Below are 111,855 nucleotides of genomic sequence, written 5' to 3'. Positions count from 1 at the left end.
TAATTAAGCAGTACCTAAGAATAAAATAAGACAGATTCTAAACCCAATAGTCGCATACTTATAACGAAAATTCGACTGCTTTAGATTTTTTGTGGTTATTTTTCGCACAGACTATCGCCATCTATGTTTACGTTTTGTGATTAAAAATAATTTACGTTACGAAGTATGCGTGGATGGTACCTTAATGGGTTCCATTAGCCTCGTAAGGGGAGAAACTTGCGCCCCCCCCCCCATAGCCATTCCGGATTTTGATTTCGATTAACGCCACTAGAGGGCGCACGTCGCGCTAAACGACTGTATTATTCCGTGTAGTATTCCTCCGCGAGTTCGCCAGTCTGTTTTAAAATTTTCGGTTTTAACAATGTCGAGCAATGAAATTAGTGGTAATAATAAAATACATGATAAACGAAATGGAAATCAATCACTAAGACAATTCGTTGAACAAGAACAACTTTCGATATCAATTCTAATTAAATTCCAATAAAAGCAAACTAGGCCAAGGTGACAAAAATTCCGTCCTTTGCGACCGATATCAAAATCCGAATTTCCGTAAAGTTTCGTATTACCAAAAATTTGTCTCCTTCCGCATTAATAAAATAGTGCTTACGAGGCTGATGGAACCCTTTAATGCATTCTTGATAAAACACTTAAAACTGTGAGCATAAACCAATAATAGATTTCATCCTGTAAGTTTGAGTTAGTATACGTTTCCGAAATATATATTTAATACCACAATTCACGACCAAAAACTATCGGATTGCGTACAGCACCCGTTTGTGACGTAAAAACCGTTCAATATTAATCAAACAAAATGTCGGCTAATGCTTGTTAAACAACCACACGTTTATTAAACCTATCAGAAAAGTTTTCTTCCCGTCACAGCTGTAAGAAGCAAAAATTGTTCAATAACTGTTAAAGTTTTCCAAGGATTGGTTTTGTGAAACAGTTGCCAAGATCCGTTAAAAAAATGAATGTTGGCCCCTTAGCGCCACCTATGCTCGTTTCGGTCGTGAATAAGCCTCGTCTCCGTATATTCGCGATCGAAACGAGTCTAGGTGGCGTTGCGGTGCCACGCTCAACCGAAGTACTGGGAAGTAGCGCCTTATCTAGTGTCTGTAATAGTCGTTTCAATAAAACATCTTACAAACAAAGACAAGGAGAACAAATGTTCGAATTACTTTATAAAAACCTATAGGACTTCGCTTTTTGTATACTCTGTTGTCTTTGCAATACCTATTCTGACTGGCAACGCTGCTCCCAGCCTAAAGCTCCATGTAGACTTACTCATGGGTAAGTGGTAAGAATATGACTGTTGAAATAGCTCCTCTTTTGGTCACGTATTAGCAGACGCTTTTAAGAGTAAGGATTTTTATGGTACGCAATAGACGCTTCAATAAAACATCTTCAAGGAAATCGCCAAGAAGTAATATTTCCGAGAGCCAGGACCTGCAAGTCACTGTTTATATAGTGCTTGTTGAGCGTAGCTCTCACTGTGGAAACTTGCCAGGAAAGTTGGCTGTCCGTCGCGCATTGGGGGGAAAGAAAAGGGGAGCTCCGGAAAGCGACTCGAGAGAAAAGATTGCTGTCCTTCGGAAGCCAAAGGAGTTGGGGGAAAGGGGGAGCTTCGGAAAGCGACTCGAGAGAAAAGATTGCTGTCCGTCGGAAGCCAAAGGAGTTGGGGGAAAGGGGGAGATTCGGAAAGCGACTCTAGAGAAAAGATTGCTGTCCGTCGGAAGCCAAAGGAGTTGGAGGAAAGGGGGAGATTCGGAAAGCGACTCTAGAGAAAAGATTGCTGTCCGTCGGAAGCCAAAGGAGTTGGGGGAAAGGGGGAGCTTCGGAAAGCGACTCTAGAGAAAAGATTGCTGTCCGTCGGAAGCCAAAGGAGTTGGGAAAAAGGGGGAGCTTCGGAAACCGACTCTAGAGAAAAGATTACTGTCCGTCGGAAGCCAAAGGAGTTGGGGGAAAGGGGGAGCTCCGGAAAGCGACTCGAGAGAAAAGATTGCTGTCCTTCGGAAGCCAAAGGAGTTGGGGGAAAGGGGGAGCTTCGGAAAGCGACTCGAGAGAAAAGATTGCTGTCCGTCGGAAGCCAAAGGAGTTGGGGGAAAGGGGGAGATTCGGAAAGCGACTCTAGAGAAAAGATTGCTGTCCGTCGGAAGCCAAAGGAGTTGGAGGAAAGGGGGAGATTCGGAAAGCGACTCTAGAGAAAAGATTGCTGTCCGTCGGAAGCCAAAGGAGTTGGGGGAAAGGGGGAGCTTCGGAAAGCGACTCTAGAGAAAAGATTGCTGTCCGTCGGAAGCCAAAGGAGTTGGGAAAAAGGGGGAGCTTCGGAAACCGACTCTAGAGAAAAGATTGCTGTCCGTCGGAAGCCAAAGGAGTTGGGGGAAAGGGGGAGCTTCGGAAAGCGAGTCTAGAGAAAAGATTGCTGTCCGTCGGAAGCCAAAGGAGTTGGGGGAAAGGGAGGGCTTCGGAAAGCGACTCTAGAGAAAAGATTGCTGTCCGTCGGAAGCCAAAGGAGTTGGGGAAAAGGGGGAGCTTCGGAAACCGACTCTAGAGAAAAGATTGCTGTCCGTCGGAAGCCAAAGGAGTTGGGGGAAAGGGGGAGATTCGGAAAGCGACTCTAGAGAAAAGATTACTGTCCGTCGGAAGCCAAAGGACATGGGGGAAAGGGGGAGATTCGGAAAGCGACTCTAGAGAAAAGATTGCTGTCCGTCGGAAGCCAAAGGAGTTGGGGGAAAGGGGGAGCTTCGGAAAGCGACTCTAGAGAAAAGATTGCTGTCCGTCGGAAGCCAAAGGAGTTGGGGAAAAGGGGGAGCTTCGGAAATCGACCCTAGAGAAAAGATTGCTGTCCGTCGGAAGCCAAAGGAGTTGGGGGAAAGGGGGAGCTTCGGAAAGCGACTAGAGAAAAGATTGCTGTCCGTCGGAACCCGGGTTTTAATATTATTAAAAATTAACAATAAGAGTGGATTATCTGCAAAAAAAAACAGAACTTGAAAGGCTTAAGATCCTTTGTGGTATTACCACTTAGGCCAAGTTGCAAATAAGATAAGATAAGATAAGATACCAAATAAATAGTAATCTTTGATAAACTAAATTATTTCTCTCGCTTTTCTTTCTTTACTTGGGTTTAATTAATCTAAGCCTAATTAACCACTGGATTTGCAGCTCGCTCCGCTCAAGTCAGCGTTGAAAATGCCGTTTTCGGTTTTTGCGACGACCTAGTTAAAATAATATAAACTTTTCACCTGTTCGGTATACAGCAAGTCGGCCCAGGCCGTAATATTAGTTCCACATCGGTGTATTCGGGTGGGCAAACCCATACACCCTTAGTAGACACAGGTAGGCAAACTAAAACAAAAGCTGTTGAGGCTACGTGATTTTTTTATCGTTTGATATATAAATTGCCATCCTAAGGTAAAGAGTGGATGCCGCCCACCATCAGGATACGCGGGTGGGCAAACCAATACAAAGCTGTTGAGGCCATGTGATTTCCTATCGTTAGATATATAAAATTCCATCCTAAGTTGAAGGATTAAAACTTGGGCACCACTCACCCTCAGGATACGCGGGTGGGCAAAGCAATACAAAAGCTATTGAGGCCATGTGATTTCCTATCGTTAGATATATAAAATTCCATCCCAAGTTGAATGATTAAAACTTTGGCGCCACCCTCCCTCAGGATACGCGGGTGGGCAAAGCAATACAAAAGCTATTGAGGCCATGTGATTTCCTATCGTTAGATATATAAAATTCCATCCTAAGTTGAAGGATTAAAACTTGGGCGCCACCCACCCTCAGGATACGCGGGTGGGCAAAGCAATACAAAAGCTATTGAGGCCATGTGATTTCCTATCGTTAGATATATAAAATTCCATCCTAAGTTGAAGGATTAAAACTTGGGCGCCACCCACCCTCAGGATACGCGGGTGGGCAAAGCAATACAAAAGCTATTGAGGCCATGTGATTTCCTATCGTTAGATATATAAAATTCCATCCTAAGTTGAAGGATTAAAACTTGGGCGCCACCCACCCTCAGGATACGCGGGTGGGCAAAGCAATACAAAAGCTATTGAGGCCATATGATTTCCTATCGTTAGATATATAAAATTCCATCCTAAGTTGAAGGATTAAAACTTGGGCGCCATCCTCCCTCAGGATACGCGGGTGGGCAAAGCAATACAAAAGCTATTGAGGCCATGTGATTTCCTATCGTTAGATATATAAAATTCCATCCTAAGTTGAAGGATTAAAACTTGGGCGCCATCCTCCCTCAGGATACGCGGGTGGGCAAAGCAATACAAAAGCTATTGAGGCCATGTGATTTCCTATCGTTAGATATATAAAATTCCATCCTAAGTTGAAGGATTAAAACTTGGGCGCCACCCACCCTCAGGATACGCGGGTGGGCAAAGCAATACAAAAGCTATTGAGGCCATGTGATTTCCTATCGTTAGATATATAAAATTCCATCCTAAGTTGAAGGATTAAAACTTGGGCGCCATCCTCCCTCAGGATACGCGGGTGGGCAAAGCAATACAAAAGCTATTGAGGCCATGTGATTTCCTATCGTTAGATATATAAAATTCCATCCTAAGTTGAAGGATTAAAACTTGGGCGCCACCCACCCTCAGGATACGCGGGTGGGCAAAGCAATACAAAAGCTATTGAGGCCATGTGATTTCCTATCGTTAGATATATAAAATTCCATCCTAAGTTGAAGGATTAAAACTTGGGCGCCATCCTCCCTCAGGATACGCGGGTGGGCAAAGCAATACAAAAGCTATTGAGGCCATGTGATTTCCTATCGTTAGATATATAAAATTCCATCCTAAGTTGAAGGATTAAAACTTGGGCGCCACCCACCCTCAGGATACGCGGGTGGGCAAAGCAATACAAAAGCTATTGAGGCCATGTGATTTCCTATCGTTAGATATATAAAATTCCATCCTAAGTTGAAGGATTAAAACTTGGGCGCCATCCTCCCTCAGGATACGCGGGTGGGCAAAGCAATACAAAAGCTATTGAGGCCATGTGATTTCCTATCGTTAGATATATAAAATTCCATCCTAAGTTGAAGGATTAAAACTTGGGCGCCACCCACCCTCAGGATACGCGGGTGGGCAAAGCAATACAAAAGCTATTGAGGCCATGTGATTTCCTATCGTTAGATATATAAAATTCCATCCTAAGTTGAAGGATTAAAACTTGGGCGCCACCCACCCTCAGGATACGCGGGTGGGCAAAGCAATACAAAAGCTATTGAGGCCATATGATTTCCTATCGTTAGATATATAAAATTCCATCCTAAGTTGAAGGATTAAAACTTGGGCGCCATCCTCCCTCAGGATACGCGGGTGGGCAAAGCAATACAAAAGCTATTGAGGCCATGTGATTTCCTATCGTTAGATATATAAAATTCCATCCTAAGTTGAAGGATTAAAACTTGGGCGCCACCCACCCTCAGGATACGCGGGTGGGCAAAGCAATACAAAAGCTATTGAGGCCATGTGATTTCCTATCGTTAGATATATAAAATTCCATCCTAAGTTGAAGGATTAAAACTTGGGCGCCATCCTCCCTCAGGATACGCGGGTGGGCAAAGCAATACAAAAGCTATTGAGGCCATGTGATTTCCTATCGTTAGATATATAAAATTCCATCCTAAGTTGAAGGATTAAAACTTGGGCGCCACCCACCCTCAGGATACGCGGGTGGGCAAAGCAATACAAAAGCTATTGAGGCCATGTGATTTCCTATCGTTAGATATATAAAATTCCATCCTAAGTTGAAGGATTAAAACTTGGGCGCCACCCACCCTCAGGATACGCGGGTGGGCAAAGCAATACAAAAGCTATTGAGGCCATATGATTTCCTATCGTTAGATATATAAAATTCCATCCTAAGTTGAAGGATTAAAACTTGGGCGCCATCCTCCCTCAGGATACGCGGGTGGGCAAAGCAATACAAAAGCTATTGAGGCCATGTGATTTCCTATCGTTAGATATATAAAATTCCATCCTAAGTTGAAGGATTAAAACTTGGGCGCCACCCACCCTCAGGATACGCGGGTGGGCAAAGCAATACAAAAGCTATTGAGGCCATGTGATTTCCTATCGTTAGATATATAAAATTCCATCCTAAGTTGAAGGATTAAAACTTGGGCGCCATCCTCCCTCAGGATACGCGGGTGGGCAAAGCAATACAAAAGCTATTGAGGCCATGTGATTTCCTATCGTTAGATATATAAAATTCCATCCTAAGTTGAAGGATTAAAACTTGGGCGCCACCCACCCTCAGGATACGCGGGTGGGCAAAGCAATACAAAAGCTATTGAGGCCATGTGATTTCCTATCGTTAGATATATAAAATTCCATCCTAAGTTGAAGGATTAAAACTTGGGCGCCATCCTCCCTCAGGATACGCGGGTGGGCAAAGCAATACAAAAGCTATTGAGGCCATGTGATTTCCTATCGTTAGATATATAAAATTCCATCCTAAGTTGAAGGATTAAAACTTGGGCGCCACCCACCCTCAGGATACGCGGGTGGGCAAAGCAATACAAAAGCTATTGAGGCCATGTGATTTCCTATCGTTAGATATATAAAATTCCATCCTAAGTTGAAGGATTAAAACTTGGGCGCCATCCTCCCTCAGGATACGCGGGTGGGCAAAGCAATACAAAAGCTATTGAGGCCATGTGATTTCCTATCGTTAGATATATAAAATTCCATCCTAAGTTGAAGGATTAAAACTTGGGCGCCACCCACCCTCAGGATACGCGGGTGGGCAAAGCAATACAAAAGCTATTGAGGCCATGTGATTTCCTATCGTTAGATATATAAAATTCCATCCTAAGTTGAAGGATTAAAACTTGGGCGCCACCCACCCTCAGGATACGCGGGTGGGCAAAGCAATACAAAAGCTATTGAGGCCATATGATTTCCTATCGTTAGATATATAAAATTCCATCCTAAGTTGAAGGATTAAAACTTGGGCGCCATCCTCCCTCAGGATACGCGGGTGGGCAAAGCAATACAAAAGCTATTGAGGCCATGTGATTTCCTATCGTTAGATATATAAAATTCCATCCTAAGTTGAAGGATTAAAACTTGGGCGCCACCCACCCTCAGGATACGCGGGTGGGCAAACCAATACAAAAGCTATTGAGGCCATGTGATTTCCTATCGTTAGATATATAAAATTCCATCCTAAGTTGAAGGATTAAAACTTGGGCGCCACCCACCCTCAGGATACGCGGGTGGGCAAAGCAATACAAAAGCTATTGAGGCCATATGATTTCCTATCGTTAGATATATAAAATTCCATCCTAAGTTGAAGGATTAAAACTTGGGCGCCATCCTCCCTCAGGATACGCGGGTGGGCAAAGCAATACAAAAGCTATTGAGGCCATGTGATTTCCTATCGTTAGATATATAAAATTCCATCCTAAGTTGAAGGATTAAAACTTGGGCGCCACCCACCCTCAGGATACGCGGGTGGGCAAACCAATACAAAAGCTATTGAGGCCATGTGATTTCCTATCGTTAGATATATAAAATTCCATCCTAAGTTGAAGGATTAAAACTTGGGCGCCACCCACCCTCAGGATACGCGGGTGGGCAAAGCAATACAAAAGCTATTGAGGCCATATGATTTCCTATCGTTAGATATATAAAATTCCATCCTAAGTTGAAGGATTAAAACTTGGGCGCCATCCTCCCTCAGGATACGCGGGTGGGCAAAGCAATACAAAAGCTATTGAGGCCATGTGATTTCCTATCGTTAGATATATAAAATTCCATCCTAAGTTGAAGGATTAAAACTTGGGCGCCACCCACCCTCAGGATACGCGGGTGGGCAAACCAATACAAAAGCTGTTGCGGCCATGTGATTTTATATTATCTCGGTGATTAAATTGGTATTTTCTTAGAGCAGATATTTAATATGGATTATTAACAACTGCATAGATCATATTATTGCAAGAATGTATTTATGTACTAAGAATATGGCAAGACGGAGATTCTGTCCCCATTGTCGCATACTTTTCACTTTAAGGGCCTGTTGCCAAAGCCCTAGCCAAAGTGCTAGCCCATGGAATTTAACATGTGCGATTCTAGCAAAGCAGACTTTTGCAACAGGCCCTTAGTTCGACTGCTTCGGATTTTTTGGTCTCACTCTTTCACGTAGACGATTCCAATCTTTTACTTTTATTGTTCTATCGAATGAGACCAACTTGGTTTTTCGATCACTCTCCCTTTAAGGGGGTTGGTCGGAGGGGGCGGAAATTAACCGCACTGCGTGCGCGTCAAACAGTTCTATCGAATGAGACCAACTTGTTTTTTTCGGTCACTCTCCATATAGGGGGGTTGGTCGGAGGGGGCGGAAATTAACGGCACGCGTGAGGGGGCGGAAAATCTCTGGACCAACTATACAAACTATAAAAGTGTTCAAGGCCAAAAGTTCAAGCATGAAATTGGAAGAGGACGACGTGGCTAACTTGGTAAAGGCGTCGGTTTTGGAGATTACGTGGCCAGTGTGTCAGAATTTATAGCCTGGTGTACCTAGTAACAGAGACCATACCACAGAAGGCCTATCATCATAGTGCCCTACGCCAGCGTCCACCTAGCCCGGACAGGTGACAAATCCAGCATGGGTAGTAGTACCCTACTACTGATGGTCGCACCTTTGACGCAAGCCACTCAACCCAGCAGAAGGTGCAGCAATGGGTGGACCAATCCCCACTTCGCACACAGCAGTGGGATTAAGAGTGGATGCTGTAGCAACTCCAGCCGACACCCTACCTACACAGGTAAAGAGTCAAACCCTTTGGAGAGAGCTCCTAAAGGGGAACGACGAGCACACAGCAGTCCAAGTAACCCGGCACAGCCGGCACCGGAGATCCCGGTGTTGTTCCAAAAGGTTGGGAAACAGGATCGCCGTGCCCGCATATGGAGGCCCACCGCCCCACAGCAGGCTACCCAATCCGCCGAGGCGGCCAGTTTGCACGGACCCTCTCCGTTAGCCTGAGCCGAAGCTCAGTATCCAGGCCAAACCTGACCGAAGTCGGAGGTGGAGATAGGACCATTTGATCGAAGCTAACATCTCCCAGTGCGCCACCGCCCTTATGGGTTACAAGAGCCGGACCCCATCCCCGGTAAAGCCACCAGTTATTGCACACTCCGACCCATTGAGGACTCCAGAAATCTGGGTTCGAATCCCGGTGTCGCCAATAATATAAATTATTTTTCGCCGCTCCAACTACCGTGTAGTCGCTTTCCACGACGCCAAACAAACAAACACACAAACATCACTTAACGACATTCCGTCCATAGCAATAGTCCCACTTCGATATATATATCGATGTGGAACTAAAATATGTTCCCTTTTAACCAAATAGCTTTTTTTGACATATTAAGGCTTAGAAAAATACTACATTCCGTTTACAGGTGAAAAGTTTCCATTACTTCAACAAGCACTATAGAAACAGTGACTTGCAGGTCCTGGCTCTCGGAAATATTACTTCTTAGCGATTTCCTTGAAGGTTGTTTTATTTAAGCGCCTATTGCCCAAATCTGGGCGTCGTAATTGCAGTGTTGCCATGGAGCGAAACACAAAACAATGTTAAATTGTAATAGAATGAAATAATAACCTTATAACTTATATTTCATTTGTCAGATAATAATATTGCGTACCATAAAAAGTCCTTACGCTACCGGCTGCCACGTCTGCTAATACCGTACTTATCTAGTTTTCGAAGGCAACCAAAAGAGGGCGTAGCGATAGCTTTCGGTCGCTAATGAACTTTTATTGATTAATTATTTGGTAATCGTTATTGACAGTGGTGTAATTAGACCTGATTATTGAGTATCTTAAGTTTCTTCTGGTCTTTCTGGCCACTCCTTCTTAGGGTTAGTCAAGATCCTCAACCTTCCTTCCGTCGAGAATACGCCAAGCTAATACCGAAGCTAATACAGTGGCGGATACAGAAAAAACTCAAGGGGGGGGGGTGCTAAAAGACATCTTGAGCTATGGGTGTAATAACAAATCATCAAGTCACCGCGGCGCTTGTATCCACCACTGGGCTAATACGCTCGGTAATACCATAGACGAAGAACAAGCAAGTGGCGGCTCTATCATTGCCACCTGTATTATGAAAAGGCCCCTGTTATTAGAGATGGCCATAAATCTATCCGAATCTGCGAAAAACGCGACTTTACTGGAGAGCGTGGTGCTATCTATTTATGGCAAAGGAATCTAAAATTCAAAATAGCCAAAGTAAAACGTCGTCAGAGAGCCATTGTAGAATATTATAGTTAGACAACTTATACTCTATTTAGAGGGTTTTAACCTCGATTATATATCCCGTGTAAAAATATTGTTTATATTTGCTGTAATTTAAGTTTATGGGTGAATTTACAAACGATCCAATCAACGCGAGGGGTACCTATAAGTACCCTCCTTTTGGGTCAAAATGTTACTTAACTATCTTGTTTTGATTACGACGATAGCGACATCGGTTGAAGAAAGAGCTACTTGACGTCGAGCCGACACTTGCTTTAAGTGTGACCGAGGCTTATGACTGTGATTCCTTAAATCAATTTTAGATTCCGTGATTCGTTTGTGATTAATCGATTCGAGTAGGATTCCAAGATACCGAAGAATCGTATATTTTATGTTAGATTCTTGAGATTCGGAATCAAGGCCCGTACGAGATTCCTGGAAGTGACGGACCCCTCGGTTTCTTCTCAGTACCAGTTTGCTGCAGAAATCGAGTTACCCGTAGCACTTCCAAGAAGATTGCGCTTACGTTGGCCATGGTCACTAGGATATCAGGCACGTATTATTCTTTGATCTTGGAATTTTAACTCCATCACTGGGGCAGAATAGTCTGACTCGATTTAAAGAGCTTATAAGGAAACATTTTACAATTTAAGTTCTTTCACTATAAATTTCAAATAGCGTCACTTCTAACTAGTATTATTACTACTATGTTTTAAGTATTATGACTGTACTTGGAGCTACTGCCGTGCATGTTATTGGTCACTATTCTATTTGAACAAATCATTTCACTAAATTTCAGGTTTACTAGTCGCACCGATGAATCGAATTTTTGTTATTAATATTCTAGAATACCAAATTATGAATTTCAAAAAAAATAGTATTCTATTTATAAATTTTGAGCATTTAATTTTGAGAAATTAGAAAATAAAGTTCAGTATTCTATTTATAAATTTTGAGTATTTAATTTTTAGAAATTTGAAAATAAAATTGAGTATTCTATTTATAAATTTTGATTATTTGATTTTGAGAAATTTGAACAAAATTCAGTATTCTATTTATAAATTTTGAGTATTTAATTTTGAGAAATTTGAAAATAAAATTGAGTATTCTATTTATAAATTTTGATTATTTGATTTTGAGAAATTTGAACAAAATTCAGTATTCTATTTATAAATTTTGAGAAATTTGAAAAAAAATTGAGTATTCTATTTATAAATTTTGAACAAAATTTACCAAACTATTTGGAATTCGAATTTTGAGCTGCAACTTTGGCCGTGTTTGTGTGTGGGCGCTTAATTGGTTTCATATACCATTTCTCTCACGGGGTGTCGCCACCTTCTAACACGCGCTAGGTCAACAATGAGAAGCGGGCCTGACGTTTCCGATACGTTTCTAAGTTCTAACTGAGAATGAAGTATAAAAGGACGGTAAGGACCACAACTTTAAATATAAGGAATGACATGTTGTGGAAGAGTTCAATTTTGGTTTAAATGTGCCATTTTTCCATGTCTATTTTATGTTACAAATTTTCATTGCTAGTTTTTTTTAATTTAATAGTATTAAGATTAATTTGTAATACATGGTGAGAGGTGAATAATGATTAACTCTCATTATTAACAAAACTTAAGTGACCAAATTAAGTGTAATAAAATGGTGATATACGCTGATAGTCCAGCACTGAGCAGTGATATTTTATAGTGATAAATAAAATATTTTTCGGCATATGTTTTTCGATTAACTGATATATTTACTGATTTTTACACCTATATATTAAGTAATAATGATTAAGTAGAAAACACGTTTTCTTAGTAGAATCTCCATCACACAAAACTTTTATATTTATTAGTATAATTTTTAATTTTCGATCCAAACCAATAGGGTTAATAAGCCTAATAGAAATATCTGAACCTAGACCCTACGAGTTACAATATTTTTTGACGTAAAATAAAAAATAACACTGTAGAATATTTTTTATTTTGAAATTTAAATCGATAGCTATGGGAAAATATATCATGATGAAAACCTTTAAATTTGGAAATAGTAACTTAATTTTAGTAACCTCACTAGACAAATAATAACTTAATTTTAGTAACCTCACTAGACAAATAATAACTTAATTTTAGTAACCTCACTAGACAAATAATAACTTTTAGTAACCAAACTAGACAAATAATAACTTTTAGTAAACAAACTAGACAAATAGTAACTTTCAGTAACCAAAACTAGAATAAATAGTAAACTTTTGTAACCAAACTAGTAAAAATAGTAACATTTAATAACCAAACTAGACAAATGATAACTTTTAGTAACCAACTAGACAAATGATAACTTTTAGTAACCAACTAGACCAACAATAACTTTTCGTAACCAACTAGACCAATAATACCTTTTCGTAACCAACTAGACCAATAATAACTTTTAGTAACCAATTAGACCAATAATACCTTTCCGTAACCAACTAAACCAATAATACCTTTTCGTAACCAACTAGACCAATAATAACTATTAGTAACCAATTAGACCAATAATACCTTTCCGTAACCAACTAGACCAATAATAACTTTTAGTAACCAACTAGACCAATAATAACTTTTAGTAACCAACTAGACCAATAATAACTTTTAGTAACCAACTAGACTAATAATATTTGTTTAGAAATAAAATTTTAATTTTTTATTGAACGCTTTAGCTTTGTTATTTTTGGTGAAACTAATTTAAGATAAAAAAAAAAGTTGTTGGTTTGAAGGTCGAGTCTTTGTGGAAGAGTGTGAAAATAACATAATTTTTGTAACACCAAACAAAGCCAAAAGATTTGCATTTTTAAATTCAATCGGATTTTTGGCCAATTTCACAAAAATACAAATTCGTTGGAAATTCTGAAAATACAAACCAGATAGTTTAAACCCGGAACTAATCTGAATTCATTTTTAAGTCCACAGACGAAAGAAAAGAAGATTCCTCGCAGTTATAGATTTTAAATAACCCCGATTAAATTCCTTTCTAAAATTTAATTAGTGTTTATTTTGATTTGCTTTCCATAAGATTGTATATCGGTTAATTGGTAAAATGAATCACCTACAATTTGAGATCAGAATCTGACGGTATTATAAATGATTTACCTGATCTATAACTATTTGATTACCTTCAAGTATCTGAAAATTAGATTTAAGTATGTTTTATCGAATTTCAGTTGATCGATCACCGTTTCAAATGATCAAATTAACCTATTGATCGAACATCAAATGATAAAAAATGCCTTTAGGGAAACTACTAAACATGCTATTTTAAGATAGAAGTAGGGGGGGCGCCAATGCCTTGATACTAAACATCGTATATTTAACTCTCACTCCTGAAATTAGTAAATATAATGAAAACAGAATACTTTATTAAAAATACAGGTAACCGATGTTAGTTGGTATTACTTTTTAATATAATTTAAGGATTTGTTTTGTTCATTGAATTAATACAACTAATCTTTAAGACGATTAGCTAATAGTTTTCTTTAATGTAGTAGGATACACGTCGACGAACTGCAGTCCTATGCACGTTTAACCATTGTTGTAGTATAGTATTGTACAATCACTTTTCTCTATTTCGTGTATCCTGGTGTAGCCCAAAAATACCAAGTCAATGTTATATCCGTCGAAAAACTTTTGATTGGCTAGTTCGGTACATTGAATTGGGAATAATACCGCTAGAATGACATTTATGAAATTTAGAGTCGGCGTACTCAGCCATCAACACTATCATTATACGGGTGGCGCCATCTATCACTTTCAAAGTACATTAGTACTATTAATTCGATTGTATGAGATATAGTTCCCTCCGCTAACAGCGGATGGCGCCACCGACAAATGATATAATTCTCAATTCTGAAAAATTTGTTTCGCGGAAGGCAGATTGAAATTGTCATTCTAGCCGTACTATCACGGCCGTGCAGAGGTATCCTGGGGCCCGGGGTCAAACTTACTCGCAGGCCCCTTCGATTTTCACCCCCCCCCCCTGTATCCCTGAAAACTTTTCCCAATTTGTCTTGATTTGCACCCCCCCTTTGAGCTTCTTCGATAGGCCCTACAGCTACGGGCCCCGGGGATTTCCCCCCCCCCCCGACCCCACCCCCCTCTGCACGGCCCTGCGTACTATTCCCAATTCAATGGTTCGGTATTTCATGAATTGAAATATTTTAACTTTTGGTGCAGTGAAACGCGCGAAAACAATTTTTTTCCAAAACTATAGTAATGTACTGAAATTAAATTGTTATGTAGCTCTCCTTTTTGATTAATATACAAATATTTTAGATCATATCTTTTGGTAGTTGAGCGATCGATTTTTTTTGGTCGGATGGGTTGGGGATGCTCAAGCATCACCTGGCACCCCCCCCCCCCCCCCTATACGGGTCTGGTTAAAATCCCATTCGCTTCAAACTTAAGGGGGCCTTGATAGTCTTATGAAGTAACTAAGAACCAAAGCGACATAAGACCAAAAGTCACCGTCACTTTGGCTAAGAACTAAGAAAATTTTAAATGCTGGCATCATCAAAGAAATCTTGGTTATACGTCTCAAACTCTGGCGCCCTCTCGTGTCTACATTCTCATGTAGTTGTAGTCTCTAATTTATAATTTATTGTTATTTAATGAAATATGTGTCCCAAAACTCTTTGAAATAAGTAAAAAAAATTGTAAATTACGTCCCAAGTTTTTTATAATGCAACAGTTCGTAACGTCATATACGAGAGAACCTAGTGGTGAGAATTGGCGAACTAAAATGCCAGAAATAAATTGGAAGAAATTTTGAAATATTGATTTAATAATTTTCGAATTTCGATTTAATAATTTTGAAATATTGGTTTCATAATTTTGAAATCTTAATTTAATAATTTTGAAATCTTGATTTCATAATTATGGAATATTGGTTTCATAATTTTGAAATCTTAATTTCATAATCCTGAAATTACGATATAATCATTTTCAGATCACGATTTAATTATTTTCAAATTTCAACTAATTAGTTGTTGAATCATGATTTAATCATTTTCCAATTTCAATTTCATAATTTTGAAATATTAATTTAATAATCTTGAAATTACAATAGAGACTTGGCACTCCGTAGCTTTGGCCATGGCCGCCATTGTGGTATTATTTTTCTCCCCACGATAAAAACTATTTAAAAAAACTGTGACGTAGCACTGTCAAGTCCCTATACCATAATTTTCAAATTTCAATTTAAAAATTTTAAAATCTTGATTTAATCATCTTGAAATCGGGATTTAATAATCTTCAAATCTCGATTTAATAATCTTGAAATTACAATACAATAATTTTCAAATTTCGATTTAATAATCTTGAAATTACAATACAATAATTTTCAAATTTCGATTTTATAATCTTGAAATTACGCTTTAATCCTCTTGATATTGCGATTAAATAATTTTGAAATCACACTTTAATGATTTTGAAATTGCGATTTAATAATTTTAAACTCTGAAAATTACTATTTAACCATTTTGAAATTTCGACTAAATAGTTGTCAAATCATGATTAAATCACTTTGAAATTTCGATTTAATTATTTTCAAATTTCGATTTACTTATCTTGAAATAGCGATTAAATCATTTTGAAATTACGATTTACTCATCTTGAATTTACGATTTACTCATTTCAAATTACGATTAAATTATTTTGAAATTACAATTAAATCATCTTGAAATTACGATTTACTCATCGTGATAATTACGATGAAATAATTTTGAAATAACGATTTAATAATTTTGAAATTACGATTAAATAATTTTGAAATTACGATTGAATCATCTTGAAATAACGATTTACTCATCGTGAAATTACGATTAAATACTTTTTAAATTACGATTAAATAATTTTTAAATTACGATTAAATCATTTTGAAATTACGATTAAATCATTTTGAAATTACGATTAAATCATTTTGAAATTACGATTAAATCATTTTGAAATTACGATTAAATCATTTTGAAATTACGATTATATCATTTTGAAATTACGATTAAATCATTTCCAAATAACGATTTAATTATAATTAAATCTCTGAAGGAAGTGCCACTAATCGCGTGAGTAACCACCAATTAATGAAGCTCAGAGGGGAAAACCCCGGCCAATAAATATACAATACGTAACTTTCGCTTCTTCACGACTCGAAATGTTGAAGAAAAGGAGAAATAAAAAAATAAGAAACACTACTCGGAAATATGTGATATCAATAATACATGATCTTACGTAAAGACACCCCCGTACCTCGAACGTAATTCGGTCTCCCAAAACAGGATTTCAGAGTGGATCCGCTCTGGGAAGATGCGCCCCCTAGTTACCAGAGATGCTCGCGAGGATCTTATAAAGTGATCTGCCAGCCCGTCATCTCCATCACATGGTCCGAGCACAGGACTATCGGCCGCAAGCGGAAAAATGACGCTGTTTCATTGACATCGAAGCGAAATCTTTCGCACATCGAATTGAGAATTACATTTTTAACGGACTTGTTTTATAGTTATCGGTACAAAAAAAGTAACATTTTGAATAGAATTTTTTCCCCGATCAATTTCGCTCAAGTTACCGTCATGATTTTTCAAACGCGATGGCTATTTTTAAGTTGCGTTTTAATGTTTATTTGGTTAAATTTAAACGTGGACGATGTCCAAGCTGGGTTGGTCAGGATTCCAAGGGATAGGAAAACGGCACCCAGAGCTCCTAGAACAGGAACTTCTATTGGTAAGTTTTTTTTTTCATTTTTTGTTGGAAATTTTCAATACGTTTACAAACGTTGGTTTTTTGTCACGTTTATGTCTACCTTTTTTGCCTTCAAATTTTCTGATATTTTTTAAATATAACTAAATTTAATTAAACGATGCGCTTAATTTGAATTAGAAAAATAAATTGTGTAAAATAACCAAAATCACCCTGAGATTGGAATATTTACTTAAAAAATGTTCAAATTGGTAAATATTATTTAAAATTTTATGAAATATTACTAAATTTTACGAAGTTTAAGATTTCATATTATATCAGAAAGTCTAATAAAATATTAAATATTTACATAAAATTGAATAAAATATTAGTTAAGTTGACCAATAATTATACTTCATAAATTATTGGAAAATATCATAAAAAATGAAATGTCATTAAAAATATAATATATCATAAAACCATTTTACAAAATGTAAAATTTCCCAAAATATTATAAAATTGTACAAAATATTAAAGAATTTCAAAAAACATTATTTAATTTCAGAAAATATTTATATATTTAAGATAATATTATTAAATTTCAGAAAATATTAGTAGATTTAAGATAATATTATTAAACTTCAAATAATATAATTAAATTTCAGATAATCTTATTAAATTTCAGATAATATAATTAAATTTCAGATAATATAATTAAATTTCAGATAATATAATTAAATTTCAGATAATATAATTAAATTTCAGATAATATAATTAAATTTCAGATAATATTATTAAATTTCATTAAAGATAAATAAACCTGAATCTTGATAACATTACAATTTTACAAAACATTGATAATATTTTTAAAATTAGGAAAAGATGAACAATTTTGGGAAAGTTAAGAAAATATTAACATATTGGGAAATTAAGTAAAGATTAACAATATTGGGAAAGTTAAGAAAAGATTAACAATATTGGGAAAGTTAAGAAAATATTAACAATATTGGTAAATTTTGACAAAGGTTTTATAATATTTGGAAAATTAAGAAAATATGATATTCGTAGATTTCAGTAAATATCGATATTAGTAAAATTTATTAAAAAAAATTATAATAGACATAATTTTGATAAAGTGTTTTCATATCTGGTATAAAATTAATAAACGGTTGATAAAAATTTGGAACTAAAATTAAATATTAAGACAGTTAATTAAATTAAACTAACTTGGTAAAACCATTTACGAAAACTGTTAACTAACGCAGTTAAAAAAACAAAAACTATTTCATGAGAGATCGCAACTGAATTAATTTACAGATAAAAAAAAATATCGCTGAAAAAATCTATAGATATTATTGAGTAATTAAGGGGCACAAACTAGAATTCCAAAAAGAGGCCCACTTTTTATGGATCACTCTCTCTCTCTCCGGATTGAAATATCATTTCAATTTAAGCCGTTTCTACCGAGAATTATTTTCTTACACTGCAGCATTCCAGTGGTTTTAATCTTTTTCTATTAGGCTTAACATTTTCAAGGTCTTTGATATATATAATTAAAACAGAGGTAATTTTCATCAAAAGAAAATTATAAACGTAACATCTTCAAACTAGCCTGCCTTGAAAGTTAAATTATCCGTGTTTAAATTAGAAATGAAGATTTAATCATAGGCTAATATAATTATTGATAATAAATTTGACCCGGATTTTAAACTTAAATTGTTTTTACTTTTTTAGGTTTAATTTTATTTAATTTGGCAATAGAAAGAAATAATACAATGGTTAAGGTAAAGTTACCTATTAATATTGTTAATATTTTCTTAACCTTAAAACTAATATCAATGTTTTCTTAACCTTAAAACTAATATCAATGTTTTCTTAACCTTAAAACTAATATCAATCTTTTCTTAACATTAAAATGAATATAAATATTTTCGTAACATTAAAATGAATATCAATATTTTCTTAATTTTAAAATTAATATCAATCTTTTCACACTTTTAAAATTAATATCAATCATTTCTTAATTTTAAAATTAATATCAATCTTTTCTTAATTTTAAAATTAATATCAATCTTTTCTTAATTTTAAAATTAATATCAATCTTTTCTTAATTTTAAAATTAATATCAATCTTTTCTTAATTTTAAAATTAATATCAATCTTTTCTTAATTTTAAAATTAATATCAATCTTTTCTTAATTTTAAAATTAATATCAATCTTTTCTTAATTTTAAAATTAATATCAATCTTTTCTTAATTTTAAAATTAATATCAATCTTTTCTTAATTTTAAAATTAATATCAATCTTTTCTTAATTTTAAAATTAATATCAATCTTTTCTTAATTTTAAAATTAATATCAATCTTTTCTTAATTTTAAAATTAATATCAATCTTTTCTTAATTTTAAAATTAATATCAATCTTTTCTTAATTTTAAAATTAATATCAATCTTTTCTTAATTTTAAAATTAATATCAATCTTTTCTTAATTTTAAAATTAATATCAATCTTTTCTTAATTTTAAAATTAATATCAATCTTTTTTTAATTTTAAAATTAATATCAATCTTTTCTTAATTTTAAAATTAATATCAATCTTTTCTTAATTTTAAAATTAATATCAATCTTTTCTTAATTTTAAAATTAATATCAATCTTTACTTAATTTTCCCAATATTATAAATTTTTACTTAATTTTCCCAACATTATAAATCTTTACTCAACTTTAAAATTATTATGAATTTTTTCTTAATTTTCCCAACATTATAAATCTTTACTCAACTTTAAAATTATTATAATTTTTTCTTAATTTTCCCAACAATATAAATCTTTACTCAACCTTAAAATAATTATAATTTGTTTCTTAATTTTCTCAATATTATTAATCTTTACTTAATTTTAAAATGATTCGGTCACCGAGCTAAACAGGGTTCCAATATTATCCACTTCCTCCTATGACCTTTGAGATTTTCGACTCTGCTTAGTGTTTTTAAAATTCCCGAGAGGGAGTGACCAACATTGGAACCCTTTGCGCCGCAAGACAGAAATACTAGAGGTTATAATTCCCTCTAAAGTGGTGTCTAAGGCCTCGTGCCGACACCATTTATGTTCTTTAAAAAAATATATAATAAAGGTTTTCGAAAATTTGATAAGTTAGGTCATGTCGATGGTTAGGTTTTCAAAAATAAGTCCCGTTTTAGAACAACGGTACAATTTGTAATGACGCCAGACATATTGGCCCGGTAAACTTGTCAATAAGAAATTACGATGGCGTCAAATTGGTGACTTCCCTTTTTTATTCTCTTAATTACAAAATTATGTCTCAGGGCTAGAAAAAAGGGCGTAATTTTATCATTTCATTGGGTTGAAATTTTATTTTTGGCGCTATGGGCTATTTTGCGGTCTCGGAAGTTCTTTCAAACGCGTTACAAGTTGACACGTCTCCTGTCTAGATTCGGGGTTTGATGAATTATGTGGGTTAAAAAGGTTACGGCTAAGACTAATTGAAATATTGGCAGGTTGACAGCGACATCTCTCAGCCTGTATTAGAATTAAAGAAAATAACATTTTCAAATATTTGGAATTTTGTAAGAACAAATGACTTTAGATGAAATTGAAAAAGCGAAATTGCTTGAAACAGAATTACTTACGTATAAAAGAACTAAGCTTTACTAAGCTGAATATAAAGACAGATTAGTTACCTAAGAATAAAGTGAAGAAATTAGTTAATTAGGGGTAAGATATTAAGAGTGTTTAGGATAAAAGAACGTAGAGATTGATTAGTGTAAAATATAAAGTGACTAAGAGATAGTTAGCTAAGTAAAAATAATTGAGACATTTAGCTAAGTAAAATAATTGAGACATTTAGCTAAGTAAAAATAATTGAGACATTTAGCTAAGTAAAAATAATTGAGACATTTAGCTAAGTAAAAATAAACTAAGAGATAGCAGGGAGCACTAAACCCCTGGAGAGGTACTGTGGGGTAGAAGCTAGCGGCTGGGATAGTTCTATAATTTCCCCAAAATTCCTCCCCTCTCCTAGTTTTGAGGAACGGAGTTGGAAACTGCGCATGTGCCGCAGAATATTAGGGACGAGGTCTTTTTACAATGATGACGTTACAAGCATGCGCATTTCAGACTTCCGTCCCTATACCAGGAGAATGGGGGAAGATAATTTGGGCTGCAAGATATACTTCCTATAGCCGGTTTCACAGCAATTCTACCCCACAGGACCTCTCCAGGGGTTTAGTGCTCCCTGGACATAGCAAACTAAGTAAAAAATAACTGAGATACAGTTAGCTAAGTAAAAATAACTGAGATACAGTTAGCTAAGTAAAAATAACTAAGAGATAGTAAGCTAAGTAAAAAATAACAGAAGAATAAAGAATAATAATCAGCTAGGCTAATACCTAAGGCACCACCTTAGGCCTAAGTCATCAAGCGACTTAGCTAACTAAAAATAACTAAGAGATAGTTAGCTTAGTAAAAATAACTAAGAGATAGTTAGCTTAGTAAAAATAACTAAGAGATAGTTAACTTAGTAAAAATAACTAATAGATAGTAAGCTAAATGAAAAGGTACTAAGAGATAGTGAGCTAAGCAAAAATAACTGAGAGTTAGTAAGCTAAGTAAAAAATAACTGACAGTTAGTTAAGTAAAAATAACTAAGAGACAGTGAGTTAAATAATAATTAATTAATTAAAAGGAGACGCATAAATTAACAACGAGTTATATCCTTTTTAAAAGCGATTTTGTAAACAAGGTTAATTTATGGTTTAATAAAATAAATATTATTTTTTTAAAGAAAAATAAACTTTGGGATGCTAAACTCACGTTGAGTCTAAATAGTAAAAGTCGCTAAGTATATTTTACAGGGCTTCCAGCCAAAATAGTTTCGAAAAATTACAGCATAACTATAGGACAAATTATAGGATATATATATATAAGATGAAAATGTAAAATTTTCAGGGATATATTTAAATGGGTACAAAATATCCCTAAGCAGAAAATATTAGCGCCACGACTAGAATTATCTGTTAATTTATAAAAAATACTGGAATGCATATATTAACGGTTGGTGTAGTCTTTTTAAAATGTTTATAAGTTTGATTTTAACTAAAAGCCTAAAAATTATAAAACAATTTAAAAATTATATGATTGCTGGAAGACGTGAGATTACCTAAGCTCAGTAGACTGTAAGTTAGATTTAGTTATTTAAGAAACTGAGCACAAAAGGTGTTCCGATTTTTATGACATCCGTTCCAGTAGAAAAACAAAAAAAGGGAAAACCGTAAAGCTAATCCGGCAACCCTGACTCCTGGCACGAGGAGCGCGCCTTAACGTCACTCAACGACGCGTTATTTTCTAAGGGTTATTCAACAATTTTCCTCAAGAAGCTTCAATGGTTGGAGGTAAAACCCAAAAAGGCGGTTCGTCACTTTCCCAATAAAATCATCCTCTTCCAACTTGATCAGCGTCAAATTCGGAAGAAAAAAAAGTTAAACGTTACTTTATTATTGTTACGAAGGGGGCGCTTCCAAGTTAAGCCTTGGCTACGAGAAATCCCGGAGAGATCTCTCAAACCGTAAACGCAAAAAAAATAAAAACGCGTCAGATTTTAAATAATACGTTTCGTAGATCACCAGCCTTTATTAGGAACCGGAATCTGTCTTAGAATTTGGGCAGAAGGTAAAACACCAATTCGTGCTAGTTCTATTAACCGTTTTCGTCTGAAAAAGACGTCGGAGAAGAACTTCAAAGGGGATCTGACCACAAAAAACGTGAAGTTTTATTGGCATAGGGGTTAGATAAAGTTAAAAGTTAGATACAATGATTTCACTAAAATAAAAATGAAAAGTATTAAAAAAAACCATTTCCTTATAAAAACTGTACTTGAATAAATTGGTAGTGGGTGTACTAGTATTTTTTAAATAAAAGATTTTGTTCAGATGATTTAATTCGTATTTTGGAAATTAAATTACGTTATCTTGATTGTTTAGTTTTACCAGAACTTTAAAACTTCATTCCACTTTATGCTAAACGTTTTATTTAATTAATTATAACTATTTAACTTATTTCAGTTTTAATTCCTTCGCTGTCAGTGTTTTAATTCGAAATTGCTTACAATATAACATTTCAATTAATTTTTTTTTACTTCAAACTCATTAAATTTCAATTTGGTTTCAAACCATTGGAATTTGAATTAGTTCAGTACAAAACTTTTAAAATTTAATTCGTTTACTACAAAACTATTACATTTCAATTAGGTTCACTACTACCATAAGTCTATAATATTGTTCCATAAGTTTGTCACATTCGTTAATAATTTACTGAGAGTTAGTAACGGAGTGACGTCATCACAAGAAGAAAATCTCCCCCTAGCGAGGCGCTGTCAAAGGCTACGTGTGACGCGTTAGCAAGCGGACGCAAAACGGTGAAGAAACCAATAATGCAGTCTGTCTTGTGAAAAGCTCTCATTAAAACCTTTGCATGTCAAGAATAGGAAGTGTCACACTTATGTAACAATATTATACACTTATGCTACTACCCATTACCATTCGATTAGGTCACCTCCTTGAATTTCGATTAATTTACTACAAACCTTTTAAATTCCATTAGTTTAATCATTATAAATTATCTTACCAAAGAACCCTTTTAATTTTAATTATTTTATTACCAGCTGAATTAATTTCAGAAAAAACCTTATAAATTTCAACTTAGTCCAATTTTTATTAATTTAAGTTAAAACTTAATTTTTTGTAATATTTAATGCAGCATTTGGTTAAATTATATTTGAATTTTTCTTTCAAACTAAACTAGATTCCAAGCTACTACCGTTAATATATATTATTATATACGCATATATATTATACCTCCAATATCTTCACATTTATCAATTTAAATAATCATGTCCCCCAAAGGTACACATTAGACGTTTAACCCGAAGATCGTATTAAAGAGCATAGAATAACTATAATTTCTGATAAACGATTTCAGTAGACTATGAGGGTAATTTTTGTTACAGTGCATTTTAAATCCTGCCTTTATACGAACCATTTCAAATAAAAGCGAATCAGAAAACATCATGGTATCATTATATGATACGACAAGCTTGTAATTATGATGAAGAAACCGATATAATCATTCTACAAATTTGAATACAAGTTTATATAATAATTTTCTGTTATTTGTGAATCGTGATAAATATTTGTTTTGCAACCACTATATCAGGGTTTAACGAGTTCTTCTTCGGTAGTATAAGTCCTAAGATAACTTGTATTTTAGAAATTATAACTTGAAAGTTACTTTTCTTGTTAGCTGTGCTAAATCGCTTTACTCTAAATATTCATACTTACTTTCAATCATTTAAACTAATAGTAGTAACTAGAATACATAATATATTTATCCCAAAAACGGCCAAAGACAAGTTAACAAATCAGACGACAATTAATGTTAAAAAAAACCTTTTTTAGAACTGCATTCGAAATACCAAACTTTAAACTAATTTTCAAATTTTGGAAAAATTATACAATCAAACCAAAGAAATATAAAAATTTAAACACAACACTCTTAAAATAATTAAAACCGATTTAGACCTAACCAGAGGTTAAGAAGCGTTCATATTTTAAAAACATTCGGAAGTAGTCTATATAAAATGGCGGCATTTCCGGTGACACCAAACTCGCTAAGCCTTGTTTTAAAGGCTCCCATTAAAAAAAAACTTCCGGTAAAACTAAACGTTTCCTAACTTCCAAAATAACGCCTTTTGAGATAATAATTAAAATAAATAAAATACGTAAAATTTCCTTCAAACGACATATTATCAAAATAAACTGCCTCAGCGCTCGCTACCCGATCATAATTGTGTAAATAAATTAGATCTGAAAACCAGCCCCTTCGAATAACGCTCCAATTAGAATTAAACATTATTCTCTTAAATTCCTGACCGTAAAACGTTTAAATCTAAAAAGAGAGTAAAAATAAGTATAATTTTAATTAAAAACCAGAATACTGGGGCCAAATATCAGGATCGTCCTCCCCAATTAGCTAAAATAAAGGAAGTGCTATTTAAGAGAAAATTAATGAATCATCCCAATTTTAAAGAGACCGGTTACCTCCCTCGTATTTTAGCTTCCGATTTCCAGTGGTATACCGACTTTTAATTATAGAGTATTTATAAATGATATCGAGGCGACGGTGGCGCCGTCGTGACTCGCGGTGGCCAAAAGGTGAACGACTTGGGGTATTCGGTTGTTTTATATTTCAAGTTTTATATCATTTTAGATGGTTTTTTTAAAAGTGAATTTATTACCTTGATAAAATTTCGGTATTTTTAAAATTTTTATTTCACGTTCTTTATTTTCGTATGCCTTGGGAAGTCAATGGTTTTTTTAGCAAAAGATAAATAAAATAATTTTAATGATGTAATTAGAAGGTTGACTATTTATCGCTATAATTAAGTAATTAATTATAGTAATTAACATTTTATAAATATTATACTAGCTTGTGTATTTAATATTAAAATAACATGGAAACAAAATATACTACGATAAAATAAAAATTGATTTTAAAAATATTAAAATATTATCGCATTATATTATAAATTAAAATTATTGGAAAATTAATCATAAAAATACGCTTTACCATCAACAAACACTAAATTTCAATAACATTAGATTATTAAATTTTATTACTAATTCGTTTAGAATGTTCACTAAAATAAACTTAACTAATACCATATTGTTACAATATTATAGACTTATGCATGAACTTACTATCCTTAACTTAATGTAGTAAGTAAATGTTAACATTTAAATGATAAAATTAAAGTTCCCAACTTTTTAAGTGATAAAATTAAAGTTCCCAAATTTTTAAATGATAAAATTAAAGTTCCCAACTTTTTAAGTGATAAAATTAAAGTTCCCAAATTTTTAAATGATAAAATTAAAGTTCCCAAATTTTTAAATGATAAAATTACAGTTCCCAAATTTTGAAATGATAAAATTAAAGTTCCCAAATTTTTAAATGATAAAATTACAGTTCCCAAATTTTTAAATGATAAAATTAAAGTTCCCAAATTTTTAAATGACAATTAAATCGGTTCAAAACTCAAAATAGTATGAAGATTAAATCGTGGTTAAAAATAAATTAAATTTTTAATCGTAATTATAAGCAGAACTGTAATTAGCTAAATATATTAAACTAAACCCAAATTTCTAAAATAAACCATTACAGCTAACTCAAATACGACGAATCCAAATGGAACAGCTACTGGATCTGCCTTCTCGGCCGCAGGTTAGTCTAAATACTTCTAAAATTCCATTCAAATAAACAGCTACACTAAAAAGCCCTCTTTTTTGGAACTGATTAACCCTCGAAATGTCTTGGCTAACTTAGAGGGTCAATTTTCAACAAAATCTATTCATATATTTTTGCGCAATTTCAATTTTGAGGTCGGTTTAAGTTAAAACAAAAAAAAAACCCGCGCTTGTGACATATCTGCCCAAAAACAATAAATAATTAAAAGTCGGCGTAACCCCAAAAAGTTCAAACAGAAAAGCGACCAAGTGAAGACCTTTGTTCAAAAAGCCCCTATTGTTCGTCGCCTTTTCGGAGTTTGTGAAATAAAAAAACTGGTTATTAGAATCTACTATTTAAGAATTCATCTCAGACAAAATGATAATTTATGGATGAAGATGGTCGTCGCCAGTTCGATTTTAAAGATGAGCCAAGTTTTTTGTTTTTCATTTTGGAATTTTGAAGTTTTTCTTTTTTAAATAGTTGTGAAAAAAAAATAGAAACCAGGAAGTGATATTCGACGGAAATTTTATACAGTGCTTTTCAAACTTGCCTAATTTTGTCGATACGGCAGAATTTCGACACACAATAGAATTATTAGAAAAATTCAACGGATGAAATTTTCAGGGCTCCCAGCCAATACCCTCTAAAAAATTATAGATATTTTAGGTTTGTCATCCCTAAATTATAGGTTAAATATTGGTGTAAAATTATCATTATATAGGTTTTTATCGCATCAAAATTCACGGATACTTAAACTTTAAGCTAATAAACTAAGCTAATAGGCTTCTTGATTTCACTCGTTTTTAGAAATTGTAAATTTTTAAAGATATTTTTGGAGATTTGAGAGTTTTTGATCAGCTAATCTGCCATTTTAAAATAAAACCTTCATCACAAATTTATAGAGGCGGGGATTTCGAGAAAAAACGTAAACAATCCGAAATTTTTTCAAACTGTCTTAGTAGAATTTTCGACAAAATGTTAAAAATATAGGAAATATAGGATAAAAAAAGAATTATAGATTTTTATAGGACCATTTCAAAATTATAGTAAATATAGGTATAATAGGTTCGCTGGGAGCCCTGAATTTTATATTTACGTCGATAATTTTCGGACGATTTATTTTGGTTGCAGAATAAAATAAACTTAATTTAAAAATGAATATGAAGTTTCAATACTCAGCATACAAATTACAACAAAGAAATTGCTCAAAACAATTATTTTTTATTAATTATTTTTAGTTAAATTAAAACCAATTGATTTCAAATACTTCAACAGTAGAGGCGGTCACTTGATGGTTAGGAATAATTAAGCTAATTGAATAACAAAAATGCAAATCCACATGTCTCGATTTTAACATCTGAAAGTTTGAATTAATGTGCAAGGAATAATTATTGAAAAAAATCGTACATTTTATCGCCTATTAGGTCCTAATTATTCTCAAACTCGGCGGCCTTTGATTGTTTCTGGCACAGGTTAGTTAAGAGAAATTGGATCTATCGAATCGTATCGAATATCAAATATTTGTTCGAATAAAAGTTAAAACCAGAGAATGACAGTTACCTGTAGTTGGTTTTACAGTTTTAGTTTTAGTTTCAGTTCACTGTCGCTCGTTCGCTGTTCTTGGAAATTTCAAAACCCGCCAAAATTTTACGATATTCGCAAATTATTTGAAATACCAAATATTTTAGAAAATTCTAGAATTTTATTTGATCAGCAAAAAGCGAATGTTCTAGGAGATTTTTAAGATCTATTTCGATTCGACTCATCGAATATGAGATTGGACTAATCGAAAAATCGAGTAGCCGAATATCTTGCTAGCTAGAAGCAAATTGCAATAAAAGCGGTTTTAGGAAATTATATTATGAATTTAATTTGTTATTAATTTTGGAAAACCAAGTGAGCACCAAATTTGTCAGAAATGGATTCAAATTAAACTGTTACTAAATTACACCTACGAGCAGCAAACACAAGGAGAACGCAGCTAGCCTTTAAACACGTTAACGCAGTGTTGTGTACAAATTTCATTGGACGAACCTTTACGCTGAACGTTTTACGGGTGGGGGGAAGACAATTTCGGAATTTTCCCCTTCCGACGGCAGCAGGCGCTAAAGCGTCTAACCAATGAAAACTGTACGCAAGAAAATGCACGACATTTGACTGGTTGCTTTCTCCTTGTGTGGGGTGCTGTGTTTGTTACTCCTAGATTACACTAATGTTAGGTCCTTAAAATAGATTAAGACTTCGTTTAACCGGTTAACTACATTTAAATGAATTACTTAAAAAAATTATAAATATGTTTAAATTACATTAAATTAAAAAATCTTACGAGATTAACAAATTGACATTTAAAAAGCTAATACAAACAAGTTTTGGAATTTTTCATTAAACATAAACTACATCGAATAAATGGCGCCTAAAATGTCTTTGTTTTTCGCGCATTCAGAGCCACTGAGCCCAAGGCAAATGATGTAAACCAACCAGCCTTGACGTCATATTTTCGAGAGCATGTTTAGAAATTTGAAAAATAAGAATTAGTAACTGCTTGATAGCGAAAACTTATTTGATTTAGGCTTAAAAACGTAGTATCCTAACAAAGACTGTTAGGCCTTGGATTAAAAATTAGACTGTTATTAATCCAAGGCTAGGCTATAGTGCTAGCGTCATAGATATAAGAAATGTATATAAAGGTCTAGATAAATTTCGGGGCGTCTAAGCCTAACATAAAATACGGAATTGACACCTAGCAGACACCGACCAAGAGCGCGAGCTCTCTTAGCATTTTAGTACTAAGTGCTTGACCTTTCCGCAGGCCGTAGTCTTTAGACACCATCTGTTGGTGACTTTTAGTATAATTTTTAAGCAGGAGACAATGGCTCTCGCGACGATAGCACGAGCTTTCTTACCGGTAGATAGCGCCTTATAATTATAGCCTGCAGAAATTACGCGTTTCTGCTAGCTGTTACCTCCGTATTCACTCCCTTTGAAATATTTTATCTAGACCTTTATATACGTTTCCTATATCTATGGCTAGCGTTCAAATTTAACCCTCGGCTGCGGCATTTTCTTTGTTTACATCGACTCGCCTGTTCAGCGCGAAAAACAATTACAGCGCTGCCAGATGTTTAAACAAATAAGGAGAAAGGTATTAACATCGGCGACTCAAATTTACTCGTCCCGATAATAGAATGTCCATGGTGACGTCACGTGGTATCACGCGGTACCGGTACTAATATATTGAATGAAGCCTAAATTTATCATTTCAGTGTCCGAAGAGGCTCAACTACGTAACGCCAACCGAGATAAATTGCTCGACAAATTGAAACAGGTATAATAAATAAAATCAATCCAGGAAAAATTCCACAATCAACATAAACCATAGAACATATAGAATAGGAAAAGCAACACTAGCTTTAACAAGGCTTTAAAAAGTATCTTTAAATCCTAAAGCCAAAGGGTTAGGGTGTTGTATTTACAATAGTTCTTTTTATAAAATAACCTTGGCCATCTTGTTGAAATGTTGCCTCCCCGCTTCAGCTGTGGATCCGTTTTCTCTCCCACTAAAGAGTTTATGAACTCATTCTTAGGCATTGGCTGAACTATTCCAGGGCAACATTTCAACAAGTTGGGCAAGCGTAAAGACATTTTATAAAATCAACTATTAATATTTCAATTAGCAGACCCAAAGTTGGTAAAATATACTAGAGGTTCCACAATTTTAAAATTACACAATCGCCATCTCTAGATTCATTGCGGAAACGGTAGTTAGCAGACGACAGCTTTGCTAATTAATAGTTCAGAAATTAATCAAGGGAGGGCGCCACGTTTACGTCGACCTAGTGCTAAAGAACGTTTTTTCTTCAATAAACTTATCAAAATAAAAGCAAACAATGTAAAAATTATATTAAAATGCAAGATGAGGAAAAACTAATATCGTCTGCTTTAGCAGCTACCTATCTAGGTTTCAATTTCGAACCAAAAGGGGCGTAACGGTAATTTTCGGTCCCGAATACACAAGGCTTAACTTTTAAAATGAACTAAATTTAATAGGCCTAAAATATGCCGAGTTGCTATTCCTCTTCTATATTTTTTATCACGAGAAAAAAATTACAGGGTTGCCACAATATTCTCAGATTAAAATTCCCTGACCATTTTAAGTTATTTTCCCAGACTTTTAAAGGCCAAAATTAGACAGTTTTTAACTTTCACATTTATCAGAATTTAATAAATTTAATCAACTTATATTTCAATACCAAAGTTATTTCAACGTTAAAAAGCTTTCAAGAATCTTAATAACAAAAGCAGGATTTGCCATAGATCTTGAGTAAAATTACCTTAAAAAAGTGTCAAGATTAAACTGACTTCCCTGACTTTTTACAAATTCTTAAAATTCCCCACCTTTTTATAAATTCTTAAAATTCCTTGACTTATTACAAATTCTTAAAATTCCTTGACTTTTTACAAATTCTTAAAATTCCTTGACCTTCCCCTGACTTTTCAGGCCCATTTTTAAAATCCCTGACGTGCGGCAACCCTTATTTAACATAAATATGATATTGAACGATTTCGGATATGTCGCTCAGTCTTATACCTTTTTACGTTACTGATGTTTCTACGAATAAACCAATAGAATCCACGCTTTTTTTTCCGCAGGGTGGTGTCCGCCGTACACGAGAAACGAAGGACGCCTTCAGATACTTTTACGAGTTTTTGGTGGACAGAGGCTTAAACCGCATTTGCAAACTGTTCAGGGAAGCCCAGCTCGAAGACGTGTTGACGTCAGTTGGTAAGAATGTTACGTTCGCAGCGACGCATAAACAAATACGCTTAACCAGTATTAATTAATTATATTCAAGAGTACCCGGTTACTACCAAACAAAACGGGTTCCGTACACAGCCGGATATCATACCTTTGCTTAAGACATAAATAACACGCAGAAAGAGTTCAATGCTAATATATAATCCACGAATCGCTTTACTTCTACTCAGGGATAATGACTTTATCCAGACAAAGTTGCTTTCAATCCCCTTATGCCAGCGTTGCCAGTTCCTGAAAATTATAGTACCAGAGCTAAAATATTATAGATTTCATAAAACTGGCGGTAAAAATTGACATTAAACTCGTGAAATCAATTTTTTTATTAACACAAAGTTCGACCAATAAGTACTTAAATAAATCAAGGAGGATAGGAAGGGAGGCGAAGTAGGAGGGATGAACGCGCCAGCATCCTTGTAAGACGCTTAGCGCGCGCTCGGCGGGAAAATTTCGGAAAAATGGCGGCAAGGATACTGGCGCGTTCATCCCTCCTACCAGGCCCGTAGCCAGGGGGGGGGGGGGGCAGTACGGGCGCCGCCCGACCTAGCCTTTTCTGAAACTCAACTCCGACGCCCCCTTTTGGGACAATTCGCCCCTCCTAAAATATGGTTCGCCCGCTCTATATCGATGTCCTGGCTACGGCCCTGCCTCCTACTTCGCCTCCCTTCCTATCCTCCTTTGATAAATCATCCTCCCAGGATATCGCCAAGAAGTAATACTTCCGAGAGTCAGGACCCGCAAGAATTTTTTTATATAGTGCTTGTGGAAACAATGGAAACGTTTTACCTGTAAACAAAACGTTGTGTTTTGGCCAAGCCTTAATATGTCAAAAAAGCTACCCGTTTAAAAAGGAACGCCATGGGGAACGCTTGTTGCTGCTGTAAAGTTTAAAAGTTTCCATTATTTTAACAAGCATTATATAAACAGTGACTTGCAGGTCCTGGCTCCCGGAAATATAACTTTTGGCGATTTCGTGGGAGGATGAATTATTGAAGCGTCTATTGAAAACTTGCACTTAAAAGTCAGTTTTAACTGGTTTTCAGAAAATTAAAAACATTATCGAACGTGCAAGCTGAATTATCGAAAAATGCGTACTATACAGTATACAGTACGTCATTGAAAATATCGTACGTCCTACCTTGGACGAATAATTACTGGACTCGAAACCTAAGAAAAATCCCCTGTTCCACAATTTGCATCGCCCATCAGCGCTCCTACCGAGATAATCACGAAATATTCCTATCCAAATACCAAACACGTGCGTAAAAATGTCAGATGACCCGCATTCCGTCGTCTGCTCTGCTGGTTTTAATAGAAGTGAGGGTTTTGGAATTTTAATAGACTTCAGATTATTCAGTAATAATTGTATTGGAATAAAAATTAAAGGGTATAGAGTGCTAGCAGTTGATGCGTTTTTAAAAGTTAGTGACGTCACAGTCGTAGCTTCCGTAGTGGTTGTCATGAAAACGTGCGTTTTTTCTCAATAGATGTTTAACATTGGTGACGTCGCAGGGTTTCAAGCTGAGAGTCCCAGCCCCAAGGGCTTTTTGAAATGAATGCCTTAACGCCATCTGACGACAGTTACTAGAGTCCTAACCCTAAGGGCTTTTTGAAATAAATGCCTTACCGCCATCTGATGACAGTTACTAGAGTCCCAACCCCAAGGGCTTTTTGAAATGAATGTGTTAACGCAATCTGACGGCAATCACTAGAGTCCCAGCCCCAAGGGCTTTTTGAAATGAATGTGTTAACGCCATCTGACGGCAATCACTAGAGTGCCAACCCCAAGGGCTTTTTGAAATGACTGTCATAACGCCATCTGCCGAAAAGTAGTCGAACCATCGAAAGAAAATTAGGCACGAGATGAATATATCAATATTTTTTATTTATTTCTAAACGCCAATATTTAGAATCACAAGTTTTGAAACTATACGGAAGAGTAAAGTAATTTAGAGGTTTTCTAGAATTAATACTTAGTGTAAGCAAGAATGTATTTATTTATACGCAGGGAGAATGAATATGTCGAGATAATTTTTAACGTTTCTCCAATTCCACCTGTCGGGGCAACCAGTATGCTACTCCGCTTTAATAAAATCAAATAATACTGCAATCTCATTGGTTCTTAAAAATTACGTTTTTCGACGCGATTAACGCTACTGCGAGGACGCAAAAAATAAGACCGCCTCAGTTTTTCCTCCCCCCCCCCCCCTTAGCGTGACGGGGTTAGGGCCTCAGCGTGTCCGTCGATAGTCTCGACATATTCATTCTTGGTGTAAGCAAGTGGAGCTGTTAAAAAAATGTTCGGTTAGGAAATTTAGCATTAAAACAATATATCAGAAATACATGAACCGAAATTATCAGCGACCTATCTCTCTAACGCTAGACCCAAGTTCTCTGTTTTCCCCCTCTAACAGCGCTGTCAGATTTTAAAACGGAAATTATGGTATCGACGATAAAAAATTATTGAATTCTTCGCAAAATTATTGCACCTCCTATTTATGACGTTTTTAGCTAGTTTGGCGGGAATTTCAAATCTAAAAGTAATGCTGTAGTCGTTTTAAGTGTTTTCCTCAAAGATTTACATGTTCTTGAAATACTTGACCTGTCATTCGACCATAGTAAATAACTTTTATAAATAACTGCCGGCAACAGTGACAGACCACGCGAAACTACGGAAGCTTGAATGCAAGGTTCATATAATTGGCTTGAACTAGCGCTCCTCTGTGCTGGCTGCCAGATCAGTGTTTTATTCTACGACCAAGTCTGAGACTGCCGTAGGTTGAAAGAGAAGATTCAAGAGAGGACAAAGTTGCAAACCTGCCTGGCGCAGTGCTACCGCAGCCGTTACGAGAAAGCGGGGCTGAACACGGTGTTCAGAACACCAGAAAGTAAAAGCGTGCAATGACTTTGTTATTGAAATCGAAATTTTTTGAGAATATGATACTATATAAAAAAAATATTGAAATTATAGTACAGTCTATCAAAATTATTGTAAATAAGCGTACCATATGGTACATAGCAAAATTTATGGTACAACCCAAATTTCTACCTAAAATTATTGATTTGTACCATAATTATGGTACGTCTAACAGCGCTGCCCTCTAATAAGCGATGTCACCCCTCCCCTCCTCAAACCACCCGAAATCTCCCACTCCGACGTGAGTGCATGAATATGCCACCTAGAGGTGGTCGTAATAAACTTTGTAAACACAGACTAGAAAATGAGCTTCCCTGGTTTAGTATCTCGTCTGTGTAAAAAACGGCGCCAACAAAGTTTTCTCTTAAATTAGTTGTTGTGAAAATTTAATACGTAAATCTCCAAAATGTCGAGTGTAGATGTTTTTACGCAGTGCAATTTTTTTCTACAAAACAAGCAGAAGTTAAAACATAAATCGGTACTATGAAATTTAGATAAACCGCCAGAAAAGTCAAAGGAACTGAATATAAACGATAAGCCTTTGATCAAAACTAGAAATGTTAGTACTCTATGTTATTTACTGCCTTCAAATTTGAGTAAAAAGGTGAAAACCGTGGATAAGTTTACAAATACTAAAAATCAACCTAAAGATTTAAAAGTTTCCACAAAAGCTGTTAGCTCCCAAACGTTAATTTAAGACTGGCCACCCTTCATATAATTTGATAAGCTCTAACAAATAATTAGATACATTGTCTGACTTCAACAATGCTAAAAATAACTCTCTCCTTTCCAAAACAAACGGCCGTTTGAGATTTTTCAAATAACAAACTAAATCTTGTACATTCTGCATGATTAACAAATTATAACATTATTACAACCTTTACCCTAGGCTGTCAGACGATGTTTCGCGAGATTTTTTTTAAATAAAAACGTTACTTTTTTTTGAAAATAGATGGCGATATAATCTACCCGTGATGCACTCGTATATTTCCTACGCGGTCGGGTGGGATGAAATTTTCGAATCCCATTTTCCACCCTCCCCCTGCAGTACAGAGAAAGCGTGTCGCTAAAAAAAGGGCTTGCTGATAATTTCGGTTAATGTATTTCTGAATATATAGTATCATACTTATTGTTCTTATGTTACTTATGATATTAGTAATGATTTCGACAAACTGACACACTTGTAGAAATTATCATAGTCTTATGGTATGACTGTTATGGCCATATGAGCTGGAAAATGTATACTGGACTATGCAATCCGAATAGTGACAAAATTGAACCAAAAATTTCAATCGCTAGTGAGATAATTAACTAAAACCTCAATAAAACTTTTCAAAAACGATACCGCTAACGGTAAATTGAGTCATGCTAAAATTTCAAAACAAACCCACCTCTTTCTATTGCAACCACTTTCATCGCCGTTGAAATAACGCGTCCTTGACCTCAAATGGGTCACGATCTGACCTCTCGGGTCACTCGAAACCGTCAGCTTGCATCAAGTAGAACGCGCCGAGGAAAAACGCGCCAAAAATCCCTCAAGCCTTTGACATTCATCAAAATCATTAAAAGATTCTTATCTGAGGTATTCTTTACCCACAAATCTCACGCTGGCGCAATCAACGGAGAATCAGTTTAGAGGCCATAAAAGACGAGAATTGTACACATTTAAAGCATAATGTAAATAATTTGGGGAATATCTCACGTAAAATACATAAAAATTTATTTATTTGTTGAAATTATTGTTGACCTATCTCAAAATTCCATGCCACACGACCTTTTCCAGATTGGGTCTTGCAGGATTTGCCATTTATTTATTATCATCAATATTAAACTAGGCTACTACAATGAAACATTTACCTAGACTCAACGCAGATTACAATGGAAGTGAATTTTCCGATCTAGGGAATAATAGGGATAGTTACTTGTTTATCAACTTAAGTTTCCGATGTAATTGTTTTAGAAACGCATTACATGATGTATTTCGCCCATAGAAATCTCATAGGTAACTAGAATGCTGCCGTTTAACTGGCAAATGGCCCAAACGCCGTGACAGACGACGCCAGATCTCAGCCAATCAGAGCTCAAAGAGCGGTTCTGCCAAGAATTTAATGTCACCGGAGAGAATGACATCACCTATCTCCCCCTATAGTAACGGAACCAAGGAGGATTATTATCCTCCTTGGCGGAACCACTCTACGGCCTCTCATTGGCTGAAGGTTCAAGGCGAACTGGCGTCAAGCTCGGCCGTAGGCGGCAGCATTCTAGTTACCTATGAGATTTCTATGATTTCGCCCATACTCTTTTTTTATTCGAATTATTAACAGGGTTGCCATACATTTTCGATGTGAAATAAATAATTTTGAACAAAAATTGTATGGCAACCCTGTTAAAATAGCGTCTGCTTCACCATGTTCCACAGGCTTCCAAAAAAAGCCGCTTGAGGGAAATAGTAATAACGCTCATTACACGTATCAAACGGTTATGATGGATGAAATAGAAGCTAGAAAAGGTTTTTGCGTTTGATTACAATTTTACAACGTTTTGAGTTTCCTCCATGTCAATTACGACGCTCATACTTAGACATTTTTCTAATTTGACAATAGCAGACGCTAGATCATAGGTGTTAACTTAGAGAAGGTGGCGCCACCTAGGATCGTTTTGGTTCAGGAAGTCGACTTTCGTTCCTATTAAAAAATTTCGACGGCGTCTTGGGCCTAGTTTGCAGCCTTCCCTTGGGGACGCCTTAAGGGGACGCACCAGTGCTATTTCGAACTTTCCGTTGCGCCACCAATTTGATCCCCCTTTTGCGAAATCTATTGGCCTCCTATAAATCTTCTATATGCACCACAAAGAGCCCAAGAAACGGTGATCAAGACAACGGGGCTTATTCGAACCACCAAAATCATTCTGCTTAATGGATGCTATTTTTATCCAGTAGATCGAGTTATCCCTCCCGGCGAGCGTCAACCAAAAAAAGAAATATAGTACCGTAGGCCTAAAGCTTATTTTCCACTGGTCAAAATGTATTTTTCTTTACGCTTGTTTGTACATCCTAAAATTGAGTCCTTGAATTGACCTTTTGCTACACCAGATTTCAGTCTATCTCATCTCTACTCATGTCCAGGAATAGTTCATATGAAAAATGCCGCCCCCAAAAAAGTTAAGCCCGGGGCGGACCACCCTTCCTTGCTACGACACTGTATTGAGTGTCGCACCGTTATGCTCTATTGGAAACCGAGGCTTACGACGATTTTATTGCGTCGACGGTCGCCGTCGTGGCGATTTTTCCTATGTGAAAACCACACTTAACATATAATTTTTGCGTCGTTACTCGCAGTTCCTAGTGAAAACTTGTATTAATCATACCATGCTTACCCCATTGTTTTACTTTAAAAAAAATGTTATGATGCAACTTATAAGAGTTCAAATACGAAAATTAAAATTACAGGAACGTTTACATTGTTTGCACCAACGGACAACGCATTCGCTTTCTTAGAGGGTAAAGTATTGGAAGAACTCGAAAACGACACCACCAAATTACAAGGCTTCCTAATGTACCACTTGGCTCCTGGACCCCTGACCACCATCGAAATGAAAGACGACTCGGTAGTCAATAGCGCGCAAGGAGCGCCGTTACGCTTTAATACGTACGAAAACGGAGACGTAAGTTTTTGCGTTCAAATTCAATTATGGGACACCTTTCGCCATCTATAGTGTCATCAACGAACTAAATTCGATATTTGTAGGTGGTAACCGTTTCCGGATCCCAAATTTTGGAGCCCGATTTGAAAAACGGTGAAATCATTGTACACGTCATCGACCACGTGCTGTACCCGCCTCCCACCAATAACATACCCAACGAAATTAGAGCTAATTATAACACCATGTACCGACTCTTGGAGGTCGCTGATTTGACACACATTTTGTCTGGTACGTTACTGGTTCGTTAAGTTGGCCTATGTGGAATTCATAATTTTTGTCTGTCCATACAGATAAGTCTTTTACGTGCTTTGTGCCCAGTGACCAAGCATTTCGTATTTTACCACCGACCGTGAGAAACGCCATCTATACAAACGCGACGTTACTACAACGTAAGTAATCACTCGTCGACTATATAAAATATAATTCGAATGATTTAAGTAAAAATTATAGCGCATCGATTATTCGAAATAAAAATTGCACGTCGATTAATCGAACGAAAAATATGAATACTAGATTAATCGAACGAAAAATATGAATACTAGATTAATCAAAGTGAAGAAATAGAAACAAAACCGATAAAGGTAATCGATTTATCGAAGTAGAACGATTTTCAAATCGATTAATTTAATTAATAAACCCTACAATGTAAGTAATAACTCATCGACTAAAAAACAAAGTTCGATTAATTGAAGTAAAAATATAGCACATCGATTATTAGAAAAAGAAAATACTTCGATTAATCGAATTAAAATATGAAAACTAGATTAATCGAAGTGAAAAATAGAAAAACTCAATAAATGTAATCGATTAACCGAAGTTAGAAAATATTAACTTCATAAATGTAATCGATTTATCTAAACAAAACATTTTACAAATCGATTAACTTAATTAAAATGTAAAAAATATTGATTAATTTAAGTAAAAATATTTTATTATATAGAATAGAAATGCCTCAAAACATTAACTGAGCAACAAAAAAAATTATTTCAGGAATCCTTTTGAACCACATCATCCCAGGAACATTTTTCAGAGCGGGTATTCCGGTAGGTTACAGCCTGCAACCACTAGATGGCAGTCCTTTGATCTTCAGCACCAAACGAGGCTTGATACTGGTGAACGGAATCCCCATCGTCATCCCAGACGTGATCGCGACTAACGGCGTCATGCACGTCATCAACAGGGTCTTGTTACCGAACGACGTCCTGGAAGATTGCAAGTGCCTGACGCCGGCTGCCATGGCCACCACAACGGCCATGCCAGACGAGGAACCAGGAATAGCCATCGAAGAGAAGTACGAAGAGAGGTACTACCCAGAAACGACAGAGAAAGAGATGACGACCAAGCCGACGACGGTGACCAACGAGAAGCTAGAGACAGGACCACCGCTCATTCCAACTGTGCCACTCCCTGATCAGACGAAGAAACCAGATGTTGAATGTGACCAACCTGGTCCAGATTGTCCTGATAAACCCGATGAAGAAAAACCAAATGATGACAAACCCGATCAGGAAGAACAAAAGGATGGAAAACCAGATGATGATAAGTCTGATAAAACGAAGGACGAACCAAAGACCGATGAGGAAGAGCCGAAAGATGATAAGCCATTTGATGAAACCCCAAAGGATGATGGCGAGAAAACGAAAAATGAAGTAAATCCAGATGAGAGCAAACCAAAAGACGATAAACCAAATCAGGAAGAACCGAACGAAGATAAACCCGATGATGATAAGCCAAAAGAAGACAAACCCGATGATGATAAACCAAAAGAAGGCAAACCCGATGACGATAAACCAAAAGAAGACGAAGCAGATGATGATAAAACAAAAGACGACACACCCGATGACGATAAGCCAAAAGAAGACAAACCCGATGATGATAAACCAAAAGAAGACAAACCGGATAACGAGAAACGCCAAGAAAAACCAGATTACGAGAAACCTGAATCCAAGCCATCTTGCCCCGATGACGTTGAATGTCCTGAACAACGACCACCATTTGAAAAAACACCAGAGTGCCCTGATGACGTAGACTGCCCCGGACCCCAAACAAGTCCTAAAGGACCTTTATGCCCCGATGGTTTAGACTGCCCAGAAACGAAGCCCGATTATGAACCCGCTTGCCCTGAAGGTACCGACTGCCCAGAGCCAAAACCAATCGAAACACCAAAATGCTACGAAGGCGATTGTCCCGAGAAAACTGTAGAGCCGCCAACACCGTGTCCTGAAAGAGAAAATTGTCCCGAAGTAAAACCAAGTACAGAAGTACCAGAAGTTAAAATTCAATGTTTCGGACCAGATTGCTTATCTGAACGTCAGAAACCGACCTGTCCCGAAGGAAATTGCCCTGACGAGGAACCAACTTCGGAAAAACCAGAACCTGAACCATCTTCGCAAGAGCCAAGCTGTCTTGGCCCAGACTGTCCAGAAAACCCAAAAGAAGAGGTACCAGAAGACTGTCCTGGAGGAGTCTGTCCAACGATTACACCACTGGACGTAATGTCCACACAGAAACCAAGCAGTTTCGAGTCAAGGCCTCAAAAGGTTGAACCAACTTTACCGACGACAATAAACCCTAATTTTGAGCCGACTGGTACTAATACAATAAAAGCCACCTCTCTGAAGACGAAAGGACCTTTCGATTTATTCGACGACGTTGTAAATGGCCAGCCAACCGAAGCCACGAAAGCTGGTTTAACAGAAACTCAAACGCCCGAAACCACAAAGCCCACGCTCTCTACCGACGGATCAACAGAACCCTTTGCGGTTACTGAAAAGGCAACTCCTCCACAAATAACCACGGAAAAATCAACAGAACCATCAGCCCCAACGGAAAAAACCACGGTGAGCTCCCCAAATACCGATAAACCCACTGAGAGTTCAACAGATACCGAAAAACCTATTGAGCCGACGGAGCCAACCAAAAAATTAACAGAGCCTTCGGAGTCAACCGAGAAATCGACGGAGCCTTCGGAGCCTACCGAAAAATCAACAGAGCCTTCGAAGTCGACCGAAAAATCGACGACGGAGCCTTCGGAGCCAACAGACAAATCGATGGAGCCTTCGAAGCCAACCGAAAAATCGACGGAGCCGTCGGAGTCAACCGAGAAATCGACGGAGCCTTCTGAACCAACAGACAAATCGACGGAACCTTCGAAGGCGACCGAAAAATCGACGGAGCCTTCGGAACCAACCGAGAAATCGACGGAGCCTTCGGAGCCGACCGATAAACCAACTGAGACCTCAGCAGACAAAGAAAATCCAACTGAGCCTTCGAAGTCTTCCGATAAAACCACTGAGGCCACAGCAGATAACGAAAAACCAACAGATAAAGAAACTACACTTTCAGATTCTTCTACCTCTAAGCCAACTGAACCCACCGTAGCATCAGCCTCTACTGACCAATCAACTGAGCTCACCGTAGCCTCGGCCTCCACCGACAAACCAACTGAGACCACCGTAGCATCAGCCTCTACTGAACAATCAACTGAGCCCACCGTAGCCTCGGCCTCCACCGACAAACCAACTGAGACCACCGTAGCATCAGCCTCTACTGACCAATCAACTGAGCCCACCGTAGCCTCGGCCTCCACCGACAAACCAACTGAGACCACCGTAGCATCAGCCTCTTCTGAACAATCAACTGAGCCCACCGTAGCCTCGGCCTCCACCGACAAACCAACTGAGACCACCGTAGCATCAGCCTCTACTGACCAATCACCTGAGCCCACCGTAGCCTCGGCCTCCACCGACAAACCAACTGAACCCACCGTAGCATCAGCCTCTACTGACCAATCAACTGAGCCCACCGTAGCCTCGGCCTCCACCGACAAACCAACTGAGACCACCGTAGCATCAGCCTCTACTGACCAATCAACTGAGCCCACCGTAGCCTCGGCCTCCACCGACAAACCAACTGAGACCACCGTAGCATCAGCCTCTACTGACCAGTCAACTGAGCCCACCGTAGCCTCGGCCTCCACCGACAAACCAACTGAACCCACCGTAGCATCAGCCTCTACAGACCAATCAACTGAGCCCACCGTAGCCTCGGCCTCCACCGACAAACCAACTGAGACCACCGTAGCATCAGCCTCTACTGACCAATCAACTGAGCCCACCGTAGCCTCGTCCTCAACCGACAAACCAACTGAACCCACCGTAGCCTCAACCTCCACTGACAAACCAATTGAGCCCACCGTAGCATCGGTCTCCACCGACCAATCAACTGAACCCTCTGTTCCTACCGAAAAACCAGCAGACCAACCGTCAACCCAAACTGACAACACTGAAGCACCAGTTGACCCTGACATCAACGAAAGACGACCATCAACATCGGTAGATCCTCAATCGACAATCACAACTGTGAAACCCAAATTAGCCGTGGAGCAATCGGAAAAACCGGAAATTGAAGTAATACCGACCATACCTCCCAAAGAAGATGAGAGACCCACCGCGAGTCCACAAATACCCGAAGAAGCACCAGTCCCTCAGATCCCAGAGCTAACGTGTCCCGACAACGGGCAGAGGAAACCCATCCCAGACGTGGTCGATTTCTTGGGTCAACCGGGTTTGATTCTGAACCAAAAACCGGTTACATTCAAAATAGTACTAAGACTATTCAACACGGCCGGTTTAACTTCAATCCTGAGACGACGAGGTAAAATAATTATACATCTTAAACTCCTTTGTCTAATATAGGAACTGACTAACTTAAGTCTTTATTAGTTCCATGTTGTGATTGGGTTTCCATGGCAACTACGTTGTATAGTCAAATGGGGCTGTTAGTTGTTACAGATTTAAATTCCTTAACACATTTGAAGGTTTTCCGTGACCATTTTCACAGATTTTTCCCTGAATTTTTTAGACAACATTTTGATAAATTTTTACTTGCATTTTTAATTTATAACCTACAAATTATTTTCCATCTAATATTAAACAATTGAGTTAAAAAACAAAAGAACCAATACAAGGCTAATCATTAAATCTTAAAGAATCGAAGCTTAATTTTAGCTAATCATGTTAAAACCTTAAAGATTCAAAACTTATTGTTAGCTAATCATGTTACAGCCTAAAAATATGAAGCTTAATTTTAGTTAATAATGTTACAACCTTAAAATGTGAAGTTTAATTTTAGGTAATCATGTTACAACCTTAAAATGTTAAGCTTAGTTATAGTTAATCATGTTACAACCTTAAAATATGAAGATTAGTTATAGTTAATCATGTCACAACCTTAAAATATGAAGCTTAGTTATAGTTAATCATGTTACAACCTTAAAATATGAAGCTTAGTTTTAGTTAATCATGTTAAAACCTTAAAATATTAAGCTTACTTTTAGTTAATCATGTTACAATCTTAAAATATGAAGCTTAGTCTTAGTTAATCATGTTAAAACCTTGAACTTCATTTTAGCTAATAACCCCAAAAGGTTGATTTTAGTTAATCGCTCTAAATCCCAAGTAAAATTAAAGGTTAATATTAACGACTAACAATAATTAGTTAATAAGTGGGAAAAAACTTGTTTATCTAAATTTAATTATGTTATCCAGTACCATACACGTTATGTATCCCCACCGACGAAGCATTTTCGACAATGGCCCAGGAAAATATCAACAAACTACAGAAGGATTTGGTCCAACTACGTCGAATTCTGCTGTTCCACGTCATATCTTCGCAACTACCCAACTACAGCCTCAGGGACAACAGCGTCATCAAAACCTACCAAGGCTCTCCCATTATCATCAACGTTCTGAACAGAGGAAAGGTCGGTGTCGCAAAAATCAGGGTGGTTGATTTCTTGCAAATTAAAATTCGAACAAATTGGTTATATACTTCTTAACCAAATCCCATTCGACCGAAAACATTTTGGACGTCATATATTTAGAAGTTTCCTCTTTTTCCAGCCCAATGGCGGTTTTCGGTTAAATGGGCTTTACGTAAAAGATTTATAGATATGATTGCTCTAGATACATTCTCCTCTAATTTATGATGCGAGAATGCCTACCGTGATTAGCTAGAATTAGGTTTCCCCGGCGCAGCTCGAAGTGGGGCCGGAACCCCTGGACCGGATGTTCCGTAGAATGGAAGTCGGCTAAATGGGACTGTTCGATCGGATGCAATTCGGTTGAATGGGACTGTTTGGTAGAATGAGATTTGATTAAATGGGACTGTTTGGTAGAATGAGATTTGATTGAATGGGACTGTTTGGTAGAATGAAATTCGATTGAATGGGACTGTTTGGTAGAATGAGATTCGATTGAATGGTACTGTTTGGTAGAATGAGATTCGGTTGAATGGGACTGTTTGGTAGAATGAGATTTGATTGGATGGGACTGTTTGGTAGAGTGAGATTTGATTGAATGGGACTGTTTGGTAGAATGAGATTTGATTGAATGGGACTGTTTGGTAGAATGAGATTCGATTGAATGAGACTGTTTTTTAGAATGAGATTCTGTTGAATGGGACTGTTTGGTAGAATGAGATTCGATTGAATGAGACTGTTTGGTAGAATGAGATTCGATTTAATGGGACTGTTTGCTAAAATGAGATTTGATTGAATGGGACTGTTTGGTAGAATGAGATTCGATTGAATGGGACTGTTTGGTAGAATGAGATTCGATTGAATGGGACTGTTTGCTAAAATGAGATTCGATTAAATGGGACTGTTTGGTAGAATGAGATTCGATTTAATGGGACTGTTTGCTAAAATGAGATTTGATTGAATGGGACTGTTTGGTAGAATGAGATTCGATTGAATGGGACTGTTTGGTAGAATGAGATTCGATTTAATGGGACTGTTTGCTAAAATGAGATTTGATTGAATGGGACTGTTTGGTAGAATGAGATTCGATTGAATGGGACTGTTTGGTAGAATGAGATTCGGTTGAATGGGACTGTTTGCTAAAATGAGATTTGATTGAATGGGACTGTTTGGTAGAATGAGATTCGGTTGAATGGGACTGTTTGGTAATGAGATTCGGTTGAATGGGACTGTTTGGTAGAATGAGATTCGATTGAATGGTACTGTTTGGTAGAATGATATTCGGTTGAATGGGACTGTTTGGTAGAGTGAGATTTGATTGAATGGGACTGTTTGGTAGAATGAGATTCGATTGAATGGGACTGTTTGGTAGAATGAGATTCGGTTGAATGGGGCTGTTTGCTAAAATGAGATTTGATTGAAGGGGACTGTTTGGTAGAATGAGATTCGATTGAATGGGACTGTTTGCTAAAATGAGATTCGATTAAATGGGACTGTTTGGTAGAATGAGATTCGATTGAATGGGACTGTTTGCTAAAATGAGATTTGATTGAATGGGACTGTTTGGTAGAATGAGATTCGATTGAATGGGACTGTTTGGTAGAATGAGATTCGGTTGAATGGGACTGTTTGCTAAAATGAGATTTGATTGAATGGGACTGTTTGGTAGAATGAGATTCGGTTGAATGGGACTGTTTGGTAATGAGATTCGGTTGAATGGGACTGTTTGGTAGAATGAGATTCGATTGAATGGTACTGTTTGGTAGAATGAGATTCGGTTGAATGGGACTGTTTGGTAGAATGAGATTTGATTGGATGGGACTGTTTGGTAGAGTGAGATTCGGTTGAATGGGACTGTTTGGTAGAATGAGATTCGATTGAATGGTACTGTTTGGTAGAATGAGATTCGGTTGAATGGGACTGTTTGGTAGAATGAGATTTGATTGGATGGGACTGTTTGGTAGAGTGAGATTTGATTGAATGGGTCTGTTTGGTAGAATGAGATTTGATTGAATGGGACTGTTTGGTAGAATGAGATTCGATTGAATGGGACTGTTTGGTAGAATGAGATTCGGTTGAATGGGACTGTTTGGTAGAATGAGATTCGGTTGAATGGGACTGTTTGGTAGAATGAGATTCGATTGAATGGTACTGTTTGGTAGAATGAGATTCGGTTGAATGGGACTGTTTGGTAGAATGAGATTTGATTGGATGGGACTGTTTGGTAGAGTGAGATTTGATTGAATGGGTCTGTTTGGTAGAATGAGATTTGATTGAATGGGACTGTTTGGTAGAATGAGATTCGATTGAATGAGACTGTTTGGTAGAATGAGATTCGATTTAATGGGACTGTTTGCTAAAATGAGATTTGATTGAATGGGACTGTTTGGTAGAATGAGATTCGATTGAATGGGACTGTTTGGTAGAATGAGATTCGGTTGAATGGGACTGTTTGCTAAAATGAGATTTGATTGAATGGGACTGTTTGGTAGAATGAGATTCGGTTGAATGGGACTGTTTGGTAATGAGATTCGGTTGAATGGGACTGTTTGGTAGAATGAGATTCGATTGAATGGTACTGTTTGGTAGAATGATATTCGGTTGAATGGGACTGTTTGGTAGAGTGAGATTTGATTGAATGGGACTGTTTGGTAGAATGAGATTCGATTGAATGGGACTGTTTGGTAGAATGAGATTCGGTTGAATGGGACTGTTTGGTAGAATGAGATTCGATTGAATGGGACTGTTTGGTAGAATGAGATTTGGTTGAATGGGGCTGTTTGCTAAAATGAGATTTGATTGAAGGGGACTGTTTGGTAGAATGAGATTCGATTAAATGGGACTGTTTGGTAGAATGAGATACGATTTAATGGGACTGTTTGCTAAAATGAGATTTGATTGAATGGGACTGTTTGGTAGAATGAGATTCGATTGAATGGGACTGTTTGGTAGAATGAGATTCGATTTAATGGGACTGTTTGCTAAAATGAGATTTGATTGAATGGGACTGTTTGGTAGAATGAGATTCGATTGAATGGGACTGTTTTGTAGAATGAGATTCGGTTGAATGGGACTGTTTGCTAAAATGAGATTTGATTGAATGGGACTGTTTGGTAGAATGAGATTCGATTGAATGGGACTGTTTGGTAGAATGAGATTCGATTTAATGGGACTGTTTGCTAAAATGAGATTTGATTGAATGGGACTGTTTGGTAGAATGAGATTCGATTGAATGGGACTGTTTGCTAAAATGAGATTTGATTGAATGGGACTGTTTGGTAGAATGAGATTCGATTGAATGGGATTGTTTGGTAGAATGAGATTCGGTTGAATGGGACTGTTTGGTAGAATGAGATTCGATTGAATGGTACTGTTCGGTAGAATGGTACTGTTCGGTAGAATGGGACTGTTCAATAGAATGGGGTTCGGTAGAATGGGACTGTTCAATAGAATGGGGTTCGGTAGAATGGGACTGTTCGGTAGAATGGGACTGTTCAATAGAATGGGGTTCGGTAGAATGGGACTGTTCAATAGAATGGGGTTCGGTAGAATGGGACTGTTCAATAGAATGGGGTTCGGTAGAATGGGACTGTTCGGTAGAATGGGACAGTTCAATAGAATGGGGTTCGGTAGAATGGAACTGTTCGGTTGAATTGGACAGTTCGGTAGAATGGAATTCGGTGAATGGGACTGTTCGGTAGAATGGAATTCGGTGATTGGGACTGTTCGGTAGAATGGATTTCGGTTGAATGGGACTGTTCGGAACTTGGGTAAAATGTGACTGTTCGGTCGAATGAACTACAATCGAACAAATTGAGTTTATTGATTTCTTTAACATTTAATGCCTCTTTGTCTTGCTAAATTGATTAATAATGGTAGTTCAACGGCAACGATAGCTACATTTTTAATTAATTTTAATTAAAATTAATGGTTCAATGATTTTTCTTATGACTTGTTTTAAATCACTGATTTCAATCAGACAACCCAGTCAAAAACTAAATTAACCAATATGAGTAATGGTTCTGTTTAGTTGGTGCTGATTGGTGGAGCTCCGGTGATTGGGTTCCGCAAATCTCCGTTTGGACAAGTGTACGTCATCAGCAAACCCTTGAGCAAACTCCCTCAAGAAAATGTTCTTCGGGCGCTGAGGGAACGACCGAATTTGAACCAGTTTCACAATTTCATTCAAAGTTGTTCCTTAGGAAAAACACTACAGGGTATGTTTATTGAGATGTCTAAACTCTTAAAACCAGCTACGTCGTAAATTCACGTAAGGGGGCGCTAAAATCGGTTTTCTTATCGTTTAGATAAAATTAGGTTTCTTATCGTTTAGCTTAAATTAGGTTTCTTGTTGTTTAGCTAAAATAGGTTTGTTATCGTTTAGCTTAAATTAGGTTTCTTGTTGTTTAGCTAAAATAGGTTTGTTATCGTTTAGCTTAAATTAGGTTTCTTGTTGTTTAGCTAAAATAGATTTATTATCGTTTATCTAAAATTATGTTTTTTATCGTTTAAATAAAATTAGGTTTCTTATCGTTTAGCTAAAATAGGTTTCTTATCGTTTATCTAAAATTATGTTTTTTATCGTTTAAATAAAATTGCTCTAACTATATTTTAGCTAAAATTGCTTTAGTTATATTTTAGCTAAAATTGATCTAGCTATATTTTAGCTAAAATTGCTTTAGTTATCATTTAGCTAAAATTGCTTTATTACCTTTAGATTTTATATTACCTATTCAGCTACAATCGTTTTCATCTTTCAACTAAAACCATTTTCTAGCTCTGATTTGCTAATTGTTTTTTCGCAGGTAAAGGTCCATACACCGTGTTCGCGCCCACCAATGAAGCCTTCGGGCAACTACCAGACGAAACCTTGAATATGCTGCGATCTAACAAGCGGGCTCTCGAAAGTAGGTCCAATTTCGAGCCCTTATAAAAATGAAACACGATAAAATAGTTCCCATTTTAAAATAGGGTTACTGAATAACCACGTCGTTTACGGGGCGCAGTTTCTGTCGGGGGTCAATCAAGACCGCGCGGTCCCAACCATACAACAAGGAAGACTACAATTTCACAGACTAACAGGTAATTTAACCCTATAAATTGTAATCTCAACCCAAAAGTAATAATTGATCTACGAATGAATGAATCTGTTAAATTGTGTTTGATAAGACAAGGGAGAAGATCCTTCACAGGGGTAACGCCATTTAAGGTTCGATTTTTAAATACGCCAAGTCTTACTAGATGGCTCCACCAGTCTGAAACCTACAATATTCAAATTATTTAAAAACAATTAAAAATTGTTTTCTTTCTTATTTTTATATCGAAATTTTCATGATTTTATCATTTGTTATTAGTTTTAGAAGTAGGTCTTTTCTATTAAATTAGTAATAATTTATTTATTTCCCACCAACACGTTTAAATTGGCGCCATCTAGTGGAAATTAAACATTAAAATCGAACTTCTCAGGGCTTCTCTCTAAATGTTTGTTTCCCTGTAAGTAATTTATTAATCGTTCTATTTGCTTAATGTCTCGTTAGATGGCGTGACAATAAATGGAGCGCAGATAATAGAACCGGATATAGCGACCGGAAATGGCGTTGTTCACGCGGTCAATAAAGTCTTATTCCCAAAACCCGATAATGAACCACTAGAGTACGGTAAGCTATGTTTTCTTTCATTCCTTTCATTTCGGTTCGTACTAACTTACTCAAAGCTCATAATTACGAAGGCCTATGACACACTGTAATCTTGACCAAGCATTGATCTTGACAATACTTATTTTCAACATTAGCAAACAAGTTTAAGAAATAACAAATTCGTGATCCGGAAGTTAACTATGGGGCGGTCAGTCGTGAAATTTTTTACACACGATTACTGATTTTCGAAAGTCATTCATTGATTTTCAGTGATTTCCTGGTTAATTACCATTATTTCCACGTATTTCTTGGTGATTTACAGTTATTTATTGGTGATTTCCAGTGACTGCCACTTATTTATTGGTGATTTCCAGTGACTGCCACTTATTTATTGGTGATTTCCAGTGACTGTCACTTATTTATTGGTGATTTCCAGTGACTGCCACTTATTTATTGGTGATTTCCAGTGACTGCCACTTATTTATTGGTGATTTCCAGTGACTGCCACTTATTTATTGGTGATTTCCAGTGACTGCCACTTATTTATTGGTGATTTCCAGTGACTACCACTTATTTATTGGTGATTTCCAGTGACTGCCACTTATTTATTGGTGATTTCCAGTGACTGCCACTTATTTATTGGTGATTTCCAGTGACTGCCACTTATTTATTGGTGATTTCCAGTGACTGCCACTTATTTATTGGTGATTTCCAGTGACTGCCACTTATTTATTGGTGATTTCCAGTGACTGCCACGTATTTATTGGTGATTTCCAGTGACTGCCACTTATTTATTGGTGATTTCCAGTGACTGCCACTTATTTATTGGTGATTTCCAGTGACTGCCACTTATTTATTGGTGATTTCCAGTGACTGCCACTTATTTATTGGTGATTTCCAGTGACTGCCACTTATTTATTGGTGATTTCCAGTGACTGCCACTTATTTATTGGTGATTTCCAGTGACTGCCACTTATTTATTGGTGATTTCCAGTGACTGCCACTTATTTATTGGTGATTTCCAGTGACTGCCACTTATTTATTGGTGATTTCCTGTGACTGCCACTTATTTATTGGTGATTTCCTGTGACTGCCACTTATTTATTGGTGATTTCCAGTGACTGCCACTTATTTATTGGTGATTTCCAGTGACTGCCACTTATTTATTGGTGATTTCCAGTGACTGCCACTTATTTATTGGTGATTTCCAGTGACTGCCACTTATTTATTGGTGATTTCCAGTGACTGCCACTTATTTATTGGTGATTTCCAGTGACTGCCACTTATTTATTGGTGATTTCCAGTGACTGCCACTTATTTATTGGTGATTTCCAGTGACTGCCACTTATTTATTGGTGATTTCCAGTGACTGCCACTTATTTATTGGCGATTTCCAGTGACTGCCACTTATTTATTGGTGATTTCCAGTGACTGCCACTTATTTATTGGTGATTTCCAGTGACTGCCACTTATTTATTGGTGATTTCCAGTGACTGCCACTTATTTATTGGTGATTTCCAGTGACTGCCACTTATTTATTGGTGATTTCCAGTGACTGCCACTTATTTATTGGTGATTTCCAGTGACTGCCACTTATTTATTGGTGATTTCCAGTGACTGCCACTTATTTATTGGTGATTTCCAGTGACTGCCACTTATTTATTGGTGATTTCCAGTGACTGCCACTTATTTATTGGTGATTTCCAGTGACTGCCACTTATTTATTGGTGATTTCCAGTGACTGCCACTTATTTATTGGTGATTTCCAGTGACTGCCACTTATTTATTGGCGATTTCCAGTGACTGCCACTTATTTATTGGTGATTTCCAGTGACTGCCACTTATTTATTGGTGATTTCCAGTGACTGCCACTTATTTATTGGTGATTTCCAGTGACTGCCACTTATTTATTGGCGATTTCCAGTGACTGCCACTTATTTATTGGTGATTTCCAGTGACTGCCACTTATTTATTGGCGATTTCCAGTGACTGCCACTTATTTATTGGTGATTTCCAGTGACTTCCACTTATTTATTGGCGATTTCCAGTGACTGCCACTTATTTATTGGCGATTTCCAGTGACTGCCACTTATTTATTGGTGATTTCCAGTGACTGCCACTTATTTATTGGCGATTTCCAGTGACTTTCACCGATTTCTTGGTGATTTCCAGTGATTTCCACTGCATGGTTTCTTGGTGATTTTCAGTGATTTTTTAAGCGATTTCCCGTGATTACCTACGGTTTTATCACGTGATTACTAAAGTGACTACCTTCTTGGACGTTTAATAGTATATGTGGTTTTAATTTTTGCTTTGATGGTCACCAACAACAGTGTAAAAATATGATGTGTTAATCATTTATTATCGCTTACATACTTAAAATTAATTATGTAATGTTACTTAAAATGTTGCTTGAAGAGCAACACCTGCAATCAAATATCTGGGTTAAATTCTAACTAGCTCCTCCTTTTGTGCAAATCTAGCCAATCATCTTCGGGAATTGTTCCACCCTTATTTACAATGCTAGTAAAAATAGTTATCTGTCCAGCTAGGAGCAACAAACACAAGGCGAACGCAGCTAGCCTTTAAACACGCTAACGCAGTGTTGTGTACAAATTTCATTGGACGAGCTTTTACGCTGAACGTTTTACGGGCGGGGGGAAGACAATTTCGGAATTTTCCCCTTCCGACGCGAGCAGTGCTGTGTTTGTTGCTCCTAGCTGTCCAGTAACCTAAGTCAGGGTGGTCAAGTTATTTGGAATATTGAAATTCCCTGATTTTTCCCTGACTATTTGTAGAGATTTCCCCTGACCAAAAATTAGACCATTTTTATTTCTATAATTTACTTTTTTCATAAGGTAATGAATATATTTCAACTCATATATTAGTGAAAAATTTACTATTGTAGGTTATGTTTCACCTAAAAAATATTTATTAAAAAGTTGGAACTGACCAGAACATTTAAGGAACTAAGTAAAAACCACAGAATTTATCACATAGTGACATAACCATAGCAAAATTACGTACATAAAATGTTTAAGATAAATTTCAATTTACCCGCTTTTCCATGCATTTTAACCAATTGTTAAAATTCCCTGACTTTTCCTGGAGTTTCCTTATCAATATTATTTTTTTTTAAACTAAATTGTTTCAGTTCCGGTGAGCAAACCGCGCAACCAATTACTGGATAACTTGTCAAGAGGACTGGGAGTGGACAAATTCATTGACTTTCTCACCGAATCCGGTATCATGTCTCAAATTGAAGACGGACGTAAGCTCATGTTTAATCAACCAATCACTTAATAGCCTCCAAATTAGTCAACCAAATCGGAAATAGCTACCTACTAAAAAAATTGGTTCCTCTTGTTGAGTCTCCTAAGCCACGTTCACACTAGAGCCTAAAACCCAGTTTAGGTTGGTTTGAATGCCAGTTTTGACCGCCGACGATAATACTTGGTTCACACTTGCGAAATCGCTTCACCCCGGTTCGCTTATAGCGAAGGCTTAACGCCATTTCAAATTATGACTAGAATTTTGAAAATACTAAAATGTATCCCAAAACAATAAGTTAATCATGTTTACTATACATACGGTAATATTATTTGACATTATTTAGAATTTTATCCCCATTATTTTTGAAAATACGACCAATTTTACTTGAACCCCGCCTTTTCGTTTTGAAAGCAATCCTAAGCGAACCGACTTGGACGAGTTGCTTCCCGAACCAACACGAAGCGATTTCTCACGCTGGTTTTAAAAAGCAGTTATCTAAACGAAGCGAATTTAGGGCTAAGTGTGAACGTAGCTCTAGTGAGCTCTTGCGTTTTGTTTACGCGTTTCTGGAACTTGTGGTATTGGACTAATTATCAGACTGTTAGACTAAACTTAATTTTCTAAAATGACGAGAAGGAAATTTCACTACTATTATTTTATTTGACTATGTTTCTAACGCTCTCCTTTATTAGAGCCTAAATTGTTACCCTAGTGGTAATTTTACTAATTTTACTTTCCATGCAACTGCTTATAAAAAGCAACGCTTCCATACAAGAAAGCTTGGTCCTACCCTGGTTTTCCCCTCTCTCGCTGACCCTCGGTGACGCTGACCAATGCTTTTCTCTACCTGTCAATCAGGATTAAGGTTTTACCCCGTTATGCCGCAACCGAGTCCAGTGTAGAAATAATTAGAATCTTGCTTCATAAATGTACACATTTAACGCCATTAGAGGTCGATTTTTAAATTCTCGAAATATTACCAGATGGCGCCATCAGTATGAAAGTCGCGGATATATATTACCGAATTTTTCCTTAGTTGAACTTTTTTTATGTAAAAATTAGGTTTCACATAAAATAATCTTATGGCATATTCACACGAGCCAACATTTTTCGTCCCAAGTTATTGCACCCAATTTTCTACTTGACTGCGTAAAACACGTTCCTTTTTAGTTCGCACGTTCCACGAAACGTAATTCTTCTGCAGAATATTTCAATTTACATTCAAAACCATTTAATATTATCATTTAGTTTTGTGTTATCAAAAGGATGTGTACGAAAATTAGTAGATTTAAATATTTGGTGCTAAGCCTTGGTTACAAAAACAAAGAGTTTGTGTGTCCAACACGTTGGGGAAATATTTTATCCATTTCCTTAGTTTGGGTCTTTGCAACTCGTGTTGGTCAACAGTGTTTTTCAAAAATATTGGCTCGTGTTAATTTCCCCTTAGATGTTCTCTCTGTATTATAGTTACCCTTCCCGCCAAAACGAATAAATTGGCGCCATCTAGAATGAATTAAACCATTTAAGTTGAACCTCTTCTATATAAGCAATTTATGAATCAATGTTTTTGAATAATATTCTGCGAAGTAAAACTAAACTAAACCGTGATTGTAATAAATCGGAAATTATTTATTCCCTTCGCGGCAGAACGTTTAATTTGGCTCCATCTATTGTAAATAAAAACATTGAAATTTAACCCTTCCCGCCGAGATGTTTAAATTGGCGCCATCTATTGTAAATTAAAACATTGAAATTTAACCCTTCCCGCCGAGAGGTTTAAATTGGTGCCATCTATTGTAAATTAAAACATTAAAATCGAACCCTTCCCACCAAAACGTTTAAATTGGCTCCATCTATTGTAAATTAAAACATTAAAATTGAACCCTTCCCGCCAAATCGTTTAAATTGGCTCCATCTATTGTAAAAAAAACATTAAAATCGAACCCTTCCTGCCAAAACGTTTAAATTGGCGCCATCTATTGAAAATTAAAACATTGAAATTTAACCCTTTGAGCCCAAACGTTTAAATTGGCGCCATCTATTGTAAATTAAAACATTAAAATTGAACACTTACCGCCAAAACGTTTAAATTGGCGCCATCTATTGTAAATAAAAACATTAAAATTGAACCCTTCTCACCAAAACGTTTAAATTGGCGCCATCTAGTATCAAAAAAGCATAAAAATCGAACCACTAATGACTTCGTTCTAAACGTTTCCTTTTAAGCAATTTTTTAAATCAATTTTTTTTCAATATTTTTGAACAATTTTCCTATAAGTTAAACTAAAGTATGTTACCAAAATTGCAGGTTCCTACACAATTTTCGCGCCGACCGACTCGGCAATCGAAGCTTTACCACCGACGCTACTGCGCACGCTCCAGACCGACGTCAACCAAATGCTTCCAATCATAAAATACCACATAGTTCCTTCAGCCATTCAATTCAATCAAATCACCGACGAAATGACCCTGCCGACTTTACTACCCAACAAGAACGTTCGATTCAACTATTACCATAACGACACGGTAAACGCCAACCCTTCCACCTAGGAACAACAAACACAGCATCCCTCACAAGGAGAACGCAACCCGTCAAAAGTCGTGCATTTTCTTGTATCAGCGTCAGTGTTTCCACTCTGCGGTCGAGATTTTCGCCTATTTTAGGGGCAATTTTAGCAGTTTTCGCCGGTCCTATAGTCGATTTTCGCTGCGGGTTTCGCCACAATTCCCCCCCATAGATTTACCTTAATTTAATTTATTGTTACTGCATATGTTTCTTCTCTTTATTTCGAATCTTAGATTTAGGCAATATATTTATTTTTTACAAAAGGTAACTATTTGTTTTTTATATAAAAAAAAACATTTTAGATAAAGTTATATCTGCCAAAAAATTACATGGGTTGCCATTAGGGGCACAGTAGGGGGACTACAGAGACGTTGATTTTTTAGTTTTTCTGACTGAAAATATTTTCGTCGCAAATTTCGCCGTTTTCAATGGTTTTCGCCGATTTTTAAATTTCTGGTGCTCACCAAGACAGTTTTCGTCGAAAACGACCTTTTTCGCCGCAAAGTGGAAACACTGGTCAGCGTTGCCAGGTCCCAAAACTGAAATTATATTATCAAAGCCCAAAAACTTTTCGAATTTTCTAAAAAATTATAGTACACAAGTACCGTAAGTACGGCCAACTTTGATTACTCATCATGGTGTGGTAGCACTTGATCATAGTTGGACGTAGAACTTGGAAGTGGGTAATAGTCTATAGTGCCAGTCTAATTTACGAACCTTCGGTAATAGTATCAGTCACCCACTTCCAAGTTCCACGGACTATTTCGTTCCTACTACACGCTTGATAAGTCGACCGTACTTGCGAGTCTAAGAAGGTACACAACAAGGAGTATAATATTTCCATTCTTAGCCTACTAGGAGTAATATAACAGGCTGGAAACTGTATTATTAAGTTAACAGAAAGGAACTTAATTATATCACAAATATCGGAAATGTAATAAAATTATCGCAAAAAGCGTATTGTATAGTACCAGAAGTTAATGAACCGAAGTTATCGAAATAACGCTCAAAATCGGAGGGCGTTTTCCTTATGAAAATGATGAGAAAATCGAGTCAAATAAAAGCTAATTTCCATCCCCGTCTTTTGACGTGATAAATTGCACTTGGGAATGGTGGGTATAGCTATTTGTATGTATAAAAAGTGGTTTCATAAAAACAAACACGTTTTTTTTTCGGCCTAGGAGCGCGCAAAAACACGTACGGGGAGTATAGCAGTCTGATAACTTAGTTTCATTTACTTCTGATAGTACGCGATTGAAATTATAGTACGGAGAAAATCTAAAGGTAATATTATCGAAATGTACTATAATTATAGTACGGTTGGCAACGCTGTCTTGTGCACAGTTATCATTTTTTAGCCGATTTAGCGCCTGCTGTCGTCGGAAGGGAAAAATTCGGAAATTGTCTTCCCCCTTTCCGTAAAACGTTCATTGTAAACAGGAATCCATACCTCTACTAGGAATGCTTATCGCGACAGATTTTCGTCTCGATGTGGCTGACGGTTTTTTGACGTCACTATGTTAACTGAACAAACAACAACGTCAGAGTGATCTTACCATACGCGATACGCCAGGATAAGCATTCCAAGTAGAGCTATGGATTCCTGGAGTAAAGGTTTGTCCAATGAAAGTTGTACACAACCCTTCGTTAGCGTGTTTAAGTCTAGCTGCGTTCTCCTTGTGTTCGTTGCTCCTAGCTTCGACGACCACGGACTCCTCAAACCCTAATACGTTCCCTTCGCAGGTGTTAACGGTCTCAGGGGCTCCGGTTGGACCCGTGCGCATGATGGTGGGCGTGACGCTATGCGTCGTCAACAAAGTCCTGTACCCGCCTATTGGCGACATCACGAAAACCGTCTCGAAATCGCCCATACTGCAAGATTTTACGAAAGCGTTGAGGCTCACTGGACTTGATGAAGAATTAGCAGGTTTGTCATTAGGACTAGCAATTTTTTAATTACGGTAGAAATATTAATGAGCGGTTCGTTATAGAATCAGGGCCGTACACGCTATTCGCCCCCACCGAAGCTGCCTTCAGATATTTACCGAAAGCGGAGTTCCTCAGTATTTTCAATGATCCAGTTAAATTAAGAGGTAAGGTCATCCTTTTAATATAATATTTCATGGGCGTATCCTAATTGAAAGTCAATGGGCTTGACATCGTCCAAATTCCGAGGATATTACCGCAATCAACATTTCGGTGGATGTGAAGTTAATTAAATTTCCGTGGGCGTGACCTAATAAATGGTCTGTGGGCGTGACATCATCTAAAATTTGGGGGATGTTCCCTAAATCAAAATTCCGTGGGTGTGACCTAAACAGAAATTCGTAGGCGTGACCTTAATCAAAAGTCTTTGGGTGTGACCTATTCAGAATTCCGTCAGTGTGAGCTTAATCGAAATTATGTGGGCTTTACCTTAATCAAAATTCCTTGGACGTGATCCCAATCAAAATTCCTTACGCGTGATCTAATCAGAATTCCTTAGGCTTGATCTTAATCAAAATTTGTGGTTGTTATCTCATCAATATTCCTTGGGCGTGATCTCATCAAAATTTGTGGGCGTGACCTTAATCAAAATTGGTCGTCGTAATCTAATCAAAATTCTGTGGGTGTGACCTTAATCAAAATTGGTCGTCGTAATCTAATCAAGATTCTGTGGGTTTGACCTTAATCAAAATTGGTCGTCGTAATCTAATCAAAATTCTGTGGGTGTGACCTTAATCAAAATTGGTCGTCGTAATCTAATCAAAATTCTGTGGGTGTGATCTTAATCAAAATTCTTTGGGCGTGCCCTAACGAAAATCAAGACAAATGCAACAGTAGTATCAGTGTGACGTGCCCCATGCTTTTTTCCATAGATAAAAAAACCCCGCCTAAAATGGCAGCCATGGCCAAAAGCAAACTGCGAATTGCTATTACTCTATAGAGTCTTATACCCGCCTATTTCTTTCCCTCATTTTATCCCCAAAGCGGTCGACATAGTCTTACGGGAAATTTTCAAATAGTTATGGAGGAAAGAAGATGCTCCAGCAAATTCTCTAAACAAAAATGGTGGAACTAAATAGATCGATTTACAATTTTTAAGGGGCCGAGACCACTTTAAAGGGGTAAAATTCATCCGAGGTAACGTGGTGATGGCGTTATTCGTTAGTAGATGGCGCTCTGATAGCAACATGACGTCATAATTTTGATTTTCAACGATTGGTTGAAAGTTTTCAGTTTTTAGTGGAGAACGGTTTTGTCGGGATTTAAAATACAAAATTATCTTCCCTGATTGGATAGTTTAAAATTGTATTATAGTGCCATCTATGGCAGAGTGTTAACTACTGTTAAAATTAATCGTTAATTTAAATTACAAAAATTATATATTTGTAATAAGAATTTAAAGTACTATAATTTAGTAATTAATAAATAACTTTTTAAAAAAAGTTTATTTTTCATAAACTTTATAGTGTCGCCATCTACCTCAAACATTATTAAATAGGAAGGTACCTCGGGTGGATTTCGCCCCTTTTTGCATATTTCCCTGTAGGCAATATGTGAATGCGTCTATATGGCCTAATTATTAAGTCTTAATTTCAAAAGAAAATGTTCAACTTTCAGACCTAGTTTCGAAGCACTTAATCCGAGGGACGCTTTTCTCAGCCGGAGTGAGCGACGGAATGACAACGAGGGCGTTAAATGGTGGGGAAACCACGCTAACTCTAAAACCACGTAAGATACATTTCATCGTTAAACAAAACCGCAAATCATGAATGTATTCATTTCTACCATGAATTTCCAATTATTTCATTACCCCTTTCTACAATCTGGGCCTAGGATGGGTGGTGACTCTACCAATCCGGAGACAGGCGTTTGTCCTTGACTCGGTCCACAAAACATTTCCGAGATTTAGCCAAAAACCTTACTTGTAATTCTCATAAAAATGCCTCTACTACCACAAAAACAGTTGACAACCATAATTATTTAAGGTGTTTTTGCTATTAATACTTCATAGACCCATTTTTAAATTACCTGATTTTTTAGACCCATTTTTAAATTCCCATACTTTTTAGACCCAATTTTAAATTCCCTTATTTTTTAAACCAATTTTTAAATTTCCATACTTTTTGGACCCATTTTTAAATTCACTGACCTTTCCTTGACTTTTTAGACCCATTTAAAAATTCCGACTTTTCCCTGATTTTTTAAACCAATTTTTAAATTCCCATACTTTTTAGACCCATTTTTAAATTCACCGACCTTTCCTTGACTTTTTAGTCCCATTTTTAAATTCCCTGACCTTTCCCTGATTTTGTAAACCAATTTTTAAATTCCCATACTTTTTAGACCCATTTTTAAATTCACTGACCTTTCCTTGACTTTTTAGACCCATTTAAAAATTCCCTGACTTTTCCCTGATTTTTTAAACCAATTTTTAAATTCCCATACTTTTTAGACCCATTTTTAAATTCACTGACCTTTCCTTGACTTTTTAGTCCCATTTTTAAATTCACTGACCTTTCCTTGACTTTTTAGTCCCATTTTTAAATTCACTGACCTTTCCTTGACTTTTTAGTCCCATTTTTAAATTCCCTGACGTGTGGCAGCCCTGAACCTCGAAGCTCCTCCCATCCCGGCGACTGAGGGCTGCCTACCTAATCAGTTCCATATTCATGGTAGAAACGAGAAGGCATTCATTTCTTGGTAGAACTGAATACATTCCACGCGCAAATGCAAAAAGTAACCACAGATTTTTTAAACAGAATGCATAGTTGTAAACGGAGTCAACGTACTGTACTCGGACATAACAGCCAGCAACGGAGTGGTTCACGTTCTGGATCATTTGTTATGAGACACGTTCGGGACATTGTAAAGCGAAAAAAAAGAGACAATTTTAAATCTTTCTCGATTACCATAATCTTTTAATCGCCATCTTATTTACAATCAAAAATGCTGTACTTTTTTTACACTGTTAATTGTTAAGTTACTGTATATGTCTAAGTTATAAACTATGTGATATTTCAAAACAGTCTAAACTTTACTAGTATCTCGGGCCTACAATTAATCAAAATATCCGTAATGGTATTTCTCTCGATAACACTTTTCAATGTCATTGGATTTGCGCCGTAACCTTCTTCCTAATGGTTCCAAGTCGTTGTAACACTTTTCAAAGACGCGATTCACAGCTACCAGCGCGTCTTCTTTGCTGATGTCACGCACTGCCATTACGGATAACATCGCTTTTTGTTTCACACATTCCTACGGGGGAAAAAAGGTTCAATTCGTATTTACATAATTGCATAGTGGATAATAAACATAAGTATGACACAGAAGGAATTCGGTTAAAGGGGAACGGTCAAGCTTTAACCAGGTAGATAGCCCTATAGCCCATTAATACTAAAATTTATGGCGAAAACCGCATCAAAAAATATTTAGTGATTCATTTTTAATAAAATAAAGAAATTTCGGGAAATCGAAAAGCGCGCGTCCGCCGCGACACCTGGTGAGAAGTCGGTGAGACAGAAAAACAACGTAAAAGCGCGCGCTGCTGAAGACGCGAAAAAATTGTTTTTCACGCGCGGCGCGTTCCAGTTATAAGAGACTTAAGCCTAAATTGTGTGATTTTAAAAGTTAGGATAGTTCGCAAATCACTCATACGGGGTTAGGGGCGCTGGCGGCAGCCCCTAAGATGGCGGCGAAAATTCAAACCAAAGCACCTGGCGTTATTGATCTTTTGATACGGAAATAAGGCCATATTTGGAAAAGCTTGGCCGTTCCCCTTTAATGATAGTCTCTCGTGGAGTGATTGCGAAATAGGAAGTTTCCGAACCGGAAACTCGTCCTTTCCTAGTGTTTCCGTTGGCAAAATAGTTGGTTAGTTTGATGGCGAGAAATGCGAGCGTACACGGGTTTAGGTTTGAAATTCGGAGAAAAACTAACTTCTGAAATGGAGCCAGTGTTTATAGTAGTTATTTTTATCATCCGATTCAACAATTAATCATTATTTTCCAAACGTTATTTACACTTTTGAAAGCATTCCAATTTTCAATAGGCCTGGGCTGGTCCGTCGAAAAGGCTTCCCTCCTCCAAGGTTACGCCACCTAGACTCGTTTCGGTCGCGAACAGCTTGAGTTGGGGTAAAAACGTAAGCAGACGATTTTATCAATTTACTCTCTTTACAACTCCTTTTCACTACATAATTTTTAATTTAAAATTTTTATCATTGGTTTGTAAACAATCAAGGCTCTTTTTTTACTTCCACACCCGATATGATGAAAGGGGTTCGCTAGATCAAATATTCTCGCACATGGAACATATTCCCTGCACCAAGTTGTAACGTCTTCGGACATAAGTGGCCACCAATACTTTTGCTGTATTGCATTTAAGGTTTTCTCGATTCCGCGGTGACCAGACGTAGGCTCATTAAGGTAGTGGTGCAGAAATTCCGGAATCATGAAAATAGGCACCAAGACTCGCGAATTGTCTGAGTTCGGTTTCTTTCGATACAATAGTCCATTTTGAAGACAAAGATCTCTCACATTCTTGTACAGTAACGAAAATCGTCGATTCTTGTCGCCACTTAATTCGTCCGAACTGGGTTTCAATTGTGTATTCAAAACGTGTTTTATTTTCCTTATCGTGTCATCGCGTTGTTGCAGATCGACAAATTGAAGTGTCGTATATTTTGGTTCGTAGCTAAACACAGCGTCAGTAAGGTGATGGTCAGTACTTGGTTCAGGTTCAGCATCAGTCTGATTTATCCTTCTTGATAGAGCATCTACGTTACCATGTTTCTTTCCACATCTGTATTGGATTTCATAATGAAACTCTTCAAGTTTCAAGATCCATCTAGCAAATTTCCCTCTGGGTTCTTTCATGTTTCGTAGCCAAACAAGCGGATTGTGGTCGCTAATTATGATGAAGTGGCGACCAAAAAGGTACGGGCGAAATTTCTCCACCGCTTCAACCACGGCCAACATTTGGCGTTCGACCGTTGAATATTTTTTTTCACTTTTATGCAAAGTTCGGCTTTCGTAACTAACCGTTTCCCTTCCATTGTGAAGCTGTGACAAAATAAATCCGATACCCGTACTTGAAGCATCCGTCTCAACTCTAAATTCTTCCTTGAAGTTCGGGTACCCCAAAATCGGTTGTGAAGTTAAACAAGCTTTCAAAGTTTCAAAAGCCTTATTGCATGATTCCGTCCATTCAAATTTTGTTTTTGGCTTTACTAAGGCGTGCAGTGGAGAGGCAATACTAGCGAAACTCCGAATAAATCGTCAGTAGTAGGAAGAAAGTCCTAAGAATGACTGAACTTGACTTGTAGTACGTGGAACGGGCCAATCAATGACTTTCTGGATATTCTTTTTGTTGGGTTTTATTCCTTCACTAGATACGATGTGACCAAGATATTCTAGTTCCTCTTGGCAAAAGTGACATTTATGAGGATTAATTTTAAAGTGTTGGTTGCACGAAATTTTAGCTACGGCTAATTAATGATTCTTTAGAAAGAGCAAACATTTTATAGCAAGTACAGAAAATTTCAACAAAATCGGTTAAGTGGTCTTTGAATTATTATAAAAAGAAGTCGAAATGGTGGAAATCGAGTTTTTCGGCGAATTTCCAGACTTCTAAAATTCTTCTCGGCACCCATGACGTCAGAAAATGCGAAGTGTATCATTGGCTAATTGTCTGTAATACATTTCTTTACATCTGGGATTAAAGCAGGTTGATTTAACTCCCAGGAAAAAGTCCTACGCAGTAATAATTGAAATAGGCATACACAAGCCTACGTAGTAGAAAAATAAAAACGTCGTGTCGCGCGCGGTTAAATTTTTTTTTTTTTTATAATAATAAGCCTAATATCATGATTAAAAATCTCTGGTTTGAAAACTTCTACAAGTAAACCGAATCCCTCCACTTCAGTTCCTTCTATTTTAGGAATAAAACTACAGCTTCGATTTGCCCCAAAATTGCTCGTGCTACGGAGGAGAAAAATTTCAGGATTTTGGGGAGCGAAAAAGGTAGGTTTCGGACTCATCGTTAATACACTTAGGCTTGGAAACTTGTTTCGACAATGACATTTTTGGAAAGAGAACGTCCTGGGCTTCAAAACAAGCCCGCATTCATTAGTTTTTATTACTATCGATTTTTCGTGCAACCAACACTTTAATTCCGGCAGTTCGAAGACGAATAAAAACTTGTTCGAGACGCAACAAATGTTCGGTGAAAGTCGACGAGAATACAATAATGTCATCCAGGTAAATAAGACAAACGTCCCACTGCAATCCACGTAATACACAATCCATAAGTCTTTGAAAGGTACTTGGACCATTTGTCAAACCGAACGGCATTTTGTTGAATTCGAACAGTCCCTGTTGCGTAATGAACCCAGTTTTCTCCTTGTCCTCGGGATGAACTGCAATTTGCCAATAACCGGAAGCTAAATCAAGAGTGGTAAATAGCTTAGCACCCGACAAATAACAGCCCACGGACTTCAACTCGGCGAAATCACTTTATGATCCAACATTTGTTTTATTTGGGTATCAAATATCTCTTTCTGCGCGTTTGGAATACGGTATGGCCTCTTCTTAATTGGACGAGCATCTCCAGTGTCTATGCGATGTTGGACGTCTTTGACTAGTCCTAGGTCAAATTGTCTGTGGCAAATAAATCTTCATTCTTCAATAGAAAATTTCGTAACGCTTTCTTTTCGTCGGTCGATATTGGACAGTTATCAAGGTTAGTTTTATCCAGCAAAGACAATTGTCGTGAATCTTCAAACGAATTTGGTACGAAAGTATCACCAACTTTATGCACTTCATGTAAAGTACCAATAACACAATCGCGGTAAAGAGCGGTAGGTGAATTTCCAGTGTTTAGTAATCGAACATAAAGAGCGTTTTCGTTTGTGGCGACCAGCGATCTTCCCACAGCCAAAGTGTTCGATTGCCGAAACCCCTCTACTGGTTCAATAAGACCGATTGAATTCTTAAAAGCATCACGTTTCAAACCATTTTCAATTCGTCCACGAACTATCATTTCATTTTGAGCTGGTATTTCGACGTTTTCAACAAGAGTTACACGACAAATTACGGGATCGCTTGAGTGTTGAGATCGAATCAATGGTAGAGTAATATCACCAAATGCCAAAGTCTTTTCACGAAACTCCAAAACTGCTCCCAAAGACTCGAGGAGATCACACCCAATAACGCAGTCATTGACTAATCCGTCGGCAATAAAAACATCCCAACGCTTTTTGAACGAACCGAATTCATATTCTACCTCTGTCACTCCTATAACCTGTATAGCTTCACCAGTGATCGAATATATTTTTGGTCTAGTTTCCTCATTAGGCTTATTGATGTGATCTAAGAGTCCAAGGTCACGAGCTAAAGACGCGCGAATAATACTGATCGAGGATCCGCTATCGATAAGACCAGACGATTTAACTCCGTTGATCTTCACTGACCTTTGACTTGACTAGCTTGATTTGAATTATTAGTTCGCGAATTTCTATCTTGTCCAGCATACTGATCTGGGCGTCGCTGAAAATTGTAGCGATCTCCCCTGTTACGATTTTCGTCAACTTGACGTTTAAAACATTCTCTCTGTAGATGACCCTTTCTTCCACAATAGTAACGGGTTGGTCTCGAATTGCCATACTGCGGTTGCTCAAAGCGCGGTTGATTCCAATAGTTATTTTTATAAACTAACGTGGCCTTCTTGTTTTAATGTTGCTCTTACGTCACAGTCTCAACTTTCGCAAGCCTTCTAGCGCGCGCAACAGTCGCGAGGAATATAGGTTTTTTTAGCGCGCGTGCAAATCGCTCGTGCGCCAAATATACTAATAAAGCCGTGTCTTGTGACGTAAGAGCAACATTTTAACAAGTTGGGCAATACAACTTTTTATTTTATAAAATCAACTATTGGGAGCTGGGTAATACTGTACCTGCTCAACAAACTGAGGACCATAGTGCGGTTGATGGTTTAAAGGATAAGATGATTGATGCTGACTGAATTGTGTCGCTCGCTCATACGGAGTCGCGGAGTATTGTGGCGGATGACATTCGGGTGTATTGGCATTCATTTCCCGGCGAGACAATGATCCGGATTCTTGGCGGTATTTCTGAAGACATTGTTGCCACAAAATTTTCAGATTCAAATTCCCTGTTTTCCCTGACCATTTTAAGAGATTTTCCCTGACTTATTAAGGCCAAAATTTTTCTTATATATTTTACTTTTATCAGAAGTTAATAAATTTAGATGGACTTATATTTCAGTAAAAAGGTTATAGCAATGTTGAAAAAATTAGCCAAACATTCAAGGAAATAAAATGATAATCGTAGAATTTGACATTGATCTAGAGTTAAATTACCTTCAAAAAGTGCCAAGATAAAATTGAATTCCCTGACTTTTCCCTGAATTTTTACCAATTCTTAAAATTCCCTGACATTTCCCTGACGTTTTAGGCCCATTTTTTAATTCCCTGACTTTTCCCTGTTTTCCCTGACGTGTGGCAACCCTGGAAGACGTAGTTCAGCAACTTCAACAGCCAGTTTCGAGACCGTATCCTTCAATGATTCTATTTCATCGGTGGAATTATTCTTGGGTTCAGATGCGCTAACGGTCGGTCCTTGAGTGGCTCCCTGGCAATGGTTGTACGCGCCGTACGGACGAGATTCATTTCGTCGTAGTTCATTTAACGCTTCGAACCGCTTCGCAACCGACAAAGCTTCAGTCAAATCGCTTGGGTTGGCTTGAAATACTCGGTCTAGCAATTCCGGTCGAAGGCCATACAAAAATTGCTCCAGAATTAACGTATCGTACGCGATAACTCCTATTCCTGGCATGGCTCTTTCTACCAATCGTCGAAGATCCTGACAAAAATCCTCCAGGTGTTCTCCCGGCTGTTGAAATCTGGCTCTAAAACCTGCCACGTAAACTCGTTGTCGTTCCGGCTGAACGAAAGCGTCTTTAAGGGCATTAAGTAGATGAACGTACGATCCCTTCTGGTGCACTGTGAGCCCATCGTAAATATTGAAGGCTCTTCTTGTTCAAATTGGCAGGATTGTTCTCTTCTTTTCGTCATTCCATTCATTAGCGATAGCGCACACCTCGAAGTACTTTATCCGTGTTCCCAAATCACCATCACCATTGTACTTTTCGGGGGCGGCTTGGGTATTAGCCTAGCTGATTATTATTATTATTTTTTTTATTATTATAGTTGACCGATAAATGGGGGCAGGATCAACATCGGGGTCCGGTTGTCTTCGTGGCATTGCTTCTAAAACTTGTTATGTGTACGTAAAAATTCCTAAATAACGCGACTTTCCCACTTCTGCCACCAAAATGTAAAATTGTTTACGTGTGGGAAAAGTAAGACCAAATAACTAACTATGTTCACTCTGTAAAACCTTTATTCTCTAACCCTAACTATTTAAACAAGCCTTTCTTTTACAAATCCAAATTGCAACTGCCTAAATATTTTCAAAACCACCGCGCGCGTTAACAAATATACTTTCAAAAACTCGCATCTCGCGTCGCGTAACATTCTTGAACTAATTTAAATCTACTCTTACGTTTAATAATAATTTTGACGGTATTCCCATAGCCAATATTTTTCGTGTACTAACTTCATGCATTTAAAAACAAAATCTTTATTTAGTGAAATAAATATTTGATTTTCACTTAAAAATTAGAAACTATTTAGCCATTTTATCACTAAAATATAATATTGCTAACTATGTTAACAATAACAAAATTATAGACTAGAATTATTTTGTATAGGAATTTATCCTATTGCTAAATACTCGGCTAAATATAACAACTTCAGAGAGTGGCGGGATTTGAAATGGCCAAAATATGAAAATTGTGGGATTTTATAGGCCTTTTGGGGGATTTTGCTAAAAATATAGGATGTTAATATCCGCTCACGCTCACGTATTTTTGAGTGGTTAAATCGGCGCTCCTCTCTTTTTTGAGCGGTAAAATCGACGCTCCTATCTTTTCTCTCTTTCTTGAGCGGCAAAATAAGCGCTCCTCTTTTTTCGCTCTTTTTTTGAGCGGCAAAATAAGCGCTCCTCTCTTTTCGCTCTTTCTTGAGCGACAAAATAAGCGCTCCTCTCTTTTCGCTCTTTTTTTGAGCGGCAAAATAAGCGCTCCTCTCTTTTCGCTCTTTTTCGAGCGGCAAAACAAGCGCTCCTCTCTTTTCGCTCTTTTTTTGAGCGGCAAAATAAGCGCTCCTCTCTTTTCGCTCTTTTTTTGAGCGGCAAAATAAGCGCTCCTCTCTTTTCGCTCTTTTTGGAGCGGAAAAATAAGCGCTCCTCTCTTTTCGCTCTTTTTTTGAGCGGCAAAACAAGCGCTCCTCTCTTTTCGCTCTTTTTTTGAGCGGCAAAATAAGCGCTCCTCTCTTTTCGCTCTTTTTTTGAGCGGCAAAACAAGCGCTCCTCTCTTTTCGCTGTTTTTGAGCGGCAAAACAAGCGCTCCTCTCTTTTCGCTCTGTTTTTGAGCGGCAAAACAAGCGCTCCTCTCTTTTCGCTCTTTTTTAGAGCGGCAAAATAAGCGCTCCTCTCTTTTCGCTCTTTTTTTGAGCGGCAAAACAAGCGCTCCTCTCTTTTCGCTCTGTTTTTGAGCGGCAAAACAAGCGCTCCTCTCTTTTCGCTCTTTTTTTGAGCGGCAAAATAAGCGCTCCTCTCTTTTCGCTCTTTTTTTGAGCGGCAAAATAAGCGATCCTCTCTTTTCGCTCTTTTTTTGAGCGGCAAAATAAGCGCTCCTCTCTTTTCGCTCTTTTTGGAGCGGCAAAATAAGCGCTCCTCTCTTTTCGCTCTTTTTTGAGCGCAAAAACAAGCGCTCCTCTCTTTTCGCTCTTTTTTTGAGCGGCAAAATAAGCGCTCCTCTCTTTTCGCTCTTTTGAGCGGCAAAATAAGCGCTCCTCTCTTTTCGCTCTTTTTTTGAGCGGTAAAATAAGCGCACCTCTCTTTTCGCTCTTTTTGGAGCGGCAAAATAAGCGCTCCTCTCTTTTCGCTCTTTTTTGAGCGGCAAAATAAGCGCTCCTCTCTTTTCGCTCTTTTTGGAGCGGCAAAATAAGCGCTCCTCTCTTTTCGCTCTTTTTTTGAGCGGCAAAATAAGCGCTCCTCTCTTTTCGCTCTTTTTGGAGCGGCAAAATAAGCGCTCCTCTCTTTTCGCTCTTTTTTGAGCGGCAAAATAAGCGCTCCTCTCTTTTCGCTCTTTTTGGAGCGGCAAAATAAGCGCTCCTCTCTTTTCGCTCTTTTTTAGAGCGGCAAAATAAGCGCTCCTCTCTTTTCGCTCTTTTTTTGAGCGGCAAAATAAGCGCTCCTCTCTTTTCGCTCTTTTTGGAGCGGCAAAATAAGCGCTCCTCTCTTTTCGGAGCGGCAAAATAAGCGCTCCTCTCTTTTCGCTCTTTTTTGAGCGGCAAAATAAGCGCTCCTCTCTTTTCGCTCTTTTTGGAGCGGCAAAATAAGCGCTCCTCTCTTTTCGCTCTTTTTTTGAGCGGCAAATAAGCGCTCCTCTCTTTTCGCTCTTTTTTTGAGCGGCAAAATAAGCGCTCCTCTCTTTTCGCTCTTTTTTTGAGCGGCAAAATAAGCGCTCCTCTCTTTTCGCTCTTTTTGGAGCGGCAAAATAAGCGCTCCTCTCTTTTCGCTCTTTTTTTGAGCGGCAAAATAAGCGCTCCTCTCTTTTCGCTCTTTTTTTGAGCGGCAAAATAAGCGCTCCTCTCTTTTCGCTCTTTTTGGAGCGGCAAAATAAGCGCTCCTCTCTTTTCGCAATGGATTGTGTGTAAAAAACAATACTGAGGACAACTGATTTAGGCACAGTGTTTTGTCAAGACCAAAGGCTATGACTATATTGCACAATAGAAGATGTCACCATTGAGTCGGGAGAATACAATTACTTTTACAACCACATATTAGTTGCCAATTCTATCTATGGAGCTCTGATCTTATAGGACCTTGGCAGCATGAAGTTGCCTTTGGCTTTATTTTCCAATAGGGACTTTTTTCAATAGTTTTTATCCTGGGGAGAAAAAGTCTACCAGAATGGCGGCCATGGCCAAAGGTACGGCGTGACGTCATGCTGCCAAGTTCCTATTGAAAAAAGGATGGGTGACGTATTATATACGTCATGCTGCCAAGTCCCTATTGTGAAACATAGTATTTGACAGAGTTGGGCAAAACTCGGAGTGAATTTAGCTCATAATCTGATCATTAGGTTTTTGATCAACGAAATTAATAACCCAATTTTTGCCCACAACTTTTTGTACGGGGATTCTTTAAAGGGGCTCCAAAGTTCGGTGCCAAATGTGTGTAAAGTCAGTAAAGTGCGAAATTTACGGTTGACTCTGCCCGCCTCTGCCAAGGCCGAGGGGAATGAAATGCATGCTCAATTTTCTTTTTTTTTTGCCACTGAACTTTGGAGCCCCTTTAATATCTGGGACAGAAATTAAGCCAAAACCTAGGGAATTAACTAAAATATCTAACCAAACTGCCCAAAAATAAAAACCTACCCGAAAAACAGCTAAACTTTACCTGAAAAGAAGCAAAACTTAACCCAAATAGAAGCTATAACCTACCCGAAAATAAGCTAATACAGGCTTAATTGTGTGTACTAAGCTCTATTCACTCACATCAATATGGCTAAAAAGGCGTTTTGCAACCTAGCATATACTACACTTTTCGCATAGCTGAGCAGCCATTAAGGTGCTCGTGAGCGTAACAGATACAATATTTACATTTAGCCCAGAGACAATGCGAAACTTTGTGGAAAAATTTATTATATGCAAAACAAAACAAGCCACAGAACGATAAAGCACCATAGTCGAAATCGATTTTTTTAGGCCCAAACCTATGAGACCTACAATATCTCCCAATATTCGTCTACTTTGGCCTAAAATCTAGAAAATTATCAAAATAATGCACGTGCACCACGTGCTCATAACGCCAAAAAATTATTGAGGTACTAAAAATAACAATATTAACAAAATCAAGGAAATATATCCCCACCCAAATCCCCTACTGGCCCGGCTTAGATGGTAGAATTAGAAGAAAAAAAACACAAGAAAAATTCGATGAAAAAAATTTTAAACATTCTATAATATATACCCTACGGAATATCAAAATGTATCAATACTCATTTTACTTAGTATAGATCAAACAATAAAACCTCATCTTCATCAGTTCTACTTTTGTTGTCCCAGATATTAAAGAATAGCCTTTTGGATCACTATATATAATCCAACATCACCAAAGGTTTGTGGGCGCCTACATTTATTTATCTCTCACCTTTTGCCTTATATCTGATGATTGTAAATTTTGTCTATGTAATACTGTACTGATGCTAGTTATTATCAGGATACCTACCTCTGTCAACAATTATCACCACTGGTTAAAGAGTGTGGATTTCCATATGTTTTGACAAATGTACATACCTTATGCCGTTGTGATATATTGATGGGTGACGCAGAACCATCAATCATTGCACTCATGAATGAACAATGCATTAAATTGGCTGCTCGGATCTCAGTACAAGCCAGATGATCCACATTGGATAAATCCAATTTAGCTCTGCAGTAATCAAACATATGTACAAGTTCATGAGCTAATGCACCAACAACTTGCTGTTCACTGCGAGCAACATTCTGGCAAACTACAATTTGGTTCATTTTAATGTCATATCCTCCAGTTACTTTTGTGCTACAACATTCACACGATATATGACGTTTTAAGTCCAACTCGCAGCCTGATGATTTGAGAGCACTAAGCATAAGCTTTAAAAGTGGATCTAAGAAAATAATAAATGTATAAATTAAATTTGTTATAGGTCTCAAATGTTTCTATTCAACTTGTTGAAACTTACATTTATCGAGGCAATTCATAACATTTAACTCACATCGGGCTTTATCAATATCTCTTCTACTTTCTCCCAAAATTATAGTTTGAAACCACGTTGGAATATGTTTACCGCCTTCTTGCCGTTCTGGATAAAGGTCAGCGTTCGATTTGAAGCCTTCATATTTGGCGCTTTCTCCATCGTTTGCCAGATTTTTAGGCTCTATGCCTTGGTTAGCACTTTCGATATGGACCATACTTTTGACTTCTTCGTTTTTATCTTCAACTTGACTCTTTACCTCTTTCGCAACTACATTAACGTCTACTTGAGCTTTAGATTTACCAGAAATTTCATCACAAAGTCCATCGAATTCGCAAGAATTTGAAGCCGGCGAAGCCGATGCACTAACAGATGATTGCAAGGAACCCATTTTTCTTTAAGCAGTCGACAGACCAGACGGTCTTGAGTTGTGAGCAGGGCTTCCACATTTGATATCTAAAATTACCCTCTTGCGATAGTTTCCCATTTTAATACCTTGCTATATTTTGAAGCTTTTAGTACTAATTTATATAAATATTCAGTTTAATTCTGAAAAGAACTCCAATTATAAGGTTTAATTTATTACAAAATAACTTAAATTTAAATAATTTTTTTAAAAATATATCCACAAAAGTCGTAAACTGATATTTAGATCATGACTTTCATTACTATCTAACGTATTAAAAAAAATTTAAATTTGTGTCTCATAACATATCCATGGACTAAATATACAATAGGCTATGTTATCAGAAAAGCTAAAAAATTACTTTCTTCCCGTGGCAAGAACACTTTTCCCTCATTTTCCCGCGCAAAATGCCATTTTCCCTCACTTTTCCCGTTTTCCCTCTTAAATTCCATTATTCCCTTTTAACATTTTGGAAGGTATTTGCTCTCCCGGTGTTCTTTTCCAATTCGCGACCGAAACGAGTCTAGATGGCGTAACGGTGCTAGCTTCTCCGAGGTAGCGCCTAGTAACTATGATCTAGCGTCTGCTACATACAAATTAAAAAGTTATGAGCGTTTTTTTCCTAAATAAACTTATCAAAATATGAACAAACGATACCAAAATTATCTTAAAATGAAAGAATCATTAGTTTTAAAGTGGAATTTACGAATAGCAATAAGGTTAAAAATAATAGCGTCTGCTTTAGCCGCTACCTCTCTAGGTTTCAATTGCGAACCAAAGGGGGCGTAGCGGTAGTTTTCGTGTCGCGAATAAAAATAAGAATTAATATGAATCCCGCTCGAAAAAGAATGAGTTTAATTATAATAATATATTACGTGAGTCATAATCCCTATCATTAGCATTTCAGTACCGATAAAATACCGAAAACTACGTGTACAAAAAAAAATCCACCCGCAGTCTTGAAAGCTAGGAGGATGTAACCGGGTACGGCTAGTCAGCCTAGTCTTCATATTCCTAGTTCAATTTTGAAAGGAAAAATGATTTATCACCCATAGATTTCACAACGCCCCTTAATTTACATTGTAAACAATGGCTGTATTTGACAACAGAGTACTTTTAAATAAAGTTACACTAGACGATACGCAAAAAATAACATGTACCATAGAAGCCGCAGAAAATGCTCACGATCATACAGTAAATAAATCTTTCTTTACTAATAAAAACAAATAATAGCAAAGTCTTAGTGCTAAGCATCTAATATTGTCGGTTTTGGGCATTGGTTAACACATTGCAATATGTCAAATGACATTAGAAAAAATTTCTATAATTACAGGTTTATTTAATGAGGGTACAAAGGGGTCCCATTGCTGAAAACACCTGGCAAGTCTGGCGACGCTATAGCGATTTTTCTAGTCTTCATTCCTACCTACAAAGTTCTGGAGTTGAGCAATTAGTACTACCTCCTAAGAAAGTTTTTGGTAAAATGGACCGTGAATTTGTCGCAGAGAGACAGCAAGGGTTACAGGTTGTTATAAAAATATTCCCTGCCCACTTTTATACTATCCTAATAATAAACTTTCTTTTCGGTAGAATTACATCAATATAGTTCTATCACATTCCGTTTTATCTGCAACGTTACCTGTTAAAAGATTTCTAGATCCTCATAATTATGATATGAACTTTTTAGGTATATTTTCATGATTATATAACTATGATAATTACATTCTAAATTATTATATTCATACAGAGAAAGCGTTACAACATGTATCTATGGTCTTTCGCTCAGAGTCCCAGTGGGAAGTTGTTGAACCATTACCCGAATTAGGGTGGAGGTTGCGTAAACAATATTTCTTAGTCAAACCTAAAATTGATCCCAAAGAAAGATTACTATTATATTGGGTAAACACCATTTCAAAATAACTTTATTTAACGTACCTATACTACAATGACTTTTGAAAATATACTTATAAAAAAACTCATTTTGATGTAATAACAACAAAACTATATTAGGTACCATTTGGGCCTGATAAATTTATAGATGACAAAGATTTACAAAATGCAGTCAAACTACTAAGCACCATTCAGGTATTAAATCCTTTAAACAATGTTATGAAATTGTAAATTAAATTTGTGTCATTTTTGTAGCATCCTTATTTATACCCTTCCGCATATTGCGGAGCTACTGATAATGGAGGGGTTGTAATCCGTAATTTCAATCAAAATGGAACGTTACGTGATGTGATATGCAAAGTATTTTCGAAAAGAAATGAGAATTATAATTAATAATTACAAAATACAATTTCTGCTTTTAAAGTGTAAACCAAGAACGCCTTTCATAAAAAAATGTACGCCAAAGGCCAAAAATGAACCTCAACTTCCAACTGATGTTATTAGCAGGGTTGGACGGCAAATATTAACCGCTTTAAAATTCTTGCACGATAAAGGATTCGGTCATGGTATGCCATTTTTGATAATTTACAAAATGAAATTGCAATAAAAAGAGTTTTCTTTCCGTCGCAAAGGTCATCTACATTTGGGAAATGTTATTATGGAACAGGATCGTTGCCAACTATTAGAAGTTGAAAATAATTTATTCGGATTACCATCGTTTTATAGGCCTTTAATCGTCCAACTTCGCAAAGTTCAGGTTAATAAAATTAAGGGATGAATATCAACACACCAACACATGTCCAATTTTTTTTAATTTCTCTGGATACTTACGACGATACTGAACATTTCTGTGTCAAAATTATTCTGCGGAAATGAAAATTCGCTTAGATATTAATTTTTGAAAATTAACATTTTCTAGCGTTACTTTTCCGTTTGTGGTACAGTAGGATACACTAAATTTTACGTTTTGTGCAATATTGGGCGGGGACAAAGCATTTTCTATTTTTTCTTGGTAAATTGTCCACAAGGTCGCGATGCTAGACGGCCCATTGTGATTAGCAAGAATGGGGTTGATGTGGCGCCGCGTGCCCCCAGCTTGAAAGTGTAGAGCACGTGCAGCGTCAGGCACCAACACTTAGTTTATGATTATATTTTGGTATTTGCCACAATACTTTTTTTTTCATTCGTCTTGTGTTCAGAGATAGGTGATCTACCAAAATTAGCAGAGGGCACACGGGCAGTTTAACAAAATTTTGCCAAGGAGGATGGCCATGTAAAAAATTTTACAAACATTTAATTTTGCTAGTTTAACCATTTCCGCAAATAAAAATTGGACAATGCTTTACTTTTATTGCATATTTATTTCTTTTAAGCCCATCGTGTATTCTACTTCACCTACAACAATGAAGCGGGCCAAATTTTGGTGAAAAGTAATTTTACAAAATTCATTTTTCCGCGAATTTTCATTTCCTCAAAATAATTTTGACCCAGAAATGTTCAGTATCATCTAAAGTATCCAAAAAAAAACAAATCGGACATGTGTTGATATTTTGCCAAATTAAGAATTAAAATTGTCATTTTTAAATTAATTAGTGTTTGATTTATAGACGTTAGAAAATATTGATGTGTATAGTTTTGGTCACTTATTGTACGAATTAACATTTGGCGAGCCATTGCTTACGCCGACTTGCGATTATTTTCCACAAACTTGTCCGCCTGAATTGAGTAATGTTTAAATTGGCATAATATTTAAGGAAAATAACAGTAACTTACTTATTTTGGTTCTAGGAAGCGTTTTAGAAGCAATTCTGACCAACGAAGCATGTAAAAATGGACTCCCATCAATCGCAAATTTACTTCTTCATCCGTAAAAAATGCACACTGTTTTTATTTTCAATAATAAAAATTTAAAATAATAAATATTGCAATAGGTTCTTTATGAATGTAAATAGCTCTGAAGGAAAAGTAAGTTTTAAAGTCTCTTCGCAAATGAAAGAATGTTTGAGAAGAGGACGAGATCAAATGGAACATAGGCTACGAGAGGAACAGAAATTGGTATGATAGGATTTAAAATTTCGTGTAGTTCCATAAGTTAATAAAAATTTTGTAGCTCAGGCATAACCAAAGAGTATCCAGAGCTCAGGCGCAATTAAATTCTACGGATCATATTAAAAAAAGGCAAAGTGAACGTAAAAAGGTGCACATTTTTTTAAATATCAAACACTCATATTTCGAGGAAACTTGTCATAAATTTCTAACATAAAGAGTATAGACTTACACAGAAAATTTCCGATTTGTAGCGTTTGTGGGTTAGCACATAATACAATCATAAGTGGATAATAAAGATAAGTATGGCACAGAATGAATTCGGTTAATGATAGTCTGTCAAAGAGTGATTGCGAAATAGGAAGTTTTTGAACGGGAAACTAGTCCCTTCCTACTCTTTCCGTTGGCAAAATAGTTGGTTAGATTTGAAATTCGAAAAAACTAACTTCTGAAATGGAGCCAGTGTTTATAATAGTTATTTTTATCTTCTGATAAATATTAGGAGCAGTTCGCGGAGAGTTGTCGGTACATTATGGTTTAATTTGTCATTGGCGAAACAGACTATCATTAAAAAATTTGCATTGGGTGAATAGGAATTGTCATACTTATGGTTATTATCCACTTATGTTAATATTAAGTTTGGTATTTGTAACTTTTGCGGTTCAGAAGATATTGCGTACGCCTAATTTGGACAACGAATACTTAAGAAATGGCTGAATATACAGATATAAAAATGTGTATATTCTATTCTTATTACACGTGGATAATTTAAGTCAAGTTTCAGTAACATGTGATTGCTTTATCTTAAATTAATCAAAATTTTCAATTAAAATCTAGCAACAAAAGCAGTCTGAACATAACCATAGTAGTGGGGCTTCAAATGGACCTACACCAAGTCCCACCCCACCAACTCCAACAGGTAATCTACCTTTATTATAATTAAATGTTACTTTTAAATTCACTGTAGATTTATACAACTTTGTTCTAAAATTTTTTTAACGTATATTTTTTATATACATATTCAATATTCAAATTAAATAGAAAATTTGGTTTTTGATAATTTTTTTACCCCATTTTTGCCCCAATGCGGCAGGGCGGGTAGTCAGCTGATTGGGAGACTCAGCGCCACAGCACGCTACCAAAAAATCAGTTTGTACCGTCTTAGTCTATGCCCCCTATCTAAAATTTAATTTCTCAATTTTCAAAAAGATTTAAGATCATTTAAAAACATACATAAAATATGGCATTCTTATTTACATTTTGGCACACTTTATGTATGTTTTTATATGCATGTTTGGTGTTGTGTAGAATACCTGTGGTAATGGTTTTGCATTATTTTTTACTTTTTGGGAATTTTTCTATGATTCTATTCGTGTTTTCACAAATATGTAGATAGTGGCAGTTTCAAAAAGGGCATTATAGTTGACTGAATTTAAAATGACAATTTTGCTACTGACACTACCACTACATGTTTTGGGCAAAAGCTGTATTTACCTGCTTTTTAGACCATGACATATTAGAGGTATTTTCACTAGAAAAATAAATTTCAAAGAGCAGTCAATTACAAAGACAGTTTGTGTTAAAACCAATCATTAATCATAACTTTCAACTTTGGTTGTATGATGGAAACTAAATTAATCCTTGGTATGCTCATACTAGGACTTTGCCCGACAAAACTAAGCCTTTATGGCTTGGTAGTTTGAAATGATTATGACACTTTTTAAAAGTGTTGCTCTAACTTTTCAGGCCAACTGCTAGCATTCTATAATCCCTTTCAAATTAAGCTTTGGCACCAGTCTCACATTAACTAGGCCTTGGTTTAAAAAAATCTTAAGCCTTTTAGGCTTTGTAAATGTACCTTCTTTAAAATGTAAAACATATCGCTATAAATTTTTTAACTAACAGTTGCTACTCCCATCTATAATAACTGACAAAGTGCTGAAATGGTAGAAAAACCAAACAATCTTTGTAATAGTAATGCCAATTTGATGTAGCTGAATGGTCAAATACACTATTTTTAATCTAACAAAATTTTTTATTACAGCAAGCCCTGTACCTTCCAGTGTGACACCAATTCCCCCCATGGGTCCACCGCCACCACCCCCACCTCCTCCTCCAACGCCAATAACGCCACTCCAGGGAGAGATTCCACCTCCGACCACTGACCGCAGTGCCCTTTTAAGTTCTATAGTTACTTTTAATGCAACAAAACTAAAGAAGGCTAATACAAAAGATTGCAGTACTCCCAAAGTTTAAACGTTACCGCTCAAAGTCTCTAAAAACAATGCTAAGAAATTAAAAAAAAGTGAAACTGTGAAAAAGTCATTGGTATTTGTAAAGTCTTTAAGTTTTGTATTTGGTTATTTTATGCGCAAGACAGGAGCACTATGTAACTTATTTAGTTCTAAAGGTTTTACAAGAAAAAAGTCTTAAGTAAATTGCAACTATAACTGGTCCAATTAAAATATTCTTAAAAAATAATCTAATCTTTTAAAAAATTTAGATTGTTTTTGTATTTTATGTTTCGATAGAGGGAAACACTTGTCTTATAAAACGTGTCACGTTAATCAAAATATGGTTTGGTATATTTAAGAATATTTTCATAAGGCTCTCTATTAAGGTCTGATTTTAAAAGTAAATGACTTTCATGATTGTCTCTAGTTTTTGTTAAGGGAAGAAATTTTACTTACTTAAATTAAGCTCATTTACTTCAGTTTCTATTTTTTTTTAAATACACAGTGCTCCTAGTTGTTGAAACCAATTGTTTAAATTATGCAAATTATTTGAAAAACACTATAAAGTTTAATCTATTAATTGCTAATAAAATACCAAAATTCTATTTTTAGCTACAATTTTTTAAAATTTTGAACTTTCAATATTTATGCTTAAAAAAATAAGCTAGTAAAAGTTTAATTTATGTACAAAGTACATAATAAGTGTAAGACCAGCAATGTCAAAGCCAAATATTTCATTTGTTACTGGATTAAAAGATTTATTTATTATAATTCCACTTTCAGCTTTTTTTTGGTATCTCTGTTAATTGATATTAAATATTTAAATGCTATATAATAAAATATCTGCTCGAAGTTTATAAAGAATATAGTTTTAAAATGGTTCCTATTATTTTATGTTCAAAGTTCGTTCAAATTTATTGTACTACTGATTATTACAAATAAATTACATAAATATAGAATACATTTTCTTTTTGGGTTGATTTTCTTGTGGTCAAAATCACGGTTGGCGATTGAGTTGTTTCGAGGTGTAGATATTTTTAAAAATAGAAAAGTTAAATTCTGGGGTACCCTTATTGCGATTTTTTTTAGTACTGGTATTCTAGGATTTCGAAGTAATGGCACTGTGACGTTCTAGTACGTCACCCATGCTCTTTCCTATAGATAAAAAATTTGCGACCAAAATGGCGGCCATGGCCAAAGCTAGGGAGTGCTACTATTTATTTATTTATTTCTTTTATTTGAACAATAAACATCTGTGAAGCCGTTGCCGACTTGTAGTAGGGTTCTGCTACCCATGCTGGATTTGTCACCTGTCCGGGCTTGGGGACGCTGGCGTAGGGCACTATGATGATAGGCCTCCGGTGGTATGGTCTCAGTTACTAGGTACACCGGGCTCACCGGGCTATACATTCTGACACACTGTATCAAAGATAATATAACTACGTACCCTAGATTCGAAATCACGGCGTTTCTCGATAGCGCGTTTTCTCATGAGGCTTTTACCAAAGATAATTTAAACTCGTACCCTAGATTCGAATACTGAGAGCTTTCCCATTGACGGTTTTGTTACGAAGCGTTTACCCTTTTCCGGCACGTGGCCTCAGAAAAATCGGGCTCCACAGCAGGGTGATAAATAAGTAATTTCAATAGATATCCCAAGATTATATTACTTACCTTTAGTTTTCTTTCGCTTAGAAACATTTTTAGAGCTACAGGCATGTTCCATTATTGTTTTAAAACAATATAACGCAAAAATATCTTGTATCTTGAAAACCGAAAGTCAAAAACCACGGTTTTAACTAGATGTCGGTAGCCCTGCCAGCTCCATGGAGGCAGTTTTTTCCGACTTTCGCCGGGAACTCAGTAAGAGCAAAGATAATTTAAACTTCGTACCCTAGATTCGAATACTGAGAGCTTTCCCATTCACGGTTTTGTTACGAAGCGTTTACCCTCTTCCGGCACGTGACCTCAGAAAAATCGGCTCCATCGGTTGCGGTAAGGCGCCATATTTAGGCCTAGATTTGTTTTATTTAAAACAAGAGTATTTATAGAAACACGCTTAATTGTAAATCATATGTTTCCAATAAAATTTACTTTAACAAATGGTAATTCTGGTGCTTGAATATCTTCTTTCGGTAATGATGCCAATCTTGAAGAATTTCTAAAATTTCAGGCAAATATTCCTGAAGAATGTCGATGTTAAACACGAACCCTATTAAAATGGTAAATAAAATTGAATGAACTATTAAGTTTAGTCCAATTATGCTTGAATCGCTTGTAAGATTATATTACTCACCTTTAGTAAGTCTAGGTTTTTTCTTTCGATTTGAAACTTTTTTAGTGTTATAATTGTGGTCCACCATGTTTTAAAACTTCGAGTTGAACGCAAAACGCGTCAAATTACGCACCGCAACTTCCAAAAAAAAATTAGTTTCTATCCCTAGATGGCAGTAGTGCGCCACCATTGGAGCGAATTTTTTCTGAGTTCCGGCGGGAAGTGGGTAAACGCTATCGGCAAAGCGCGAGAGAGTGATTTCGAATCTAGGGTACGAAGTTTAAATTATCTTTGGTAAGAGCCATAGAAATCGGATAACAAACTAGAACGATTTTTGAAATTTGGTCGTGGGGTCCGATTAGAACTTTTAAAAAACCCTGCCTTTGGCCCATGCTTTTCGTATTCAAATCGTGTAAGAGTATATACTCAAAAGAAAACATATCTTTTCACAGGTTAGTGTTAGAAATAGTTTTCTTTTTACCATAATTTCCAATCGCCAAGAACGCACTAGTAAACGCGTTTCTTTCAAATCATAGAAAGCTAGTTTTTTTAAATAAAAAATGAACAATGGTTCAAAATTCCATAATTAAATATTTTAGGAGTAATTACTCAAACAAAAACATATCTTTTCACAGGTTACTGTTAGAAATAGTTGTTTTACGAGCAATGGTTTTGTGGGAAACTGGTGCACAGTACTGCCGTGATTTGCACAAAGGCATTAACGACCATTTTTGACATTTTAATGTTTTAGTTTTATCTGGGTAAGTTGGTGGTGCTGATTCTGAATCTGAAATTAGTTTGTTTCTAGCCCTCTTAGGTTTTAAGATATACGCTTGTCACAAAAGCATTATTTCGGTACTTTCACGGAACTACTTCGCAAATAGGCATTAAGCGCAATCCTTTACTTAGCACAAAAGCATTTTATGGGTTTATCCAATCAGCATTAAATGCTTTTGTGCGAATAATTTAAGTAATATGAGATTACCTTTAAATAATTTGCGCAAAAGCATTATTGCCTTTGTGAACATTTAAAACTCAAAAAATACCATGCACATCGGAATTTAACTTAAAAAGCGGGATAAAGGAACCGCTAGTTTCAGTCAGGAACTATAAATTTAAAAAGAGCAGAAAAAATACTACTAGATAGGATATTTTCCAGAAAATTCTGAGGGAAAGTTTTTCATTGATAAAAAAAAGCAACAAAACTGAGTTTTTCTTAAAATGACGTTTTGGTCGTTAATGCCTTTGTGCAAATCACGGCAGAGTAATGGTTTATCGCGAATATCTACGTTAGTATTGTATGTACGGCTATAAACCCAATTATGAAAATTAGGGTCCGGCTATTTCCCACAAAAAATGTTCTATCAACATTTTACATACGAGCAATCGTGGTGTCGTATTCGCCGTTTTAACGTTGTACCCGAAACACGTCTTGCAACTTTGCGCCTTCGTTGACTTAAAACGCATCCGCCGCTCTTCATGTAACCGCGTTTAAAATTTACCACCCAGCTAACTCTTGTTATTTTTGCAATAAATCGCTTGAAAACGAAGCTATTGTGAAGGTTGTGTGAGACAAAATGGTGGGAAAGTCGGAATAATGGGTCACTTCAATTTAAGTTCATATTGATTGCCGTAAGGAATAAATCCAAAAGACCAGTATCAATGCTTTGAAAAGAAAACACGACACCGATGAGACTTTTCGACATGTAGAACGCGAGGGAATCAACCTACCAAATGATATAAGAAATATTCCACTGACAATTTTTCCCGTTTATATGAACTTAAATGTAATATAAAATCGTCTTGAAAAATCGTTTATCGCTTTATAACATTCAAAAATAATATAATACGTGCGTTGACAACACAAACTTTACCTAGACGAGCAGATGTTCGGTTATCTACATGGTGCGGGAAAAATATTATTTTTGAATGTTATAAAGCGATAAACGATTTTTCAAGACGATTTTATATTACATTTAAGTTCATATAAACGGGAAAAATTGTCAGTGGAATATTTCTTATATCATTTGGTAGGTTAATTAACGTTTAATTATCGCCAACTTTACATTAATTTCAATGGGGCGGGGGAAAACTTTTAACAAAGTTACGCGCGAGCGCGACTCTAGAGGCAGCGCAGATGGCGTTACTGTCGTATAAGCCAAGAATCTAATCGGTGCCTTGTCAGCCATTCGATTAAGCCACGGACTGTAACAGTCCGTGATTAAGCGTTCTAGTTTGTTATCCGATTTCTATGGTAAGAGCCTGCGTTTACGTGAAAGTGCTTGATTTCGAATCTAGGGTACGTAGTTATATCTATGAGCAACAAACACAACACCCCACACAAGGAGAACGCAACCCGTCAAAAGTCGTGGATTTTCTTGTGTACGTTTTTCATTGGCTAGACGCTTTAGCGTCTGCTGCCGTCGGAAGGGAAAAATTCGGAAATTGTCTTCCCCCCGCCCGTAAGACGTTCAGCGTAAAGGCTCGTGACGCTCGTCCAATGAAATTCGTACACAACCCTTCGTTAGCGTGTTTAAAGGCTAGCTGCGTTCTCCTTGTGTTTGTTGCTCCTAGGTTATATTATCTTTGCTTGTATACAGACTTCGGATTAGATACAAAAGTAGTGTGGTTCCAGAATATAATGTACCACAATGAGTTCATATGTCATTGAGTGAGAGAAGAAAAAGAAAAAAAAGAATATAAAAAAAATATTTACAGACAATGCCCGATAGGGACTAGAGTATAACATAAAAAAGAGGGGCAAAATGTCAATTGTACATGATTAGGGAACAGTGATAAACACATAGAGATAGAAAAGACGGGAAAATTCACCCCTCCCCCCGCGCATGTATGAAAGCGGAGATGGGCAGAATTTGCAACGCCATCTATCCTTCCTTTGTTTACATCTAATGACAGTTGATTTTAAAAAAGTCATAACGTATTTCATTTCACCGCGCGTCGATGGCGCCACCTGCGGCTTTGTAAAATTCCCATCATGCTCTTTTTGGTCGGACGTCATCAAGTGGAGCCATTTGGTGGAAATGGAAAATTAGTTTTCAATTTCTGTAAGCATGGAGGATCCGAGATTTATGTTTTGTTTAGGAATAAGTAAAAAATAACCTTGGTTCAAAAACCTCTTTCGATAGCAGACACGACCTATATCACGTGAACGGAGAAATTACTAACACCAGAATGATGGCAGATAAAGCTGACGTCCGACCAAAAACCGGGGCAGTCTGGGTAATTCTAACAGCAATAGGCGGGAAAGGATGTTCTTATTACCGCTATGGGATTTTCCACTCCAGAATACTTCTCTCCTCCAAGATCTGCCCATCTCAATGGCTTCCTACATTGGCGAAAAGGGGTCGGCACTCGTGGTCAACTTCGCCAGATACAATAGTGCCTCTATTTCTTTTCTATCTCTATGGATAAACAGGTTATTAAATCCAAAAAAAGAAAGAACAAAATATCTAATACTTATTGAAATGGTCTATTAAAGAGGTCCGAAATTTGGGAAATAATTTCTTGGGGCAAAGAGTTCCAGTCAACCTTACTCAGGGCCGTAGCCAGGTTTTAGAGGTAGACCGGGCGAACCGTAATTTAGAAGGGGCCAGTAGTATTCAGTGCCGTCTTTATAGATTTAGTTCGAGGAACGCCAGGTCGGGCGAAAAAATTCCAGTATAGGAAATTTCCTATATCTATGCCTTGTTTTAAATTGGAAATTTGGGCAACTCTGGTTTCAGGGAATATAACCTCTATAGTATTTCTGACATTTTCGGCGCGGAAATATTCCTTAAAATTGTTGCGATCTTTCGTAATATATTATTCATATTCCCTTTAAAGAGACCAACCCTTTCACGTAGGAAAGTTTTGGAACCAGCGTTGCCAACCTGTACGATAATTATCGTTTTGTACGATTATTTCACCTACCGTACGATGAACGATATCACAACGTACGATATCGGCAATTGTACGATAATTCAGTAGTATGTACGATATTACAACGTACGATATCATAGAAATCTCATAGGTAACTAGAATGCTGCCGCCTACGGCCGAGCTTGACGCCAGTTCGCCTTGAACCTTCAGCTAATGAGAGGCCGTAGAGACGAAACGAAAACTGACGGGTGCTGATCCCCTTTTTTGTCAGCCCCACTCTACTACCCTGTGGGACAGTGAGAGCAAGCTCCCGGGGTAAAAAGGTTATTCATAAAGCCTCCTCTCTCTTCCTCCATGTCTAAAGAGAGAGAGAAGAACCGCTCCCCTTTTCTAATCGCTAGTCAGATATTTTTGAAGCGTACGATAAATAAAACTGAAATGCGATATTTTTCAGGTGTTGGTACGATAATTCTATTCGATGAGGCTGGCAACGCCGTTTGGAACCACCCAATGCAACCATTTTCCTTCAAATAGAAAAGGTTTTCGACCGCTTTTATAACATGGAAATGACGTCCCATCCCATTTCGCTAGACTATTAAATTTGAAATTAAACTTTTAATAATAATAATCTACAGCCAGCTAGGCTTATACTAATTGTGCTAAAAACGTTTGACAATTATATTACCGACCATACAAAAAAACCCTATATGATATATCGCATATATTTTAGGAGGCTGCAGTTTGAATCCTTCTATAGCCTCATGAGCATGATGAGATCAATAATAAGACCTTGAAAACAGCTGAACGTGTTTATAAACAATACAATGCGTTTGTAGACGAAACCAGTAAACCAGAGTAAACTAAATAAAAATGGGCGAAAGCACCACAGAACTGGCTTGCAGTAATGGAAAATAAATAAACAATTGAAGTTTCAAATAACTAATGTTTCTTATTCCTAGTATTGGAAAAATTTGGACCATATCCATTACACCGCGCTGCAGAAGTAGGACGTAGAGATGTTCTAGAGAAATTATTAGCGCTGGGATACTCAGCAAATATTTCTAATGAAGTGTGTCAAACCCCTTTGCACCCAGCCTGCTTACACGGAAGGGTTGATATTGCGTGTCTATTAATCGACAATGGTGCTAAGGTGCCTTATTAAAAGCTTCTAAACTCTTAACCTGCTTTAATAAATTCTGCTTGCAGATTAATGCCCAATGCATAGATGGTAGCACACCACTTTGCGATGCATGCTCAAGTGGTTCAATTGAATGCGTATCTCTACTTATGAGCCACGGAGCAAGGGTTAACCCACCATTTGTTTTCACGTCACCAATGCATGAAGCTGCATTATATGGCAATTGTGAGTGTTTAAAAATGATTATAGAAGCTGGTGGAAAGCTCGAAGCTAGCGATTGTCATTATGGCACGCCACTGCATGCAGCAACTCAAGCTAAAAAACTAAGCAGTATACGAACTCTACTAGAAGCGGGTAAAACAAAATTTTTTATAGCAACACCTAAAAATATTACTGAATAACACATTTTCAAAGGTGCCAATGTAAACGCCACCAAAATACATCAAACGCCTTTACACATTGCCACAAATGATGATAACTTTGAAGGGGCAAAACTGCTGCTCGAGTTCGGAGCAAACGTGTATGCCTCGAACAATCAAGAGAAAATGCCGCGTGATTTAATACCAAAGGCGGAAAGTCTGCTCCATTCATTGCTTCAACATTACGAAAGTAAGGAATACAAAATAATTGCAAAAAGTATAGAGATAGTCTTTAAAAGTAATTAATATTAAAGGTACCCCAGCTCAACTTAAAGACCTTTGTAGAAGAAGAATACGTACAGTTTTAGTGCAGCAATATAACAAATTGTCAGGGCTGCACCAACTTAATTTACCTAGTTTTTTAATTAAATATATAAAATATGAATGTTGATTATTGCGTAATACAGTATTTATTTTAAAATAAGGAACACCTGTACCTCTTAAAAACTCACTAGAGGGCGCTCAAAATTAGGGCGTTGCCATAAACTTTGAAGGTGGTGTTATTTGGGAGACCAATTAAACTGTTAAGTACTGAATTAAAGATTTTTTTGTTGTGTTTCAAATTTGGTGTCTAAGGCCTTTGGCCGACACGAAAAGTTTTCTTTCAAATGGCTATTTTTACAGCAAGTTTCAAAATATCCAATTGTAGAAATGTGAATATAACTCAGCGCTAATAAAAATGGCCGATATAAAGAGGTCTTCAAACCCTAATATATTGATGTAAATTGTAAATAAGGTTAAAATATAGGAAATTTTTAAGTTTTCTCCAAAAAATTAATCTTAGTTTTTTGTCTTTATAAATAAAACTTTATTAGAAATCTGACTATTTTTCACACCATTTTACCAACCATAATATGATCAGTACAAAAATGCATTAAATATACAAACATATGTACAATACAAGTACAGGTATAAGATAAAAAGATCACAATATATGTCCCATCACTATACAGAGTACACAGTACTCATTTGACTATATCACACTGACTCAAATAAATTAAACGTAAATGGACGAAAACGTTTTGATGATAACTTAAAACCCTTTCATATAAATTAAAATCTAGTGTTGTGTAAAAACGTTTCCCTTATGAAAATATCACTTTTCTTTATATTATATTCAAAGGCACTTTTTCTTTTTAAAAAAACTTCATCCAAAAATGCTTTGAAGGTTGAGATGTGTAAATTTTTGCTAATTTGCAAGTGACTTAGAAAGGCTATGACTTTGAAATGAGTGGTTAAAAACTTGAAATAGGACAACTTTATCGCCTGGGAAAATCTTCCAAAGCAGTGTGTGTGGGATAATTTCCTGGAACAGCAACTTCACCATATACAAACACCTGATTGTACGTTGGAGGTCGTTCCTTAAAAGTTTTGTTTTAGATATTAATATTGAACTACAGCAATCCCCATTGATAGGTCTTGCCCATAATAATAATAATATATTCTTTAAGCCTTGTCCTTTAACAAAGTCACTTAAGCTTTGGTCATATAAAAATTATTAACTTTTCTTTGGATGAATAATATTAATATATGTCTAAATGTAAGCTCATATTAATAATTCAAGATCTTAATTAAATCAATCCTAGTTAAGTTAATTCTTAAGCCTTGCCCATAGAAAAACCATATTCTTAAGCCTTGCCCATAGGAAAACCATATTCTTAAGCCTTGCCCATAGAGAAGCCATTAATAGTACAAACCTTGGCCATAAAAATATTAAGGAACCATTAACTCTAAGCCTTGGTACACGAAATCTATAGATTCTCTAAGCTTTAATTCATAAATAGTACCCTAAGTCTATTATTTTTAATACAAAAAGTAAATCTTACAATTGGAGGCACAGGTGATCCAATGTAGATTTCATCATATGAGGGTGGTTTTTCAACCTCATTAGAAGACATGACTGATTGACGACTAGGATTATTCACTTGTCTCGATCTTTGGGGATTAGCACGCCCTCTTTGACACCTAAATTTCAAGTTATTAATTACTAAACTTCAATAAGATATAATTTAAGCATATCTTACTTGAAGCATAAAACACAAAATATAAAAAGTAATACGATGACTCCGACAATGGTAGCCATTACAATATTGATTAAATACGACATGCTTATATGTTTGGCCAAAGATTTGACATCTATAACAACTCCAATACAATTAAAATCCAGTTTATATATTTTAAAATTTTCTTAAGCAAAACCTACCTAATTTACACTCTGGGTGGTTTTTAAAAGAAGCTTTGCACTTGCAACGACCGCCAATGCATGTTGTTTTTGTATTGGCAGACTGGCATTGCTCATCGAAACTACATTTCTCACCAATTTTGGCTATGAATAACATACAGTTTAAGTAACATCCCAAATAACCAGCTAAGTAACATTTAAAACCTGATAAGAAACAACCCAAAACATCATTCCTTTGCAACATCACATATTCCGGAGCACAAAAGCATTGGCCGTCAGTACAGTACGAATTTTTGTTGCGAGTGCTACACTGCAAACTACTTTCACATTCTTCTAGGAGATTACAACCTGGAAATAACCCCAAAAATTTCAAAACCGAAGTAAAACCATTCCCATAAGATAAAACTATAAAAGTACATTATAAATATAAATAATCTATATATTTGAAACTAACCTCTAATTTCATCATCCTCATTCTTTTCTAAACTCGCGGCAAACACCAGCACAAGGCTAGCACTAAAAACACACAACTCCAAAAGTCTTCTGACAGACTGCATGGCAACTTGGTAATAATCAGGTCTAACAAACCGACCGCCAAGGCTTACGATATTAATATTAATCACGCACAAAAACCACCCTTGAATAAATTGCAAAAGGCCGATACTATCCCTAGTTAGCTAAACGGAAAGATTACACTAGATCTCGCATCGATTAAAATTAAATGCTCTAAGAAAGTAAAAGCGAGGAAGCAAACTATATAAAAGATTGACGACAGAATAAACTGGTGATGTTTGATCAGCTGCAATTCTAAAAGCCAAACAAAAACCCCTGGTGGCAATTTTTGTTCCATTTAAAGTACGTAGCTCTGAGGTAATTTGAAATTTTGAACTAAGAAATTTCATCAAGATCAATACTACTGAATCAATACTATAATTCGGTTATCTAGTATTCTTCAGTAGAATTATTTTATTTTATACGTTAATTCATACATAAAAATTGTTGCAACATAATGTACAAAAATTACCGTTTTTCATACGCTAAACAGTTGCGGGAAATTGGAAATTTTATAGCATTTTCCATTGGATTGCTCGAGATTCAATCCGAATTCGTCTCTGACGTCATAGATCTCACCTCATGGTTTTTTTTCACCTGTACGAGGACAAAAAGTGTTAACTTTTTACCCTAAAACGTTTTATTCGCCTGTTCTCGGGATAAGATTTACCAAAAGTGGATATATCCACTTTTGGATTTACCCTGTACCGAATTTTGCTCTCTTGTTCCAGAGCTCTAAGGTTACACTTTTTACTCCTCCTCGAAAGGAGGTGTAGAGGGAGTAATCTAGCTTTGTCGTCTGCTTTTATAGAAAATTCGTCTGCTCAAATTTCGCCAAGGTGGTGCCTTGGGTATTCGCCTAGCTGATTATTATTATTATTAAATATGAGAAAAATGAGCCACAAATTGATGACCTCACCACCGGCCGCCATCTTAAAACAAAACTATTTCTGCTACGGCAAATAAAAACCTTTAACCATTAACTACTCCCTTCTTACAGAATTGGAGTAAAATGACGTCATATGGCTACACTTTTTAACCTGCTCAAAAAACCCAGAACAGGAGCAAAAAAGAAAAGAAACACCTAGTAGAAGCGCAAATGGAAGCCATAGTTTTTGGTGGTGAAAACGCAAAGATTTTCTCCGATCTCGATCTGTCGAAATCGGCAGATTGGTTTTGGGCGATCTCGGCGCACCCAAGAGCAGGAAATGAAACATGCGAAACTTGATCGAAGCAGATCCGAGCGTTTGAGAGCACAGACCAGTCAAATGGTAAACGTTTTAGTGCCATGAAGTGGTTATTGAAATCGTCCAACCTTTTACACTACAGCTTTTGAAATTATTGATAAGTTTCACTGTTTCAGTATAATTATTTAAGGTTGTCTCCATATCCATTTAAGCAGTCGCATAGACAAGGCGGGGTTGGGGGGTTTCCGTGTTCAAACCTTTCCCTTTTTTAATTAAATCGACTAGTATTTTCATACCAATTAATAGAATTGACTAGTATTTTCATACCAAATAATAGAATTGATTACCAATTACTAGAATCGACTAGTATTTTCATACCAAGTAATAGAATTGACTAGTATTTTCATACCAAATAATAGAATTGACTAGTATTTTCATACTAATTAATAGAATTGACTAGTATTTTAATAACACATAATAGAATTGACTAGTATTTTCATACCAAATAATAAAATTGATTACCAATTACTAGAATCGACTAGTATTTTCATACCAATTGATAGAATTGACTAGTATTTTCATACCAATTAATAGAAATGACTAGTATTTTCATACCAATTAATAGAATTGACTAGTATTTCCATACCAATTAATAGAATTGACTAGTATTTTCTTACCAAATAATAGAATTGATTACCAATTACTAGAATCGACTAGTATTTTCATACCAAGTAATAGAATTGACTAGTATTTTCATACCGACTAATAGAATTGACTAGTATTTTCATACCAAATAATAGAATTGACTAGTATTTTCATACTAATTAATATAATTGACTAGTTTTTTAATAACGAATAATATAATTGACTAGAATTTTCATATCAATTAATAGAATTGACTAGTATTTTCATACTAAACAATAGAATTGATTACCAATTACAAGAATCGACTAGTATTCCATGCCAATTAATGAAATCGACTAGTATTTCATGCCAATTAATGAAATCGACTAGTATTTTCATACCAATTAATGAAATCGACTAGTATTTTCATACCAATTAATGAAATCGACTAGTATTTTCATACCAATTAATGAAATCGACTAGTATTTTCATACCAATTAATGAAATCGACTAGTATTTTCATACCAATTAATGACATCGACTAGTATTTTCATATCAATTAATGAAATCGACTAGTATTTTCATACCAATTAATGACATCGACTAGTATTTTCATATCAATTAATGAAATCGACTAGTATTTTCATACCAATTAATGAAATCGACTAGTATTTTAATCCCAAATAATAGAATCGACAAGCATTTTCATACCAATTATTAGAATCGATTAGTAGTTTCATACCAATTAATATAATCGATTACCATTGCCACTCCAATTAATAGTCTCGATTAATATTATCACTCCAAGTAATAGTATCGATTTAAATTATCACTCCAATTAATAGTATCGATTAATATTATCACCCTAATTCATAGAATCGATTAATATTTTCACCTCAATATTTATAAAATCGATTAATATTTTCACCTCAATATTTATCAAATCGATTACGATTATCCCTCCCTCACCATTCGACAGAATAATAATAATTTCCGTTCAGTCCAATGGATTCGATTTTTGATGTACGAAATGCTAATGTTCCATCAAATCCTGCTAAATCATTCCCAATGTGACAAAATTAATTCGGGTCGAAAAAAAAATAGTGTAGAACGTATCACAAAATGATCGCCGCATATTGACAATGGCCTTATTAAGGACCTCGCATAAAATTATATCTAGAGTAACTGTACAACAGTACAACGACGATGTACATGAATAAAAAAACAAGAGTATTTCACGGAACACGCCAGTCACAAGCTGCGCCGTTAAGCATGTGACGAGTCAAGCGGTACTCCGGGAATAAGCAAGGCGTACGAAATAATACACAAGAACGCGTTTTCAACATGAAATTAGGTTTCATCTTTTCGCTAATAGTAGCTTCGATTGATTGTCGATTAGTTCGTCGAGAATCGGATAACGATGCTTTCAACACGATTGATGACGACGGTAAAGCTAAAGACACGGTCTATACCATTCTAGAAGCTGGTCTGGTGCCAGTACCCAATCTAAACTCCGAGCCATCATCGCGCGGGCCCGTAAACAGCACGGCGAACGACGACATGGTTACGAAACTCATTTCTAACGAAACGCCATATTTGGACATCAAGCTGATACCGGACGAAAATGCCTCTGACGATGGTTCTGCATTTCCGTCCACTCAAGTTGATAGCACCACCCAAACTAATCCGGATATAAGTAATAGTTCTTTCTATAACGTATAACACCTTCTTGTTATACAGGGTATCCACTAAAAAAAATTAATAACTGAAAAACATTTTTTTTTTAAATTTCAAATTTCTACGGAACATTCCTCGTGCAGGGGACATTTACTAGCGTAAAATTGAATGACCATGAACCATGTCTTCAAGGTCATTCAAAAACTATCTCGAGAACCGTTGGGTCTACGGAATTGGTTCCATTTAGAAAGTTGTTGATATTATTTTATTGTCAAACACTGAATTCATTGACCTTCAGTTTCTCGGCTTCTGATTGGTCAAATCAAAGTTATTTGAAGTAGTAATATGGCGAGCTACAACTTTCCAATTGAAACCAAATCCGTAAACCCAACGGTTCTCAAGATAGTTTTTGAATGACCTTGAAGACATGGTTGAAGGCGATTCAATTTTACACTAGTAAATGTCACCCTTCACGAGGAATGTTCCATAGAAATTTTAAATTTTTAAAATAAAATGTTTTTCAGTTATTTATCATTTTTCGTTTTTAAGTGGACACCCTGAATAATTCAATTTTATATATAGAGGAACAAACACGGATTAAAAATGAAACATAGTTTTATGTAAACATGAGAGGGTGTACGAAAGCCCTGTTGTAAAGAGCTTTCGACCACGAATGTCTTCATCGGATTAAAAGAAATGATACCAAATCTTACATTTATATACCAACGTCATGGGGTTACTTATGCAAATCGCGCGTGCGAAGAATATTCTAATAAGCTGTGTCTTTTGACGTATAGTTTTTACTTTTTATTCATTTTGTTTTATAGAAACATCTAAAGGCCTTTCAATAAAATAAGCTACGCTTGCTGAACTTGTTTTTATCTGGCTCATTCGTCACGAAAGTTCAGTTCAGTTTATGCTTAAAAACAGGGTGCCTCGTCGAATTTACTCTTATGTCCAGGGTTTTTCTTAGTGAAACGTCATCAATACGTCACCCGTGACGCAGCAGCAACATCGAAACAAGAAGGCCAATGTTACTTTATAGAAAGGCCTATTGCACTTTCACGTCACCCGTGTTTTTTACATATAGATAAAACAAATTTGGCCCCCAAAATGGCGACCATGAGCAAAGCTTCAATAAAATTGATTCACCAATTCGCTAAGGTCTAAGGAGTATTAATTAAATAAGGGCTGGTTTTCACCAGAGGATAAACGCCATGACGGTGAACGTTGACGCAAAAAAAATTGTATTAGGCCTAACCTTGATTTTTTTGCTGTAATTTAAGTTTATGGGTGCATTTACAAACGATCCAATCAACGCGAGGGGTACCTATAAGTACCCGCCTTTTGGGTCAAAATGTTACTTAACTATCTTGTTTTGATTACGACGATAGCGGCATCTGTTGAAGAAAGAGCTACATCACGTTGAACGTCATTGATACAATAAAATTAGTGTTAAGCCTAACGAAATGTTTTTTCGTCCAAGCTCACAGTGACGGCGTGTGTCTCTATAGATGACTTGGGCCTAAGGTGGTGCCTTGTGTGTTAGCCTAGCTGATCTTTTAAAATATTATACATTTGGTTGTAAGCGAATATGCTAAAAATATAGGATTTTATAGGACCATTTCAGAATGATAGGAAAATATAGGAATTATAGACGAATTACAAAAAAAAAAACATTCAAATATTGTAACCGTCGAAAACTGGATCTAGAGGAAGTCTTAGAGGGAAGGGACACCGTGATTGGTTTGCTTTAGATCGTAGTACACGCATGCGCAGATTTTTATGTTTTTATTTTATTAAACATGGCTGCCCTTCAAAACATATTCACGAAAGGATCTTAGTCATTGATCTCTTACACTTGTTTGTAAACTTCAATGGAATATCGATTATTATTATTATTACATCATGTTATTTAAAAGTTAACGTTGAAGGTCTAATTTGAAACTAAGCCAAAATTAACGTTTATAAGAGCTGACGAATTTCAAAAATCGAATTTTAACGGAAAAAACTTTGAAAATAATTATATTTTTGGCCATATGTGGCACTAGCGTCGGGTCTATGGGCCCAGATCTTCACGAGACCAGGGAATTTTGAAACGCCTATTAATAAGCCTTTCTATAAAGTCATTACGCTTGCCGAACTTGTTTTAATGTATCGCTTTCGTCACGAGATACGTAGGAGTTCAATTCAGTTTCCAAGTTTAGATCTTTATAAAAAGGGCGACTCGTTGAATTTAAATTCGTGTCTTGTTCAATTTGTTAAAATGTTCCACGCGCTCTTTAATATTTTAGCGTAAAAGGCTCGCGCATTTTTTTATTTCGGGGAGCACGCGCGTGGAATGTTTTAACAAGTTGAATAAGACATAAAGAGTTTAAGCTAGCGTCTATTATCTGTCATAGTGAAACGTCACTTCTACGTCACGAGTGACGCGCCCGATACATCTAAACAAGAAAGCCAATGTTACTTTATAGCAACGAAAAACAAAAGGTCGACAACCATAAACCGATAATATTGTTTCAGCGTTCTACATAACGATGAGCCCGGAAAGCGAAACGGTCGTGGAAGGCAACATGGCCCAGTTTAACTGCGCGGCGACGACCAGCCACGAAAAGGTCTACTTAAAATGGTACCATCAAGACGAGGACATGTTGGAAGTCTTGTACGAGGCGTACACCGACACTCCGTACGGCTTCGAGACAGGTGAAGAAGCCGCGGATGATGGCGAAGGACTGAGAACCATCTGGAGTGTGTTGACGTTCTACGAAGTGGCCTTGAGCGACAAAGGCAAATACACCTGTCGCGTCAGTGAATCCGACTTGGAGCAGAGCGCCCAGCTGACAGTGCAAGTTAGGCGTAAGTATAATATCACCAGAAGTAAATCAACTTTATCCGTCAGGGTTCATGCAAATACTGACAAACCGATTTCCCTGATATTTATCCGGTTTTCCCACTGACATTTCCAGCTTGCTCACAGTTATTTCCCTGATTTTCACCGTTTTACCCACTGATATTTTCCTGATTTTCCTGATATTTCCAGTTTTTTTCTACTGATTTTTCCCTAATTTTCCCAGTTTTTCCCACTGATAGTTCCCTGATTTTCTTTCTTGATATTATCAGTTTTCCCACTGATAGTTCCCTGATTTTGCTGATATTTCCAATTTTCCCCACTGATAGTTCCCTGATTTTGCTGATATTTCCAATTTTCCCCACTGATAGTTCCCTGATTTTGCTGATATTTCCAATTTTCCCCACTGATAGTTCCCTGATTTTCCTGATATTTCCAGTTTTTCCCACTGAAAGTTCCCTGATTTTGCTGATATTTCCAATTTTCCCCACTGATTTTCCTTAATTTTCCCAGGTTTTTACACTGACATTTCCTGCTTTCCCACTGGTATTTCCGTGATATTTTTAGGTTTTTCCACTAAGGGGATGGTCAACCAATCTCTTCATAAGGAGGTATAGGGATTTTCAAGGTCTATTCGATTGGACAAATCGAATATTCGCGAACATTTTCAAGGCTTATTCAATTAGACGAATCGAATATTATCGAAGATTTTCAAAGTCTATTCGATTGGACAAATCGAATATTCGCGAACATTTTCAAGGCTTATTCAATTAGACGAATCGAATATTAGCGAAGATTTTCAAAGTCTATTCGATTGGACAAATCGAATATTCGCGAACATTTTCAAGGCTTATTCAATTAGACGAATCGAATATTAGCGAAGATTTTCAAGGCTTATTCAATTAGACGAATTGAATATTAGCGAAGATTTTCAAAGTCTATTCGATTGGACAAATCGAATATTCGCGAAGATTTTAAAGGTCTATTCGATTAGAGGAATCAAATATTCGCGAAGATTTTCAAGGTTTATTCAACTAGACGAATCGAATATTAGCGAAGATTTTCAAGGTCAATTCGATTGGACAAATCGAATATTAGCGAAGTTTTTCAAGGTCTATTCGATTGGACAAATCGAATATTAGTGAAGATTTTCAAGGTCTATTCGATTGGACGAATCGAATATTAGCGTAGATTTTCAAGGTCTATTCGATTGGACAAATCGAATATTCGCGAAGATTTTCAAGGTCTATTCGATTGGATAAAATCGAATATTCGCGAAGATTTTCAAGGCTTATTCGATTGGACCAATTGAAAATTCGCGAAGATTTAAAAGGTTAATTCAATTAGACGAATCGAATCTCCGCGAAGATTTTCAAGGTCTATTCGATTGGACAAATCGAATCTTCGCGAACATTTTCAAGGTCTATTCAATTAGAGGAATCGAATATTTGATTTGGTATTCGATCGAATTATTTGATGTAAGTAGATATCTCGTGCACCAATACAATACGCATTAACCAATACCATGTCATGAGCCTACCCTCCAATCACAGACGCAGAGAATCACGGGAAACGGCACTATCATCTTGCATAATCTTATTCTGTATATATATTTTAACACGACAGCCTTGAGTTTGAAGAAAACGTGCTTAGACAACGGTGATTGCAATTGGAGGCGAAATTATAAATGCGTCAATCACTTTTGTCAACCTGTCACTCCAACCTCTTCCATATTCAGCGAACCAACCAGTTAAGTAAAATCACCGACAGATGGCGCTAGAAGGGTTCAATTAACTTTATAACGCCTATTTAGCTGATCTAGACCCAACGTCTACTTACGCCTCGAGTTTGAGATTCACCGTAGCCGCGTTTCTGTGCGGAGGTCTGGTGATTACCATCGTCATGTTTGTCGTTCTGTTCAGGTATTTCACGTTTTTTGACCATTTAGCGAATAGTACAGGAAAAATAAGTTTTAACTCGCAAAAAATTAACACAAAGCTGAAAGTTTGCTACTTTATAGATTGTGGAGGGCTCCTTCACGAGGTGTAATCTCCCACATTCAAGATGACAAAAATAGGCCCTTAAAAATAAATCACCAAGAAGTAATATTTCCGAGAGCCAGGACCATAGAGATAGGAAAGAAATAGAGGGAAGATTACCGCGTTAAGGCACCCCTGTTTTTGACCGGGAAAATTCACCCCCCCCCCCACGCATGTATGAAAGCGGAGATGGGCAGAATTTGCAACGCCATCTATCGATTGGCAGAGTAAATAGTATTAGGCAAATGACAGTTGATTTTCAAAAAGGCATAATGTATTTCATATCACCGCGCGTCAATGGCGCCATGTAATCTGCCCATCTCATGGCTTCCTACATTGGCGAAAAGGGGGTCGGCACTCGCGGTCAACTTCGCCAGATACAATAGTGCCTCTATTTCTTTTCTATCTCTATGGCCAGGACCTGCAAGATGTTTTTGCTAAGCCTTAATATATCGACAAAAAGCTATCTGATTAAAAGGGAACACTTGTTGCATACCGTAGAGGTTAATAGTTTCCATTTTTTCAACAAGCACTATATTAACAGTAATCTTGGCTCTCGGAAATATTACTTCTTGGCAATTTCCTTGTAGATGTTTTATTGAAGCGACTATTCCACCACTTGGAGAATGTGGGAGACCACACCACGCGAAAGAGCACCCCAAGATCTAAAAAGTAGCAAATTTTCAGCTTTGGGTTAATTTGTTGCGGGTTCACCTAAATTTTGGGCTAACTTTATTGTACTAGAAGATGTCCACGACCTTCTTACAATCTTGAAATCAATTTAAAAATCCCGAAATCTGGGCGAAAATCAGTTCCAAAATGACGATATTAGCCTAAAAAACCAGAAATCAACACGAAAATCGTATTCGGAAATTTAAAAATAATTTTCTGATTTTTGAAATAACTTACAGATTTGAAATCCCGTACGCAAAATTGGAAAATATCGAACCCCTCGCAATTTAGACATTCAAATTCCCGGACTTCTACCCGTCAATAGTTTATTGATAGATTTTATAAAATAAAAAGTGGTCTTGCCCAACTTGTTAAAATGTAGCTCTTACGTCACAAGACACGGCTGTATTAGAATATTCTTCACACGAGCTATTTGCACGCGCGCTAGAAAAACCTATAATCCTCGCGACTGTAGCGCGCGCTAGTAGGCTTGTGAAAGTAAGAGACTGTGACGTAAGAGCAACATTTAAACAATAAGGCCACGTTAGTTTATAAAAAGAACTATAGGCGCTTAAATAAACTCATCTTTGACTGTCTTGCCCCCTGTTGAAAATGCTGCCAGATCAAGAATAGAAAATTTTCAGCTTTGGCACTATAAAGAGACACCATATGTCCACTCGAAGCAGCACAAACTGTAATCGGCTATGAATGACCTTTTATTTAACGGACTATTTCGGTGATTTTCACCTGACCTTTTTAAGGCCAAAATATTTTTAATTTATATTTCATTTTTAACGAAAATTATTAAATTTACTTAAAGGCCTAGAATTTCTTCTGCCTGTCCCCCTGTAAATTGTCGTTTCTGCCCTGGTGAAAACCTGCCTTTAAATATAATGCGGATTTTATTTTCACCGTCGTCCCGTTTCTGCCCTGGTGAAAACCTGCCTTTAGATATAATGCGGATTTTATTTTCACCGTCGTCCCGTTTCTGCCCTGGTGAAAACCTTCCTTTAGATCTAATGCGGATTTTATTTTCACCGTCGCCCCGTTTCTGCCCTGGTGAAAACCTTCCTTTAGATCTAATGCGGATTTTATTTTCACCGTCGCCCCGTTTCTGCCGTGGTGAAAACCTGCCTTTAGATCTAATGCGGATTTTATTTTCACCGTCGTCCCGTTTCTGCCCTGGTGAAAACCTTCCTTTAGATCTAATGCGGATTTTATTTTCACCGTCGCCCCGTTTCTGCCCTGGTGAAAACCTTCCTTTAGATCTAATGCGGATTTTATTTTCACCGTCGTCCCGTTTCTGCCCTGGTGAAAACCTTCCTTTAGATCTAATGCGGATTTTATTTTCACCGTCGCCCCGTTTCTGCCCTGGTGAAAACCTTCCTTTAGATCTAATGCGGATTTTATTTTCACCGTCGCCCCGTTTCTGCCCTGGTGAAAACCTGCCTTTAGATATAATGCGGATTTTATTTTCACCGTCGTCCCGTTTCTGCCCTGGTGAAAACCTTCCTTTAGATCTAATGCGGATTTTATTTTCACCGTCGCCCCGTTTCTGCCCTGGTGAAAACCTGCCTTTAGATATAATGCGGATTTTATTTTCACCGTCGTCCCGTTTCTGCCCTGGTGAAAACCTTCCTTTAGATCTAATGCGGATTTTATTTTCACCGTCGTCCCGTTTCTGCCCTGGTGAAAACCTTCCTTTAGATCTAATGCGGATTTTATTTTCACCGTCGTCCCGTTTCTGCCCTGGTGAAAACCTTCCTTTAGATCTAATGCGGATTTTATTTTCACCGTCGTCCCGTTTCTGCCCTGGTGAAAACCTTCCTTTAGATCTAATGCGGATTTTATTTTCACCGTCGCCCCGTTTCTGCACTGGTGAAAACCTTCCTTTAGATCTAATGCGGATTTTATTTTCACCGTCGCCCCGTTTCTGCCCTGGTGAAAACCTTCCTTTAGATCTAATGCGGATTTTATTTTCACCGTCGTCCCGTTTCTGCCCTGGTGAAAACCTTCCTTTAGATCTAATGCGGATTTTATTTTCACCGTCGTCCCGTTTCTGCCCTGGTGAAAACCTTCCTTTAGATCTAATGCGGATTTTATTTTCACCGTCGCCCCGTTTCTGCCCTGGTGAAAACCTTCCTTTAGATCTAATGCGGATTTTATTTTCACCGTCGCCCCGTTTCTGCCCTGGTGAAAACCTTCCTTTAGATCTAATGCGGATTTTATTTTCACCGTCGTCCCGTTTCTGCCCTGGTGAAAACCTTCCTTTAGATCTAATGCGGATTTTATTTTCACCGTCGCCCCGTTTCTGCCCTGGTGAAAACCTTCCTTTAGATCTAATGCGGATTTTATTTTCACCGTCGCCCCGTTTCTGCCCTGGTGAAAACCTTCCTTTAGATCTAATGCGGATTTTATTTTCACCGTCGTCCCGTTTCTGCCCTGGTGAAAACCTTCCTTTAGATCTAATGCGGATTTTATTTTCACCGTCGTCCCGTTTCTGCCCTGGTGAAAACCTTCCTTTAGATCTAATGCGGATTTTATTTTCACCGTCGCCCCGTTTCTGCCCTGGTGAAAACCTTCCTTTAGATCTAATGCGGATTTTATTTTCACCGTCGCCCCGTTTCTGCCCTGGTGAAAACCTTCCTTTAGATCTAATGCGGATTTTATTTTCACCGTCGCCCCGTTTCTGCCCTGGTGAAAACCTTCCTTTAGATCTAATGCGGATTTTATTTTCACCGTCGTCCCGTTTCTGCCCTGGTGAAAACCTTCCTTTAGATCTAATGCGGATTTTATTTTCACCGTCGCCCCGTTTCTGCCGTGGTGAAAACCTGCCTTTAGATCTAATGCGGATTTTATTTTCACCGTCGTCCCGTTTCTGCCCTGGTGAAAACCTTCCTTTAGATCTAATGCGGATTTTATTTTCACCGTCGCCCCGTTTCTGCCCTGGTGAAAACCTTCCTTTAGATCTAATGCGGATTTTATTTTCACCGTCGTCCCGTTTCTGCCCTGGTGAAAACCTGCCTTTAGATCTAATGCGGATTTTATTTTCACCGTCGTCCCGTTTCTGCCCTGGTGAAAACCTTCCTTTAGATCTAATGCGGATTTTTTTTTCACCGTCGCCCCGTTTCTGCCCTGGTGAAAACCTTCCTTTAGATCTAATGCGGATTTTATTTTCACCATCGCCCCGTTTCTGCCCTGGTGAAAACCTGCCTTTAGATATAATGCGGATTTTATTTTCACCGTCGTCCCGTTTCTGCCCTGGTGAAAACCTTCCTTTAGATCTAATGCGGATTTTATTTTCACCGTCGCCCCGTTTCTGCCCTGGTGAAAACCTGCCTTTAGATATAATGCGGATTTTATTTTCACCGTCGTCCCGTTTCTGCCCTGGTGAAAACCTTCCTTTAGATCTAATGCGGATTTTATTTTCACCGTCGTCCCGTTTCTGCCCTGGTGAAAACCTTCCTTTAGATCTAATGCGGATTTTATTTTCACCGTCGTCCCGTTTCTGCCCTGGTGAACACCTGCCTTTAGATCTAATGCGGATTTTATTTTCACCGTCGTCCCGTTTCTGCCCTGGTGAAAACCTGCCTTTAGATCTAATGCGGATTTTATTTTCACCGTCGCCCCGTTTCTGCCCTGGTGAAAACCTGCCTTTAGATCTAATGCGGATTTTATTTTCACCGTCGTCCCGTTTCTGCCCTGGTGAAAACCTTCCTTTAGATCTAATGCGGATTTTATTTTCACCGTCGTCCCGTTTCTGCCCTGGTGAAAACCTTCCTTTAGATCTAATGCGGATTTTATTTTCACCGTCGTCCCGTTTCTGCCCTGGTGAAAACCTTCCTTTAGATCTAATGCGGATTTTATTTTCACCGTCGTCCCGTTTCTGCCCTGGTGAAAACCTTCCTTTAGATCTAATGCGGATTTTATTTTCACCGTCGTCCCGTTTCTGCCCTGGTGAAAACCTTCCTTTAGATCTAATGCGGATTTTATTTTCACCGTCGCCCCGTTTCTGCCCTGGTGAAAACCTGCCTTTAGATCTAATGCGGATTTTATTTTCACCGTCGTCCCGTTTCTGCCCTGGTGAAAACCTGCCTTTAGATCTAATGCGGATTTTATTTTCACCGTCGCCCCGTTTCTGCCCTGGTGAAAACCTGCCTTTAGATCTAATGCGGATTTTATTTTCACCGTCGCCCCGTTTCTGCCCTGGTGAAAACCTTCCTTTAGATCTAATGCGGATTTTATTTTCACCGTCGTCCCGTTTCTGCCCTGGTGAAAACCTGCCTTTAGATCTAATGCGGATTTTATTTTCACCGTCGTCCCGTTTCTGCCCTGGTGAAAACCTTCCTTTAGATCTAATGCGGATTTTATTTTCACCGTCGTCCCGTTTCTGCCCTGGTGAAAACCTGCCTTTAGATCTAATGCGGATTTTATTTTCACCGTCGTCCCGTTTCTGCCCTGGTGAAAACCTGCCTTTAGATCTAATGCGGATTTTATTTTCACCGTCGTCCCGTTTCTGCCCTAATGAAAAATTAAAGTCAACCTTAAGATAAAAATTCTGTCAATAAAATAAATGTCGAACCAAATTGACTTGATTTTGCTTGAGCACGTATTGTAGTTGGGCTTTTTTGGTCTAATCAGGGTAATATTTGGTCCACTGATCTCGATTTCGTAGGGTGAAAGCTAAAAGAGGGTTTTATCATTGAGTTGGGAATAAATAGAGGTACAACTAAATCTGGATGGCGCGGGACCAATTTCGTTCAATAAGGAGACTTTATCAAGTTTATCGTTCTACCGTGGCGGCATCTGTCTCTAGTGGTGGAAACTATATTGCAATTGAATTTTTTCGCGAATCTAATGCGAAATTGAAATGTATGATTACTCGTAACAAACAAACCTTTGAAGTTGTTTAAAAATAGTTTTATTCTGTCAACACGATCCTTTTTAACTCCAGTTACGGTGAGTTAGCTAATAATTATTTATTTTTAGCCATATAACTTTACAAAGTATAGATGGCGCTACCGCCTAATTATAAAGATGAATTTCGTACAGTCTTATCAGAACAGGTCCCGCGTAACCATGGTAACCGAAATCGTAAATGTAATTCTAGCAGTATTATTCCCAATTCAATGGGTTTTATCCAAGCGTCTTTCGGACAAGGCTTAACAAATGAATAAAGTTTGAATATAAAACAGGGAAGTCTGCTACAGAATCTGCGAGAGACCGTCAACGATGAGACGCAATCGCCAGTCGAGAAGAAACCATCAGTTTGTCTACGTCATTGGACGCAATAACGTCAGCGGGGTATCCAATGACGCAGCGATGTCGGACCCAGCCGACAAACCACCCAATTACGAGGCGTGTCTTACGAGTTCGACTTCCAATGCGAGTAAAGATGAAACTCCGCCTCCTTCATACCGACAACAGGTGAAAGGTTTCTCTTTCTAATTACACTAAATATTAAATATAATATGCCTTTTTATAAAAAAATTGCCCCTTCTGGTTTTGATGTTATTGCTGAGTCACGGGTGACGTATCGATGACTTTTCATTTCGAAAATTCCTGGATATAAGCAGTGGCGTAGCGTGGGGGGGGGCAAAGGGGGGCATGGCCCCGGGTGGCATAGATGTAGGGGGCGGCCTGGCAAATTGAAACCAACGTGGCCGGCCGATATTCTGGCAGCCGCTGGCAGGCGACTATTGCAGTGTGGTCACAGGCCCTTAAGGGGTCTGAGTGTTCAATAACTGGTGGCTTTACCGAGGAGTCGGGGTCCGGCTCTTGTAACCCATAAGGGCGGTGGCACACCGGGAGATGTTAGCTGAGATCAAATGGTCCGATCTCCGACCTCCGACTTCGGTCAGGTAAGGGCTGGAAACTAAGCTTCGGCTCAGGCTAATGGAGAGGGGCCAGGAATCCTGTCGCCTAGGTGGATTTGGTTGCCTGCTGTTGGGCGGCGGGTCTCCTATGAGGCGCTGTGGCCCGGTTTCCCGGCTTTGTGGAGCCCATTGGGATCTACGGTGCCGATCGTGCCGGGTTACGCTGGACCACAGTGTGCCCGTTGTCCCCCTTTAGTCCACCTTTTCTTAAGGGCTTTGGCATCTCAACTATGTAGTTAAGGTGCTGGCTTCCGATGCTAGAGCCCCCGCTCATGTAACCCACTGCTGTGTGCGAAGTGGCGAATTGGTCAACCCATTGTTGAACCTTCTGCTGGCAGAGCGGCTTGCGACCTTCAGTAGTATTGTACTACTACCCATGTTGGTTTTGTCACCTGTCCGGGCTGTGGACGCTGGCGTAGGGCATTATGATGATAGGCCTCCGGTGGTGTGGTACTCTTGTTACCGGTACACTGGGCTATAAATTCTGATACTAAGCAGTGTTGTCACACCGTGCGCTGTGTTTATGAGATTTCTATGCCGTCAACAGAACAGTCTACGAGTCTAGCCGGGCAGCGCGCGGTGGGGCAACACTGCAACAACCGCCAACAGAAAACAGTCGACGAGTCTAACCGGCTCGAACGAAACGTCAGTTATTGTTATTGAGAAGCGCGGTGCAGTTACTATTTAAAATCTACAATGTCGTTCAGATTCACAAATCTGGGTATCGTGGCAATCGAACAAGAGGTACAAATTAATATTGACCATTGCATTAAAGAGTTCGCGTTGCAAAAAACACGCAGAATAAAATTTTAATTTTTTAACGACTTGAATCATTTTGCAATCAACAGAGTATCACAGAATTTTTGCCTACTTTTGGGGGGGCGGCAAATTTAGGGATGGCCCCGGGTGGAAGAAATGCACGCTACGCCACTGGATATAAGAGTAAACTCGACGAGACACCTTGTTTTTAAATATAAACTGAACTGAACTTCTACGTATTTCGTGACGAATGAGCTACATAAAAACAAGTTCAGCAAACGTAGTTTATTTTATGGAAAGGCCTATATAGTAGAGCTGTGCGAGTACTCGAATAACTAATTGTAGAATACTTGTCGATTACCGAGTGCCAAAAAATTGCATATAGACGCATTCACATATTACATACCGGGAAATATGCAAAAAGGGGCGAAATCCACCCGAGGTACCTTCCTATTTAATAATGTTTGAGGTAGATGGCGACACTATACAGTTTATTTATTAAAAAGTTATTAATTAATTACTAAATTATATTACTTTAAATTCTTATTAAAAATATATAATTTTTGTAATTTAAATAAACAATTAATTTTAACAGTAGTTAACACTCTCCGCCATAGATGGCACTATAATACAATTTTAAACTATCCAATCAGGGAAGATAATTTTGTTTTTTAAATCTCGTCAAAACCGTTCTCCACTAAAAACTGGAAACTTTCAACCAATCGTTGAAAATCAAAATTATGACGTCATGTTGCTATCAGAGTGCCATCTACTAATAAATAACGCCATCACCACGTTACCTCGGATGAATTTTACCCCTTTAAAGTCATTTTTGCCTGTTAAATATTGTAAATCGATCTATTAGGGTACCCGATTACTCGAATAAGCTGCTCTCTAAACTCGTCGAGTATTTGTTTTTTTCTATCCTCGTTGCTTCAAAGTTCAAAGAGGGGTTTTTACAACTTTTTGGGGGCAATAAACGGTTCCTACAAAGTTGTGGAAACTGGGGTTCATTTAAACTAAAGGAATATTTTTCAGCATTGAAAGTTACTTTAAAATCCTTTTAAATTTAATTTCATAATTATTTGAATAAAACCAGCTCCCAATCAAGTACTCGAAAACCCGACTCGTTAAAAATATTGCGCAAGGTTATTTGATAACGAGGGGCAGGTCACTTCCTTGATTAACGGCGCACCCCTCAAAAGATTAAATCCGATTTAATCGTGATTATTTTGATTAAATTCAATTTAATCACGATTAAGTTGATTAAATTCAATTTAATCACGATTAAGTTGATTAAATCAAGTTTAATCATGATTAGAATGTTTAAATCTGATTTAATCATGATTAAATGATTAAATCTGATTAAAATGATTAAATCTGATTAAAATGATTAAATCTGATTAAAATGATTAAATCCTGATTAAAAAAATTATATCGTGATTAGTATGATTAAATGGTACTTTAGTTTTGATTTTAATGATAAATTCTCGATTCGACCGATTATATTGATTAAATCGTGATTAAAATGATTAAATCTAATTAAATAATTTAATAAAATTTAAATGATTAGATCATGATTAGAATGATTAAATATCGTTTAAATCGTGATTAGATTTTCTAATCTTGATTAGATTTTCTAATCTTGATTAGATTTTCTAATCTTGATTAGATTTTTAATCTTGATTACACTGATTTAATCACGATAACCCTGATTTAATCATTTTACTATGATTAAGACGCACCCAAAATGGAAGTGACCTGCCCCTCGTTTGATACTCGACTCGAATAAGATAAATTTTCCCCTTAATGGAGTACTCGATTACTCGACTCAACTTCAATATTACTCGACTCATATACAAAAAAATTGATACTCGATAACTTACTAAAAACACTAATCGCACAGCCCTACCGCTGACCTTTTCCCCTGGCGTTGCAAGGAAACATTCGGCCATGATGGCTGCCTGATGGTCTCAACAATGTCATCCTCCTTATGTAGAATCAAAAGTTTATAATATACTAACTCCCTTTAAGTTGGAATCGTACATAGGCTGTGCGTTAACAGCGATTTATCCTAAGAATTCGAAGTCGCGGCGTGTCGCCATCTGAGGGCGAAAAATCGAAATATGAGTTTGCCTGTGAAATCCGGTTTCTTTTCAACGACGGGATCGAAGCTCGTTAAGCCTAACGCGAGTGGTCGCGAAGAGATAAGCTGTAAGATACGAATATTTTACGACAATATCTGTTCATATTGAAATGTGTTCGTCTAAATTTCGCCCAATTCAAGGATTTCGCCAGCCAACAAACCCATCGCCGCCCGTGTAAAATTTAAAACAAGCGTCGTTAGGGCTAGCTCCGCCCTGTTCGTCTCGTATCCATAGTGATAGCCGTTTCCGCTATCGACGGAAGTTGAAGAAGCTAAAAAGATAGGCCAAAAAGTTATGATTTTTTTTAAGGCATAAATCGCTGTTAACGTTAGGTCTATGGCGGATTGTAACTTAGAGGTAGCTAGCGGATTCTAACTTATAGGGAGCTAGCGGATTCTATAACTTAGCGGGAACTAGCGGATTCTATAACTTAGAGGGTACTAGCGGATTCTATAACTTAGAGGGAACTAGCGGATTCTATAACTTAGAGGGAGCTAGCGGATTCTATAACTTAGAGGGAGCTAGCGGATTCTATAACTTAGAGGGAGCTAGCGGATTCTATAACTTAGAGGGAGCTAGCGGATTCTATAACTTAGAGGGAGCTAGCGGATTCTATAACTTAGAGGGAGCTAGCGGATTCTATAACTTAGAGGGAGCTAGCGGATTCTATAACTTAGAGGGAGCTAGCGGATTCTAACTTTGAGGGAACCAGCGGATTCTAACTTAGAGGTAGCCAGCGGAATCTTACTTATAGGGAGCTAGCGGATCCTAACTTACAAGGAGCTAGCGGATTCTAACTTAGAGGGAGCCAGCGGATTCTAACTTTGAGGGAACCAGCGGATTCCAACTTAGAGGGAGCCAGCGGATTCTTACTTATAGGGAGCTAGCGGATCCTAACTTACAAGGAGCTAGCGGATTCTTACTTATAGGGAGCTAGCGGATTCTAACTTAGAGGGAGCCAGCGCATTCTAACTTAGAGGGAGCCAGCGCATTCTAACTTAGAGGGAGCTAGCGGATTCTAACTTACAAGGAGCTAGCGGATTCTTACTTATAGGGAGCTAGCGGATTCTAACTTACAAGGAGCTAGCGGATTCTAACTTAGAGGGAGCCAGCGCATTCTAACTTAGAGGGAGCTAGCGGATTCTAACTTACAAGGAGCTAGCGGATTCTAACTTAGAGGGAGCCAGCGGATTCTTACTTATAGGGAGCTAGCAGATCCTAACTTACAAGGAGCTAGCGGATTCTAACTTAGAGGGAGCCAGCGGATTCTTACTTAGAGGGAGCTAGCGGATCCTAACTTACAAGGAGCCAGCGGATTCTAACTTAGAGGGAGCCAGCAGATTCTTACTTATAGGGAGCTAGCGGATTCTAACTTAGAAGGAGCTAGCGTATTCTAACTTAGAGGGAGCCAGCGCATTCTAACTTAGAGGGAGCTAGCGGATTCTAAATTACAAGGAGCTAGCGGATTCTAACTTAGAGGGAGCCAGCGGATTCTTACTTATAGGGAGCTAGCGGATTCTACTTAGAGGGAGCCAGCGCATTCTAACTAAGAAGGAGCTAGCGGATTCTAACTTACAAGGAGCTAGCGGATTCTAACTTATAGGGAGCTAGCGGATTCTTACTTATAGGGAGCTAGCGGATCCTAACTTACAAGGAGCTAGCGGATTCTAACTTAGAGGGAGCTAGCGGATTCTAACTTACAAGGACCTAGCGGATTCTAACTTAGAGGGAGCCGGCAGATTCTTACTTATAGGGAGCTAGCGGATTCTAACTTAGAAGGAGCTAGCGTATTCTAACTTAGAGGGAGCCAGCGCATTCTAACTTAGAGGGAGCTAGCGGATTCTAAATTACAAGGAGCTAGCGGATTCTAACTTAGAGGGAGCCAGCGGATTCTTACTTATAGGGAGCTAGCGGATTCTACTTAGAGGGAGCCAGCGTATTCTAACTTACAAGGAGCTAGCGGATTCTAACTTACAAGGAGCTAGCGGATTCTAACTTAAAGGGGGCTAGCGGATTCTTACTTATAGGGAGCTAGCAGATCCTAACTTACAAGGAGCTAGCAGATCCTAACTTACAAGGAGCTAGCGGATTCTAACTTAGAGGGAGCTAGCGGATTCTAACTTACAAGGAGCTAGCGGATTCTAACTTAGAGGGAGCCAGCGCATTCTAACTTAGAGGGGGCTAGCGGATTCTTACTTATAGGGAGCTAGCAGATCCTAACTTACAAGGAGCTAGCAGATCCTAACTTACAAGGAGCTAGCGGATTCTAACTTAGAGGGAGCTAGCGGATTCTAACTTACAAGGAGCTAGCAGATTCTTACTTATAGGGAGCTAGCGGATTCTAACTTAGAAGGAGCTAGCGTATTCTAACTTAGAGGGAGCCAGCGCATTCTAACTTAGAGGGAGCTAGCGGATTCTAACTTAGAGGGAGCCAGCGGATTCTTACTTATAGGGAGCTAGCGGATCCTAACTTACAAGGAGCTAGCGGATTCTAACTTAGAGGGAGCCAGCGGATTCTTACTCATAGGGAGCTAGCGGATTCTAACTTACAAGGAGCTAGCGTATTCTAACTTAGAGGGAGCCAGCGGATTCTTACTTAGAGGGAGCTAGCGCATTCTAACTTAGAGGGAGCTAGCGGATTCTAACTTTGAGGGAGCCAGCAGATTCTAAGTAATAGGAAGCTAGCGGATTCTAACTATTAGGACGCTAGCGGATTCTAACTTAAAGGGAGCTAGCGGATTCTAACTTTGAGGGAGCCAGCAGATTCTAAGTAATAGGAAGCTAGCGGATTCTAACTATTAGGACGCTAGCGGATTCTAACTTAAAGGGAGCTAGCGCATTCTAACTTAGAGGGAGCTAGCGGATTCTAACTTTGAGGGAGCCAGCAGATTCTAAGTAATAGGAAGCTAGCGGATTCTAACTATTAGGACGCTAGCGGATTCTAACTTAAAGGGAGCTAGCGTATTCTAACTTAGAGGGAGCCAGCGGATTCTTACTTAGAGGGAGCTAGCGGATCCTAACTTACAAGAAGCTAGCGGATTCTAGCTTATAGGGAGCCAGCGGATTCTTACTTAGAGGGAGCTAGCGGATCCTAACTTACAAGAAGCTAGCGGATTCTAGCTTATAGGGAGCCAGCGGATTCTAACTTAGAGGGAGCCAGCGGATTCTTACTCATAGGGAGCTAGCGGATTCTAACTTACAAGGAGCTAGCGTATTCTAACTTAGAGGGAGCCAGCGGATTCTTACTTAGAGGGAGCTAGCGCATTCTAACTTAGAGGGAGCTAGCGGATTCTAACTTTGAGGGAGCCAGCAGATTCTAAGTAATAGGAAGCTAGCGGATTCTAACTATTAGGACGCTAGCGGATTCTAACTTAAAGGGAGCTAGCGTATTCTAACTTAGAGGGAGCCAGCGGATTCTTACTTAGAGGGAGCTAGCGGATCCTAACTTACAAGAAGCTAGCGGATTCTAGCTTATAGGGAGCCAGCGGATTCTTACTTAGAGGGAGCTAGCGGATCCTAACTTACAAGAAGCTAGCGGATTCTTACTTAGAGGAAGCTAGCGGATCCTAACTTACAAGAAGCTAGCGGATTCTAACTTACAAGGAGCTAGCGGATTCTAACTTAGAGGGAGCCAGCGGATTCTAACTTAGAGGGAGCCAGCGGATTCTTACTTATAGGGAGCTAGCGGATTCTAACTAACAAGGAGCTAGCGTATTCTAACTTAGAGGGAGCTAGCTCATTCTAACTTAGAGGGAGCTAGCGGATTCTTACTTAGAGGGAGCTAGCGGATTCTAACTTAGAGGGAGCTAGCGGATTCTAACTTTGAGGGAGCCAGCGGATTCTAAGTAATAGGAAGCTAGCGGATTCTAACTTAAAGGGAGCTAGCGTATTCTAACTTATAGGGAGCCAGCGGATTCTAACTTAGAGGTAGCCAGCGGATTCTTACTTAGAGGAAGCTAGCGGATCCTAACTTACAAGAAGCTAGCGGATTCTAACTTACAAGGAGCTAGCGGATTCTAACTTAGAGGGAGCCAGCGGATTCTAACTTAGAGGGAGCCAGCGGATTCTTACTTATAGGGAGCTAGCGGATTCTAACTAACAAGAAGCTAGCGTATTCTAACTTAGAGGGAGCCAGCTCATTCTAACTTAGAGGGAGCTAGCGGATTCTTACTTAGAGGGAGCTAGCGGATTCTAACTTAGAGGGAGCTAGCGGATTCTAACTTAGAGGGAGCTAGCGGATTCTAACTTTGAGGGAGCCAGCAGATTCTAAGTAATAGGAAGCTAGCGGATTCTAACTTAAAGGGAGCCAGCGGATTCTAACTTAGAGGTAGCCAGCGGATTCTTACTTAGAGGGAGCTAGCGGATCCTAACTTACAAGAAGCTAGCGCATTCTAACTTAGAGGGAGCCAGCGGATTCTTACTTAGAGGGAGCTAGCGGATCCTAACTTACAAGAAGCTAGCGGATTCTAACTTAGAGGGAGCCAGCGGATTCTTACTTAGAGGGAGCTAGCGGATCCTAACTTACAAGAAGCTAGCGGATTCTAACTTAGAGGGAGCCAGCGGATTCTTACTTAGAGGGAGCTAGCGGATCCTAACTTACAAGAAGCTAGCGGATTCTAACTTAGAGGGAGCCAGCGGATTCTTACTTAGCGGGAGCTAGCGGATCCTAACTTACAAGAAGCTAGCGGATTCTAACTTATAGGGAGCTAGCGGATTGTTACTTATAGGGAGCTAGCGGATTCTAACTTACAAGGAGCTAGCGTATTCTAACTTAGAGGGAGCCAGCGCATTCTTACTTAGAGGGAGCTAGCGGATTCTAACTTAGAGGGAGCTAGCGAATTCTAACTTAGAGGGAGCTAGCGGATTCTAACTTAGATGGAGCTAGCGGATTCTAACTTAGAGGGAGCTAGCGGATTCTAACTTAAAGGGCGCTAGCGGATTCTAACTTATAGGAAGCAAGTGTATTTTAAACTTATGGTAGAATTTAAAAATATTCTTGATCTCTTTACCGCCGGAACGTACTGACCATTTTTAACCGAATTGTAAAAATATTTTAAGCCGTTAAGTGTGTTCTCCCTACCAAAGAGAAACCCGTAGTTGGATACTTCCACGAAGGTCATTTTTATCGACTTCTGGTAAATCAAAGAAAGACTTTCCCCATTAGCGATTGTTCGTTTATGCAAAGCGAATTTCATTAACGTCGGAGCCGGCGAATCTGTTTGCAGAAGAAACGGGATATCCCACCACCGCCTCCTTATGACGCGTTCGTGACGTCGCAGCCAGAGGCGGGGGGCGGGGCTACGGAGACCACGTGCGTCCTGCGCGAGGAAGCGTCGGCGGCAGCTGAAACCACTTTCCCCAAAGAAGTCTCCAAGTGAAGGTCGATTCACGCTGGAATTTCTCCACACTTTTTCATTTTGTAAATCGACGCAACGCTTCTCGTTATTTTATTTCGTTCCAAAAACGTTCGTCGTTAAACATTGCTTTGTATTATATTAAAAGATGACTTTGAACCGTATTTTTTATTAAATAATAGCCAGATACGTGTACTGTGTTAGTGGGGAACTTGGCATTGTAACTCAACCACCTGATTTCAAACGCATTAAAAATTGCAGGTTTCAAATATTTATCAATGCCATCGGTACAGGTTTCAAATTTTTATCGATAAAATCGGCACAGGTTTCAAATATTTGTCAATGTCATGGGCACAGGTATATCTCAAATATTTATCGATAAAATCAGCACAGGTTTTAAATATTTGTCAACGTCATCAGCACAGGTTTCAAATATTTATCGATAAAATCGGCACAGGTTTCAAATATTTGTCAATGTCATGGGCACAGGTAGGTTTCAAATATTTATCGATAAAATCAGCACAGGTTTTAAATATTTGTCAATGTCATCAGCACAGGTTTCAAATATTTATCGATAAAATCAGCACAGGTTTTAAATATTTGTCAATGTCATCGGCACAGGTTTCAAATATTTATCGATAAAATCGGCACAGGTTTCAAATATTTGTCAATGTCATGGGCACAGGTAGGTTTCAAATATTTGTCAATGTCATGGGCACAGGTAGGTTTCAAATATTTATCAATGTCATCGGCACAGGTAGGTTTCAAATATTTATCGATAAAATCAGCACAGGTTTTAAATATTTGTCAATGTCATCGGCACAGGTTTTAAATATGTATCGATAA

General features: G+C 37.4%; 6 protein-coding genes across 7 annotated transcripts; 4 read left to right on the top strand and 2 right to left on the bottom strand.

The window, feature by feature from the left end:
* Positions 1–16,947: 16,947 nt before the first annotated feature.
* Positions 16,948–59,886, top strand: LOC149962129 (uncharacterized). Its single transcript, XM_090178752.1, has 18 exons — positions 16,948–17,018; positions 29,534–29,595; positions 30,921–31,053; positions 37,449–37,663; positions 37,747–37,930; positions 37,993–38,091; positions 38,693–42,358; positions 43,252–43,466; positions 47,494–47,680; positions 48,269–48,370; positions 48,435–48,545; positions 49,001–49,120; positions 52,254–52,370; positions 54,681–54,898; positions 56,682–56,865; positions 56,930–57,031; positions 58,542–58,652; positions 59,684–59,886. The coding sequence occupies exons 4-18, from the start codon at positions 37,553–37,555 to the stop codon at positions 59,770–59,772; spliced, it is 5,616 nt and encodes a 1,871-aa protein (XP_090034878.1). The 5' UTR covers positions 16,948–17,018; positions 29,534–29,595; positions 30,921–31,053; positions 37,449–37,552; the 3' UTR covers positions 59,773–59,886.
* Positions 59,887–59,923: 37 nt separating this feature from the next.
* LOC149962128 (mitochondrial inner membrane protease ATP23 homolog) lies at positions 59,924–71,234 on the bottom strand. Its single transcript, XM_090178766.1, has 3 exons — positions 70,794–71,234; positions 70,366–70,718; positions 59,924–60,179 (listed from the first exon to the last, which is right to left on the bottom strand). The coding sequence occupies exons 1-3, from the start codon at positions 71,194–71,196 to the stop codon at positions 59,982–59,984; spliced, it is 954 nt and encodes a 317-aa protein (XP_090034892.1). The 5' UTR covers positions 71,197–71,234; the 3' UTR covers positions 59,924–59,981.
* Positions 71,235–72,083: 849 nt separating this feature from the next.
* LOC149962127 (PX domain-containing protein kinase-like protein) lies at positions 72,084–78,244 on the top strand. 2 transcript variants are annotated; one of them, XM_090178736.1, is made up of 15 exons: positions 72,084–72,177; positions 72,244–72,405; positions 72,545–72,736; positions 72,802–72,898; positions 72,959–73,110; positions 73,222–73,296; positions 73,357–73,461; positions 73,526–73,667; positions 73,734–73,858; positions 74,709–74,826; positions 74,890–74,968; positions 75,033–75,156; positions 75,212–75,298; positions 75,985–76,066; positions 77,192–78,244. In XM_090178736.1, the coding sequence occupies exons 2-15, from the start codon at positions 72,301–72,303 to the stop codon at positions 77,401–77,403; spliced, it is 1,695 nt and encodes a 564-aa protein (XP_090034862.1). In that variant the 5' UTR covers positions 72,084–72,177; positions 72,244–72,300; the 3' UTR covers positions 77,404–78,244. The 2 variants fall into 2 exon arrangements, with proteins under 2 accessions (XP_090034862.1, XP_090034869.1); XM_090178743.1 differs by having other exon boundaries at positions 72,088–72,195; positions 72,267–72,405.
* Positions 78,245–83,834: 5,590 nt separating this feature from the next.
* Positions 83,835–85,640, top strand: LOC149962126 (ankyrin repeat and SOCS box protein 5-like). The gene is made up of 7 exons (XM_090164470.1): positions 83,835–83,850; positions 83,990–84,074; positions 84,266–84,436; positions 84,495–84,685; positions 84,742–85,027; positions 85,088–85,282; positions 85,347–85,640. The coding sequence occupies exons 3-7, from the start codon at positions 84,406–84,408 to the stop codon at positions 85,481–85,483; spliced, it is 840 nt and encodes a 279-aa protein (XP_090020596.1). The 5' UTR covers positions 83,835–83,850; positions 83,990–84,074; positions 84,266–84,405; the 3' UTR covers positions 85,484–85,640.
* A 246-nt stretch (positions 85,641–85,886) lies between these two features.
* LOC149962125 (uncharacterized) lies at positions 85,887–88,061 on the bottom strand. The gene is made up of 6 exons (XM_090164469.1): positions 87,729–88,061; positions 87,479–87,622; positions 87,296–87,418; positions 87,117–87,228; positions 86,919–87,057; positions 85,887–86,453 (listed from the first exon to the last, which is right to left on the bottom strand). The coding sequence occupies exons 1-6, from the start codon at positions 87,829–87,831 to the stop codon at positions 86,352–86,354; spliced, it is 723 nt and encodes a 240-aa protein (XP_090020595.1). The 5' UTR covers positions 87,832–88,061; the 3' UTR covers positions 85,887–86,351.
* A 2,920-nt stretch (positions 88,062–90,981) lies between these two features.
* On the top strand, positions 90,982–111,107 carry LOC149962124 (uncharacterized). Its single transcript, XM_090164400.1, has 6 exons — positions 90,982–91,333; positions 93,838–94,170; positions 95,789–95,911; positions 95,976–96,084; positions 102,069–102,300; positions 110,881–111,107. The coding sequence occupies exons 1-6, from the start codon at positions 90,982–90,984 to the stop codon at positions 111,031–111,033; spliced, it is 1,302 nt and encodes a 433-aa protein (XP_090020526.1). The 3' UTR covers positions 111,034–111,107.
* The last annotated feature ends 748 nt before the right edge of the window (positions 111,108–111,855 follow it).

This window comes from Leiobunum rupestre, chromosome 1, assembly GCF_980474605.1.
Source record: "Leiobunum rupestre chromosome 1, qqLeiRupe1.1.hap1, whole genome shotgun sequence".
Classification (NCBI taxonomy): Eukaryota; Metazoa; Arthropoda; class Arachnida; order Opiliones; family Sclerosomatidae; genus Leiobunum; species Leiobunum rupestre.
The sequence above is the reverse complement of the archived record's forward strand: the minus strand, read 5'-3'. Positions and strand labels throughout refer to the sequence as shown.

Excerpts from the sequence above, each read along its gene's own strand:
- LOC149962127 (XM_090178736.1), top strand. The coding sequence starts at position 72,301 with ATGGCTGTATTTGACAACAGAGTACTTTTAAATAAAGTTACACTAGAC. Across the intron at positions 73,859-74,708 it reads TCCAACTTCGCAAAGTTCAG|ACGTTAGAAAATATTGATGT; the intron begins GTTAATAAAATT and ends TTTGATTTATAG. Across the intron at positions 74,969-75,032 it reads GCAAATTTACTTCTTCATCC|GTTCTTTATGAATGTAAATA; the intron begins GTAAAAAATGCA and ends ATATTGCAATAG.
- LOC149962124 (XM_090164400.1), top strand. The coding sequence starts at position 90,982 with ATGAAATTAGGTTTCATCTTTTCGCTAATAGTAGCTTCGATTGATTGT. Across the intron at positions 96,085-102,068 it reads ATGTTTGTCGTTCTGTTCAG|GGAAGTCTGCTACAGAATCT; the intron begins GTATTTCACGTT and ends AATATAAAACAG. Across the intron at positions 102,301-110,880 it reads CTCCTTCATACCGACAACAG|AAGAAACGGGATATCCCACC; the intron begins GTGAAAGGTTTC and ends ATCTGTTTGCAG.
- LOC149962125 (XM_090164469.1), bottom strand. The coding sequence starts at position 87,831 with ATGCAGTCTGTCAGAAGACTTTTGGAGTTGTGTGTTTTTAGTGCTAGC. Across the intron at positions 87,623-87,728 it reads TGAGGATGATGAAATTAGAG|GTTGTAATCTCCTAGAAGAA; the intron begins GTTAGTTTCAAA and ends GGTTATTTCCAG. Across the intron at positions 86,454-86,918 it reads GATCACCTGTGCCTCCAATT|GAACGACCTCCAACGTACAA; the intron begins GTAAGATTTACT and ends AAAACTTTTAAG.
- LOC149962126 (XM_090164470.1), top strand. The coding sequence starts at position 84,406 with ATGGGCGAAAGCACCACAGAACTGGCTTGCA. Across the intron at positions 84,686-84,741 it reads TAATCGACAATGGTGCTAAG|ATTAATGCCCAATGCATAGA; the intron begins GTGCCTTATTAA and ends TTCTGCTTGCAG. Across the intron at positions 85,283-85,346 it reads ATTGCTTCAACATTACGAAA|GTACCCCAGCTCAACTTAAA; the intron begins GTAAGGAATACA and ends TTAATATTAAAG.
- LOC149962129 (XM_090178752.1), top strand. The coding sequence starts at position 37,553 with ATGTACCACTTGGCTCCTGGACCCCTGACCACCATCGAAATGAAAGAC. Across the intron at positions 37,664-37,746 it reads ATACGTACGAAAACGGAGAC|GTGGTAACCGTTTCCGGATC; the intron begins GTAAGTTTTTGC and ends CGATATTTGTAG. Across the intron at positions 54,899-56,681 it reads ACTATTACCATAACGACACG|GTGTTAACGGTCTCAGGGGC; the intron begins GTAAACGCCAAC and ends TTCCCTTCGCAG.
- LOC149962128 (XM_090178766.1), bottom strand. The coding sequence starts at position 71,196 with ATGGGTTCCTTGCAATCATCTGTTAGTGCATCGGCTTCGCCGGCTTCA. Across the intron at positions 70,719-70,793 it reads TATGAATTGCCTCGATAAAT|ATCCACTTTTAAAGCTTATG; the intron begins GTAAGTTTCAAC and ends TTATTTTCTTAG. Across the intron at positions 60,180-70,365 it reads ATATATCACAACGGCATAAG|GAATGTGTGAAACAAAAAGC; the intron begins GTATGTACATTT and ends TTTCCCCCGTAG.